The sequence below is a fragment of the Crassostrea angulata genome, chromosome 2 (genome assembly GCF_025612915.1).
Source record: "Crassostrea angulata isolate pt1a10 chromosome 2, ASM2561291v2, whole genome shotgun sequence".
Lineage (NCBI taxonomy): Eukaryota > Metazoa > Mollusca > Bivalvia > Ostreida > Ostreidae > Magallana > Magallana angulata.
Genome location: NC_069112.1, coordinates 19,532,907 through 19,677,085, shown reverse-complemented (window position 1 = coordinate 19,677,085; position 144,179 = coordinate 19,532,907). Strand labels below are relative to the sequence as shown.

General features: G+C 34.0%; 11 protein-coding genes across 22 annotated transcripts in view; 5 read left to right on the top strand and 6 right to left on the bottom strand.

Moving 5' to 3' along the window:
* LOC128173420 (uncharacterized) overlaps nucleotides 1–4,738 on the top strand; it is a 9,078-nt gene extending 4,340 nt beyond the window's left edge. Inside the window, exons 5-6 of the mRNA XM_052839091.1 lie at nucleotides 545–1,459; nucleotides 3,155–4,738. Of these exons, the coding sequence (XP_052695051.1) occupies nucleotides 545–1,459; nucleotides 3,155–3,534 (1,295 nt within the window). The 3' untranslated portion in view covers nucleotides 3,535–4,738. The remainder of the gene's footprint in view (nucleotides 1–544; nucleotides 1,460–3,154) is intronic.
* A 2,013-nt stretch (nucleotides 4,739–6,751) lies between these two features.
* Nucleotides 6,752–14,050, bottom strand: LOC128173429 (acid-sensing ion channel 4-like). Its single transcript, XM_052839116.1, has 8 exons — nucleotides 13,749–14,050; nucleotides 12,869–13,430; nucleotides 11,405–11,503; nucleotides 10,787–10,967; nucleotides 10,241–10,297; nucleotides 8,115–8,265; nucleotides 7,426–7,517; nucleotides 6,752–7,054 (listed from the first exon to the last, which is right to left on the bottom strand). The coding sequence occupies exons 1-8, from the start codon at nucleotides 14,021–14,023 to the stop codon at nucleotides 6,921–6,923; spliced, it is 1,551 nt and encodes a 516-aa protein (XP_052695076.1). The 5' UTR covers nucleotides 14,024–14,050; the 3' UTR covers nucleotides 6,752–6,920.
* A 1,554-nt stretch (nucleotides 14,051–15,604) lies between these two features.
* Nucleotides 15,605–28,784, bottom strand: LOC128173447 (acid-sensing ion channel 2-like). The gene is made up of 9 exons (XM_052839141.1): nucleotides 28,771–28,784; nucleotides 26,143–26,597; nucleotides 24,028–24,595; nucleotides 23,746–23,844; nucleotides 23,168–23,348; nucleotides 18,416–18,472; nucleotides 17,961–18,111; nucleotides 17,388–17,479; nucleotides 15,605–15,909 (listed from the first exon to the last, which is right to left on the bottom strand). Exons 2-9 carry the CDS (start codon nucleotides 26,589–26,591, stop codon nucleotides 15,776–15,778), a joined length of 1,731 nt encoding a protein of 576 aa, XP_052695101.1. The 5' UTR covers nucleotides 26,592–26,597; nucleotides 28,771–28,784; the 3' UTR covers nucleotides 15,605–15,775.
* Nucleotides 28,785–34,905: 6,121 nt separating this feature from the next.
* LOC128173991 (acid-sensing ion channel 4-like) lies at nucleotides 34,906–44,179 on the bottom strand. Its single transcript, XM_052839641.1, has 8 exons — nucleotides 43,905–44,179; nucleotides 43,036–43,588; nucleotides 41,036–41,134; nucleotides 40,450–40,630; nucleotides 39,487–39,543; nucleotides 38,402–38,552; nucleotides 37,228–37,319; nucleotides 34,906–35,039 (listed from the first exon to the last, which is right to left on the bottom strand). Exons 1-8 carry the CDS (start codon nucleotides 44,177–44,179, stop codon nucleotides 34,906–34,908), a joined length of 1,542 nt encoding a protein of 513 aa, XP_052695601.1.
* A 5,859-nt stretch (nucleotides 44,180–50,038) lies between these two features.
* Nucleotides 50,039–57,931, bottom strand: LOC128173428 (acid-sensing ion channel 4-like). The gene is made up of 9 exons (XM_052839115.1): nucleotides 57,863–57,931; nucleotides 57,098–57,403; nucleotides 56,219–56,780; nucleotides 54,799–54,897; nucleotides 54,187–54,367; nucleotides 53,652–53,708; nucleotides 51,821–51,971; nucleotides 50,615–50,706; nucleotides 50,039–50,252 (listed from the first exon to the last, which is right to left on the bottom strand). The coding sequence occupies exons 2-9, from the start codon at nucleotides 57,370–57,372 to the stop codon at nucleotides 50,119–50,121; spliced, it is 1,551 nt and encodes a 516-aa protein (XP_052695075.1). The 5' UTR covers nucleotides 57,373–57,403; nucleotides 57,863–57,931; the 3' UTR covers nucleotides 50,039–50,118.
* Nucleotides 57,932–59,567: 1,636 nt separating this feature from the next.
* LOC128173430 (acid-sensing ion channel 4-B-like) lies at nucleotides 59,568–68,662 on the bottom strand. The gene is made up of 8 exons (XM_052839117.1): nucleotides 68,388–68,662; nucleotides 65,146–65,713; nucleotides 64,844–64,942; nucleotides 64,397–64,577; nucleotides 63,022–63,078; nucleotides 62,555–62,705; nucleotides 61,199–61,290; nucleotides 59,568–59,850 (listed from the first exon to the last, which is right to left on the bottom strand). The coding sequence occupies exons 1-8, from the start codon at nucleotides 68,660–68,662 to the stop codon at nucleotides 59,717–59,719; spliced, it is 1,557 nt and encodes a 518-aa protein (XP_052695077.1). The 3' UTR covers nucleotides 59,568–59,716.
* A 4,106-nt stretch (nucleotides 68,663–72,768) lies between these two features.
* Nucleotides 72,769–90,763, top strand: LOC128173421 (receptor-type tyrosine-protein phosphatase epsilon-like). The gene is made up of 26 exons (XM_052839092.1): nucleotides 72,769–72,976; nucleotides 74,590–74,817; nucleotides 75,954–76,205; nucleotides 77,806–77,943; nucleotides 78,334–78,471; nucleotides 78,809–78,949; nucleotides 79,728–79,865; nucleotides 80,723–80,823; nucleotides 81,693–81,799; nucleotides 82,172–82,248; nucleotides 83,089–83,375; nucleotides 83,475–83,562; nucleotides 83,925–83,998; nucleotides 84,078–84,114; nucleotides 84,400–84,497; nucleotides 84,656–84,784; nucleotides 85,237–85,385; nucleotides 85,633–85,768; nucleotides 86,443–86,589; nucleotides 86,717–86,810; nucleotides 87,247–87,320; nucleotides 88,175–88,309; nucleotides 88,919–89,038; nucleotides 89,457–89,599; nucleotides 89,891–90,026; nucleotides 90,430–90,763. Exons 1-26 carry the CDS (start codon nucleotides 72,904–72,906, stop codon nucleotides 90,505–90,507), a joined length of 3,318 nt encoding a protein of 1,105 aa, XP_052695052.1. The 5' UTR covers nucleotides 72,769–72,903; the 3' UTR covers nucleotides 90,508–90,763.
* A 3,634-nt stretch (nucleotides 90,764–94,397) lies between these two features.
* Nucleotides 94,398–97,686, bottom strand: LOC128173443 (zinc finger protein 33B-like). The gene is made up of 3 exons (XM_052839138.1): nucleotides 97,593–97,686; nucleotides 96,186–96,371; nucleotides 94,398–95,362 (listed from the first exon to the last, which is right to left on the bottom strand). Exons 1-3 carry the CDS (start codon nucleotides 97,635–97,637, stop codon nucleotides 95,156–95,158), a joined length of 438 nt encoding a protein of 145 aa, XP_052695098.1. The 5' UTR covers nucleotides 97,638–97,686; the 3' UTR covers nucleotides 94,398–95,155.
* A 4,098-nt stretch (nucleotides 97,687–101,784) lies between these two features.
* LOC128173446 (rRNA 2'-O-methyltransferase fibrillarin-like) lies at nucleotides 101,785–104,256 on the top strand. Its single transcript, XM_052839140.1, has 2 exons — nucleotides 101,785–102,276; nucleotides 102,951–104,256. Exons 1-2 carry the CDS (start codon nucleotides 102,169–102,171, stop codon nucleotides 103,206–103,208), a joined length of 366 nt encoding a protein of 121 aa, XP_052695100.1. The 5' UTR covers nucleotides 101,785–102,168; the 3' UTR covers nucleotides 103,209–104,256.
* A 2,994-nt stretch (nucleotides 104,257–107,250) lies between these two features.
* LOC128173424 (pyruvate kinase PKM-like) lies at nucleotides 107,251–130,158 on the top strand. Of its 12 annotated transcripts, XM_052839106.1 has the most exons (17): nucleotides 107,281–107,374; nucleotides 107,537–107,591; nucleotides 108,941–108,976; nucleotides 109,191–109,217; nucleotides 112,710–112,733; nucleotides 117,597–117,753; nucleotides 118,217–118,308; nucleotides 118,605–118,724; nucleotides 119,245–119,431; nucleotides 120,092–120,234; nucleotides 121,342–121,469; nucleotides 122,174–122,324; nucleotides 122,725–122,877; nucleotides 123,243–123,409; nucleotides 123,648–123,766; nucleotides 126,615–126,818; nucleotides 128,440–130,158. In XM_052839106.1, exons 3-17 carry the CDS (start codon nucleotides 108,941–108,943, stop codon nucleotides 128,553–128,555), a joined length of 1,824 nt encoding a protein of 607 aa, XP_052695066.1. In that variant the 5' UTR covers nucleotides 107,281–107,374; nucleotides 107,537–107,591; the 3' UTR covers nucleotides 128,556–130,158. The 12 variants fall into 12 exon arrangements, with proteins under 12 accessions (XP_052695060.1, XP_052695063.1, XP_052695054.1 ...); XM_052839094.1 differs by lacking the exon at nucleotides 107,537–107,591 and having other exon boundaries at nucleotides 107,253–107,374; XM_052839099.1 differs by lacking the exon at nucleotides 109,191–109,217 and having other exon boundaries at nucleotides 107,280–107,374.
* A 2,370-nt stretch (nucleotides 130,159–132,528) lies between these two features.
* On the top strand, nucleotides 132,529–139,862 carry LOC128173990 (uncharacterized). Its single transcript, XM_052839640.1, has 3 exons — nucleotides 132,529–132,659; nucleotides 133,013–139,451; nucleotides 139,805–139,862. Exon 2 carries the CDS (start codon nucleotides 133,117–133,119, stop codon nucleotides 139,249–139,251), a length of 6,135 nt encoding a protein of 2,044 aa, XP_052695600.1. The 5' UTR covers nucleotides 132,529–132,659; nucleotides 133,013–133,116; the 3' UTR covers nucleotides 139,252–139,451; nucleotides 139,805–139,862.
* Nucleotides 139,863–144,179: the final 4,317 nt, after the last annotated feature.

The window sequence follows — 144,179 nt, the reverse complement described above, 5'->3', positions numbered from 1 at the left end:
CGATAATCAATCTTTACGCTTGTGACTGGTAAAGCTGCTTTTTCATTAATTTAAACTTATCCTCAAAAAGAGTTTGAATGTTGATGTGTAGGTCAAAGCAGCCGACAAAGCAAGACATTTTGAAAATGTAAACATCAACATGAAGATTAATTCTATGTAATAATTTGGTGGCAATGCTTACTCTTGACGATTCATTCAATAATTTCCTAAGGGTGAATTCCGTCATCTTGTACATATGAAGACCAAAAATTAAACGCCATTTGAACGTTCTAGTTTATGCCAACAACTGACTAAATTAATACAAAATCAATAAAAATGAGGTTTTAGGTCAACAATTATATGTTTTCTTTTATAATTCGGTACGATGCTCTTCTTGCACTACACGATTCGTATACGATTCGAAAGCTGCAAGCCTTTAATACGCTTTTTAATGTGTGAAGTAGTGAGTGTCTGGGACTGTAAATATATTGCATATTATTTAAGTCCCCATATTTTGTTAATATATTTCATTTTAGTATGTATATATTTATTTTTTTTTTTTTAGTAATTGAAGAATGGTTTAAAAGAGAAGTCATACAAGCCGGGCCTGCATTGCAAAAATATCCATCTATTATTCAATTTATAGCTGGGCATACAAAAGATGGACAAATCGTTGTGAAAGTGTATCTTCGCAATGATGATAAAGAAGCCGAGAGTTATTTCAAAAATGGCAGTAAAATGTTGAAAGACACAAAGTTCGAATTTGTATGTGTCAACAAAAATTCTAAAGCAATATTAAAGGAAGTTGAAAAAATAACTCATCATGAAAAGAGAGCACCTGCTATAGACAGATCTACTTTAGCGAAATTGGGGAATGTAATTCAGGAGGAAGGTATCAAAATATATGCACAATATTCCAATGTCATCGGTATTGGAATAAGTCAAGTTAGATGTGTGGGTGACATGATAATAAATGAACCATGCATCGTTCTGTATTGTCTGGATAAAAATATTATACCGTTTGGTGAAAAACCACTACCAGAATCAATTGCAGGGTGGCCTTGTGACATAAGAGAAGATTTTGTTATGTTTGGCAAATGTCCGAGACCATGTCCGTCGCCCAGCCTAAACTTTCCTGAATCTGGTTGTAGTATTGGAATACCTTCCGTGGATTCTGCTGGATCTGTTGGATTTTTGGTCGAATCAAAAAATCCAATATACAAAATGCAATGCGGATTTCTTACAGCATCACATGTTGCAATTGACTGTTTTGAAGTCCTATACCACCACAAGTCTTTATTGTCTATGAATCATCTTCTTTCTACCAGAGAGCATTGCATAGTGCATCCCTCATGGCATGATAGTGGGAATATTGACTTTAGAATTGGCAATGTTGTTGAATCGTTTATTGGAAACTATGGATCAGAGAAAAGAGGTTTGGATTTTGCGTTAGTGAAAAACTACATAAGTAGGAAAGAAGGTACTTTCTTTAGTGGCTTTTTTATCTTCAACTGCATGAATAAATAAATTATACATGTAGATCTTAAATAACAACTACAATTTTTTTAATATCTTAAATGTCAAAACAATCTAAAAAAAAATGTTGGGACTGTAAAGAGCTAATTACCGGCTTATCTTGTTTTAGCACTTTTATTTTCTGTTATTTCAACGTTTTTATTTCCCAATTGTTATCTTGGCTATTTTGAATAGAATATCTGTACTTGTTTATATTACACATTACCGTAAAAAATTAACTGAAAATCTGTAGCTCTATACCCTGCATTTCCAGAGTTATAATCCTAACTAGATACGATCTCGTTGCGAGCAACGAGTGGGTCTTCCGTCCGATTTTTGAATAGATGAGATTAAACTTATCACTTCAAAGATAAAATCGTAGATCTAAGCGAAAAATAGTAAAAAAAAAAAGATTTGCGGCAATCAGGGCTTGAACCCGGGTCACCTGGGACATGTCCACGACTCTATCGACTGAGCTACTCAAGACTCTCGCTTCAGAACTTTGACGCTAAATTTCTCGAGAATGTCTGAATTACCTGAAAGCACCTTAAATTGTTGCGAGCAACAAGTGAGTCTTTCGTTTGATTTTGAATTGATAGGGTTCAATTAAACTGTTGACATTTGGTACGATTAACTATCATATTAACTTCCTTAACTAATTTTTCAACCTACACTGCGAAATGCAGATTTCCGGAAAACGTCATTTCTAAACTTCAATATCTCTGCAATGCGTTGTCCGATTTTAAAACGGTTTTTCGTTTTGTATTCAGTACAAAAATGTCAACAAAACACATTTGCTTTAAAATTCCAAAAAGTGAAATATTAGAATCACTTCCGGTGACGACCGTAAGTGACGGACGACCTGCTCATATTAAAATTTGATAAGTTTAAAACATATTCTGATGGAAAAAAATTGTAGATTATTGATTTAAAAAAAGTTTTAAAACACAATTTTCTAAAAATGCTGTTTGAGCGGACAGGAAGTGACTGACGATCGTTGTTTTACCTGATCGGCCCTAGAAATTCAAAAATCTATCACTCCTGAAACTTTCAATTTTCTATCTTTAATTATTTTTGCGAAAAAGGGAGGGCAAGTTCACTTTTTACAAAAAGAAAAACGAAAAAACGGTCGACCAGAAGTGACGTCATCAACAAAAATGTACATGATAAAAGACCTTGATATTTTGTATTATTCGTGAAATTTTCATAAAAATCCATTGTAGCATATTTGAGATATTTGAGTTTTAAGAAAAATGTTAAGAAAAAAAAGAATAATAATAGTGAAAAATAGAGAAAAAGAAACCTAACAAAAACAATAGGGTCTTCCGTTGGAAACGGAAGACCCTAATGATACCCGATGCCCTTTATCGTTGCTCCTCTGAAGCCGAAAAATATTCTTTTTCAAAAAGTGTGTAATATTTTTCTAAAAAGGCTTTTAATGATATCTTTTCACCAAACCATATTATCTATACTTTTACTACTGAAAACATCTTTGCAAATCAATCTGTAAAATATTTTTCATGGAATTTATTCGTCGTAGAATTTTTCTAGTCAAAATTTAAGTAATTCTAGAATTATATTTAAAAACAAAAACAGTCAATTGGATATTATATAATAGTTGTCATTTGCAAAATTTAAATATACCTTTCTTAATTTGCAGAGAAAGATCCATTAACAGTTGCAAATGATCTTCAGTTAACGTTTGATGGAAAAATGAGTGTAATCAAGACTGGACGAACAACAGGGACAACAGTTGGTGTTCTACAACACAACATTCTGTCAGTTAAAGTTCACCAATCATTTTTATCCAGGGAATTTTTCGCATTTTTTAATTGTTATGCTATTGGAAATACGAGCAATGAAGTATTTTTTAGAGAAGGGGACTCTGGTTCTGGTGTATTTGTGAAAGAGAGCGACGGAACGATTAAACCCTTGGGGATTGCCTTTGCTTATATGAATTCACAAACGGCTGTCTGTAGGATTGATGAAATTGTCAAAAGTCTTGATTTGACAATAGTAAAATATCGTACTTCACCATAAGTCAATGTTCATGAACATCTTACCATAAAAAATTATTCTTTGCCTAAATTTTCCATGTGAGATAATGTAAATCTTTTTGTAGTTGAGAGTCCCATTCAGTGATACATGTCTTTTTGATGTACGTAAATAACCAGGGTTAAACGTTGCTGTAACATCAGTCTTTTGTGACTTTCTGGAGGTTCTTTAAAAATTGGCATCCCCTTGCATAACTTCATGTAACTGGACTTGACCAACTGAATGAAATACCTAAGGAAAATGTATTACGTACATATTCTGAAGATATCCAACTTTTACTGTATTACTTCGTGTTTAGCTACACTCTATTAGATAACTGTCCATTACTGTTATATGTAAATATTTGTAGCAATTTAAAAAGTATATTCATTTCTAATAATTTACATACGATAAATGTTTCACATAAATACAATTTGTCGTCGGTATAATTTCTGTGTAACTGTGATGCAAATTAGCACATAGCAATGTGCATTCATCATACTACACTGTTTTACAATGTTTTACAAGGACGTACTGAATTTTGAACGATGATGACATGGTGTGCATATATGTAAACAACAACGCCAGAATGAAAATTTGAAAAGAATACAAAAAGTATACAAGATATCGGATATAAAATTTAATATAAGTAATCGAATAGACAAGAGCGATAACAAATTCTCCGATAAACATTAATTTAAGTTCGTATGTGGAATAAACATATTTATTATAAGTAAATGTCTAGCTTGTTATTACGTCAAAACAATGAAGCCATAAGGATTTTTTTTTTAAAAACAAAACTCCTATTTATTTGTAAAATTGACCAAAATTTTAGTTATTACGAAGAAGTTTATGTGGATAACATTCACTTCTTTGATTCTACGCAGGGGGTGTATCGTGAACTGTTATTGCGAGAGTAGGAAATTTATGAATTTAGAAAGTTGTAAATATTTTGTACACTTTAAAAAAAAACACCAAAAAAAAAACCAAACAGAAAAAACCTCCAAAAAACAGTCTGTACATATTAATAACGTTGCTTAAAAGATCAATTTGAAATCTTATGAAACCCTTTAATGAAAAATGTTTTCTAATCTATTTATTTCATACTGTTGATATTATCAATAGTTAACGTATGTGCTTCATGAAAATTTGATATGCATTTCATTAATTATAATGCCTGTTCAGGTTATATGAGCAACAATAAATATTGTGATGCTGGCTGCGATACGTTTATCTTTTTCTTTTTATATTATGAAGTGAATTTGACCATTTTTGTTTCTATCCCATGCAGTTTCATACAATAATTTTAAGTAATTCATAAAGAATTTAACTGATATTTGGCATTTCTCTTGTACATAATTGCAAACCATACAAAAAGTTATCAAATTAGTTGAATAGTGAACATCAAGCCGAAATTGTTTTTTTACAAATTTATTTTAAAGTGAAACATATTTGAAGTTATCAAAATATGCATACAGAAATAAAAACAATGACGATAACATCAAAGCTTATCGTCCTTTAAAAGCCCCCAAAACATAATAACAATTTGAAATATCTTGATTTAAGACGGTTTTTCAAATTTAACTAAAACCGATCTAATTCTTGATTGTGAAAAAATATATAAAACTACGTTTCAAACTAAGGTACCAATATATGCAGAGAGGATTTGGGATTATGAATCAAACTTTACGAATCACCACCGGTGTATGATCGGTTTGTCCGGTGTGAAACAGCAGGGTGAGATTTTTCTGTCTTACACAGTGTATTATTATGCCTCTTTTTAAAAATAAAAAAAAACGTTGTCTACTGTAAGGAAATGAAAACTAATAGATTTAAATTATCCTTAAAAGTTTTGCTTACTTAAAAAAAGGATAACGTTTTTATACTGTGGTTTGCTCACATTTTGACCTGCTTTATTTTAAGTACCCGGAGGGAAAACTCGAAAGTAGTCTTTTGAACGTCAAGACAGAAAGTTGACATCGTTTTCGAATGTAAACTAAAACAAGAAAAGAAATCAACCATTATATCCTCGTATGGGATTCCATTAATCAATAGTATGAATTACAATAAGTGAGACAAAAATGGGATTCTTACAGGCACAATTTACAAAAAACTAATGAAACTGCTACCAAGTTTTAGCAACACTTGTCTCAGAAGTTTTTATTTACATTCTTTGTAAAGTGTATTATAAACGGAGTCTATGTCTGATCACTTTCCCATAGGGGTGAGAATTTGGCGATAAAAAAGTATCGTGATATGTAAAAGAATCTTATCTGGTCTGCATACTTCCTTGAAATACATATCGTCTTTTGTATTAAGGTCAACCAATTTTATTCATGTTTAATCATTAGAAGGACGAGGTAACTAACAAAAACAAAAATCTCTGTAAAATAGAGTGCAAAATCATCGATAATGCGTCAATCACTACAAGTTAAAAATGATTCAAGCTATCATAACTTATCAGTATGCGTCATATTTATTCATTTTTGTTTAGACATTAACTGTATCAAAAGCATGACCGATTCTATACTATTCATTGTTTTAGAAAAGGCCGTTTTCATATATTTAGAGATATCATCCTTTGAGGAGGGTTGAATGGTTGTTGCCATTGTAAGACCTTATTGAACTCTTTTAAAAGAAATGCATGATATAAAAATATAAAAGATTATGTTGATCTGATGGCTATATGAAAATAACTTATAATGAGCGTTATCATCAAAACAACTCTAAGAATAATGTTTTATAGTTATATCGGTTAGTGTTCAAGTATCAATTAATTCCAGTTTTCATTTCAAACCAAACTGTCAGCGAAAAGCTGTTTGTTCTACAATATCTTGCTACCAAAGAAATAGCTTTGCCACTAACAACTCAAAATTCGTTTTTCTTGAAACGTTAAAATGAACCAGACATTTAAGACACGATGCCGACCGAGCATGATAAACTGCAATAGCATTATATCGTAAGCAAATAAATAGTTCTGACGATTGAATGACAGATGAACTAAACGTTTTTACAACGAAGACAAATTTATGTGGATATCAAGACAAAAGCTGTAGTGTTTCTTTGCGATAAATAAATATAGATAAATGATAATATGATGATGACCGAATAAAGTATCAACATGTATTAAACATTTTTATTATCAATGAAAATGTTGGAGTGGCATGTCATTATTATAATGCCGTGAAAAGACAAATTCAAAACCAAAGGTTCATACGGTGAATCATATGTTTATTCTACACAATTGAAAAAGTAATAAATATGTTTAAGGGTTAAGTAAATACGTCAGTCTTTGCGATGTTGCATACAATTACGATGCAATGATACATTTTCATCACTATTATGGGATAAATGGGAAATACAACATTGCAACCATTTCAGTATCTGCAATTTTACGAATTCTTTACAATACGATGGTAAAATTTTCTCCCGACCACCAGAGACGACAAGAGAATGACCTCAATGAGTTCAGTGAGAGTCAGCAGGCTGGCTCCCAGAAACAAACCCATCTGTCCTCCCAACAAACCTACAATCACAAACGAACAAAAATAACTCAACTATACTTGAAAGAAAAGTTAAACTTTTTTGTGATCTGATGATAAGAGACAACATCTCAAAGAAAGTTATAATCTTGATGTAAGGCGAACCAGCTCACCATGAGTGTGTATAATTTACAACCATATTTGACTTTAAAATTCAACTATTTAATGAAGATTAAAAACAACTGACGTACGATCAAGTATATGGTTATCTAAAAAAGTATATCAAATAACTTACTATCTAATGATCACAATATGATAGAATATAAAACATATATCAACATCACATTTTGACTTGAGTTGTATGTTTAACAAAGGTACATGTAGTGATGTGTTTTACAAAACTGAATGAACGCACCAATAATATCTTCGAAGCTGTACTCTGGTTTTTGCTCCACTTTTAAAACGCCAAGGGACTCATAATAAATCGCCAGTTCCAGGTAGGTTTCCCTACAATAATACAATTATGTGTAGGTTTTGGTTTCAAAAATAACCAGACCAAGATCTCAAGAATACAAATCACGATGCCAATGTTTGTGTAGCGTAGAAACGGTTTTTAAAGCGCGGCAACGAAAAGTAATTATAATCTAAAGCAAATCAGATAAGATACATGAATAAAGACCGCATCGTGCAATGCGGGGGTGAAGGGGGGGGGGGTCTTGATTTCTCTTTAAAAATTTTAATTTATTAAATTCACGTTTTAAATTCGAATAAAATAATTCTTTGGACCACCCAACCCCTCAATTAAAAAAGATCTGGACCCGGAAGCAGGTCTCGTCGCACATTTAAACTAATTTGCCCGATAGTCTTTATCGAGGAATTTTTTTGTTTTCAATTCTATATTATACTGATTTTTCCTGCCAATTTTAATCTTACTTCGCCTATGTGTAAATGTAACGTCATAATTTCACGCGTCTTTAATGCAGTAATCCTTAATTATAGTAAAGTCTATAGCGTATCCTCTTATCATCATTGAACTAGATTCACGTTGTGCCTTGGTGACGTCGCGGTTGCTGACGTCAGATTGATACACACGTCTCAGCCTACCTTATGTTTTTGATACCCATCTGGTTGAGGACAGCCTGATAGTTTTTGGCGGGAAAAGACCCAGTGGACAGCTGTGCCTGATACTCATCGTACTCACACTCCGTGGGGCAAAGACACTGTCCCTGTGCGGTTCCGTTCTGGTCAAAGCGCTCTGATGAAAATAAAATGGTCGTGAAAGCATGTTGTTTTCTTTTACATGCGAATCCACCCCATCCGCATCAAAAAGTTTTGAAAAGTAGTATACTTTTATTCATTTTACAAGTGAAACCACAAAATATGATGTTTTTAATACACGTCTCGCTGATAAATACTCTTGAAAATGCACATTCGAACTGGAAAATGTATTCGCAGCCAATGCTATCAATAAGACTGATATATCTTATGTGACATCGCATGATAAAACTAAATTGTACATATCAATGTGGGCGATGGATGCATACAAAGATTCCTATTTGAAAAATTATTAGATCAATAGTGTTTGCCAGGTTTTAAAACATACACGGTAAAACGCACTTCTGAATAGCTTGAAGAATCATTAAGGCTCTTTCTTTCATAAATGCATTTTTATAGGGGTTTTTTCGGGTGAAAACTAGTGTTCGTTATTAAAATGCCGCATGGTTGAAAACCTTGTTAATTTGCAATCAATCAGGTAATTTCTAAACTCAAAACTTTTAAAAATACTTTTTTTAAAAATAACGTTTACGTTATTTAATTAATGTATGCTTATCCTCAACAACCTTTATCCTCTTACTAACAAAAGCCTCCTGGAAGCCAGATTATATTCTTTAAACAAAGCGTTCATTTATGAAATAGAGTCGTAAATAAATTCACGAGTCGTCTGTGTATTGACAAGATTGCATAAGAACAGTTAAACAGTATGTAATGAATTTTACATTGTTTAAGTTAATACGCTTAAAGTGAATTGAGCAGAAACTCTTTATTTGCAGATATTAAACGTGGGTTAATGTTGAGAATAAGCGTGCATAAATTCAACGAAACTAACAGTCTCGATTGAAGTCATTATTTCGTAAGTTCTATGGTGGATACAACGACCTTGTCAGCAAATACAACCTTAGGCCTATAAAAAAATTGTGTGTTCAGGGTAACACTGATGAAAAAATTAGGTTAGGCAGGTAGGGATTTTTTTTTATTTTATCATATTTTTTTCTGCATGAATCCTTAGAGTGTTTGTTTGTGTAAAATTTAAAAATGGGTTTTTAATAGAAATTAATAATATAAAAATCACAATCGGATAGAAACAGACATATAAAAATGGTAGGATCGGGGCATTTTTGTAGGTTCGGTCGGGTTACCCTCAACGCACATCTTTTTTTTAGGACTTACACTGGGTCGTATGATGACTGATGATTTCCATACTTTTTCTTAGACCATAATAACCTAAATTTTACGGCTTTTTTCCTTTTCTCGATTACGACAAAGAGCACACGACGGATGTGACCGGTCAGCAGAGAATGCTTAATACTCCATTTGGCAAGGTAAATTGTTGCTCTTCAACTGTGTAGTATTTTACCTTTGGATTTTGATTTTGAACACAGTTCGTTATCGCTACATGTCACGAAACTCAATTCTTTCAATGTTAAGTTAACTGCTTCACTGCATGAAGGCCATCCATATGCAGCAGAAATGACGAACAAAACATGATCAAATGATTGACTGGGTAGAAGGTCTACATTTGATTTTTTTTGCTATAAAGACACTAATGATGGCCAATCTGATCGCAAGAGCAACTTTTGTATCTGTAGGTCCAACAAATCATATTTTGCCTTCATACCCAGTCCAAAATTTTTTTGTTCTACCTTTCACATATAATTTCAAGCAGTAAACATGCAGCTATTCATGTAAACTGCCCTTGCACCATTTACGTGTTACAAAACTTTGACGATTTGATATTGGTATGTAAAAACCATTATGTTGGACTGGCAAACTGGTCAACTTTTGTTTTTTTGGACTTTTTGATTGGTTAGAGCTATTGAAGAATATTTGTACATGTATAATGACAATTTTTTGTCTAATGCAAATATATCTTACTTACCTGAGCCAGTGAGAATACAGAAAAAAAGTAATCTTAATCAAACAATTCACTGTTGTATACTTTTATTACTTACCAGTTTCAACTTTGTAACATTCTGTTAATTTTACAAGGGAGCATATTGTTTCATTTCCTAATAAAAATAGAAAAATAATAAGCGTTAAATATAGTATCAAACCATCAACTAATTAGATTTCAGATTTATGAACGTATAAATTTAGCATTAACGCCAAAAAATGTTAGAAAAAAAAATAACAAAAACATCAAATGAATCATTAAATACAAGTTATTTAAAAAAAACTCAGGATAAATACGTAATAGTGCATTTTCGTAAAACCATTAACTCTTATCGTAAAAAGGCATAGATAAACGATTAGAATTAGGGAAGGTTTTAAAATCATGGAAGCTCTTGTTTAGCTTGCAGTTAGCAGTCTTCACACACCTAGACAATAATCAAATTACCTAACATTTGTTATAGGTTTATTTCAAATGCTATTTCTAATATTGAAAAGCAGTAAAAGAATCTAGATTAGCATTATTATGTCAACTTATGAATATATTTAAACTAACTAAATTATCTTATTAATATACTTATTAAGATTGAGAACACACATAGTTTAACCTTTATCATTAGGTGACCGACATCCACAAAGTCGGATCACGTGGTTTTGTTTACACTCCATTCGACATGCGGTTTTACAGTATACGTCATAGTAATGTAGTGGATTCTTGTAATCCGGAAATTTTGTATCCACACAAAACTGGTCCCCATTCATTTTGAAAGGACTAGGCAAATATCGATACTGCAAAAGAATAGACGATATTTCTTGTGATTTTTTCAATGATAATTTTGATTTTTTATTTATTTAATTTTATTTGGTATAAATAGTTATCATATAAAGATGAACTGCAAATTACTTTTCTTTATCAGTAAACGCAATGTACGGTAACTAGATGGTCCGTAACTAGTGAGTGACCAAGGTGAAATTGAATGTACATAAAATGATCGTTTTCATAACCAAAGTTTCAAAGTCATAAAAGTTAGACGAGTTCTATTTTGAGTCTCAAATTTAAAATTAAGCACAAAATGAAATATCAAAACAGAGTGAAATGCTGAGTCTTTTTTATAGACTAGCTCCAAACTCTTTAAAACACCATTCGGAATATTTAAGAGATGTAGACAATGAAACTTAAATTTAGAACAGCAGGCTTTAAAACAATCTTTAAGAAGTTATGTTACCTCCGTTTTATAAATCGAAGCGAACGTCGAGAAGCCAGGTGATACGAAAAAGCCTTTGTCAATAACATCGGGCTCGTCATTTTGATCGTGGATAATCACCTGTGAATATCGATGAAAAAATCAATCGACATATCAGTCTATCAAAAACCCATTAAATAATATCTCTTATTATTACAAAATAATATCCCATATTCCTATTTGCATTTATTCATTTGATATGAGATATTTTTATATTCAAGAATGCCTTTTATACATACTATTAACATTTTCCAGTGCCTTTGTCGATGATAACACTACGATTTAATTTTGTACTGTGCAGTCAAGTAAAATCAAATGACATATTCTTAAGGCGAAACCACAGACATATATAACAATTTATGTCTCTGGCGAAACGATGTTTGCATAATTGATATTCTTATATTAAATCGTACAATTACAGAATATTATGCAAAAATAAATAGGAACAAATCATTCTTTGCATATTATGAGATGATAATTCCGATCGAGGCGTGATCAAATCTATCATAAAGTCGTTGGGGCGCTATTGGATTTGATCACGGTCGGCTGAATTTATAACATCATAATACAATGAAGAATAACTCACTGTTCCATTAGTAGATACATAGGCATTTTTGAGATTTTGCCTTGTAAACGACATTGTGATTTAATGAAATGGTATATGTCTAAAAGGAAACCTTCGTTTTCATGTCAACATGTATCTTCCTTACTACTTCAACTGTTTTTCGCAAATAGGTTTGTGAATTTGTTATGAAATTTGACAAAATTTAACCAGCTTATTTTATTGTTAACTGGTTGATTTTTTTCAATTGAATAAATATCAAATTGGTTTCACGTGTTGATAAAATCAATTAATGACAACTTAATGTTAAGCGCTTGACATATACTTCAAAGAGATATCGAATGCAGTTAAATCAATATTGTTTCCGCAGTTCATTGCAGGTAAACTCTTTAATAAAATTAAAAGCTATATTATTCAAAAGAGTGGCTCTGAGCTTTATAAATAAAAGGTAATGATCATTTAAAAAGCATTTCATTATTTAGGAATGGTGATTGAAAAGAAGTCTAATGGTTTTTTCGGTAGTAAAATTCAGTCATACGTGCGGTAATGTAAATTACGATGCATGCAGAATGTTGAAATAGTGTTAATTGCTTTCCGGTATGACAAAGATGATTAGTTTTCAATGAATAAGTTGAAATCAATCAAACACTAAATCAAATCAACTATGATATCAAATGATATCGAACTAACAGGGAGCTAAGGTAAACACGTGCAATGATGAGGAACTGATATGTCTACTCACACTTGTATTCAGTTCATGTCAAGCATAAAAGTCACTAAGAATTTAATGACAGTGCAATTTAGTGCGTGTATACCGATTTATTTGTTTGGGACTCTCCATCTCTCTCTCTCTTTCTCTCTCTCTCTCTGATGAAATTATATACCTTTACACCTGCTGCCATTACGTCATTAAACACATAGTTGCTCTGATTAACAATCAGGTACAATAGCAAACCTGACGTACTTCCAGTTCGTGACGTCATAATGCTGCCATTCTTACTGACGTATTTTCGACTGTTAAAAGTGTAGCATACACCAACTTGGGTAACAATGGGTTCCATGCTGCTTTCACAATCTCTGTCCTTTCCATCAAATTTACAAAACAAGAAGAGATTTTCAATTTGATTGGTTGTATCATTTACCCAGGATGCATTTAACGGAAGATGATACTTGGAGTATTCTGATTTGCTCAAATTCAAAGGTGGGTACATCCAACCAATAACACTCTGTGACAAGAAGAAGTATTCAAGATTAAGAATGTCGGGCAGAGATTCTTTTTTCAATGGTGACGCGCTGCATAAAGTAACGGCGGGAAACTTAACGGATGTTTCGGTTTGCACATGCGTGTTGATAATAGTAGGGTATTTGAAGTAATTGCTGACTTGTTCGTAGGTTATGTAGATCAGAAAGCAGCCCATAGCAACCAATGCTGAAGCCCAAATGCAACTGAAATAATGAGGAAAATTTAAAATTTTGCTTAACAGAAAACACTTTTATATTCAAAACTCAAATGTGTAGAGTACAATGATCTAAAACATAAGTGGAACAAATACCAATTTTATGTTTTTAACTAGGTCTGACGTTGCAATGAGATGGAAATGAAAATAAAAGATAAATAGTTCTGCACATTGCTGAGCTTCAAAGGTTGACTTACTAAGTAGATAAATCATAAACTTTGAGCTTTTCTGTTAATTACATCAAATAAACATTGAGTGATGTTTGAGTTAATATACATTTTGGAACCATCCGTATACTATATATTACCAGCGCAGTCGATGACGCTGTTTTAGATTCATGTTCTTCAGTCCATGCATCGTTGTATTGTCCCGGAAGTCGCTCCACAAAACATGAATGTTGTCGTCTTCCACTTGCTTCCCCTTCCAATCCACATCATCTCCAGCGTCAGACACTACTTCCGGATCAGAAAGTTTGATTTTCTCATTTTCGGTTACATTGAATACACTAGGTTCGGTCTTTTTCTTCATAGTTTGTTTTCTGTTTAATGGCTTTATTGACGGCTTGACGAGAATGGTTTTCATTTCCTTTTCTTTTTAGGGAAACAATTTGCGCCTGTTGATTTGTGTATTTAATCATTGGTGTAGATTTATTTGATAAAACACCAGCAAAACTTTTCATTGCACCATAACATTTCATAAACACAAAATAATGAAAAATATGCAGTCTTAATACATGTAACTTCCTATCTCTCAGATTTTATCGAGTTATCCTTGTTTTTTTTCTCTGTATACTTTACACCACAAAATAAAAATGGTGGGAATTTGTTCTCACACTCATGTCAATGAAATTAATCTGCATACACAAATAAATATTTACTTTACACTGATATAACCGTTAAATGAACCGTTAACAATAAAATCATCAAAAACTTTTTTTTTATTGTACCCGGTATTTTGTAAATTTTCTGAGAGACAGGTAATACATGTAACATATCTTATCTACATTGTTATGCGTAAAACAAATAAAGGAGTAATTTTGCCTACCTTAATTCGATCCCGATCCGTATCAATTTCATGCCCGGTGAATGACTTGACGTATATATAGGGAACACCCTATCCACTTATTGACAATGTGACGGTAATTCAAACACTTGCACTATCGACCCAAAAGCTTAGTTGATATTTGATTCTCATTAACGATTTTTTTGTTGTGAAAAATAAAGTCTCAATTTGTCTATGAAGTTCTTTTCTCTTAATAAGAGAATAGTTTAATTAACCTTAAAAAAACATAGTTTTCAACAGTGGTGTGGATTCAAACATTGAATTGATTATTGCAATAATCATTGGTAGTATTTAGTTAAAGTGATATATAGCAGGTACTGACATTCTAAGATTGCATTAGTGTAAATCATATATCAAAGTAACAACCGGTTTAATTTCAAGATCAAGGGTTCTAAAATTTGTTAAATGAATAGGTTTAATTATGCGTCGGAACAAAAGTTTGTCTGTAATATGTCGGGAAATTAGTTTAAATATAGTCAGGGAGAGAACTAGTGTTTTGAACGATCATTTTCAATAGAGATGATTGTATGGCACACACTGCAAAAGTATTGAATTATGCATATGCTAATGGGAATTTAAGACTGTTGATTTTATTTTCAGTTGTTAACCTCTTGAGAAGCCATTGCAAGATTACAGTTTTGATAAACGAAAAAGGTTTTGCGGTTTTTTGGATGTTTTTTTTTTTTTTTTTGGTTTTTTGTAAATTGCTGCATCAACAGCATGGGACTGCAACAGCATAAGCAACCTCCGAGTCATAGAGCCACTAAAGCATTTTCTGTATTGAGAATTTCAAAAATATAGATTATTATCTATTTTATCTAGAACGTTTTATAACTTACTTGAAGACTGACTGTCAAATTGAAGGTAATAGGATTTGTGAAACAAATCTTGCTATACACTGTCCTGCAGAAAAATGTTTTTAGAGACTAAAAGAATGTATGCTTACTGTCATTGTACGCAAAACAGTTCAGAAGTGTAAGCGTCAAATATTGAGTGAAATAGGTGTTATAATTTATAATATATAAGATATTAGTTCTGTCATGTATTAAATACACACTTGTTTACTAAACATTTATTTTAATTTTTTTCATGCATCTTACATTCCAACTTTTTAAGCCTGTACCTGTAAACATAAATTTTAAGCAAAGTCATATCATGAGCCAAGATATTACAGATGTCTCCACTTATCAAAAGAATATTATTTTTTTCTATTATAATGTCTTAATATAAAAATGAGACAAAGGCTAAATGAAAGCTTCAGTTATGAAAATGTCAAGTTTTTTTAACGATTCGGTGGTACATTCGTCTCCCGACGACCATTGAAGACAAGAGAATGACCTCAATGAGTTCAGTGAGAGTCAGCAGGCTGGCGCCCAGAAACAAGCCCATCTGTCCTCCCAACAAACCTACGATAAACGCAACAAAAACCAAACTTAAAATAACTTAATGAAGAAAAAAACAACGCAAAGGATCTTTAAACTTTAGGTAAGATAAAATCCCTTAACAGACATACAATCACAAAGGGGAAAATATAATGCTGGAAGTCACTTAATATATAAGATGGTATATAATGTAACTGTTAACTCTGGCAATTGAAAGCAAAATAGTTCAAAGGTTATGTTAATTCAAAAAGAGATGGTAAATTGTTGTTGTAAATCGTGGGTATTGCGCTTTAAAAATATGATCAAATTCTGAAATTATTAATTTGATGTGCATCAAGGATCGTCTAAGCTAAAATAAAATATAATAATCAATAAATAAACCATTTTATGGCAGGTATAATTTAACTATGAACAAATGTGGATGATAAGATATAGTATTATTTGGTAATGAAGTCGGTTTTGTTAAGTAAAGAACGTACGTATTAGCTGTATCGCTACTGTGAGCCACGAAAAATGTACAATATTACTTATTAGGCTTGCAAGTTACTGTGTACGGAAATATGTTTGGCGGATCAATCTCATAGACAGCTCAGCTAATAATAAGTGTTTTTCCTGAGGACTCCAAAGTGATACATTTACATGAATTTCACAAGAAGCGATTAACTGCAAAATTCATGTGAAAGTGGCCTTATATCTCGTCCAGTTTTAAACAGTGGAGCCTTTTAGATTTTTATTCTCACATTTAATTTGTTTTTGAAAATCTTTGTTGCATATTTGCTTACTTCATTGTTTTGTGGCTATTTAATTTCAAACGTGTTCACCCTTTCTTCCACAGACATGTGAGCAAATGTTTACGCTGCATGCCTAATTTAATCCTCTCCGGACACAACAATGCGACAATACAAAAGACAACTACTATAATTAAAAGTAAATACAAGGGCAACCACTCTAATTATGAAATGACGAGATGGGTATTCGAAGTGTCGGCCATATTTCCGAAAACTAATGATATATAGATACATCTGGCTGTCACGTGCCATGTTTAAACCATTGAAAATGAGACATTTTCTTTCAGAAACAAACTAATATATTCAAACATGCATTTAACAGATTGAATCATCAATTTTGCACTTTTTAATAAGAGAATGATACATAAAATACAAATAATTCTAGTATATGGAAAGCTCTTTAAGGGGGCTGTGCGGCAATCTTGTACATTTGAGGATACGAATGTAAACATTTCTTGAGCTGGCTTCTTTCTGCCCAAAACTAGCCAAAAATGTTGCCAAAAGCTACAAAAGCAATAGATATGAAATTCTACATGTTGTTTTGCATGCAAATTATGCATACAATAACAGAACAATGCCTTTTTAATGTTTACAATCTTATCCTCAAATGTACGAAATGGCCGTGCACCTTCCTTAAGTTACAGTGGACATGAAGTTGCAGTAAAACATATATTTAGAATTCTTTTAAATTCACAAAACGAAAACATGACGCACCGAGGATGTCTTCAGGGCTGTACTCAGGCTTTTGTTCTACTTTCAAAACGCCAAAGGATTCAAAATAAATAACAAGTTCCAGGAGATTTTCTCTGCAATACAAGTAATGTATCTTTTACTTTCAAAGAAAATTTAATTGAAATTTCTCTATCTGAAGGAAACATGTAAAATCTGAACAAAGATATATATATTAATTTGTTTAAAAATGTTTTTGTGCTAGTATGAGTATTTCGAAGTCTTGGAGAAAATCTGTGCTACGGAATTACATCTGATATAAATAATAAGTTTGAACAAATAGTACATGAAAAAAATCCCTCGTTTTTTTTCAAAATCGATCTCTCATTTTCTTGACACTCATTGAAATGGGGTAATTCATGTCTCTATCACAGTCTTCAATAAACTAATATATTATAACCTTCTTCGGTCTCTCATTTCGCAAATTGTGTGTGCCTCTTCTGCACTGATTATGGATGATTCATCTATCTCATTCGAAAATATACAAATAATGTACGATATGACGTCTCATCTTGCTGACGTCCGATTGTAACACCTGCAACACATGTCATAGCCTACCTTATGTTTGTAATACCCAGCTCGTTGAATATAAAGTCATAGTTTTTGGCGGGAAAATAACCAGTGGACAGGCGCGCTTGGTACTCATTGTACTCACATTCCGTGGGACAGGGACACATCCCCTGGACAGTTCCGTTCTGGTCAAATCGCTCTGTAAATAATTCGTAATTTTTGTGGCCGTAGCGTTATCCGTTTATACGCAAGTAATACTGAGTAAACCGTACTTAGATCAAATATATAGGACAAATTTTGCGCGATTGTAGAATTATTGGGTCATTTTGCCATTGTTTTAGGTCGGCTAAGCTTAATTGCTTGATATATTTCGGCTTCTTTGGTAACAACGCAGTTGGAATGCCTCTGTTGGTATTAAAGTGCCTACAATTAACTGTACAAGTTCAAGTAGAAATAAGAAAAATCTAATTGACAATGCATGTTGTAAACTACGTTTGACTTACCACTTTCAACTTTGTAGCATTCCATCCATTTAGCGAGGTAGCACATTGTATAATTTCCTGTAGAAAAATTATAAAGAATCATTATTTACAACACAAGCCACGTCATTCACGAATATGACGTCTTACATACTAGATCAATTTTAACAAGACCTTGAACTTTCGGTATGATGTAACTATATATTTCTTGATTAATAATAAGTTCATAATAATCCTGGTTTTGAGTATAATAGTCTTAACTAAAAAACCAGAACATTCTTGTCAATTTCAAAATGTCATAGCCGAGTGGCCGGAAATAAAATAGATAATTGCCCAAATTCAGGCTCTTGCTTAAATAATTCTAGCTAGCAAATAAATATGAAACTATATTGTAAACCAATTTTCATTCATGTTTGAGAAATCTTCGCGAGGTTCGGGAATATATCTTCGTCGCAAAATATTGCTGGCCCCGAACTGGTTTCTATTGCATGGGTGTAATATCAAAAAGAGTGTGGATAAGGTGTTGGCGCGAAAAATAGTTATCGCAAACGTGCATATCCCCAGTAAATCTGGAAAAAAATTCGCGAAAGTTAGTTTACAGTACTTCATAATCAAATAACATCAATACTATTCATTACATATTTGCAAATACTTTGTAAATGCATAATTATGAAAATTACTATTATAAAGTTAATAACTATAAGTAACATGTAACAAATCAAAGTACTGAAGAACTGACGGGAGTTGATTCTGTCGGTGTTTATTTATTTTAAAATCAATGATATGTTATTTTGCATGACAAGTACATGTAGTTTCTAATTTGAATGACGCACATTTTTATTATATGCATTTTTGGACTTTTTTGACAAGAATTCCGAGAAACCTCCTTATGAATCATGTTAAATAATATTTAAAGTTAAAATTAATTCAATCAAACAATGTATCAGTAATAGAAATATTTTTCGAAAATTGCATGGATCCAAGCAATATTTAACTCTAGCTTCGTTCAACCAAACGCTCGGTTGACACCGCAAATCTCCGACAAGGATTTACGGAGACAGTCGAGCGTCGAGTTGAACGAGACTATATTGAACTCTGGCGTAGAAATACATACGAGTACAAAAATATTTAAATTGTTCGTACCATTGAAAAACTGACTATTTTCAATGTATTTATAAATATGTTTCCTTGAAAAACAATGCTTTAGCATACATTACATCGAATTTATCAATTATTTTCAACAACTCTTTGTTCTTACCCCTAACGTCGTATAGTTAAAAAAAAATCATCATTATTTTGACCACCTGTTCTTTCGGTTTGTCTGATTAACTGCACAGGAGAGTTGATTAAAATCAACTCCAAAAAATGATAATTGTGTATGTTGTATGTATTATCATTAGGAGAGGAACACGTAAGTTGTAAGAACTTGTTTCTAATCCTCTTGTGTAATAACACAATAAAATATGTTCAAATCAATCAAATAACATGAATATACAGGTTAGATATAGATGAATTGGGGATAAGAATGTATTCTCGTTAATATCTAACCATGCAGTGTTTATACTGAAGAGGTATGATTTTATCACAAAAAAGGTGGAAATTGTTAACACTATAGACTGAATCTTTCCACTCACTGCAGACAAATATGTGAGAACTATAAAATCAACAAGTCCTAACACTCGACATCAATATTGCATGATCTTAAACGGAATTACCTTTAAGTTGATATCGAACCAACGCTCATTTTAAATGATATTCTTTATTTCCTTAACCCGATGATTGGTTATTGATTGGTTATTGAAAAAAATATATGAAAATAAAAATGTTTCTGACTTCGCCCGACATAAAACAGTCAAAATGACAGAAATTAAGGTTTTTTATACGCTAATAAAAGAGTTTTTGAACATTCACGGTATACAACCCTTTACGCGTAGAAGTCGACAGAAGTATGGGGAAGTCGAATATAATGTATGGGAGAGTCGATTTTCTCCGCTTCAGAGACGGGAGAAAGTTAGGTCATGCCTTTTGTATGTATTTATAACAAGCATTTCAAAATATATATTTGTACCGCATGGAAGACAGCGATTGTGATGGTAATTTGCCAAAGAACCCTACGCGTCTAGAAGGCTCAAACACTTCGAAACTATTTTGTAGATTTTGAAGCAGGTGGTCAAAATAATCATGATTTTTGACAAGTGCTAGAGAGGTGCAAGGAGATAAACTTGACTCTCAACGAGGAAAAATGTATGTTTCGTAGTCCAGAAGTGAGCTACATAGGACACATCATTAGTAGTGAAGGTGTGAGACCTGACCCCAAGAAGATAGAAGCGATCACCAAGATGCCCCCACCAGAGGACAAGAAAGGTGTAGAACAACTACTGGGGACAATCAACTACTTAGCAAAGTTCATACCAAACATGTCTAAAGTCACACAGCCAATCAGAACACTCTTAAGGAAGGACATCACATTCCACTGGGAACGACCTCAGGAAGATGCGTTTAAGGACATCAAGAAAATTTTATCAGAAGCACCCATACTTACCTTCTTTGATGTCAAGAAACCAGTCGTAGTGAGTGTTGACGCCTCGAAATTCGGTCTAGGAGCTGTGATTCTACAAGAAAACAAACCAATTGCTTACGCTTCAAGAGCTCTCACCGATGCAGAAACTAGATATGCTCAGATAGAAAAAGAGTTACTTGCAGTGACACTTGGACTTGAACGTTTTAACCAATACACATATGGAGTGGATATTGTTGTGGAAAACGACCACAAACCGCTTGAATCCATTTTGAAGAAACCCCTATCACAGGCACCGCCTAGATTGCAGAGATTGTTACTCAGATTACAGAAGTATACTTTCAACTTCAAATACCGACCAGGTAAAGAACTAGTCATTGCGGACACGCTCTCTCATGCATGCCTACCAGCAGGCAAGGAGGAGACCGAGTCACAGGAGTTAGAGACTTTTGTACACTCTGTGTTCTTAAGAAGCATACCCATGTCACATGATATTCTGAACGACATCTACCGGGAAACGGAAAGAGATAATGAACTCAGTCTAGTAAGGGACTGTATACAGAACGATTGGCCACTCAGCAGAAAAAGATCTACACACAAATACTGGAAAATCAAAGACCAGTTAACAGTTGTTGATGATCTCGTGTTCAAAGGAAACAGAATAGTAGTGCCAACAGTCCTACAACCAGAAATACTGAAGAGGTTACACACAGGGCACATGGGCATGGAGAAGACAAAGAGAAGAGCTAGGAACATCATCTACTGGCCCAACACGAACAGAGACATTGACGAGATGATCTCACAGTGCAACACATGTATGGACTTCAGGAATCAAAATCCTAAAGAACCTCTCGTGTCAACACCAGTTCCAGATGGACCATGGCAAACAGTAGGAACAGACTTATTCACGCTACATGGAAGTGACTACCTTGTAGTAACAGATTACTACTCCAGATTTTTTGAAGTCGTAAAGCTACCAAACACACAAAGCCGTACAGTTATTGAGAGACTCAAGTCAATGTTTGCCAGATATGGTATACCGTTTGAAGTTATTAGTGACAATGGAACACAGTACACCTCACAGGAATTTCGTGAATTCGCACAAAACTGGAACTTCCAACACACCACATCCAGTCCATATCATCAACAAGCCAATGGACTTGCAGAGAGAACAGTGCAAACAGCAAAGAGACTACTGGAGAAAGCCAAGGCAGATGGCAAGGACCCATATTTAGGATTACTGGAATACAGGAATACCCCAACGGACACCGGTTCGCCAGCACAGCTTTTAATGAGCAGAGAGTTGCGCTCTATTCTACCGATAACCAAGAAGCAACTTAGACCAAAAACCATTAACAGAACAGAGACGTACAAGGAAAGGGCACGAAGTCAACATCGACAACAGTACTACTACAACTGTACTACCAAAAGCCAGAAGGAAATTCCTCATGGACACAAAGTTCGATTCAAACTGAAGAAAGACTGGAAGCCAGCTAACGTCATCGCTCAAGACAATCGCTCATACCAGTTGATCACGCCAGATGGGGCCATGTATCGAAGGAATCGAGGGGATATCATAACGTCTAAGGAGAAGATGTTTCGTAAAGACACAGATATCTCTACAGATGAAGAGCCAAACCCAGATGTCAGTCAGGGAGAAGTCGTCGACACAAAGAAACCAAATCTGTTGACATCAGAAGTCCAACCGAGTTCAGAAAGTGGATACCGCACGCGGTCAGGAAGAGAAGTGAGGAAACCAAAGAGATTTGAGGATTAGTGAACAGTGTTTATATTTTGTGAATTGGGGCAGAATAATCCCCTGCATGTTTATTTTAGGCAGACTGGGCAGTCTACCAAAGTCTACAATTGTTATAGTAATCTCACATGATTGTGTTCAACTTATTTCATATCTAAAGTAACTTGATTCAACGAACATTAACTCAGAATTTAATTTTCAAATTTATTGACACTCATTTTTGATAAAGGGAAAGTTGTAATATTATTATCTAAAGTATCTATTCGGAATAATCAGTGTTGTACGTATATGACTTTGTCTACTTTCATTTATACATGTAATACCAGTTTTAGGTACCAGTTTAAAAATTAAATGTCGAACTAGAACAAACGTGTGGTTCACTTCTTGCCGTATCTCAACAATCATTTGATTGTTGTCTGTCATCTCTCCGTCATAACATTACAATTTTTTTAACTATACGACGTGAGGGGTTTTATACGGTGAATTTTATAGATCGTAAAACCTTTATCATTAGGTGAGCGACATCCACATATTGTAATCACGTGGTTTTGTTTACACTCCATCCTGCAAGCGGTCTTGCTGTATACGTCATAGTACTGCAGTGGATTCTTGTACTCCGGAGATTTTGTATCCACACAAAACTGGTCCCCATTCATTTTGTAAGGACTAGGCAAATATTGATACTGTAATAAAATTGATGTTATTTCTTCTGACTTTTTTCCTATATGAATGGTTGTAAATCTAAAACGCATAACCTTCTTCCACAATTATATTAAATGATAATTTACAAATACATGAATATATCATCATATATGAATAACGCACTGTCTGTGTATACACACTTTTACATCATGTTTGTTCGCAATACTTCTCGAATATACCTCCATAACTTTTCATCAATTTTGATAACCGAACAAAATTTGATTTCATTTAAATCCTCAATCTACCATAGATCTACTTTCCGTTAGAAGCTCAGGCATTCGCATATATATATATATATATATATATATATATATATATATATATATATATATATATATATATATATATATATATATATATATATTTTATCATTATTACCTCTGTTTTATGAATGGACGCAAACGTCGAGAATCCCTGGGAAACGAAGAAGCCTTTGTCAATAACATCGGGCTCGTCATTCTGGTCGTGAATAATCACCTTTAAATATCAACATCGATGAATCAAAATCTCTCTCTCTCTCTCTGTCTCTGTCTCTGTCTCTCTCTGTCTCTGTCTCTGTCCCTGTCTCTCTCTCTCTCTCTCTCTCTCTCTCTCTCTCTCTCTCTCTCTCTCTCTCTCTCTCTCTCTCTCTCTCTCTCTCTCTCTGGTAACTCTACTTACCTTGAAACCTGCTGTCATGATGTCATTATACACATAGCTGTTCTGATTAACAAGCAGGTACAATAGCAAACCTGACGTACTTCCTGTTTGTGACGTCATAATGTGACCATTCTTACTGACGTAATTTCGACTGTTGAAAGTGTAGCATACACCTACTGGAGTAATAATGGCCTCCATGTCACTTTTACAAACTCTGTCTTTTCCATCAAATTTACAAATCAAGAAAAGATCTTCAATTCGATTGGCTGTATCTTTTACCCAGGATGCACTAATCGGAAGATGATACTTGGCGTACTCTGATAGGCTCAAATTCAAACGTGGGGTTAGCACATTCGAACCAATGACGCTATGTGACAAAAAGAAATATTCAAGATCGGGGATGTCGGGAAGAGCTTGTTTTTTCAGTGGCGAGGCACTGCAAAAAGTAACAGCAGGAAACTTAACAGAAGTTTGAGTCTGCACATGCGTATTAAGGATGGTAGGGTACTTGAAGTAGATATTAACTTGCTCGAATGTTGTATAGATCAGAGAGCAGGCCATAGCAACAAATGCCACGGCCCAAATGCAACTGAAATAATGAGAAAAAAAATTAAAAAACAATTTATATTGTACATGTGAAAACTTACTTGCGTCAATTAACTATGTGGTGGACAAGAACATTTGATATCATTCACTTGTCTTGTCCACATGCTTTTCTTGTAATGTAAACACATTCCAACCATATATTATCAGCTGTTTAAAGCAATAACCAATTTTTAGTCCAAGTACAACTTTTAAGACTTTTTTCTATATCTTCTTAAAAGGCTGTTTAAAAAAGAGATTTAGGCCAGACGCGGCTTACCTTCCTCAAATTCTTTTTTTGTCTCTATCTTAGCAATGCTAGTATCAAAATTTCCACTACGTAATTCAGTAATTGCATAGTTTTATTTCATTTGATATAATACTATGACTTTATTATAAACATTTAAATGCATTTTGCATGCGATAAGTGAGGAACATTCAAAATATTCTTAATCCAAAATCAGCCTGGTAAAGTACTCTGACTTTTTTTTTTGGTTCCCCCCCCCTTTTTTTTTGGGGGGGGGGGGCATAAAAATGTCTATACGCCCAAAAGAAATTTTTTTTCCATGGAAATTTATCTAAAATTGAGAAATATCTTGTGTGTCCTTAATGTAGTCTAAAAATGGCAATGACTTTTAAAATCCGCTCAAGGACGTTGTTTACTCAGGGTTTGAGTTCTCAGATCCGGATTGTTTAAAAATTCAATGTCATGAGTAAAATTTGTTTTAATAACATCCGATATTTTGATTAAGTTATAGAATTAGTCTCAAAAAAGTTTCACTGATAGCAAAACAGAGAAAATTCGAACTTAATTTTTCAGATTTTGTTTTCCACTTAAATTTGTTGTTTGTTCTTCAATATTTAAAGTTAAGATTTTATTTGTTAGTCAACAATTTTGCATATTTTCTGTTGGGTTCATATAGATATCGTTTAGATAATAGTATGGCATATACTACAAAAATATTGAAAAATGCTTCAAAATGATAAAAGACACCTTAGCTCAAAATTTTTATCATTGACCTCAAATGAATTTTATGCCAGCAGAGAAAGGTCAATATACTTATTTTAATTCTATAATTGTTTAGCATTATCATCATTCAGTTTTTTGATATACTGAATCAAAAATGGGTAAGGATTTGAAAACTGATAGAGGAAATTCGGACTTGAATATCTATGAAAATTCTGACTGAAAATTTAATACTTTATATAATGTCACTACCATTCATAAACTTTAGCTCATTTGGTATTTGCTTTATATTCACAATTAAGAAAATCTCAATCATAGTGTAAAATTTTTAGGGATTTTTCTTAAATTTTCCAAAAATATTCAATGGCCAATAACCCAAAAAGTAGGTCATTGACATACTTTTTTGGAGGTGAAGAATAACACTACCATTTAAGATCTACAACACACAATAGTTGGTTTTTCATTATCATCAGTGTTTTTTTTTTCATTCTGAGTAAACGTCTTCCTTAAGACAATTGAACAACAGGTGATATTTGAATTGGTGCCCCATATTTTGAACACCCGAAATATACATGTATATATCTCACCAGCGCAGTCGATGACGCTGCTTTAGATTTGCATTCTTCAGTCCATGCATCGTTGTATTGTCCCGGAAGTCGCTCCAAAGAAGCTGAATGTTGCAATTGTCGTCATCAATATTCTTCTCCTTCCGGTTTAAGTCATTGTCAGAGTCACACACCACTTCCCGACTAGTAGCATTGGTTTTCACTCTTCCGGTTATGTTGAATACGCTTTTTTCGGACTTTTTAAAAAAAGTCCAGTCCCTGTTTAAGGTGTTCGATGAGGGTTTTACAACAGTAGTATTCATTTTTTCCTTCTCCTTCCTGTTTAAGTCATTGTCAGAGTCACACACTACTTCCGGACTAGTAACATTGGTTTTCATACTTCCGGTTATGTTGATTCTTTCGGACCTTTTTGAGATAGTCCAGTCCCTGTTTAAGGGGTTCGATGAGGGTTTCACAACATTGGTATTCATGTTTTCCTTTCATTAAGAAGATGAAAACAAATTGCACGTATTTATATATAAAATCATTAAAAATGTGATTTTTGTGTTACAAATAAAATTGCAAGCACTGGTGCACAAAAAATATTGTTTTGAGAATTCAATCGATCCTTTACTATGTTTAGTCTCTTTGAAAAGAAGATATAGGAAAATATAGTCGAGTAACTTCAAAGCTAAAATATTTCAAAATTTCCTATACTGAATGGCCAAAAATATCATATTCAGAGGTTTAAGATTATTCATATATCTGATGGTAAATAAACAAAAAGATACTACGGTAGTATGTAAACATATAAATCAAAGAATGTTTTTAAAGTGTTATCGATTGATTTGTCATGATCTAAATTTCATATGAAAAACATGCACTTTTCATGTGAATTTCGCATAAATTGTATATGAATTTGACACAAATATCTAATCGCATGAAAAACATACAAATAAAAAATTCGCATGAAAATTTTAAAATTTTCACGCGAATATCATACAAACATATTCCCATGATATTTGCACGATGTCTGATTTTCGCATGATTATTGCATGATTTCCATGCAAAAAAGGAAATCGCCGAGCCACTTTTCCCTGTCATTTGAAAAGCCATTTTTTTTTCAATTCGTTTATTTTTAGATCTGATTCATTTCCCAGTAATCCTTTCCTCTCTGGTTATGATATACTATATTTAGTTCAAATTTTAGCGTTCCGCATTCTGACATTCTTTTACCGTCACATTGGGTTCCAGGGTTTTTTCTAATTAATATTTTTCTAATTTGATCTACAAAACCAAAATTTATTCTACTTATGGGCTTATCGGATGCATCGCATCCATTTAAATCTTTGTGTTAATGTTTGTCAAACCATATATCTTATTTATCTAAAATTTGTAAACAATCTTTGAGAATTTTAGCACTTTTATCATTCAGTTAACATCCTCACAAAGGTTAACATGAGAGTGAATTAGTTTATGAATATTAATATAGTTCTTCAGTTTTTTAAAGAAATCTATTCTAATCGACTCTTTGTTTGAAGCACAGACATTAATCAGTTATATTTAGCCCATTAATCTTGACATTGACAAGTAGTTTCCTACTATCTACCGATTAATGAATATCTAAAATTTCTACATGTATGTTTTTTTAAAATAGAATTAAAACTCCTCTGTCAAAATTTGAATCTAAAAATGCATGAATTGATTTAAAATTGTACTGGATTTTTTTTATGTAGTGTGACTCTTATACAGAGAGAGAGAGAGAGAGAGAGAGAGAGAGAGAGAGAGAGAGAGAGAGAGAGAGAGAGAGTCCATACAATAAAATCTTGGTGATAAAAGTAGGAATAAGAAGCAAGATTATTAAACGGTCAGTAAGTTGAATAATTTGTGGTCGATATGCACTATCCATCGTCCGAGAGCAAACTCGATCGGAAGAACTGAACACAAATTAAGTGGCTACTTCAAGTTTAATTCCTGTTTATCACTCTGTATCCTGTGCACTTGGTTGTGTGTATATATTAAGTATCTTCAAGAATTTGAACTTCTACAAATAAAGATGTGATGGATAAAAAGCGAGACAATATATCCATTATAATATATTAGCTGACAGACTTGAACGCGACACTTTCGAAAAAAACCTCAACAAAGTCTTTTTGATCTTATTTAAGGAATGGATTTAATTTCTACCTATGTTATACGATATAACATAACTTGGGACAGTTTACGCTTAATAAACCGTGAAGTGGTTTATTAAGCGTAAACTGTTACAAGTTATGTTATACTCTTATAATACATGTATATGTAAACCTTGGTTATTTTAATAATAAACAACAAGGCTTATGTGGCTTAGCAATTTTTTTTATATTTCGTGGTGATTCAATCATGTTATCGATCAATAAATAAAAAAATGGCCCTGTAAAATATATTAATACAAGGAAAATTGAATATGAAATATGATTATCTGATGTATAAACCATAAACATCAAAAATTAAATAAACTGTGATACATGTATATACTAATACACAATACAACACTTGTATACATATTTCACTATATCTTAGCATATGAATTCAAATCAAAGTGATCTCTACTGAACCTATTTTAAATATAATAAAAATTAGTTATTTTTATAATCATTTAGAAATTAATATATTGAAATACTGACTTACCAAAATTATGGAATTTGGGCGACGACAGCTTAATCTAAGTTTTGCTGTTGTAAATGAATTAACCATGCAATTTGTTAGATATTAAAACTTTATCTATGATTAAATCCAAATCTCAATGACTGAATAACTGAAATAGAAAACTATACAGACTAAAACCAAACATACCAGATCTTGAAATCCTTCAGACAACTTAACACACCTTCTTCTACCTGGACTCTGAGCAATATGAAGAAAACCCTCAGAGTCAAACCAGTCTATCCGGTCAGTCATGTCACATGATAAATATTAATTCAATAAAATTACAAAATCCTTGATAAATATCCTTAACAAACTCTCGTAACTAATAATCTAAGTAAAACTTTTATCAACACACACTATTTTCTATATTAGAAGTAAATACATATACAATTAAAAACATAACTTTTAAAGTTTAGACAGATATTTTGCTATTTTCCATATAGGGAGAAATTAAATTTATTCTTTATAATTTAATTTTCTAATGCTACAATAAAAAAAATAAGGTCAATTATTTAGAGTAAAAGAATATATATATATATATATATATATATATATATATATATATATATATATATATATATATATATATATATATATATATATATATATATATATATATATATAATTGATTATGAAGAAAGGTAGAGATTTTTAAAAAAAATTCTTGAATGTTGCAGAGAAAGAGAGACTATAAAGAGAGACTATCAGTTGGAGATGATAATGATCTAACGTTCGGCAAAACAATGGTTGTTAAATCTGGAAAAACTATGGGAAGACGGATTGGTGTTTATAAACACGGCATTTTCTCGCTTAAAGTTGATGAATCATTTTGTAATTGAAAAATGACCCTAAAACCCCTAGGAATTGCTTATGCTTATCTAAGTTCACAAACGGCTGTTTGTAGAATTAAGGAAATTATCAAAAAACTTGGTTTGACAATAGTAAAATATCGTAGTTCCCCATTATTGAATATATCCGAAGATAAAGGTTCGAAAATGGAAGATCTTACTGAAAATTTTAGCTCTTTGTCAGGAGGCTCAATGTGAGATTTCTGTGTCAATTTTTATTTGTTGTTGACATGTCCCCTCAGTAAAATTGACTTTCTTCTGCGTAATTAACGGATCCAATTCAAAATAATCTCTTCAGAGTACGGGCTTAGAATTATATACAATAAAAATGAACTTTTTTCCATGTTTTGGGTCAAGCTACATTATTTCAGAATAATAACTGTAAATTTTATTTGTGAATATTTAAAATTTTTAGCAATGAAAAAATTCAAACATTTTTGTAAATTAAATTTAATAAAAAAACAACACTAAATGCTATGTATTTATCATATAACAATAACATATTTAAATGTTTACAAGAACCTACTGAATTCTAAATTGTTGACATTATGGAAAGAGTATTTCTACATACAAACGCTACGAAAAAACAAAGCTGTGTAAAGAATACGTTAGCATACATGCATATCAACGTTTTAAACAATTTGCCCGATTGACCAGTAGAACAAAAATTGTTGGATTTTTTCCAGTAGATATTTAATTAGAATTACCAATATCATAATATTTGGAGCAAACATATTTAGGTAAACACTTTTACTTTAAGATATTCTATCTTAATTAAAATTGACTTGGCTATACATGAAAAAGTTCGGGTAAATTACTTGTACCTTTTTGAGGTTTCATATCTGTATAGCCGGTGAACCAGAAACAATTTGGTTTGATTGTAATGGCTAGAGTGGAAAATTGTTTCAAAAGTAGGCAATGTTTTAAATGTGCATTTTGAATCAATTTTAAGATAATTTCAGTAGCGTTTATGTCCGGTTCCTTTTACAAACAGCGCGAAAAATCCCGGTTATATATATTCACACATTGACGACATTGATCGGTTATGATGAACTGTATTATATTTTAAGTATTTTTAGGAATGGCTTCATTACAAACATATTCCATATTGTTTTTAAAGGATATGAAAACCATTATTATGTAAAAAAAAAACAAAAAAACAAAAAAAAAAAAAAAACTATGCTTGATGTACTAGTTATCAATTTGATGTACTAATTTAAAAAGAAAAATTAAACTTTGATCTCAAATCATATATATGTCCCTTTAAGCACAAAGATTCATGTGATGTTGTAGATTAAAAATGTTAATGCTAATGTTAATAATAATCAATAATATCTTTTTTAGATTTTCAACAAAAAATGTACAAAAAATATAACATTGCAAATAAATTTCAATGACCCTCCAAAAATTACAAAACTTACTAGTATAGTGAAAATTCAAATTGTAGAAATTGTCGAACCCGGACCAAAACTGTGACCCCAAACGAGGTTCAAAGTTACATCTTTAAAGGAAAATTTTTAAAACTTCCAGATCTTCTAACGTTACAATGCAACAGTAAGAGATATTGCTATGCGTACATCCTTGGCTATTGTAGATTCTTAATTGTTAAAATTGTGACCCCGGGACTAATAAAGGGGCACCAAGAGCGGTTTAAAGTTTGACATAGAATATATAGGGAACATAGTTAAAAATCCCGTTTTCAAAATACAATGATACAGCTTGTGAGATTACTATGAATGGATCCTCAAATAGTGAAAATTCTAAAGTGTAATAGCATGGACCCACAGACTCATACTGGGGCCCATGTAGGGGTTGAAAGTTAACATAGAAATACCGGTTTATATAGGGAACATGTTTGAAAAAGCTTCTTTTAAAGAAGTACAGTGGAACATTTCGTGTGATTACTATGCAGGCACGTGTGGCTATTGTAAATTCTAAATTGGTAAAATTGTGACCCCCTGATTAATATTGGGGCCCCAAGAGGGGTTCAAAGTTTAACAAATAAATAAATAGTGAAACTGTTTAAAAATCTTCTTCTCGCGAACTACAATGCTACAACTTGTGAGATTACTATGCGTGCAACCTGGGATGATGTAGATTTAATATTTTTAAGATAGTGCCTCCAGACTAATACTGGGGACCCTAGATGGGTTCAAAGTTTAACGTAGAAGTACATCTGGAAAATGTTTAAAAATCTTCTTCTCCAGAACTACAATGTTTAAATTTGTCAGATTACTACGTCAGCATCCTCAGACAGTGTAGATTCTAAATTATAAAAGCTGTGACCCTCGATCTAATACTATGGTCCCAGAAAGGGTTCAAAATTTAACAAAGAATTATAGGGAAAATGTTTAAAAAAATCTATCTCTGGAAATCTACCATGCTTCAATTTGTGGGATTACTACTCAAGCATCCTTCAATGATTTAGATTCTAAATGAATAAAGCTGTGACTAACTGACTAATACTTTGGCCCCAAGAGGGGTTCAAAGTTTAATAGAGAAATATATATAGAAAATGTCTAAAAATCTTCTTCTCGATGACTATGTTGATGCTACAGTTTGTGAGATTACCATGCACGGATCCTCAAATAGTGTAGATTCTAAATTGTTAGAGCCAATCATAAATCCCGGACCAAAACTTGGGATCCAGCAAGGGGCTCAAAGTTTAAAATAAATAATAGCATCTGCTACGTAATAAAATGTTACAAAGAAACGTTGTTCATGTGAGCGATGTGACTCAAGGACCCCTTGTTCTTGAACGTAATTGCAAACCAATAGCAGCATATTATTAAATTTGTTGAATAATGAATAATACACCGCAAACCGAAGTTGTCATTTTACGAGTATTATAAACTCAAACATAAAGTTCAAAATGAATCCTTAAAGAATAAGCACTGACAATGACATCAAATCTATTCGTCCATTATATATCCCAAGAACATAATAACATGTTCCTCTCTCTTGATTTGAAAAAGTATAGGACATTTGACTAAAATTTGTCCAATTGTGGATTTAAAACAAAATATATTAAAATATGTTGTTGAAAACGAGTTTATATATATATATGGTTTCATAAAAAAGTACTCAAAGATGGATAGAGGCTAGGGGGTTGAAATATATGAAACTGTCTAAAATATGGATTCCGAAAAATACGACAAAAATGGGATTCTTGGAACCACAATTTACAAGAAGCTGGTAAAACTGATATCAACCTTCTCAACACATGTCTATCAGAAATGTGGCCGTATCACAACCTTGATAAACTACACAAAAACGAAACGGCTACAAAAAATATCGTGATCTGAAATATGGCAGCGAGATCATCCTTACATATAATGTAACCAACGTATGGGTCCTTTTTAAATTGACATTTAGTAAAGTTGCAGTTATAAGGAGGCCGAAAAGATATTGTTAACACACTGTTTAAAAGATATTGTAAAAATAATAAGAGAATTTTGGTAGACTTAGATAAATATAAATAAGTAGTCATTATCTATAAAAACATGTTCAAAAACAAACTTTGGTAACTTTACGGTAACTTTGGAATGTGAAATTCGTAATATGCGATTTGTAGAATTTTACATTGTTGTTTTGATCTTGGCTCTAATAAAAATAAAAGTCAGAGTAAATTGTACAAGTGAAAAGAAAAATAAAGGCCCCCTTTAGTTAGAATAATGACCGGGGATAATTTTTGACGAAGAATATTGACCCCCCCCCCCCCCCCAGCTGTAGAATAAATAGATTATTTTTCTAAGAATCTTTTTTCTTCATGTTAAACATTTAGAGAAATGACCCTCGTAGAGAAAACGAACCCTGCCTTAAAAAAGAATAGATATGGGTCCCCCCTATCAAAGCTATTCAACTATCAAATATTTAGAATTTTCCAAAATAGCATTTACATGTAGTCAACATTTTAAATTTTATTCTTTACATATATAATGTTTCAAATGCAATTTTATATGAAAGTAAAATCAGTGCATCTTTGTTCAACTTGTAGGAACAGACTGAAGTACATACTATACATATAAAAAAATCATTCTGAAATTTATACGGTGGTCATTTTTCTACAAGTGTTATTTTTCTGCAAGTATTGTGCTCATTTTTATGAAATTGACATTTATTCTTCACGCAAAAGGGTTATTCAGATCTGTAAAATATTTTGTAGATCTGGGGCCCTTTTCTCAAAAAGGCGTAAATCTGGGCCTAAGTTAGTCCGACTAAGGAAGTAACGCCAATATTTAGTCGGGTCTAAGTTGCGTTTCTGAAAGAGGCGTAAGTTAGGGTTTAAATGTCGAAGAACCTAAAAATCTCCGCTGAGTACTAAGCATGCGCAAATCGTCTTTTGTTTTGCTTTGAGGCTATGATTATATGTGGTGGATCAATTTTCAAATTGATATATATAGTACATGTACCCGAAAGTACGCATGTTATTCTATACCACTGTGCATAGATCAAGTCGTTCATAACAGTGTATATTTATGAAAGTAGAACAAATGCCTACACACTTCTTAACAGAATGAAATTTTAGAGAAAAACATTTGATATGAACAAGGCATATATAAGAGGTTTCAGAAATCAAATATATGACAATTCAATGCATTGTAGATGACGTTGAGGCACAATCGTACATATAAATTGAACGAAACAATACATAGAAATTAACTCCAATGTTTGTGTAAACTTCAAATATTTGTATAATACAGGAACAGGGTACAGTAAATATGCCCGCATACATCTGTAGAATGATAAGTATGCTTTATATAGATATATGTAGACACTTTCAGATGCTGTGATAAGGCTTGATTCTTTTTTTAACTATATCACTATATTATTTGTAGAAAATAATATGACTATGGGTTATACAAAGCAACCAACTGAAATCGAAAATATCTACTGTATAACTAACATTACATGAATTTTGTCCATGTCTACATAATATACATTACTACTCATTAATGAAATCTACTTTAAGTATGAAGAATTAAAGATGGGTATACCCCGATAAATGCTATATTTTTAACACAATAATTAAAAATCACTACAGTATTATAATAATGACGTGAAAAGTCAAATTCAAAACCAAAGTTTCATAAGGTCTACAATATGTTTATTCTACAAAATTGAATAAGTGATAAATATGTTTAAGGGTTAAGTCAATACGTCAGTCTCAGCGATTTTGCATACGATTTGCAATGCAATGATAAATATTCATCACTATTATGGGATAAGTGGGAAATACAACATTGCAACCATTTCGGTATTTGTAATTTTACTGACGTTTCACAATACGATGGTACAATTTTCTCCCGACGACCAGAGATGACAAGAGAATGACCTCAATGAGTTCAGTGAGAGTCAGCAGGCTGGCGCCCAGAAACAAGCCCATCTGTCCTCCCAACAAACCTACAATCACAAAGGAAGAAAAATAATCCAACAATTACTTGAAAGTAAAGTTTTTTTGTGATTTGATGATAAGAGACAACATCTCAAAGAGAGTTATATTCTTGATGTATGGCGAACCAGCTCACAATGAGTGTGTATAATTCACAACTATATTCGACTTTAAAATTCAGCTATTCAATGCAGTTGAAAAACTGACGTTAAAACCTAGAGCTAATTTAAATCTCATTACAGTACTGTGGAATTTCCTAAAGAAATTTGTGCATGTTTTAATTTTAGCAAGTTCAGCCACATCTTCGCTAGCCGAGGGTTTTCGGTCCACTTTGCTCCCCATAAACCCTTGGCAGATTTCATTACGAAAACTCGTCGATGTAGTGGCACTATCTAGCGAGCAACTTGAGTTGCGCCCCTTGTATATTTACCTTTTAATTGAATTAAACAACGGGCAATATGCACATCATGGCATTAATACAACTTGAAAATATGTTGACTACCTAATATCGGAAGATAATTAAATATGCTATTAAATACAAATTAAGTTATAGCCTAGGAAAAGCATGGGATGTTTTATTCATAGTGTTTTGAAAGGAACAGTGCCGGGAGTGAAAAAGTTGCCAATTTATATGAAAACTCCTTTTGCCATTAAACCATAAATATAAAGAAATTAAATAAAACGCAGCTCATTGAACCTTTAAAAGCAATAACCATAAGCAGGAACGTATATACTAACGAGGTAGGCAATTTCTACATTCGCCGTGTTTACTTCCCATGCCATCACGCGAGTCTTGACAAGTTGTAGAACTATGCTCAATCCCAGTAAAATATATAGGTTTTTAAAGCGATCTGGTTAGACCATCGTTGGGGAGGCACTGTACTCGGGAACTTGTGTCTCAACTTGTTAAAAGCACCAAATGTTTAACCAAAGATCACACATGTGTTTTCGTTTAAAGTTTATGTTTACAAGCACTGCGATTGGATCAGCTACTTGCAGCTGCAGCCAATCATAAAACGGAACTTGTTTTTGTCATGAAATCTGCAAAGGGTTACCGTTCATGGGGATCAACGTGGACCGAAAACCCTAGGCTAGGGAAGATGGTTCAGCAACTATCTGTACGATATACATGTATAGTGTGTATTGGTAACGTAGAACGCCTATATATTGCGTCATAAACGATATTTCATTGTGTTTTATACTCTGTCCCAAGATATCCTTAAATCACATTTTGATTAATTACTCGATATTTATAAATACCTTGGAGTTCAAACGATGTCCATTAAAAAGTATGAAAATTTCCAAGATTTCTAAGTTTAAACGCCTCCTTTATCTAGCTTATCAGGTTTAAATGCATGACTAAAAATATGATGTCTACGGGGATTATAGATTACACCAAGCTTGCACGATGACGCTGAAATATTGCGCGAATTATTCCAAGTGACTTCCGAATGAAGAAAAAATGTAAACATTCCCAATTATTTCAATTGCACTTCTTTCACAGGTAAGTATGGTTGTATTAAAAATTGTCCAAATGTGCTGCATACATATCTTGAGACAGACTATAGTGATTGGGACGCCAGTTTGAGAATTCGATGCTCGAAACAATCACTTCTTTTAGTTTCACGATTTATCTGGCCAAAGCTAATTAGGTCCGTCGTCACTAAGTATTAAAACCTTTTTTAATATTCCTAAACAATACTTTAGTAAAGTTACACCTGAGTAATCAACGGACCTAAATGCAGACTTCATTGTGATGCCCTGCGAACCAAATTGTTTAATCTACTGAGCAATTAGCAAACCATAAGGAATTCTGAAACTCATCGTAAACACTGTAAACACAAGAAATGTAACGTAAATTATAAGGTGGAAAGACCTTTAATTGTTCGAGAACAGTAGTCTACTAATTTTTTTAGATGATTTGTTTAGTTATGAAGTGTCTGTCAGTAAAGATGTAGTTCAGATAATAATTTGAACACTTTACTGAATTTTTATAGAGATCTCTTCATTTTAGGATATTAATATGTTGTGAGTTAAAAATAACAAATAGGCAAAACCTCACTTGAAACATAATAGAAGAGTTAACTATGAATCGTAGATAATTTACAACCATAGAACTTTACATTTTAACTATTTTTTGCAGATTTCATCAAGTTCTAGGTTAGCCCAGAGGAATGATGTGTCAACGTTGCAACGCACCAATGATATCTTCAAAGCTGTACTCTGGTTTTTGCTCCACCATTAACACGTCAAGGGACTCAAAATAAATCGCCAGTTCCAGGTAGGTTTCCCTACAAAAAATACAAGTACCTTTGATTTTAAACACGACCAAGAATTATTAGTGTTTAAGGGTTTTCTTCAATACAAAAGAACCTAACAAAGCAATTCCCAATATCTTTTTTTAATTATCATTAACCCTATTTATTCTATATTTTTAGCTTCAGTAGATAGTAATTCTAAAATAAAACATTAACTACTTTTTCTTGTTCGGCTCTGTTTAAACTAGCTTGTATTCGCCACATTTTATTACGGGCATTTCAACATACTGGATTTTTCAAGTCATTAGTAAACTAATTGCTCTATAAAAAACTTTAGAGATTTTTTTTTATCATGAATTGATAAAATATGTTCCAAAATCATATGTTTATTTCTTTATGTTCCAGGAACTTTTTTTCTAAGCAAAAGGTGGTTGAGGCGTCTTGCAGTGAATGTATTGTTCAGCTTACGATTATAATTTTTACAGAAAATATTGATGTTATTGAAACTTGTACAAAATTTATACAACTCGGTGGTAAACTATTGAGAATCTTATTGCAAACATTCATGTTTAATTATTTTAAATCATCTCCATATGCTTACTTGTTATAATGGGCATTACACATATATCTATATCAACCTGTAATTATGACATACATATCACCCTTAGTAACCATGGTAACTGTACATTTAGAATGAGTGAGGGAGTGAAGTTTGTTTTCTGTCTTTTTGGTGTGTTTGTCCTTATATAAAGAACTATTGTATTGATTGGTAATAATAGAACTAAAGCATGGAAAAAATTATACAACTCGATGGATAAAAACCATACGTTATCCCAAATCATGGGAGAACAACCTATATTTTTATTTTGTAAATCAATTCGTGTAAAGAACATCTATCATTGTGTGATTTTGTGTTTGCTTTATTGTAGTCGTTGAAGTCGTGTTTATATTAAATTGATAAGCCTGGCAAATATATACACAATTTCAACTCGTTTGATGAAGCACATATAAAATCATACATTTATTACATTCCTTCAGTAAATCCTCTTAATAACGCTTTGTTTTATTAACATTGCGCATCGGCGACGTTGCATACTGCTGACCTCACGGCCTACCTTATGTCTGTTATGCCCATTTCGTTAAGGACAGTCTGATAGTTCTTGGCGGGAAAATAGCCCGTGGACAGCCCCGCCTGATACTCATCGTACTCACACTCCGTGGGGCAGATACACTGTTCCTGGGCGCTTCCGTTCTGGTCAAAGCGCTCTGATGAAAAAATAATAGTCATGGTAGCAGAAGTTTTTTTATGCATGCACTTTGAATTGATGATAATAGAAGGATAAAAACTGTATGCGTCTAAACTAATCAGATTTAAGTTTTTAACATGAAGGTATCATTAATTGAATACTAAAGACCACCCTAAAACAGGTCACAATATAATTTAGTTCATCCCAAAAAGCAAGCAAAAACTCACAGACTTAGCAAAAATTGCCCCATGTAATTAAAGCTTAAACATAAAACCCTATATATCAGTATTGGCCCGGGAGTTATAATTTTAACAGCCTGAATTTCACACTGTCTTAGGGAGTTTTGTAGTACTCTCACAATGTGTAGAATTGTAATTCTTAGATTTTTAAACATATTTTTTACATGTATTTCAATGTTTAAATTTTAACCCCTTCTGTGACCCCTGCATTGTTTTTGGTGTGCAGTTTTAACAATTGAGTATCTATACAATCTAATGATTCTTGCGTAGTAATTTTGCAATTTGAAGCATTGTAGTTCTATGTTTAATTGTAAACCCCTCCTGAGGCCTCAGTATTGGTCCCGAGAGAAACAATTATAACGATGTAGAATTTTCATTTTAGTAAAAATATTGACATTTTTAGTACGGTGGTTCTTGAGAAGAAGAGGTTTTTTTTTAAATACATATACCCTATCATCATTGTTTTGCAATTACCTCCTTTTTAAAAAAAAGATTTTGCCATACGAATGATTTTTACAAAGCTTGGTTGCATTTGGCTCGGTCGTTCTGGAGAAGAAGTCGAAATTGTCAAACATTTACAGACGGACGGACAGTCTAACAAACGGACGAAAGACAGCCAACAGGTGATCAGAAAAGCTCACTTGAACCTTCGATTCAAGTGAGCTAAAATGGAAAACATTCTTCATACTAGTTTTGTATACTTTTGTCACTTACTACTTTCAGATTTGTAGCAAAATGCCATTTTTGCCAGGGAACATATTGTTTCATTTCCTAAAATATTAAACAATACTAAGTGTTAGTATCATAGCATTGATAAATGAAAAATGTAACAATAATATCTCATTAATCAGAGAATTAAACTTTTTATATTATATAAATCAGGGTGAATAATACATTTACGTAAAAAAATGTTTTCCATGCATAGGTATGCTTAAACGATAAGAATGAGGAAATTTTTAAATCATAGATAATCTTAATCTCACTCATACAAATGATTAACCTTTTGTCGTAATATTTCAAAAAAATCTAAAGTTCGCCATTGAAGCGTTTTGACCTCGATCACAATTAAAAAGAAATACATCTATGATTATTTTTAAATGCAATTGTCTTTTTGAAAAGTAGTTAACAATACAGGATTATTTATCACTTTTTATCATTATTATGTTTATCTCAATATGCGATGGATATCACTCTTGAGATAAATTTTTTATATTACACTGTGTGTTCTTACGCGACGTGACGTCATAATTAACAATACATAGGTTTTTGCGGTTGATTGACGTAGAATGAAAAAGCAAATAATAACATTTACTTGAAAAGTGTAGAGGTTTATTGTGAAGCATTTAACGTTCTTTCAATTATTTTTCATGAATTCATAAAAAATGTTAGAAAATGAAATGTTTGTTTGTTAAACTTCAAGGACCTTTCCATGCGTAATACTGTTGTTGTGCGGCTCACAATTAGAATTTTTACAGAAGCAGTTGAGATTAACAATTTACTTGTTAAAACATGTGTTAAAAAGAACCTCATGATTCGCAAAGGTATGTCACTTTTATCCAACTCGGTGTGTGTTTTCTATGTTTCTATGTGGGTTTTTTTTTGTAATAATATGATTGTATTTCAACTTTTCAAATCATTTTTAGTACGTTGATTAATTGAAAACGCCCATCATTAAACCTTTATCATAAGGTGTTCGACATCCACAAAGTTGGAACACGTGGTCTTGTTTACACTCCCTCATACACGCTGTCTTGCTGTATACGTCATAGTACTGCAGTGGGTTCCTGTAATCCGGAGATTTTGTATCCACACAAAACTGGTTCCCATATATTTTGTAAGGACTTGGCAAATATCGATACTGTAATAGAACATATGTTATTTCTTCTTTTGTAATTATATTTCTTTTTTATAAATAAGTGACAGTATTGACTGCAAATTAATTTTCTTTATTTTGTTTATTTTATTGTATATCTTAATCTGTAAATATAATATACTACTAAATGCTTCATGCATTGATGAGTATCAACGGTTAGATCTTTACATAAAAATTAGATGAGCTGACGTCTGAGTATCACATTTACAAATTAGACAAGTGGTGAATTATCAAAAATGGGTTCAAATGTGATCCTGTCTATTATGTTTTTACCATATTCCCAAACAAACCTGTCCGAATCATCAATAACTGAGGACAATAAAACTTTAAATGATAAAATCTGATGCAATTCAACAGGCATTCAAATAGTTTTGGAGAAGTTTCATTTACCTCCATTTTCTGAATAGAAGCGAACGTCGAGAAGCCAGGTGATAAGAAGAAGCCTTTGTCAATAACATCGGGCTCGTCATTCTGGTCGTGGATAATCACCTGAATACCAATGAACAAATCAATTAAAAAGGCTATCATTATCCGTATCAGCAAAATCAAATCAAATCCACCCAGCTCGAAAATGTCTTTTTCGGTTCCTAAAATTAAGTGCATATTGCCCCAAAATTAGAAGGCTCACATTTTTAAAACAAATGCATAATTTTTTGACCTCCCTAAATAATTTCTGTTTGGCCACTCCCCGATTTTACAAACAGCTAAAAAGCTCAAATTAGGTTTCAAATTTCTCTCTCAAGCTTTTTATTTTCTTTCTAAGCTCTATTTTCAAAAACGTAAAAATAAGGTGACACTTTCGCATAGGTCATTTTTTTTAAAATAAAAGTTAGGTTTGAAATTTTAAAAAAAAGTAATATTTTGAATACACACTCATATTATTTGGTGGTCTATGTGTATTTAAAAGTTATAAAAAGTTCGATATCTTTTGATCTATCATAACCTCACTCATGTCCAACTACAGTACCGATCAGACCCAACCTAACAGAAAGTTAACCCAAACTAAATCCCGAGTTTACTCTGGGTTTACTCGGGGTTTACTAGAGTGGACCCAGAGGAAACCCAAAGTAAACCCAAAGTAAACCCAGAGTGGACACAGTGAGTAAACCCAGTCAGAAGTATACTCCTGAAAACAGACGCTAACTGTGTATTTGGAATATACATGGGGCAGGTAGTAGGATGCTAAAAATAAACCACGGGCCTGCTGCACATTTCAGAATGTACAGTTGATCTCAAATGCAATTCCCAAATAAATCCAAAGTAAACCCAGAGTAAACCCAAAGTAAACCCCGAGTGGACCCAAATTTTCAAAAAGTAAACCCAGAGTATATCCAAAGTAAACCCCAAAAGTAAACCCGGGGTTTAGTTGGGGTTAACTTTGGTGTTAGGTTGGGTCTGATCGGTACTGTATAAGTGGCCCTAAGAGTATTGAAAGAATCAGTGTTTCGTTTAAAAAAATATTCATAAAAAGTAACGTATAGAATCAGTTTTGATTAGTTTATATCTGTATTATGAAATGTATTCGAATAAATGCAGACTTGCTACAAGATTTATTAGTCCATGCAAATGAAATATATTCAGAGTTCTCGGGGCTCTCTAGAGCCCTTTGAGTTCTCTGTTTAGTAGGACCGCACAAAGTTCAAAACCCTTTTTTTATATCTATACAATTTTTTCATGATCAGGACAGTTTACTGATACATAAATGTGCACAAGATATCCTTTTTAAACAATGAATAATGGGTATTTGTACATTTTCTTCGGGTTTCCGTTTTCGTTATTTCTCAAAGGAATGTGACGCCTGTTAAGCTTTTGTCAAATTAAAAAGATTTTCGATAACAAATTTTGGAGCGCTGGATGCAGATTTGCAAAATTCAACTCTGGGGGAGACAAGATAAAAGATTACACAAACTGAAATTTGGTGCGAACGAGAAAACAGAAAAAATATCAAATATGGAGTTTTTAAAAAAAAGAAAAAAAAAAAAAAATATGGAGTTTTGCATTGCCTAACAATTTAACATTAAATTTTCAAAAGTTAAACATATTCTGACAGTCCTAATTTAGAGCGCTTGTAGAAATTATTTTAAAAAGTCATCATAATCATGATCAGGAAACAATGTACATGACCACAACTTCTTTTTGAGCATTCATACCATTAATTTTAACACCAAGTTGCCTATCTGTTCTTATCTTATACAATCGGTATTGACATGATTATGCGAGAATAAATTTTCTGTATTTAACTGGTTTTACATGTATTCCTTACAACTGGAACACAATGAAAACAACAATAGTGTAAATCAAAAGGAAAAATAAGTTATAATAAAGGCATCAACACAATTTTTAGAATGTGGTGATTGGATTCTTTAAAAAATGAATAAAAAAATAAATACCTTTATACCAGCTGTCATGATGTCATTATACACATAGCTTTTCTGATTTACAATCAGGATCAATAGCAAACCTGACGTACTTCCGGTTCGCGAAGTGATACGGTCACCATTCTTACTGACGAATTGTCGACCGTTGAAAGTGTAGCATACACCTACTGGAGTAATAATGGCCTCCATGTCGCTTTTACAAATTCTGTGTTTGCCATCAAATTTACAAAGCAAGAATAAATCTTCGATTTGGTTGGCTGTATCATTTACCCATGATGCATTTATCGGAACATGATATTCGCTGTAACTCAAATTACGAGGTTCAGCATTTCCAACAAGTGCAGATTGGTACAAAAGGAAATATTCAAGATCAGGGATTTTGGGCAGAGTTTCATTTTTCAGTGGCGACGCACTACAAAATGTAATGGCGGGAAACTTAACGGACGTTTTAGTTTGCACCTGTGTGTTGATGATGGTGGGGTAGCTGAGGTAGTTTTTGACTTGTTTGTAACTTGTGTAGATTAAACAGCTTCCCATAACAATAAGTGCTGCAGCCCATATGCAGCTGAAATGATTGAAAAAAAATCAAAGCATCACCAAACAAATAAAACTTCACAATGTACATATTTAAAGTTTCTATGTGCACGTGACATACGACGATATTAAACATTCGTGGAAAAACAATTTTGATCTCTCTTTAAAGCAATAAAAAGGAAAGAACATGGAAAGGTGGACTTGTCAATCGCTCAAGTTCAACGTTAAGGTTACTTTATAGAGAAATTTTAAGTCCTGAGCATTTTCATTGATATTGCCAAATTACAAATTGGTGATACAGTATCTGATTTGGTGTCAATTATTTTGGACCACCCCATTTGTCTTACCAGCGCAGTCGATGACGCTGTTTTAGATTCATGTTCTTCAGTCCATGCATCGTCGTATTGTCCCGGTAGTCGCTCCACAGAACCTGAATATTATCGTTATCCACTTTCTTCCCCTTCAGGTCCACGTCATTGCAAACATCAAGCACTACCTCCGGACTTGGAAGATACGTTTTCTCAACTCCGGTAACTTGGGATACGCTAGTATCGGTCTGTTCATTTATGGTCCCTACCCTGTTCAAACGGTTTGTCGAGGGCTTGTCAACAGTGGTCTTCATTTCGTTATCCATTGAGACAAATTGTACCTGATAATTTTAAGATTAAATCAGGATTATGGATTTATTTCATAAATATGTTACATGACATACATTTAAAAAACAAACGCTTTTATTCTCATTATATCAAACAGTTTTACTAATAGTAGTAAAAATGCTTGCATTTGTTACTTCTTGTTTCCCAAGTGTCCTATCAACTTATCTTTGTTTTTGTTTGTTTGTTTGTTTTTGTTTTGTTTTTTTGGTTTTTGTTTTTTGTTTTTTGCTGTGAATGTTTTCTTATGACAATAAGACGAAGCTGAAAAAGCTTAATAGGTTCATTCGAGGTTCGAGTTTCAAAATACTAGATTCGAGATTCCAAATTTGAGATTCAATATCAAAAATGACCTATCAAATCAAACATCTAAACACCTGTGGCCAAGTGGCACCAAACTGTTCTAAATACAGATCGCCAATTTATGCTCTTTCCTACAACTAAATGGTTTTTTTTCGCAAGTTGAATAAATAGTTGAATAAATTATGCAAAGAATCAATATAATTAGACTGGATAACTGTGTGCTTCGATAATCTAAGTATGTTTGCTCGCTCTGTGTCCATTCCCCAATGACATGTTTAAACCGGGTGTATTTCACCCATAAAAGCTTTTAACCCGTTACGTATTCGTCCCGATGGTGATTTATCATTTGGTAGACAAAATGAGTATCTTTAAATAGATTATTGAATATCAAGCAGATCAGGTTACAATCAAGTAATTTTATGAAAATCTTAAGTCGAATTGGATCCCCGTAATCAACAATGGTTGCACGTGAAAGGGTATGTTGATCGCCCCATCTGACACTTTGAGTTTCTCCAAGGACCCCGATTTCTTCCCGCATAAAGGACTCTTATGCACTGGCCAACTCTCCGTGCCAACTGAATATACTAATCTAAGTTGTGAAACCGTGGAAAATAAGTTCAATTTTGTTTAACTCATTTTTCGAACGGAATCCAATTAAGACGAAAAGTACGAGCGGACGAGCGGTGCTAAATTGGCCCGTCGAGTACATTGTTAAAACCCAATTAAAAAATTATATAATAAATGTCTGTGATAAATGAAATGCAGGAACGTTTTTCAGTCACTTTAGTGTCAATTTTATTACAAACGTTGTCGAAATTGTTTAATTATTATGTTATCTTTGTGTACATGTTATGCTCATAATCTCACAGTGTATCAAAAAATTTGCACCTCATTGCTTATCTTTCCTTACATTAATATCATCCCCAAAACATGGATCAATTTATATTCCTCTTTCTTTTTTGGTGTTTATTGTATATTGGCCGGGCTCTCTGTTTATTTAATTTTTTTTTTGTAAAGTAAAGTTTCTTTTCTACAATCGGGGCGAATAATTTCTAGACTAAAACGCATCGGGGAAGACTACACACAGGACAAACACAGTTCGCAAAGAACACAGTATTATCAACAATTTAGAATTTCGTACTGTTTGGAATGATTTAATAAAGTAAATTAAATCATTATAAAACTATTCAAACCAACATATCAAGGATGATGCCTTGTATTACATGTAGTTGCATGTACGAGAATGCACTGAGGATCTTTATTTAGAACAGTTTGGTGTTGCTAGGATACAGGTGTTCAGAAATGTGATTAGATTGGTTAATTGAGATTTTTTTTAATGTTTTCTTATTCTTAAAATTGATGATGACCAAATCAAGATATAAAAAATATATATGAAAAGATACATATGAAGATTATTTGAATTCAATAAATAGAAAACAGATAAAACTATTTAAATATTTTAAGGAAAGTTTTATTTTTAAATATTTTTCGTTGTATGGTAGGTGACCGTTGCCATTGTGCTTTTAAGATAATGTTATAATATTATTAATATTCATAATAAAACGAAATAGATGTAGGTTATAAGAAATGACATAAATAAAGCAGTGAAAATCGTATGTCGTTGAAATTTTACACACAGAATAATGCTATCCTTGGAATTATTTTAATTAATTTTTGAATGAATCCATTATACCAATCTATATTTGAAATACTCGAAATGTCTAGCAAAGTTTGGTGCATTGTAATATGTTGAGATGGTCCCAGTTAAAAGCAGATGATAAAATTTGCTATTTTTAAGTTATATTTTAGAAAAAATAGATATGATCACATATTGCATTTTGTGCATTTTGCTTAAAAATGCTAATGTAGTATATACGAAATACATACGGTTAAAAACAAGAGTTTGTTATTGTAGTTTTTCTGCAAATAAAATTACAAACCGACCTTCTTATATTGTAATTTCCCGAAAAATCGAATAATAAGCAATCATATTTCTTACATGTATCTATATTGTTTTATTTTTCTTAAGAAATTGTGCCTTACCTCATTTCGATCTCGATCTGTTTCAATAATTTTAGGACCAGAAAATGTCTTGACATTATGTAGACAGCATTTCAAATATTCAAAAACGTGCGTTATCGACCCAAAAAGTTTATGAAAAATAAATTCGGTTTGAAAATATGTCAAAATAAATGAGTCTCTAAAGTTTGTTCTCAATTGCATTTCTCTTGTACAAAGGTAATAATTAAGTAAACCTCAAAAATCAATATTTCTTTATTATGACGTGGTGCGGTGGTTCTTCACAAATTAATATTTAATTCATAAAAGCAATAAAATGTAAAGCATTCGATTAAGGTGATATAAAATGTAATGGCAAAATCAATTAGTTTGCATTAGTGTAAATCATAAATTAGAGAAAATCAATGGCAGTTTTATTGTCAGGATCTATTTTTATGAAAGAAGCATATAGATTGTTGAAATTTGAGTTAGGAACTAGTTTAAATAAGCTTTACAAAAGATATAAAAATTCTTACTGTGGCAGAATTTTAAAATAACTTTTAAACTATATGGAGTGAAAAGTAGTCTTGCATACTATCACTTTAAAGGGTCATGATCACGATTTTGGTCAAAAATTATTTTTTTGTTTGGATGATTACAATACTTACGTAGGGAAATTTTGATAGGCCATCAAACTTTGAGCGCCATTCATTGAGTTGTAAGCGAGTAACAGATCTTGCAATTTTTTGCTACGAAAGCAAAGCTTTTGTTCACATTTTGAATGTTGAAGTAAAAAATCCAGTTTTAGACCTGAAATGAATGTCATTAACGGTAGAAACTGTCTATTTATGCTTAAATAGACAAATCAGCCTGAAAAAGATTTTTTACTTGTACATTGAACCTATGTTAACAAAAACAGGGCACGTTCCTTGTTTACAAGGAAAAGAATTGCGATCGTTGTATCTTGCTAATAACTCTACAACTAACTCTCAAATTTCATTTAATCATAAGAAATGCATTCCTAAAACATTTTTAAAAATAAAATCAGAAAAACATAATTTCACCAAAATCGTGACCACGCCCCTTTAACGAAATATAAAGAAATCCGCCTACAGATTTAGGAGATTTGAATTGATTACAAGCAGCATTTTTTTGTTCACTGTGAGAAGTTCCTCATTAAATTTTAATGGCTCTCGTGCTTACATGAGATCGATAGTCATATGCACTTTACACGTTACTCATTTAATCAATAATCATTATGTCAATAGGAGCAATGGTTTGAATTTTCTATTCATCCAGTCGTTATTTTGAGAGCTCCCAGTGCTTGTCGGAGCTATGCTTGCTGTTGTTTAGTTAAGATATACCAATCATGAAATATTTTACTTTAAAATTTGAATATTGTTTTTAAATCTTTAGTAAATCTTAAGTAAACACAACGCTATTCCTTTACTACATACAACAGTCTACAATTAGCACAACAACCCAGCTCTTCTGATATAACAATATTTGGCCAAACATGTAAATGCGTTACCACAAATTGGGTATATACATGTATATAAGAAATTATTCGAATACAAAGACACGTAGCCCTTCAAAAAAAGGTAATACACAATGTGCTTCATGTAACCTGCAAGACATAAACCACAACACCATCATCTGTATCTTGGGATAAGAAAAAAGTCACTTTATGCGGAAGGTGATGGTAATGTGACTGTGAATTGCGTTGAATAGAAAACAATAGCTCAAAGACAAAATGACAAGGTATATTGTCGTTTTAAATTGTGGACAATATATTTTTTTAAAAGTCACTTAAATCTAACAGCAATGTAGTAAGTTGATGTTGCTTAATTGTAAAAAAAAAAAAAAAGATTTCTTTACAACTAATCGGTTATCAATCGGTTATCAATTTTCATCCCTTTATTTAAATAAAGACAGGTACAACAGATCCTTTCAAGGTATTTTTATTGAAAAAGGAGAATAAGTCTCTTGAATCATGTTATTTTCAATGGCTATTGTGCTAGAGAAGATATTAACTTTTAATTAAATTCCATTTTTGTTCTTAATGTTAGGTATAGATATTGAATAGAGTTTTGTATGAATATTTCACAATATACTCATTTCTATCCTAAATTAAGCATCACAGTACGGTTGTTATACAGGGTGGACAGTTTCTTTAATAATTAAGTAATTTTTACAATAAGACACATCACATACCAGTTTATGATTGAACTAAAAGACAATTTTAATTTAAAAAAAAATACATTGCTACACAAGTAACTCATTATTTAGTTATCGTGTTGTAGGAAACTTAACTCAGAAATTAAAAAAAAAGATACTTTGTCCCTTAGTAACAATACCTTCAGTGTATCTATGGCGCATTTCAATAAATGATTTTTTTTTTTGTGGGGGGGGGGGGGGTCATTCAAACTACCATTAATCAAATTTATTTTTTTTCAGTATCAAACAAAATATATTAACAATTTACATTGTAGAGATTGGCTGCGCAAAAATATTACAAATAAAGTTTCTAGCAGTTAATTACTCAAATGGTTTTTAACAGGCTATAATGGCAATGATGACATTTGTTGTTATCATCATACTCCCGCTGGAGTTGATACCATCACATTTTTATAATCAGAACTTGTCCTGGCATCTTGATATTTCAGGGAATTGTTTACTTTTGCTTAACAAATCACTCTTCGAGTTTAATGATAATTGTTTAATTATTAATTAGTTGACAACAATTTTTCAAGAAGAGGTAACATTTAATTTAGCTTAATGAGGTCGTACAGATAACCAATTACTATTGTTTTAGCGTTGATAATTGATTTTAAAATATGATTTTTTTTTGTTCCACACATAAAATTGCAAGCACTAGTGCCCCAAACATTTTGTTTGAAGACAGCAATTCTTTTATTCTAAATATTAATTATGTAATGATGTAACTATATAATTTTACTTAATTACAGTCAACAAGACGCAACCATTTTTGAAGTCCAAGGTTACTGTGAAGTTTGTCTTGTCAAATAAAGACAGATGAAATCAAATGTTTCCACAATAATGGTTATCTAAAACAGACACTCAAGACAATATCCAGGGTAATTAATAAATTCTTACAACATATCTATAGACAATAACGGGTGTCTAGATAACTGCGAAAGGGGAAACAATATCGTTACATAGAGTAACAACTGCACAGACAAAAGAGGTTATAAGGTTACATGGGTGTTTTCCTTATGAATTCTGTTTTTCTTCTTCTGGTAATCTTTATAATTAGTGTCCATGATCAGTAAAAATGAAACTCAGTCAAAATTAGTATGAAACGTAGGGACAACAGAGAAACAAACTATTCAATAAGGGCATGGAAAGTCGTTTTTTTTAAGTTTATTCTTTGACTTCAAAACCGAATTAGTTAAATAATTCTATGGTGTATCTTTGCAATATTACAGATGCCTTCAGCTTGCAAGGCGATTGTGCAATTTCATCAATGCTGTGACTAAATTCAGGGCCAACAACACTAATTTTATTTTTATTTTACTTATTTTACAAATTAAGTCAATGAAAAATGACAACAGTGGTCCTTGTAAACATTTCAATATCTGCAACTTTACGGACGTTTCACAATACGATGGTACATTTTTTTCCCAACCACCAGAGATGACAAGAGAATGACCTCAATGAGTTCAGTGAGAGTCAGCAGACTGGCGCCCAGAAACAAGCCCATCTGTCCTCCTAACAAACCTACAATCACAAAGAAAGCAAAACAACTCAACTATTAATTGAAAGAAAAGATAAACTTTTTTGTGATTTGATGATAAGAGACACCATCTCAAAGAGAGTTTTATTTTTGATGTAAGCTCACAATGAGTGTGTATAATTCAAAACTATATTCGACTTTAAAATTCAGCTATTTAATGCAGATGAAAAACTCACGTTTGATCAAGTTTTTGGGTATCCCAAAAAAAGTTGCGTCAAATAACTAACTATCTAATGATCATATTATGATAGAATATAAAACATATATCTACATCACATTTGACTTGAGTTGTATGTTTAACATGGGTACATGTAATGATGTGTTTTGCAAAACTGAATGAACGCACCAATAATATCTTCGAAGCTGTACTCGGGTTTTTGCTCCACTTTTAAAACGCCAAGGGACTCAAAATAAATCGCCAGTTCCAGGTAGGTTTCCCTACAATAATACAATTATGTATAGGTTTTGGTTTCAAAGATAACCAGACCAAGATCTCACTAATAATCAAAGTACTGAAGTACTGACGGGAGTTGATTTTATCGATTATTATTCATTTTAAAATCAACGATATGTAACTTTGCTTGGCAAGTAGTTTATAATCTGTCTATGAATTACGCACATTTTTATACAATATGAATTCTCGGACTTTTCCGACAAGAATTTTGAGAAAAAAAACCCGTATGAATTGTGTTGTGTAATGATTAAAGATAGAATTGATTCCATCAACCTATGTATAAGTAATCGAAATATTCAAAAAATTATATGGATCCCAGCAATAATGATCTCTAGTCTTGTTCAACCAGATGCTCGACTGTCTCTGTTAATCTCCAACAAACAAGAGAATGTGTACACCAGGTCACGTGATAGCTTGATGACGCGACCTCTAAATATAGAATGACTCTCTGCTTGTCGGTGATTTACGATGACAGCCGATGGTTGAACGATACTTTATTCAACTCTGGCGTATGAATACATACGACTGCAAAAAATATCTAAATTGTTCCTACTATTTAACATCTGACTATTTTCAAGGTATTCATAAATAAGTTTTTTAAAAACAAATGCTTCCAGATACATTACATCAAATTTTTCGATTATTTTCAAGAACTAAATCTTGTCAGCAGTGATGATTTGTGCTTAGGTCCAAACACTGTTTCACTTTCGGTTTGCCAGAGTAACTGCATAGAAAATCACGATGCCAATGTTTGTGTAGCGTAAAAACGGTTTCTAAAGCGCGGCAACAAAATGTAATTATAGCCTAAAGCGAATTAGGTAAGACACATAGATAAAGACCGCATCGTGCAATGCAGGGATGAAGGGAGGGCTCTTGTGTTTTCAATTCTATAGTATACTGATTTTTCCTGCCAATTTTATTCTTACTTCGCCTATGTGTAAATGTAACGTCATAATTTCACGCGTCATTAATGCAGTGATCATTAATTATAGTAAAGTCTAAAGCGTATCATCTTATCATCTTTGAACTAGATTCACGTTGTGCCATGGTGACGTCGCGTTTTGCTGACGTCAGATTGATACACACGTCTCAGCCTACCTTATGTTTTTAATACCCATCTGGTTGAGGACAGCCTGGTAGTTTTTGGCTGGAAAAGACCCAGTGGACAGCTGCGCCTGATACTCATCGTACTCACACTCCGTGGGGCAGAGACACTGTCCCTGGGCGGTTCCGTTCTGGTCAAAGCGCTCTGATGAAAATAAAATGGTCGTGAAAGCGTGTTGTTTTCTTTGACATGCGAATCCACCCCCTCCGCATCAAATGAGTTTTGAAAGGTAATATAATTTTATTCATTTTACAAGTGAAACCACTAAATATGTTTTTAATACACGTCTTGCTGAATATTCTTGAAAATGCACAATTGAACTGGAAAATTTATTTGTAGCCAATGCTATCGATAAGATTGATATATCTTATGTGACATCGCATGATAAAACTTAATTGCACATATCAATGTGGGCGATGGATGCGTACGTATTTCTATCTAAAAAACTATTAGATGAATAGTGTTTGCCATGTTTTAAAAAATACACGGGAAAACGCACTTTTGAATAGCTTGAAGAATCATCAATGCTCTTTCTTTCATAAATACATTTTTATAGGGGTTGTTTTTGGTGAAAACTAGTGTTGTTATTAAAATGCCGCATGGTTGAAAACCTGGTTAATTTGCAATCCATCAGGTAATTTCAAAACTTTTAAAAATAGTTTTTTTAAAACAAAGTTTACGTTATTTAATGAATATATGATTATCCTCAACAACCTTTATCCTCTTACTAACAAAAGTCTTACAAAGCATTCATCTATGAAATAGAGTCGTAAATAAATTCACGAGTCATCTGTGTATTGACAAGTTTGCATTAGAACAGTTAAACAGTATGCAATGAATTATACATCGTATAATGTAAAACGCTAAAAGTTAATTGAGCAGAAACTCTTTATTTGAAGATATAAAACGTGGGTTAATGTAGAAAATAAGCGTGCGTGAATTCAACCGAAACTAACAGTCTCGATTGAAGTTATCATTTTGTAAGTTCTGTGGTCGATACGACGACCTTGTCAGGAAATACAACATTCCACTGGGTAGCATGATGACTGATGATTTTCATGCTGATTGTTAGACCATAATCATCTATTTTTTTACGGATTTTTCCCCTATTACAACAAAGAGTACATGGCGGATAAGACCGGTCAGCAGAGGATGCTCAATCCTCCATAGCACCTGATCCTACCTCTATTCCTTTTAGGTCAATTGTTGCTCTGCAACTGTGTATTATTTTTCCTTTGCATTTTGATTTTGAACACTCTTTGTTAACACTACACGTCAATTTTTTCAATGTTAAGTTAACCGCTTTAATTCCTGAATGCCATCCATATGCAGCAAAACTGGCAAACAAAACATGATAAAACTATTGACTCGGTATAAGGTCAATACCTAATTAATTCATATTTTTACAGACACAAATGATGGCCAATCTGATGGCAAGAACAAATTTTCTATCTGAAGGTCCAACAACTCATTCTTTGCCTTCATACCCAGTCCAAAATTGTTTTCTTGAACCCTTCACATATAATTTCAAGTAGTAAACATGCAGCTATTCATGAAAACTGCGACTATTTCCATGTTACAAAACTTTGACGATGTTGATATTGGTATGAAAAAACCATTATGTTGGACTGGCAAACTAGTCAACTTTCGTTTTGTTGGACTTTTTAATTGGTTAGAGCTATTGAAGAATATTTGTACAAATATAATTACAATCTTTGGTCTAATGCAAATATATCTTACTTAGCTGAGCCCGTGAGAATACAGAAAAAAAAGAAAAAAATAATCTTTATTAAACAATTTACCGTGTATACTTTTATTACTTACCACTTTCAACTTTGTAACATTCTGTTAATTTTACAAGGGAGCATATTGTTTCATTTCCTAATAAAAATAGAAAAATAATAAGCATTAAATATATATTAAACCATCAACTAATTAGATTTTAGATTTATGAACGTATAAATTTAGCATTAACGCCAATCAATGTTAGAAAAGAGAATAACAAAAACATGAAATAAATCAATAAATACAAGTTATTTTTTTTAGAAAACCAGGATAAATACTTAATAGTGCATTTTCGTAAAACCAGTAACTCTTATCGAAAAAAAGGTATAGATAAACGATTAGAATAAGGGAAGGTTTTAAAATCATAGAATCTCTTGTTTAGCTTGCAGTTAGCAATCTTCACACACCTAGACAATAATCAATTTACCTAACATTTGTTGTAGATTTATTTCAAATGCTATTTCTAATATTGAAAAGCAGTAAACGCCTCTAGATTATAATTTTTTGTGTCAACTTATGAATATATTTAAACTAACAAAATTATCTAATTAATATACTGATTAAGAATGAGAACCTTTATCATTAGGTGACCGACATCCACAAAGTCGGATCACGTGGTTTTGTTTACACTGCATTCGACATGCGGTTTTGCTGTATACGTCATAATATTGTAGTGGATTCTTGTAATCCGGCGATTTTGTATCCACACAAAACTGGTCCCCATTTATTTTGAAAGGGCTAGGCAAATATCGATACTGCAAAAGAATAAACGATATTTCTTGTGATTTTTTCATTGATAATTTTGATTTTTATTTATTTAATTTTATTTCGTATAATTAGTTATCATATAAATATGAACTGCAAATTACTTTTCTATATCAGTTAACGTAATGTACGGTAACTAAATGGCCCGTAACTAAGGAGTGAACATGGTGAAATAGAATGTACATAAAAGGATCGTTTTCATAAGCATAGTGTCAAGGTCATAAAAGTTAGACGAGTTCTATTTTGAGTCTCAAATTTAAAAATTAAGCACAAAATGAAATATCAAGACGGAGTGGAATGCTGAGTCTTTTATATAGACTGGCTCCAAACTCTTTAAAACAGCATTCGGAATATTTAAGAGACAACGAAACTTAAATTTAGAACAGCAGTCCTTAAAACAATCTTTAAGAAGTTATGTTACCTCCGTTTTATAAATCGAAGCGAACGTCGAGAAGCCAGGTGTTACGAAAAAGCCTTTGTCAATAACATCGGGCTCGTCATTTTGATCGTGGATAATCACCTGTGAATATCAATGAACAAATCAATCGACATATTAGTCTATCAAAAATCTATCAAATAATATCTCTTATTATTACAAAATAACATCCCATTTTCCTATTTGCATTATCTAATATGAAATATTTTTATATTCAAGAATGCCTTTTATACATAATAATAACATTTTCCAGTGACTTTATCTATAATAACACTACGATTCAAGTTTGTACTGAACAGTTCAATAAAATCAAATGACGAATTTTTTAAGCGAAACGATGTTTGCATGATTATTATTCTAATATTTAATCGCACAATTGCAGAATATTATGTAAAAATAAGTATTAACGAACCATTCTTTACATATTATGAGATGATAATTCCGATCGAGGTGTGATTGAATCTATCATAAAGTCAGTGGGGCGTTATTGAATTTGATCACGTGTCGGCTGAATTTATAACATCATAATACAATAAAGAATAACTCATTGTTCCATTAGTAGATAAATAGCCGGGTTTTTTTTATTTTGCCTTGTAAACGACATGGTTATTTAATGAAATGGTATATGTCCAAAAGAAAACCTTCGTTTTCATGTCTTCATGTATCTTCCTTACTAATTCAACTGTTTTTCGCAAATAGGTATGCGAATTTGTCATGAAAATTGACCAAATTTAACCAGCTTATAATATTGTTAACTGGTTGATTTTTTCAAATGAATAATTGTCCAAACATCAAATTGGTTTCACGTGTTGATAGAATCAATTAATGACAACTTAATGTTACGCGCTTGACATATACTACAAAGAGATATCGAATGCAGTTAAATCAATATAGTTTCCGCAGTGCATTGCAGGTAAACTCTTTAATAAAATTAAAAGCTATATTATTCAAAAGAGGGTGGCTTTGAGCTTTATAAATAAAAGGTAATGATCGTTTAAAAAGCATTTCATAATTTAGGAATGGTGATTGAAAAGAATTCTAATGGTTTTTTCGGTAATAAAATTCAGTCATACGTGCGGTAATGTAAATTACGATGCATGCAGAATGTTGAAATAGTGTTAATTGCTTTCCGGTATGACAAAGATGATTAGTTTTCAATGAATTAGTTGAAATCAATCAAACACTATATCAAATCAACAATGATATCAAATGATATCGAACTTACAGAGAGCTAAGGTAATCACTTGCAATGATGGGGAATTGATATGTTTACTCACACTTGTATTCAGTTCATGTCAAGCATAAAAGTCATTAAGAATTTAATGACTGTGCAATTTAGTGCGTGTATAGCGATTTATTTCTTTGGGACTCTCTCTCTCTCCCTCTCTCTGATGAAATTATTTACCTTTACACCTGCTGCCATTACGTCATTAAACACATAGTTGCTCTGATTAACAATCAGGTACAATAGCAAACCTGACGTACTTCCAGTTCGTGACGTCATAATGTGGCCATTCTTACCGACGTATTTTCGATTGTTGAAAGTGTAGCATATACCAACTTGGGTAATAATAGGTTCCATGCTGCTTTCACAATCTCTGTCCTTTCCATCAAATTTACAAAACAAGAAGAGATCTTCAATTTGATTGGCTGTATCATTTACCCAGGATGCATTTAACGGAAGTTGATACTTGGAGTATTCTGATTTGCTTAAATTCAAAGGTGGGTACATCCAACCAATAACGCTCTGTGACAAGAAGAAGTATTCAAGATCAAGAATGTCGGGCAGAGATTCTTTTTTCAATGGTGACGCGCTGCACAAAGTAACGGCGGGAAACTTAACAGATGTTTCGGTTTGCACATGCGTGTTGATAATAGTAGGGTATTTAAAGTAATTGCTGACTTGTTCGTAGGTTATGTAGATCAGAAAGCAGCCCATAGAAATTAATGCTGCAGCCCAAATGCAACTGAAATAATGAGGAAAATTTGAAATGTTATTTAACAAAAAACACTTTTATATTCAAAACTTAAATGTGTAGAGAGTACAATGATCTAAAACATAAGTGGAACAAATACCAATTTTATGTTTTTAACTAGGTCTGACGTTGCAATGAGATGGAAATGAAAATAAAAGATAAATAGTTCTGCACATTGCTGAGCTTCAAAGATTGACTTACTAAGCAGATAAATCAAAAACTTTGAGCTTTCCTATTAATTACATCAAATAAACATTGAGTGATATTTGATATATACATTTTAGAACCATCTGTATACTATATATTACCAGCGCAATCGATGACGCTGTTTTAGATTTGCATTCTTCAGTCCATGCATCGTTGTATTGTCCCGGAAGTCGCTCCACAAAACCTGAATGTTGTCGTTGTCCACTTGCTTCCCCTTCCAATCCACATCATTTTCAGCGTCACACACTACTTCCGGATCAGGAAGTTTGGTTTTTTTACTTTCGGTTACATTGAATACGCTAGGTTCGGTCTTTTTCTTGATAGTCTGTTTTCTGTTTAATGGCTTTATTGACGGCTTGACGAGAATGGTTTTCATTTCCTTTTCTTTTTAGGGAAACAATTTGCGCCTGTTGATTTTGTATAGATTTATTTCATAAAACACCAGCAAAACCTTTCATTGCACCATAACATTTCATAAACACAAAATAATGAAAAATATGCAGTCTTAATACATGTAACTTCCTATCTCTCAGATTTTATCGAGTTATCCTTGGTTTTTTCCCTCTGTATACTTTATCATGACTGTATACTGTATACTTTATTATGATTAAACACCACAAAAACAAAACATGTTGGGAATTTGTTCTCACTCACATATGTCAATGAAATTAATTTGCATACACAAATAAATATTTACTTTATACTGATATAACCGTTAAATGAATAGTTAACAATAAAAACCTCAAACAGTTTTTTTTTAAATTGTACCCGGTATTTTGTAAATTTTCTGAGAGACAGGTAATACATGTAACATATATTATCTACATTGTTATGCGTAAAAAAAATGAAGGAGTAATTTTGCCTACCTTAATTCGATCCCGATCCGTATCAATTCCATGCCCGGTGAATTACTTGACGTATATATAGGGAACAGCCTATCCAATTATTGACAATGTGATGGTAATTCAAACACTTTCGCTATCGACCCAAAAGCTTAGTTGGTATTTGATTTTCATTAACGATTTTTTTTTGTTGAGAAAAATAATGTCTCAATTGGTCTTTAAAGTTTTTTTTCTCTTAATAAAACAATAGTTTAATGAACCTTAAAAAAATGTTTTGCAACAGTGGTGTGGATTCTTGGACAAATAAACATTGAATTCATTATTGAAATAATCATTGATAGTATTTATAGTCTGTCCCAAGTAGTTGTTTTCGTCACTTTTTGATGATTTTTAAGAAAAATACACATACTTATGAAAGAAGTTGAAATCAATGAAATGGAAAATATCTATGATATCTTCATTGAGAAATTATCCCTTTTCACTCATAAAGTTTCGCAGGAACGAAAAAAAATTTCTTATGGAGATTTATAATGGGAAATGTTTACTCTTTTCTCGATTTGGAAGTACTCGGGACATCTCGCGCAATTTTTCAACGTTATCATCCGGGCTTATTAATGGCTGATACAATGCAAAATCTCCGTAGACTTTTTTATTTTGGAATGTGTATTGAAACCTGAAGCGGTAGAGGGGGCGTTTTAAAACAGATAATCTGGACATTTTTAATATTAGTGGATGAACGTAGGTTGATTACAAAGGTATTTATTATTATCGAAAAATCAATCGAAAAGTGGTGGAAGCAAAACTCGGGACAGATTATAATTAAGGTGATATAGAAGGCACTGACATGATCATTCTAAGATTGCATTAGTGTAAATCACATATCAAAATAATAACCGTTTTAATTTCAAGATCAAGGTTTCTAAAACTTGTTAAATGAATAGGTTAAATGATGCGTCGGAACAAATGTTTGTCTGTAATGTGTCGGGGAATTAATTTTAATACAGTCAGAGAGAGAAATATTGTTTTTCAATAGAGATGATCGTATGGCACACACTGCAAAAATATTGAAATATGCATATGCTTATGGGAATTTATAGACTGTTGATTTTATTTTCAGTTGTTTGCCTCTTGAGAAGCCATTGCAACATTAAAGTTTTGATAAACAAAAAAGGTTTTGCGTTAGTTTTTTGGGTTTTTGTTTTTTTTGTTTTTTAGTTTTGTTTTTTGTTTTGTTTTGTTTTGTTTTTTTTGTTTGGGGGGGGGGGGTTGTGTTGTTTTTTTTTTTTTGTTTTTTTTTGTAAATTGCTGCATTGCTGTATTGGACTGCAACAGCATAAGCAACCTGCGAGTCATAGAGCCACTAAAGCATTTTCTGTATTGAGAATATAAAAAAATATAGATTATTATTTCATATTATCTAGAACATTTTATAACTAAATCGAAGACTGATTTAGTCCAAATTCAAGGTAATAGGATTTGTGAAACAAATCTTGCTATACACTATTCTGCAGAAAAATGTTTTTAGAGACCAAAAGAATGTATGCTTACTTTCCTTGTACGCAAAACAGTTCAGAGGTGTAAGCGTCAAGTATTAGTAAAATTGGTGTTATAATTTATAATATATAATATATTAGTTCTGTCATGTATTAAATACACACTTGTTAACTAAACATTGATTTTATTTTTTCATGCATCTTACATTACAACTTTTTAAGCCTGTACCTATAAACATATAAACATAAATTTTAAGCAAAGTCATATCATGATCCAAGATAATACAGATGTATCCACTTATCAAAAGAATGTTATTCTTTTTATTATAATATCTTAATATAACAATGAGACATTGGTTATAAGACAGCTTCAGTCATGAAAATGTCAAGGTTTTTTAAAGATTCGGCGGTACATTTGTCTCCCGACGACCACTGAAGACAACAGAATGAACTCAATGAGCTCAGTGAGAGTCAGTAGGCTGGCGCCCAGAAACAAGCCCATCTGTCCTCCCAACAAACCTACAATAAACGCAACTGAAATCTAACTTTAAAGTAACTAAATGAAGAAAAAAACAACTCATACGATATTTAAACTTTAAGTAAGGTAAAATCATGCATGTACAATCACAAAGGGAAAAATATAAAGCTGGAAGTCATTTAATACATAAGATGGTGTTTAATGTCCTTGTAACTGTTATCTATGGCAATAGAAAGCAAAATAGTTTAAAGGCTATTATAAAACAAAGAGAGGAGGTATAATGTTGTTGTGAATCGTTCGTAATGCATTTTAAAAATATGATTTATTTCTAAAATCAATATTTCAGTTGCTGGGAATCAAAGATCGTTTACGCAAAAATAAGTTGGTTTTTCAAATTGTGAGTTAAAAGAAAAAAAGAAAGTATAGGTAGTATTGTTACTGTGGACCACGTTTGTTACTGACTCTCAGATAATTATAAGTGTCCTTTACCCGACGACTCTTAAGTGATCCATTTACTTCACAAGAAAGATGAACTGCAAAATTCCATGTAAGAGTGTGCTTATATTTTGTCCAATTTTACACGGTCGAACTTTTTAAATTCTTATTATCACATTTTGATTTGTCTTTGAAAATCTCTGTTGCACCTTCGTTTTTACTTGCATTGTTTTGTTGCGATTTTAAACGTTTTCTCCCTTTCTTCCACAGAGGTTTGAGCAAATTTTGACCTAACAATGTGACGTCAATTCAAAGGACAACTACCATAATTTAAAGTAATTTCAAGGGCAACTACTCTTATTCTGAAATGACGAGATGAGTATTCGCAGTGTCGGCCATATTACCGAAAAGTAATTCTCAACAGGTGGATATAGAGATACATCTGGCAGTCACGTGCCATGTTTAAATCATTGAAAACGTTACATTTTAGTCCTGGGAAAAGAAACTGACATATTCAAACATGCATTTGATTTTTACATAAATTATCCAGTTAAACAGATTGATTGCTTCATTAAGTTTTCACTTTTAAATAAGAGAATGATACATAAAATACGAATAATTCTAGTATATGGAAAACTCTTTAAGCGGGGTATGCGGCCATCTTGTACATTTGAGGATACGAATATAAACATTTATTGAACTGGCTTGTTTCTGCCCGAAACTGGTCAAAAATGTTGCCAAAAGACACAAAAGCAATAGATATGAAATTCTACATGTGGTTTTGCATGCAAATTATGCATACAAGAACAGGACAATGCCTTTTTAATGTTTACAATCTCATTCTCAAATGTACAAAATGGCCTTACACCTCCCTTAAGTTACATTGGGCATGTAGTTGCAGTTAAACATATATTTAGAATTCTTTTAAATTCACAAAACGAAAACATGACCCACCGAGGATGTCTTCAAGGCTGTACTCAGGTTTTTGTTCTACTTTCAAAACGCCAAGGGATTCAAAATAAATAACAAGTTCCAGGAGTACTTCTCTGCAATACAAGTAATGTATCTTTTACTTTAAAAGAAAACTTAATGCAGATTTCTCTATCTGAAGGAAACATGTAAAATTTGAAGATATATATATATATACAGGTAACTCTCGATAGCTCGAAGTCCATTGGACCGAGGATAAACTTCGAGGTTTCAAGAGTTCGAGTTTTCAGGAGTTCGGAATTTTCCGGGTTACCCGACGGGTTTTAAAATTAATCTTACCGGATGTTATGTTTTAGCCATTTATTTAGTGCCAACCTTACGCAAATGCTTAAACAACGTTTTCTTTTCAGTCATTCTAATGACAATGATGCTGCTTAGCATAATTTTTACAGTTTTATAATTCTAACATTTGACAATGGCTTAATATTATCGTTTCGTCTCAATTAATTTCAATTCATTGGGTCTCCAAATTATCGTAAAACGGTTGGTGTTAATTATAGACTGGGCATTGGTATGGTCAATCATCAAACAATTATCACCTTGCAGGACAAGTGTCGCATGAATAAACAACCTCTGACACGGGTCCCGCGTCTAACGCCTGGGGCCATTTAAATGACCAAGTAGGTGTTAATTAGGTATAGCTCTTTGATATACACGGCGACTTCGAGGTATCGAGAGTAAGAAACTTTATGAACAACGGGATTGCAGTTTGACTTCGAGAAATCAAGGGTTTCGAGAGATCAAGAGTTCGAGAAATCAAGAGTAAATTTGCTTAGTTATATAGGGGAAAAAATCGGGACCCTAGACTCACTTCGAGCGATCGAGAACTTCGAGCGATCGAAGTTCGAGCCATCGAGAGTTACCTATATATATATATATATATATATATATATATATATATATATATATATATATATATATATATATATAATTTATTTATTTATTTATTTATTTATTTGTATAAGAATTCTTATGTGCTAGAAGAAAATCTGTGCTACAGAATAACATCTGATAAAATTAGTAAAGTTTGAACAAAAATTACATGAAAAAAAAAATCCCTCTTTTTTCAAAATTGATCTCTCAGACATTTTCTTGAAATTCATTGTCTGGAATAATTCATGTCTCTATCACAGCCTTCAATGAACTATAACATAAGCTTCTTATGTCTCTTATTTTGCAAATTGTGTGTGCTTCTTCTGGACTGATTATGGATGATTCATCTATCTCATTTCTTAGAAAATATACACAAATGATGTACGATATAACGTCTCATCTTGCTGACGTCCGATTGTAACACCTGCAACACACGTCACAGCCTACCTTATGTTTGTAAGACCCAGCTCGTTGAATATAGTCTCATAGTTTTTTGCGGGAAAATAACCAGTGGACAGTCGCGCTTGGTACTCATTATACTCACATTCCGTGAGACAGGGACACATCCCCTGAACAGTTCCGTTCTGGTCAAATCGCTCTGTAAATAATTCGCAATTTTTGTAGCCGTAGCGTTATCCGTATATGCGCAAGTTACATGTATACTGAGTAAACCATACTTAGATCAAATATACCGTGTTTAATTATAGGAAAATGTTTTGCGCAATGTAGAATAATTGGGTCATTTTTTCATTGTTTTAGGTCGGCTAAGCTTAATTGCTTGATATATTTTGGCTTCTTTGGTAACAACTTAGTTGGAATGCCTTTGTTAGTATTAGACAATTAACTGTACAAGTTCAAGTAGAAATAAGAAAAATCTTTTTGACAATGCATGCTGTATACTACGTTTAACTTACCACTTTCAACTTTGTAGCATTCTATCCATTTACCGAGGGAGCATATTGTATAATTTCCTATAGAAAAATTATAAAGAATCATTATTTAACAACACAAGCCACGTCATCCACGAATAAGACGCCTTACATAATAGAGCCATTTTAACAAGACCTTGAACTTTCGGTATAACTCTATATTTCTTGAATAATACCAAGTTCAACATAATCCTGTTTTTAAGTATAATAGTCTTAACTCAAAAGCCAGAAAAACCTTGTCCATTTCAAAATGTCATAGCCGAGAGGCCAGCAATGAAACAGAAAACTACCCAAAGGCCAAGCTCTTGCTAAAATAATTATATCTAGCTAATAAATATTAAACTTTATTGTCAACCAATTTTCATTCGTGTGGGAGAAATATTCGCGAGGTTCGGGAATATATCTTCGTCGCAAAATATTTCTGGCCGCGAACTGGTTTTTATTGCATGGGTGTAATATCAAAACGAGTGTGGATAAAGTGTTGGCGCGAAAAATAGTTATCGCGAACTTGCATATCCCCAGTAAATCTGGAAAAAAAAGTCGCGAAAGTTAGTTTACAGTACTTCATAATCAAATAACAAGAATATACAGTTTTGATACAGATTAATTGGGGATAAGAATGCATTCTCGTTAATATCTAACCATGCAGTGTTTATACTGAAGAGGTATAATTTTATTACAAAAAGATGGAAAGTGTTAAAACTATAGACTGAAGATTTCCACTCATTGCATACAAATATGTGAGTACTATAAAATCAACAAGGTCCAGCACTCGACATCAATATTGCCTGATCTTGAACGGAATTACCTTTAAGTTAATATCGAACCAACGCTCATTTCAAATGATATTTTTCATTTCCATAACCCGATGATTGGTTATTAAAAAAATATAAGTAAATTAAAGTAAATCCTGACCTCGCTCGACACAAAACAGTCAAAATGACGGAAGTTGCAATGCCTTGTTGATTTAGAGTTACAGAGATTCAATTTTTTGATACGCTTATAAAAGAGTTTTTAGAACATTCACCGTATACAAACCTTAACGCGGGGAAGTCGACAAAAGTATGGGGAAGTCGAATTTAATGTATGGGAGAACTCCGCTTTGGAGACGGGAGGAAGTTAGGTCATGTCTTTTGTATGTATTTATAACAAGTATTTCCAAATATATATTTGTACCGCATGGACGACAGCGATTGTCAAACTTTGTGAGGGTCATTTGCCCAAGAACTCTATGCGTCTAGAAAGCTCAAACACTTCGAAACTATTTGGTATATTTTAAAGCAGGTGGTCAAAATAATCATGATTTTTAAACCATACGACGTTAGGAGTTGTATACGGTGAAATTTATATATCGTAAAACCTTTATCATTAGGTGAGCGACATCCACATATTGTAATCACATGGTTTTGTTTACACTCCATCCTGCAAGCGGTCTTGCTGTATACATCATAGTACTGCAGTGGATTCTTGTAATCCGGAGATTTTGTATCCACACAAAACTGGTCCCCATTCATTTTGTAAGGTCTAGGCAAATATTGATACTGTAAAAAAATTAATGTTATTTCTTCTGACTTTTTTCCTAGATGAATGGTTGTAAATTTAAAAAGCACAATCTTCTTCCACAATTATATTAAATGATAATTTATAAATACCTGAATATATCATCATATATGAATAACGCACTGTCTGTGTATACACACTTTTTCATCATTTTTGTTCGCAATACTTCTCGAACATACCTCCATAACTTTTCATCAATTTTTATAACCTAACAAAAGTAGATTTCATTCAAAAACAATATTATTACCTCCGTTTTATGAATAGACGCAAACGTTGAGAACCCCGGGGAAACAAAGAAGCCTTTGTCAATAACATCAGGCTCGTCATTCTGGTCGTGAATAATCACCTTAAAATATCAACATCGATCAATCAAAATATCTCTCTCTCTTTCTCTCTCTCTTTCTCTCTTTCTTTCTCTCTCTCTTTCTCTCTCTCTCTTTCTCTCTCTCTCTTTCTCTCTCTCTCTCTCTCTCTCTCTCTCTCTCTCTCTCTCTCTCTCTCTCTCTCTCTCTCTCTCTCTCTCTCTCTCTCTCTGGTAACACTACTTACCTTGAAACCTGCTGTCATGATTTCATTATACACATAGTTGTTCTGATTTACAATCAGGTACAATAGCAAACCTGACGTACTTCCTGTTTGTGACGTCATAATGTGACCATTCTTACTGACGTAATTTCGACTGTTGAAAGTGTAGCATACACCTACTGGTGTAATAATGGCTTCTATGTCGTTTTTACAAATTCTATCTTTTCCATCAAATTTACAAACCAAGAAGAGTTCTTCAATTTGATTGGCTGTATCTTTTACCCAGGATGCATTTATCGGAAGATGATACTTGGCGTACTCTGATACGCTCAAATTCAAAGGTGGGTGTAGCACATTCGAACTAATGACGCTATGTGACAGAAAAAAATATTCAAGATGGGGGATGTTGGGAAGAGCTTGTTTTTTCAGTGGCGAGGCACTGCAAAAAGTAACAGCAGGAAACTTAACAGAAGTTTGAGTCTGCACATGCGTATTAAGGATGGTAGGGTACTCGAAGTAGTTATTGACTTGCTCGTATGTTGTATAGATCAGAGAGCAGGCCATAGCAACCAATGCCGCAGCCCAAATGCAACTGAAATAATCAGAGAAAAAAAATCAAAAAAACAATTTATATTGGACATGTGAAAACTTACTTGCAAAAATAAACTATGTGGTGAACAAAAACATTTGATATTCACTTGTCTTGTCCACATGCTTTTCTAGAATGTAAACACATTCCAATCATTCCTCTTTTTTTTTGGCATAAACATGTAAATATGCAAAAAATGGAAATTATTTTTCATGGAAATTTATCTAAAATTGAGAAATGTCTTGTGCGTCCTTAATGTAGTGTAAAAATGGCAAATCCGGATTGTTAAAAAGTTCAATGTCATGAGTAAAATTTGTTCCGAACACAAAAAGTATTTATGAAATGTATTATTATTGAAATAACATTCGATATTTTTACTAAGTTATGGAAATAATCTCAAAAAAAGTTTGTCTTTAGGCAAAACAGAGAAAATTCGGACTAATTTTTTTCAGATTTTGTTTTCCACTAAAATTTGTTGTTTGTACTTTAATATTTAAAGTTAAGATTTTGTTTGTTAGTCAACATAATTTTGCATATTTTCTGTTGGTTTCATCTCACTTTTTCGTTTAGATAATTGTATGGCACATACTACAAAAATTTTGAACAAGAGGCCAATTGGCCTTAACGGTCACCTGAGTAGCATATATCCCATACACAAACTTGTCATGGAGTCTCATATATGCATCTAATTAATTAAGTTTCATACTGGAGTACAAAAATAATAAATTTGTAATGACGACCACATTTCAAAAAGAACTGTGAAACCTATTTTTTTGGTGAAAAACTAAAAGATCTGGTCTACAAAATCATGAATTCAGTTTTCCTTTCAGGTGTGTGGGAGTAAAGAAAATAATTTTTTAGCGTTATATGCATTAACATCTATACATCCATTTTGGCCCTGCCCTAGAGTCAAAACCCATCCTTGAGGGGGACATGAAAATTAAAATTTCAGTAGAGGACTTCCTGGTAAACATAATTATTAGTCAGTTTTTTTATACAGATGTGTGAGAATAGAGAAGAAAATTTTCAAACATTATATGCATTAACACTATATTGCCATATTGCGCCCCCCCCCCCTTCATGTCCTGAACACCTGACCCAGGGGCCAGTTTTACTATATGGCCATATTGGCCCCACCCTAGAGCCTGAACCCCTGACCCAGGGGTCATGAATTTCACAATTTTGGTAGAGGCTTCATGGACATCATAATCATGCATTCAGTTTTTAACAAATATATATGGTTGTAGAGAAGAAGATTTTCTAAGATTTAAAAAAGTTTTACTATATGGCCATATTGGCCCCACCCTAGATCCTGAACCCCTGACCCAGGGGTCATGAATTTCACAATTTTGATAGAGGGCCTCATGGACATCATAATCATGCATTTAGTTTTTAACATATATATATGGGAGTAGAGAAGAAGATTTTCTAAGATTTAATACATTTGTACTATATGGCCATATTGGCCCCACCCTAGAGCCTGAACCCCTGACCCAGGGGTCATGAATTTCACAATTTTGGTAGAGGGCTTCATGGACATCATTATCTTGCATTTAGTTTTTGACAAATATATATGATAGTAGAGAAGAAGATTTTCTAAGATTTAAAACATTTTTACTATTTTGCCACATTGGCCCCACCCTAGATCCTGAACCCCTGACCCAGGGGTCATAAATTTCACAATTTTGGTAGAGGGCTTCATGGACATCATAATCATGCATTTAGTTTTTTAAAAATATATATGGTAGTAGAGAAGAAGATTTTCTAAGGTTAAATACATTTTTACTATATGGCCATCTTAGCCCCACCCTAGAGCCAGAACCCCTGACCCAGGGGCCATAAATTTCACAATTTTGGTAGAGGGCTTCATGGACAACATAACCATGCAACCAGTTTTTTCCTCACATGCGTGGGAGTAGAGAAGAAGATTTTTGAAAATTTGGCTTTTTTTGCATATTTGGCCCCGCCCGTGGCACCCCAGGGGTGGTAGAGCCATGAATTTCACAATTTAGATTCTTCTTACCATAGAGATGCTTCACACCAAAAATGGTAACGATTGGCCTGGTAGTTTTCAAGAAGAAGTTAAAAATGTAAAATTGTTAACGCACGACGCACGACGCACAGACGCACGACGACGGACGAAGACCAATTGCAATAGGTCACCTGAGTGACTCAGGTGACCTAAAAATGGTTAAAAATGATAAAAGACACCATAGCTCAAAATCATATAAATTTTATGCCAGCAGAGAAAGGTCAATATACTTAGTTAAAAACTATAAATATTTTAGCATTATCATCATTCAGTTTTTTGATATACTGAATCAAAAATGGGTAAGGATTTGAAAACTAATAGAGGAAATTCGGACTTGAATATATATAAAAATTCTGAATGAAATCTTAATACTTTATATCTATCCAATGTCACTAAATTGTTAAAGAGTTTAGCAATTTGTATTATTTTCATAATTAAGAAAATCTCAATCATAGTGTAAAATTTTTAGGGATTTTTTCTTTAATTTTCCCAAAATATTAAATGGCCATTAACCCCAAAAGTAGGTCATTGACCTACTTTTTTGAAAAAGGTGTAAACGTCATCTTTAAGACAATTGAACATTAGGTGATATTTGAATTGGTGTCCCAGATTTTGGACACCGATCTATACATGTATATATCTCACCAGCGCAGTCGATGACGCTGGTTTAAATTTGCATACTTCAGTCCATGCATAGTTGTATTGTCCCGGAAGTCGCTCCACAGAACCTGAATGTTGTTGTCATCAATATTCTTCTCCTTCCGGTTTACGTCATTGTCAGAGTCACACACCACTTCCGGACTAGTAACATTGGTTTTCACACTTTCGGTTATGTTGAATACGCTTTTTTCGGACTTTTTTGAGATAGTCCAGTCCCTGTTCAAGGGTTTCGATGAGGGTTTCACAACAATGGTATTCATGTTTTCCTTCTCCTTCCAGTTTACGTCATTGTCAGTGTCACATACTACTTCTGGACTAGTAACATTGGTTTTCACATTTCCGGTTATGTTGAAAACGCTTTTTTCGAACTTTTTTGAGATGGTCCAGTCCCTGTTTAAGGTGTTCGATGAGGGATTCACAACATTGGTATTCATGTTTTCCTTTCATTAAGAAGATGAAAACAAATTGCGCATATTTATATATTGAATCATTAAATTCAAAATGTGATTTTTGTGTAACACATAAAATTGCAAGCGCTGGTTCACAAACAATTTTGTTTTGAGAATACAATCAATCCCTTACTATGTTAACCTCTTTGAGAAGAAGATATAGGAAAATATAGTCAGGTAACTTCAAAGCTAAAATATATAAAAAATTTCTTTACTGAATGGCTAAAAATATCATATTTAGAGGTTTAAGATTTTTCATATATCTGATGGTAACCCGGCTGATCACTCAGCCTCTTCAATATCAAATATCAAATATATTACATACGTAGGACAATCAAAGGATAAATAATTTATCGTTAAATTTTCCAAATACCTTCTTTTTCCTATATTAAATTACAATGGAAATACATGTAACAAGAAGGAAATTGGAATCTCACAATCAAATGTTTTTTGGGGTTTTTTTTTTACACTTCAACATTAAGAATGAAAACTATAATAAATGTAAATGCAAATATGTAGGCTGTGAAATCGCCTTCCACTGACTGGTTTAAATTTGCGTTTTCTAAAACATTAAGAGGGCTCGAAAGACACGGCAATTTCTAGACTATATTAACCTTCATGAGACGAAGAGCTCTGTATTATGATATAGGAAACAATCAATTTTTTTATTCTTTTATTACTTTACAATACAATTATTAATTGGCAAAAACATCATATTTAGAAAATTGCTAGGTAGATCTGAATGGTAATTTTTTGACCTTCCGACCTCATTAGCTAGAGACTTAAAAACTTTTTTTTCAAATGTCTAGACCCCCACACCCCTGTATATTAATTGTTATTTTTCAGGTATACATAGGTATTAATCCATATCATTGATTACACGCGTACTGAAAAACAAAGTGCACAAAATTTCTTACCTCAGTTCGACCCACATCTGTATCATAAAGTCAAGTCTCGGTATTTGCTAGCCGTAAACTACGGTACAATATATCCACTGGTATTAACTGTTAGAGGATAATTAAAACACTTGCAACGTTGACCCAAAAGCTCAGACGATGTTTGAATGTCATCACAGATATGTACTGTTGCAAAATAACCGTATTGAATTGTGAAGTATGCTCTTGGGAGGATTTTTTTCAATTTTGTCTTAAGAAGAGAATAGCTCAACGTGAAAAAATCAATGTTTTACGACTATGATAATTTATATAAGGTATTTGCACAAATATGCATTTGGTCATTACATTAATTGCTGTTACAATTTACTTCTACCTAATGGGGTTTGGGATACTGGCTTTTTAATTTGCATGGAAATGCATGCCAAAACATCATGATAAAAAAATAGAACTGGCCTTATGGGACTAATATCTGCGCAAGGGTAGAGTTAAATGATGCATTTTGCAACACATGATTTTTCTAGTTTTTTGGTAGCTCGTAGTAAATTAACAAAAAAAAAAAAACAACACTAGTATGTTAACATTTGAATGAAAGAATGTTTTTAAAGTGTTATGGATTGATTTGTCATAATTTAATTTTTATATGCAAAACATGCAATTTTCATGTGAATTTTGCATAAATTTTATATGAATTTGACACAAATATCTAATCGCATGAAAAACATACAGCAAAAAAAAATTCGCATGAAAATTGTAAAATTTTCACGCGAATATGATAATAACATATTCGCATGATTTTCGCACGAGAAACTATTTGTCTGATTTTCTCATGATTATTGCATGATTATTCATGCGAAAAGGAAATCGCATGAAAATCATGCGAGCCACTTTTCCCTGTTATTTGAAAAAAAAAAAATTCAATTCGTTTATTTTTAGATCTGATTGAAACATTCATTTCCCAGTAATCCTTTTCTCACTGGTTATGATATATATTTAGTTCAAATTTCAGCGTTCCGCATTCTGACATTCTTTAACCGTCACATTGGGTTACAGGGTTTTTTCTAATTAATATGTTTCTAATTTGATTCAGCATGTCATTATCTACAAAAGCAAAATTTATTCTACTTCTGGGCTTATCAGATGCATTGCATCTATTTAAATCTTTGTGTTAATGTTTGTCAAATCATAAATCTTATTTATCCATAATTGATTTCCGTATGAAAGGGCTTTAACTTATGTAGTTTACTTTACGTATGACCTTTACCTCCATCTTTCGATACATAATACAATGTACATGTATATAAACAAAACAAGACATTGTATATGTTGCTCTTTGCCACCAGCGTGACTTTAATTGTTACATAACATTGTAACACATTGCGTAAAATTATATTTATATTACGTAATACTAGAATTGAATTATGTCACAATTCTGCATTTGATCTTAATATGATGTAAAGATAATTTATTTCCGAATAGTTATTTATAATCATATACAAATGTGAATTTAATTTATTGGCTGTATTGAGAAACTTAAGAATATTAATATAGGTCTTCAGTTTTTTTAAAGAAATCTATTCTACTTAACTTTTTGTTTGAAGCATAGACATTAAGCAAAGTTATATTTTGTTAATTAACCTTGACATTGACAATTAAGTAGTTTCCTACCATCTACCGATTTATAAATGTCAAATTTCTACATGTATGTTCTTTTAAAATAGAATCAAAATACCTCTGTTAGAATTTGAATCTAAAAATGCATGAATTAATTTTCCTGACCAATTAAAACTGTACTGGATTTTTTAAAATGTAGTGTGTTTCTTATACAGAGAGAGAGAGAGAGAGAGAGAGAGAGAGAGAGAGAGAGAGAGAGAGAGAGAGAGAGAATCCATACATTAAAATCTTGGTGAAAAATGTGTGAAAAATAAGAAGCAAGATTATTAAGTGGTCCGATGGATGAATAATTTGTGGTCGATATGCACTATCCTCCGTCCGAGAGGAAACTCGATCGGAAGAACTAAGAACAAATTAAGTGGCTGGTTCAAGTTTCCTGTTTATCACTCGTGCACTAGGTTGTGTATGATGTATATATTAAGTTGAGAATTTAAACTTCTACAGATTGAGATGTTGATGGATTCTAAAAGCAAGACAGCATATCGATTACCTGTATAATATATGAGCTGACAGACTTGAACGCAACGCTTTCGAAAAAAACTCAACAAAGTCGTTTTGATAATATCTAAGGAATGAATATAATTTCTACCTATGTCATGCGCGGATCTAGAGGGGGGTCGGGGGGGTCCCGACCCCCCCCCCCCCCCTGGAAAATGAAAATTTATTAAATTTACATAGTAAAATTATCGCGAAAATATGCCTCGGACCCCCCCCTGGCAAACACAATTATCCTTCGGACCCCCCCCCTGGAAAAATTTTCTGGATCCGCGCATGTTATGTTATACGATATATCATAACTTGGGGCAGTTTATGCTTTATAAACCGCAAGTTATGTTATACTCCTATAATATAAGTAGAAATTAAATTTATTTTTTATAATTTAATTTTCTAATGCTACAAAAATAAATAAGGCCCATTATTTAGTTAAAAGATATTAATTTGTACAAAATTTAAACGTAATGTCAAGCGGATTAATACGTGTTGCACGCGCGTCGTATTGTGACGTAGGCAAGTTATGGTATACGATATATATGAATTTGTTTAGCCTATCAAATGAGGCGTTACAGTCAGAATTAAAATATACATGTACATTATAATGAGGGAGAGGAGATATGAATAGGTGATTTAACGTCCGATGTATCCGCTACGTTTGTTGGTATTTCCCGTCCCATTATATGTAACAAAAATCTAAAAATACATTTTTTTAAAAATCCGGCATTGTACACATATGCAGGCCCTGGGTTATGGTTCCCAAACCCATTTTAAGATAGAGGTCAATATAAACTGTTTTTCTGTCCTGTTTATTCTTCCCACTAACATGTATATTACATCGGACGGTCCATTTAAATCTTCCCCACAACAAGAAGGGCTCTTCTGTCGTGTTAATCCGTGCGGCGGTCCGTGACTAGTGGCGACCTAGGTACTTTAAGTATCACTTCCTGGATCAACACTCTCCTTCTTGATGAAGTTCGGTAGCACAGCAGCATGTGTAGAGAACATGTGTTGTTGTATTGTTTTTGGGGATTCTTACAATTCTTTTTTACTGTTGTTGCTTACGGTAAGAATACCTTTCTTTCTTTTTGTTGTCTTATAATGTCTCATATTTCATGGAGGATCTGGGGGGAGGGGGGTTTAGGTGGCCCCCCCCCCTCTTCAAAACTGAAATTTCTTCAAATTTACATTATAAAGTTACTAAAAATATGCCTCGGACCCCCTGGCAAACTCAACTAACCGTTGGACACCCCCTCCCTTGGAAAAAAATCTGGATCCGCGCATATGATGAGTTTACTGGGGTTTTAATGTTGAGGTACATGTAGGGAATGTGTGATGTGTGATCCGACCATTAAGTATAAAAAAAATCAGGGTTATTTTGCATCATGGTTTTTCAAATATTTGATCATGATACCAGTGTTCATTTCATTTAATCCCGCTATGTACGTACATTGGTAACCGCTACAAACACATTTCACTGTATACATATGTACACACAGAACATTTAATTGGAAAGGATTGCTTGATGCGAGAAATCTACAAATTTCAAGTGGGGAGCTGTTAAAACTTAAAATCAGTTCAAAAATCTCTTTTCACAAACAGTACTAATATTCCCATGTCACGTAATTTCGGGCAGAAGATTAGACTCCTTCATTTAATAAGCGGAGGTTTACAACTCGTCGAGTAAGTTTTAAATTATTGTTACACTATCAAGTAGATATTTCCCGAGTGAAGGTCAATTTGAAATTGTCATCTTGCCAGGGCCGTAAAATTCTTTCTTTATCTATCTTAATAGCTGTCCGTTCCCCTTCTCTCTCTCTCTCTCTCTCTCTCTCTCTCTCTCTCTCTCTCTCTCTCTCTCTCTCTCTAAAAAAATATCAGTTGCGGGGATGGCGTATGTTTTGTATTTCTTTTCTTTTTTTGCAGCCCTAGGCTACATGCACACTGTTTAGCAATTGCAAAACCCTTTTAGAATCCCAAGGTTTAATTTTAATATAAGATATATGTAACATTCATCGCACCCCTTAACATGCTTCAGTACAAGTAAGATTTTAACTTCCGCATTCATATAACCGCTTCTAATTCCCCTAACGATTCTTTTTTTTTCTCTTTTTTTTTTCATTTCACAACATATGTACATATATGACATAATAGGTGATTGGGGCATTTGTAGAAACATATTACATAATCTTTAAACTACTTCTACTTAGTAGTATAATTACATAATCTTTAAGCTATTTGTGCTTAATTGTACAATTTTGTATAATTCATATGATTGAGAGAGAGGGAGAGAGAGAGAGAGAGTATGCAGGCGGAATACTATACATGTATAGACTATACTATACTGTTGGCAATTGAAAAGTTATGAGGGTTCACGGAGATCAAAAAACAAAACAAACAGAAAACTTAATCTTGTCTATATAACTACAATTTTTCACAAATATTCTGCCAGTGGCTTTCATATTCCTTATATTTAAATCTTTTCAACAAATATTTTTCAGTTTAGATTCTTTCTGTTATGACCTTTTTCAAAGCATGTATATTTGGTATTGGATATGTTTATAAAATAGCAAAGTAAAGAATTAATTCTTGCCGTTTTCTTGATGAGGAAACTGTATCATTAGAGGTTGCTACAACGCTTAGTGTGTGAAGTAAATTCCTATCTGTTTTGTTTTACAGAGAACCTAGCTTTGAATAAGCCAGCATGGCAAAAGTATCCATTCAGCTATTCTTTTTGGGGGGCGGACAAAGGTGTAGACGGACGGAAGTCGAGTCTGTCTGCTACGGGGGGACAGTGCGTGATATCGGCCAACAGTCGGTATACAGCAGAATGGCGGGTAGATCTAGGAGACGTACTCAGTATACATTACATCTTCATACAGTACAGAACGGACGATTTCGCCTGGAGTAAGTGAAAAATATTCAACTTGATTTATAATGAATGAAAAATGACAATAACAAACTGTCAACCATCTCACAAATCCATAAAACAAAATACAAATTCAAAGAAGAGCAACACGGACCTCTAAAAAGATAGAGGGAGTGTCATTTTCAAAATTTAGATTATTGATAATCAAAATTTGTACATGACAACTAGTTGTCATGTACAAATTTTGATTATTTAATATCGTATAAAAATGTTGCCTACGTTATACATTGTAGTAAAACTAATATCAAAACTTATTAATCCGCCTGACGTTACGTTTGAAATTCTGTACATGTTGATGTCATTTTCAAAGTCAAATGACCGTTTTTATCTACAATTTACAGCCAAAAAAATAAATTATAAGCAATAAACTCAATACTTATTAGTTTTATACGATATAAAATGGTTTGGAACAGTTTACGCTTTTTTATAAACTGTTCCAAACCATATTATACCTTGGAACAGTTTACGCTTATTTTTTTTATAACGCGTGAGTGGTTTATAAAAAAAAAACACGAAAACTCTTCTTAACACTTTTATATCGTATAAAACGAATAAATATCGGAATCATTCCTTAATATCAACCGATTAAAAGTATTGCTTTCAGAGTATTTAAATGAATCGATATGTATAATATTTTTTTCATTATTTTATTGGAGCAACATGTGTCGGCACAATTGACGTTCGTTTTTTTTATATGCGGGTTTCTTTAAGAAATTTCTGTTTTCTTTTGTGTCATTCCGTATTGAACACTGCATAAGCATTTATAATATCTTATAAAATTCACACTTCAGTTTGAATCTCTTCAATTAATTTTACCTATAAACGGAGTAAAAATACACTATACGTTACTGTAATTGTTGGGAAAATAAGCTGCATAGCAGGAACAATATCAATTTCAAATCTCTTATCTTGATTCTTGATTAGCCTTGTGGTTTGTTTTTTTTAAATTATTTGAGTTATTTTAAGTCAAAGTTTAAAGGTCATTAATAGATAAAAAATCGCGATAATCAGCAATGCCTTTGATGAGAGAGCTTCCAATTGAATATTACCTTAATATCTATTATTTTTTTTTTGTATATAAATAAACCAAGATATTTTTTTTAATATTTTGCAGATGAAAACAATGATTACACTGCAAGATTCCTGGGATACTCTGTTTACGTATCAAACTCAACCAATAAAGAGGACTGGGTTCTGTGTTTCAAGGACACTAATTATACCAGAGCCACAATCCCCAACCCTACAAACATAACGTGTGTCACACACGGGAGATACGTCATCTACTACAGCGACAAGACACGCCCCCCGTACCCTGACGGGTATCATCAGTTCGCATTCAACGAAATATGTGAACTTGAAGTCTACGGTAAAGAAATAATTTAACCATTTTAACACGTACCTTACTTTAAGTAGGTTGTACATGTAACTACAATTGAATTTCGGTATCTCGAGACACTGCTACCTTGAAAACGATGGATATGTCGAAGTGATTTTTAAGTCCCAACTACTTATATTATAAGTAATTTAACCTTGATATCTCGAATACTAGGAGGTCCCTAAGTTTTTAACCATTCCTGTTTAGTTGGAGATAAGGAAGTTTGACTGTATCTTTATCTTGCGTCAAAACATGTTAAAAATGACGCTGGTTTCAAGTGAAATATACATCGACTGCGTAGTCTTAGCTAAAAATCCGGACAAATATTGTTGATTTCAAAGACACGTGTCTGAGTGGCCAGTAATGTAATAGACAGGCCTACGTCACATTGCTGTTTGACACAATTACCCACAGTCCAAGTTCCTGTTAGAATGGTTCTTAACTATTAAAACAAATTTATATTAACAATTTTTATAAAGAAAATGATACACGCTGTCAACTCGTAGGCACTATGCTACTTATCACGTAAATACTCTTTCTGTTGTAACTCACAGGTATAGTTAGCAGCACCTCACAGAATCTGATTCCTGAGATTGTAGTCCAATATAGCATTGAATGATATATTTTTGACGTCGTCGTGTCAATAACTGCCGTCAGGTGAGCAGACAAATTGAATAACGCGCGTTAGCGCGTTATGATAATTTGTCTGCTCACCTGACGGCAGTTATTGACACGACGACGTCAAAAATAAATCATTTAATGCTTATATTTACATTCCCTTACTGAAGAAATCAATTGTTTACTTAAATAAATCGATATAAAGTGCAGATCACGGAGGGAGTGAATAAGTAACAGCAAGAACAGCTGTTTTGTAAAACCGGTTTAAACTGGTTTTCACAAAGACTCTTGAGATGAGATCGACGAGCATGGAAATATAATCCATGATAAATAACTCTTAAATGTTGCTTTTAACAATAAAGTCAACTTTTTTGTTGAATAATTATAAAACATGGTGTTTTGACAACATTCATGAAATACATTTTTTAACTGATAACATAGAAATCACTGTTTGAAAACTACTTATGTAAATTACTCGTAAATTCATACGCAGTGAATAGGTGTTGCATTTAGAGGCATTTAAACATCACGGAATTTAATGGAAAAACACAGTAGAATGTAAATATAGCTTTTTAAAGCTGAAGGCTTGATATCATTGTCATGTTGTAAATTTTGGATTTACTGGGACGGTGTAAATACAAAATTGTTGTAGATTTGCATTTGCACCCATCCTGTAAATTCAAATTTTACAAGATGACAACATTAGCAGTTTTCATCATTTCAATTTGGCCTTTTTAAATACTCAGACCAACTCAAATGTTGGAAATGCTTTCGCATAGTTTCAGTATGTTGAAATACAATATATTCAGTATTTGAAATTACACATTAAAATCAAAACTATCAGTCATTACATGTAGCGGCATTTGCCATTATTCTTTGTTTGGAACGAAAATTCGATAATCAAGTCGTTGTTAAGGATCAAATTGATGAGCTATCCATGACATCGGCTAATTTGGGTTGTTCTTGTAATCAGGGTGTCCCACACCAGGATATTATGGACTGGACTGTTCCTTACCGTGTCCCCGGAACTGTCAGGAAGGTCGCTGTAACATAGTGGATGGATCGTGTCTGGGCTGTGTTCCGGGATACACTGGACCGACTTGTGTTTCAGGTTTAGAATACTAAAGAAATACCATTATTGAGCTCCAATTTCTTATTCATATATTGAGACCTTTGGATGTTTCTTGCTTATGCATACGACATACGTATTTATCGATGATATATGGTTACTTTTGTCCAACAGAGCAATGTCTTCCAAAACTTTATGTTTTAAATATTTCTTGCTAACAAATAAAAGATAAATTGTTGATGCAAATGCAATATTTACCCGATTAAAAAGATGTCTGATGTTTTCTTTAATGAAATCAACTAAATATTTTCTGTGTCTTAATTCAACAACATTTATTATAATGTAACAAAATGATAAAATTTGATTAACCAAACTCATATCATTTTCAATAAGATATGGCGATACATAGATTTCTCTGGTTTAATCTTGCAGCATGTACTGATAACAAGTACGGTCTGGAGTGTAACTCTACGTGTGGTAAATGTTTGAATGGTGCACAGTGCAATCACGTGAACGGAAGTTGTCCAATCGGATGTGACGCAGGGGTGTTTGGTGACAAATGTGATAAACGTAAGATTTATCAAAAACATTTTATTATGTAACAAATGTTCTGAAGAACAACACATGCGGAACAAAGAGATACAGGGAATAATTTGAATGATTATTTGTTTAAATAATTAGAGTTGTCTTTTGAAGATGTTTAGACGATCGCATCTTTTTTAAGAGAAACTTTTTTTTGTAGGTTTTTTTTATCCCCTTCATTGTTCTTCATGTCAAGAAATTTATAATACATTTCAATCAAAATTATCGAAACATCCTCATGATTTGATCTTCCGGTACAATCCTGGTTTTATATATTCACGATACTATTGTACTTGCCAACTCTTTTTTTCCTTTCATCTTAAAGAGTGTCCTATTGGATTGTTTGGGTACAATTGTCGGGAGAATTGTAGCGCGAACTGTGGAGTTCCGGGGAGATGTGACAGGGTCACGGGAGAGTGTGAGGGAGGGTGCCAGCCAGGATGGAGTGACCTCCAATGTAAAATAAGTAAGGCTTTGTTTTTCTAGCTGTTCTGACTGCAAAGTTGTGCACGAGATTAGTAATTTAACAGATATAGTTATCAAAAATCAATACATTAAACCAAGAATTTATTAATTCTGTTGCTTGGCCTTTATATACAATCATATTTATAATGTAAATTCCTAATTAAATGCGAGGAATTATTTTCCGCGTAAAATCGCGAGAGGCAACCCTCGTGGATTTTAAAGTTTCGCTTTTTTTCACTTTTGAACTATAGGAAATTATAACCAAAAATTGCTGATCTCGATTTTATAATCCGGGGATTTGATACAAAACAATGGAATCGCGGATTTATTACGCGCGTAAAATAAGGAATTTACATATTTACAGCTGGGTAATGGATTTGGGTATCAGCCAAGATGGATCTCAGTTGTAATGATACAAGCAACCCATTTCTCTTGAGTATTAGAAATCATTGGGATGCCGTCTTAATTCCTGTTTTATCAACCATAGTACTAGCATATAAAATTCAATAAAAAGATATTAAGTGCAAATACTGAATAGATTTGTTTTTGCCATTTTTTAAGTGCGCATTAAACGTGTACATTGACATATAGTCTGACTGTTTTAATTTGTAGAGTTATGTATGAAATTTTCATTCGAAGTTAGGTGGAGTGTAAAAATGAATGAATGATAAAAAAAAAAACCACAAGATATTATTTTACTCTTGAGAAATATAAAATGGGAAAAACGACATTTAATGCACGCAAGCCGTGCAATAATCTTTTAATAATAATCTCTACAGAGTGTGAGGCGGGTAAATTTGGTCAAAACTGTAGGGAGTCCTGTGGGAACTGTGTACAGAATGAAGCCTGCCATCATGTTAACGGCTCCTGTCTAAATGGGTGTGATGCAGGATATGAAGGAACCAACTGTACTCAAGGTAAATCAATTCAAATGGGTTATTTTACCCCATAGAAAATGGCGCTTCTGTAAATAAAGTTTATAAAGGGAAATGTGTTCGTATGGTCATCAAGCTTTGTAATGTATTATTTCTTAGGATGATACATTTTAGTGTATGATAATGAAGGAACCATCTGTACACAAAGTAAATCAGTTCGAATTATTTCAATTTGAAATCGTTTTCAACTTACTTTTAGTGAGAAGAAAATAAGTGATCAATGTACTGTTTTATAACATCGCCCATCTAAAAGATATATAAAACGAAACCGTTTTCTTTCTAAATAAATCAAAGTTCAACACTCCTGCGCAGGAGTTGTTTTGGTTTAAATAAATACACCCTGGTCTAATTGGCTGCTTACCTATACTGTATACAGGGCTATTTTCACCCCGTGTAATGTTCAACCTTCGATGTGCTCTTTCGAAAAGTTTTGCCCCGTTTTGAAATCGCCCAGATACTGTATGTTTAAAGAGAAAAAGATTGAAACATTGAAATTCGACCCGTCTAAAATTTGCCCGCTAATAAAACGGCGCGAATATTTCCCTGAACATACAGTAGTTTCACAAAAGTCACCGTGTCCGCTTTTATGGACGAATTATTATACTGAAAAAAATGCACATACTTGTCAGAGTTATAGCTTTCCTATTACCTCGGTCCAAATGTCTATCAATATTAATACGGAAGCTATGTTCACCGGAAGCTATGTTCACCAAGTATAGTTAATTTTTAATATCGTACAAATTGTTGTATTCAAATTGTCCATCTGTTTTACAAAGTGATTCCAGTATTTTTAAACAATTAAAATTTCACACTATTTTTATCCATGCTTGGTATTTAAGGTTGTAAATGGGGATCCTATAGTTACAATTGTAACGAAACATGCCAGGCAGTTTGTGCAAATAATGGAACCTGTGACGTCATAACGGGAACATGTGAACAGGTAAATCACAAGATATGTTTAGGTATGTTGTTGTATGAAATGAAATAATACCTTATTTTTTTTAAATATCTTTTCACTCTACCTTCAGCATTTTTACGAGCATAAATAATCTCATTTAAACCAACTGAGACCCAATTCGGTATCAAATTACAATTCTAAACAAGAGACCTTTAGTACAATTAGACATGCGTTAAGAAGTACTTAAGTATTGAATCCTTATTTTTTGACAGATATAGTCTCATAACTGCAACGGTGTGTGCATACAAATTGAATAACGCGCGTTAGCGCTTTATGAAAATTTATTTGCACACACCGTTGCAGTTATGAGACTATATCTTTAAAAAGATAAGGATTTAATGCTTATATTTACATTTTTTTACCTTCTTGCCTTGGACGCAAATGCAAATTATACCTCAAGTTACTGTATTATCCTATGGGTAAGTTCAAATTAATGGAATAGCCACAGTAACAGCCACAAGCGTGATATTTGATTTTCGCTTGTGACGTTGTATTTATCAGCGTTCAACGTTTGTGACGTCACAATTAAAACTCTTGATTTAACCTTTTAGTACCCTGTCTGTGTTATGGTGCTATATCTGCAGTAGCTTTACATGCAAAATATATGGGGAATGTAAATATTAGTATTTATACATATACTAGACTTAACGATATATGCTTAATCATTGGCATCAATTTTAAACTTATATTCTTATATTTTTCTCGCTTATGTTTTTGAAAACAAAACATACTTCACTGTTCTTGTAATATGATTGACGACATTTTTTCTGATATAATTACTTTATTTATCATAATTATCTTCAACAGTGGTATAGTGTCAATATAACAGATATCAATTCTTTATTACACAGATTGGTACACCAAACAATGGAGGTGACAACACCGCCGTTATTGCCGGTGTGGTTGTGGCAGTAGGTCTAGCCATCGTCCTCGTTGTCTTTATCATTGTTTTTAAGAGGTAACATATTGTAAACCAAATTTTATTCGCGTACGAGAAATTTTTGCGAGGTTCGCAAGAGCTTTGTTACCGCGAATATTTCTCGCGACGAGACAATAATTGTCGTATTTTCGTTTTAACGAAACGGATGTTGATAAGGCTTGGTCGCGAAATTAAGTTGCCGCGAACAAGTCTATCCTTGTTGAATCGCGAAATAAACTCGTCGGTTTTCTGTATATGCAGCTTAATTGTTATTTCAGCAACACTGTATCTAAACATATTTTGCAGCTAAATATCAGCAACATGTTTGATGTTTGGAATTATTTTGTAAAAAAAAAAAAAAAACAAAAAAAACATTGTTTAACGCACACCTTTACTGTCCTTTTCTTTTAGATTGAGAACAACGAAGTCGAAGGATGAAATGCAACGAACTGAAAGACGTATACTAGAGAGGGAAGAGAATGCACATTGTAAGTGATAGGTGTTTAAAATGAGACCGAAGCTCGTAATGACGTTTAGATTGCAACATTCAAGATAAGTATCTTAAGTATACTTCTTGTATTTTGGTGTAAAATCTTGATTTTGTTTTGAATCAGTTTGGGCTGTAACATGTATGTAACGATGTAGTACAGACACAAATTCACCTTTTATTATCATTAACTGTATAAATAGCCGCATGGAGATGGTACCTTTGAGATTGCAAACTATCAAACGTTTTTATCTCACCTGTGCTGAAGACTTAAGTGAGCTATTGTGATCACTTTTTGTCCGGCGTCCGTCTGTCTGCCCGTCTGTCTGTCTGTAAAGCTTTTGACATTTTTGACTTCTTATCCAGAACCACCTGGCCGATTTCAATTAAACTTAGCATTAATCCTATACAGGTGAAGGTCATTCAAATTGAAAATGAAGGGCTACGTCCTCTTTTAAAGGGAGATGATTTAGAATTATTGAAAATTTGTTGGTATCTTTTTTAAAAATCTTCTCCTCAAAAACCAATCGGCCAGAAAAGCTTTAACTTTTGTGGACGCTTCCTTTAGTAGGATGGATTCATTTTTTCAAAATTTGGTCATCGAGGGTAGGGCGGGATCACATTGGGTGTTGAATCTTTACATAAGAATTATATGTAAATTCTTTTAAAATCTTCTTAAAAAGCAATGGAGCAGAAAAAGCTGAAACTTGTGTGGAAACATTCTCATTTAGGTTAGATTCAAGTTAGTTCAAATCATGAACCCTCGGGTTAGGGTGGGGCCACAATAAGGGGGGCGCATATTTTTACAAAGGAATATACATGTTTATTTTGGTCGTTTTAGTGCACAATGGAGGCGAGAACACTGGTTTTTCCAACATCTATGAAAATATGGAAACCGATGGTAACTCTGTTTTGAAGTCTGAGAGCAATAAAACCTCATTAGATACACCCATTGAGAAAAAATATGACGTCAGAGATGATGACACTGATGACGAAGGCATTGACAATCCCTATGGAGACATGTATTTAAATGAGGAAACTATATGTGATATCCTCATTAGTGATATCGAAAGTGCAATAAATGAAAGGAGAGAAAATGATGATGATGGATTCAAAAGAGAATATGCTGTAAGCGATCTAAATGCAAAATTGGTCCGTTTCATAAATATGGTAAAAGAGTTTTATTTTTTTAAGTTTTTTTTTTAATTGTCTGGTTTAATTTCATAGATGTTGCCGTATGGAGAACAACATCCATGCGAAGTTGGAAAACGCCAGGAAAATCTAGTCAAGAACAGATTCAAAACTACATTCCCTTGTAGGTTTTCAAAGATGTACATTGTCAAATATTTTCTTGTCCAGATGTTCTATTCATAAATAATTTTCAAAATAATTTCAAAAGAAGCTCAGATGCGATTAAAACTACATTCTTTGCCTTCTGGTCAACATGACGTTTTTGTTCGCGTAGATTCTTATCATTAGGATTAATAACAAATACTTGATTCCAAATGTATTTTATTTCCTTTTTCCAAATGATGGAAATGAGAATTACACTGATAGTTTTTCAGTTAATCAATAGTTAAAGAACGTGACCTAGTGATTAGTTTAACCAATTGATATCAAACTTCTATACTTCTAGTCCTCACTGTACTAACACACAGAAGTGGTCTTTTATTACAGATGATCACTCAAGGGTCGTTCTGACAGAACCAGATAAATCATCTAATGACTATATCAATGCAAACTACATCAGTGTGAGTATCACTCAGTATACTTCATTATACACGTATAAACAACATTGCAATTCAAATTCTTATCAAATATTTTTTTAAGGGATTGGATGAAGAGAAAGTGTATATTGCATCACAAGGTAATACAAATTTTTAAGACAAGAAATTTAACCAAAAAGTCGTCTTAGTATAAAAAATACAGTAAAACACAGTTATAGCAAACACGCTTATAATGAACTGACGCTTACAGCGAAGTGATTTTCATTCCCCCTGACAATATTATATGTTGTAAACTTAATGGATATAACGAATTATGCTTAAAACGAAGCAAAATCGTCGTCCCTGGCAGTTCGTTATAACCGTGTTTTACTTTTGAAATTTATCAAAAATACTGAAAACATCTTCCACCTTGTCTTGTTATGAAGGTCCCAAGCAGACCACGTTGAATGACTTTTGGACAATGATCTGGCAAGAGAAGGTCACACAAATTGTGATGCTGACCAACTTAAAAGAGGGAGTGAAGGTCAGTAAATTTGAGAGGAACAATTCAAACTAGTGGATGAAGTTAAGTTCTGTGTTAATTGACGTGTGCAAATATATAACTCATTTAATTGTAATCATTTTGCCGAAAACCGTATTTTAAATGAAAGACTGAACGTGCATGTTTAAAATTCCAATCAGGTGAAATGCATTCAATACTGGCCAGAAAATACGAAATCAAGACTGCATGGAAATATCGTCATCAAGAATGTGGAGGAAAAACAATACGCTTTCTACGTCATACGAAAGCTGTCAGTTTCCCACAAACAGGTAATGTCATACTTCTAAATGTATAGCTGTGTTGTACTTGAACTATGTTGAAATAGTTGTTGAGTTTGGATACATAGCGGAAGCTCAAATATTGTCAGCTTTCAGCCATGTCGGCTCTTTACTTAGACGTCGGCATTCTTACAAAGTTGAATGCATTAAGAAAACTAATGACGTCGTGGTCATAGAGATTACTATGACATTACTATCAATCTGGAACCACCAGACTTTCTGAATACACTAGTAATGGCATTCGCTGATCCAGAAATTTTTTTGAGGGGTTGGGTATGGACCCCCTTGACATCCCATCCCTCTATATCCGCGTATGAATGGTCAGCTATACTAAAAAGGATAGATAATAATTTACTGCTATTGTTTGTTTGTTCTTTTTAACCAACGATCACACAATATCCAGTGTGAAAGTTAAACCTTACGGTATTATCCTCCATTATCAGCAAAATAAGTCACGTGTTGTTATGCAATACCACTACACCACGTGGCCTGACCATGGTACCCCAGATCCTCTTTCATTGGTTGTTTTCCATAGTCATGTGATGAGAACAAGGACCAATAGAAATAAATCACCAATACTTGTTCACTGCAGGTAGGATCGTGTATATACATGCATTTACCATTTAATGTTTATAAAACAATCCAAGATCACAGATTAATATTGTCATTATTCAGATTATGTGCAAACTAATTTTTTAACTTATACCAATGGTTTGTGATCGGATGACCGTGAAATTAATTCAAAGACAATTGTAAAAACTAATATCAAAAAAAAAATTTAAAAATTACAATATTTTTTTGACATCAATTTATTTACTGAAAGTGGTATACAATTGTAGCGCAGGAATAGGTCGCACAGGAACCTACATCGCCTTGGATGCTCTATACAAGGCTGGTAAAACGTCCGGTAAAATCAATGTAGCGGAGTACGTCAAGATAATGAGGGCAAACAGAATGAACATGGTCCAAACATATGTAAGTCTATAAGAATTTTACTCAATGTGTACATTTAATGAACTTATCATAATAATGAACTAGAAATAGAATTACCTTCAAAAGATATTTTGAACCATTTTAACATTAAGAGCTTGGACTTTGGGTAGTTGGTGTCAAACATTACTGTGACGTAGGCCTGTCTGTTTTATTCCTGGCAACTCAGCCATGGCTCTTTGAAATCAACAAGATTTGTCTGGCTTTTGAGCTAAGACTACGCAATCGGTGTATATTTCCATTGAAACCGGGTCATTTTTAACTTGTTTTGACGCAATAAATAGATAGTTACGCCCTACTGAAAGTCCAAGGTATTGTTAAAATGGTTCTAATGTACCGTCGACTCATTTTTATTCGTGGAGGTCAATATTCATCGGTAGCCAAACTTTTCCTGGTTCATGCGGACGTAATTTCATTGGTAGCAAGTTCTCTTTGCAAATAAAAATTTAACATATGCTTGTGTATACGTTTGTGGGAATGTAAATTCGATGATAAGGGTTACCCACGAAAGCCACGAATATTGGTTCCCCACGAATAATGAGGATATTCCACAGTACTTACCCTAATAATAAACTAAAAGTAGAATGACCTTCAACATATATTTAGTACTTTAAGAATAAATTGAATTAAATTAATTTAATTCGGAACTTTTTTTCTAGGAACAATATAAGACGATATTACTGGCATTAAACGAAAAATTTAAAGTTTCTTTAGAAGCACAAAGTCTTGCTGACTTTACAAAGAAAATAGAAAGTATGAGAGGGGATCACCCCGCTAATCATGCAGGCATCAGGAAGGAGTTTGAGGTAAAACGTGAATACATTAACGACAAAAACGTAATTATGAAAATTTCTTTTTACATTAATTTTGTGTAAGCTTTGAAATGAGACAATCATTCATGATTTCAAGTGGGTTTTTTTCTATACTTCGCAGAAACTGATGGAGATTCGACCGCAATACACAAGTGTTCACTACAAGAATTCCAGTCAGCATTTAGACAATAAAAGTGAAAACATTGCATTACCATGTCAGTACAGTATGCTCTTAAAAATGAAATATTTAATTTGTAAAAACTAAATGAAATTTTCTTTGGGGCTAGAAATTTACGCCAATTTTTTTCATCATACTTGTCAAACTCAAATAGGTGTCGCCATACAGTAATGTATAAAAATAAACACGTAATAATTGTTAATCTCAGAAATTATACTTATAAACAACGAATGTACTTTGACGATGGTAATTTTAAAAATAAAGTTGTTATTGAAATCTGATTCACAGGAATTCGATTCGATTCGATTCACAGAAATGGTACAATTCATTTCCTTTTTTTCCCCTCCATTTTCAACAATATTTAATTGTTCTAGAATACTAGTAAATTGGTCGTGCAAACTTGCTGAAATTAAATTTTAATTAATGTGTTTTGTCTTGACAATTATGTATATATTAAGTTATTTTTCTTTCAGTGGACAAATACATGTTGTATCTGACATCAGTTGTCGGTAAACGAGGCAACGTCATCAATGCGATTCATGTATCAGTGAGTATATACAACAATTCAAATGTTGTTCATTCTTATACAAGTACACAAGTACAAAATCCACGTTAGCGAGTCTAGCTGATCCTTGTTCATATATAAATATTTACATCTACTATGTATTTTTTCCTCTATTTCTTACGGAAACTTATAGTTAATTCATCGCTCTATAGAAACAGCCAGACTGAAATATACACGCCCCATTTATCGATTGGTCGAAATTAATCTACACCGCCTGAAACTGACAAGAAAGTGACATGACTGAAATCAGTGAATTTGACTAACTTTTCATAATCAGTTTATTTATTAGCTAAAAGAAAGATGTTAATATAAACAATGAAATGCTTTCTTTGATGATTGATGCGGGCTATGAAGGTAGCGACCAGTGCAGAACAAAATTGATTTTTTGTATTTTTTCTGCAATGTCGCTACCTTCATATCCCGAGTGAATCGCCAAAGAAAGCATTTTATTGTTTAAATATACACATTCAATGACAGGTATTAACATTTCTGTTCTGTACCGGTATTTCTATAAACCAAAATTATACAGTTTATGTTTAAATTGATATAAAATGACTGGTCAAGCTTAATGAGTTTAAATAGAAGAGTACGCTTGTATATATTTTTACCGCTTGTGTAAGTATTTAATGGCTAATGTATAATTATGCTTTAACCAGATAAATCCAGTAAAAATTAAATTCACCACTACATACAGGGTATATAACGAAAGCTAAAATCAATTTTCTTAAGAAATACATCAGAAATACTTAGTACCAACTTACTATAAATGAATATAACCGAAATTTCTTTAAAGAAACATTATTGAAAATTTATATTAAAGTTGATACTCTCTTCAGTCTTACCAGAAAGATAGAGCGTTTATAGTGACGCAATACCCGACACCAGAGGACGCTGTGGACTTCCTGCGCCTGCTCAATGACCATGATTCTGAAACAGTCATCTGCATGAATCCATTATATGAAATAGAGTCGGTGGGTGTATTATGACATGCAAACATTCAATCAATATTGGATCTTTTCCATTTGTATTGCATACATTTTCATTTGTATTCTATGATTTTCAATTTGCATTCTATTTTATATTTTCTAAAAGTTATTGAACTGTTTTCCATCAATTACTTTCCTAGATCGGTGTGCAGATTTTAAGTATGTGGTTAAGTGATAGCAGCAGTATTACTTTAAATGTCTGAAGATGTAAAGAAGTTATGTTTAATCATTCCTGAACTAGCATACGTTTTTGTGCTCTATAAATTGAGAAACTGCAGCTATACTGCCAGTTAGCACTAACTTTTCCCGTAGATCTACAAATTGAATCTGCAGTTGGGTCTTCGATACGGTTTTATCTTTTTCGTACTTTATTTTCATGGCAGATCTATAAATCAGAAGTTTTCTTTAAATTAAAAAACTCAATTGCATTATTTGTATGCAAATATTTAGCTGCGTTTCTAGATTGAAGTAATGCGATAGGACATAGATGAGGATTTGAGAGAAAAAAATCCCAGATCGGTTATTTACAAATCAATATTTATAACTATGTATCAAAGAAGTATGTTACAGAACCAGTTTCCACTTTTATTTTAGTCCAAGACATGGTTTCCAGAAATAGCGTCCTCTAAGGACGTGGCACCATTTGTCGTTCAGCACGAGTCTGAGAGTGACACCGAGGTCAAGGTCACTACAGTCAACATCATACACGGGGAGGTAATAGGAACAGCTGATTAAACTCTGTATCTCTCTTTTCTAAATTTGACTGATGGTCCCTACCTCACTTATTTGAATCCTTTCAGAATATAACTCATATTCAAGTACTTTTTAAGGAGACAGCTGACTTATTTAAATCCTTTTAGAATACAACTCAAATTCAAGTACTTTTTAAGGAGACAGCTCACTTTTTTTAATCCTTTAAGAATACAACTCATATTCAAGTACTTTTTAGGAGACAGCTCACTTTTTTTAATCCTTTAAGAATAATATTGATATTTAAGTACCTTTTAAGGAGACAGTTCACTAATTTGAATCCTTTTAGAATACAACTCATACTCAAGTACTTTTGCAGGAGACAGCTGAGTTATTTAAATCCTTTCAGAATACAACTCATATTCAAGTAACTTTATTTTAGGAGACACCTCATTCCGTAGTGATTGTAGAACCCAAAGGACAACTGAAATCAACCGGAACTCCTCCAGACACATCGTTTCTTCGAAGCTTAGTATTATATACTCAGAATCTTTCAACAGAAAACCCCATTACTATTGTCAGCAAGTAGGTGGTACCCTAATTGTAACTTTTGGTTGATGTACAAGATGATAGATAGATAGATAGATAGATAGATAGATAGATAGATAGATAGATAGATAGATAGATAGATAGATAGATCTGTTCTGTAATGTACTATTCCTTTATGACGTCAGAACCACATAGTCAATCATTGTATTGTTCAAATGGTAGCATATTTATAGATGCAAGTAGCTGATATTTTTTTCTCATGATTTTTTCATAAACGTTGCTCTCCATCTGCAATATATGTTGTCGGTTTTTTTTCCTTTATGACAGGGATGGTGCTTCTTTATGCGGTGTGTTCTGTGCTGTGTTTAACTCCATACAACAAATCAATATGGATGACAACATTGACGTGTTTACAACAGCCCGACAACTACAGACAAGGAGACCAGAGTTCTGTTCCACACAGGTATAATGTTGGGTTTTTTGCGATTAAATGTACTGTATACAGGGAAATAATCGCCCCCGTTTTATTTTCGCCCTTTGCTCTCGTTGTCAGCGGGATAATTTAAGACTGGGTAAATGTCATTCTCGTAAATAATATCTCTTTAAAACACAATTGCATGTGGGCAAATTCAAGAGGTGACGATACCGTTTGCAAGTGTAGTTAGCAAAAATAACACCGGGCGAAAATAACCCTGCATACAGTATTTAGATTTTATTTTAATGCTATTCATAAAAAAATGAAGATAACAAAAAAACCATTGGATAATGCTTTTACTGACGTATTAACGTAATAACAATGACAAATAGTTTATTTGGTGGAAATATGTTCTGTCATCAGTTGTGTACTTTCCTATTCCCATTGACAGGATGAGTATTCCTTGGTGTATTCAACGTTACAGGATTACATTGAAACAACATCAGAGAATGTTTACAGCAATCAATAGAAAGACATGTTTCGGAAGTTTGCAATTCACATTTTAAAAAAAATTAAACAATGTGAAAAATTCAAGTTAAAGATAATCAATGTAAATTGATCCAATTCTGTTTAATTGAAAGGAAAATTGTTTCTATGCATGTATTGCCAGAGACCCCTATCTGTAAGAATTATATAATCTATGTAATGTACACCCTGTTCATTTCCTGTAAATGCATCTTGATTCCTTTATAATTTCTTATCTGTACACACGCCATGTTTTCCCATGTACTTGTCATTTTCTGTAAACATGCACAACATTGTGCACGACTCTAACATTATAAAGACTATCTGGAAGAAATTAGGCTCCTTTCTAAATATACTTGGAAAAATTCTTATTCTTGGATTCTATAATTAGATAAGCCATAAAACACTGCTTTTAAACAATCTTTTAGCTTTTTTTACCTTGATTATGTACAAGAAGAAATGCAGAATAAAGAATGAGAAAATGTCAGAGAAAAACCTCATATTTATTTTAAAGAGTAATCTGTGTATGCAAAGTACTCTTCTGAAGATCACTGTTTGTGTTAGTAATTATATTTACCACAATATTGGTTATTTTTTGTAGACGCAAAATGTGTGATGTATGATGATGATGTTATTGGAAATGCAAATGCCAAAAAAAACGATTAATTGTATAAGATGGTTATAATGATGATTATGTGAATGAACTTGATATTAATAAAAGAGAGAAAAAAAACACATTTTTTTCTTATGTACTTTTCATTTTCTGCACACACACACACACACACACACACACACACACACACACTTTTCCCCATGTAACACTTTTGTAATCGCACCATTTTACCTCTGTACGCATGCGTCGTCCTCTACACATGCCAGTGCCACCGCGATACACATTTTTATGGTTGAACGGTCTCTGACTGCATGTTTTTAAGACCTTAATTTAAATAATTTTTATATATTATTGATTTAAAGATTACTGTATACAGGGTTATTTTCGCCCCGTGTTATTTTCGCTTGCAATCGGTTTTGTCCCCTTTTGAATTCGCCGACATGCAGTTGTGTTGAAAAAGATACTGTTTGCGAGAATGGAATTCGCCCAGTCTTATATTCGTCCACGGACAACGAAGGTGAAAGGGGCGAAAATAAACGTGGTCGAAAATTTCCCTGTATACAGTATCAGACATTACTCATTTTGCGCTAAGACTTAGTTTCCTTTGGTTCTCTGTTATATAACTATACATCTATATACTATTCAAACATTTTTAGATTTTCACTTTGGTTTTGCGCCATTTATTGAAGGTAGTGACATTTAGCACCTGTCTAATGTCACATGTTAGATATTCAATTATTTACCTTATAATAGAAAGAAAGTTAATATTTGATCATGTACCTTCGCTTATCGATGAGAATATTTTTTACAAGAAAATTAAAAAAGAAAATAATTTTCGTTCATGATGATTATGGAAAATCTCCTACACTGGCGGGAATTATGGAGCCAGGTTGTTAAAAAAATATCCTCATCAGATCTAGATTCCCGCAAATTTCAAAATAAGATATATATATATATATATATATATATATATATATATATATATATATATATATATATAGAATAGTGTCCCTTATAAAGTTTCTGGGGAATTTAAATTTAAATAAAATTATAACAAAGTCAAGTAGGATCTAAAATTCCTCTGTGGTAATTAAATATCTTACAAAAAACACCGTTTATAGGATAACTTAAATACTGAAATACTTTAATATATAAATAATGAAATACTATTTTTTCTCATAACAATACGTTTGAAAGGTGTAAATCTTACCTTTCGATTAATACACTTTTGAAAACTCGTATATATACTTTTTATGGCAGTTGTCTGTCTTCTGCTAATAACCTGAGTGTATGATTTTTTAAAAATCTGCCTTTATTGACACTGGCTTGAATAACCAGCACAGTGTTAAATTACATTGATCCCCATGGGCTATCACGCAAATACAGCACATTGATTTTGTTTGAGTAACTGCATGAGTGCGCTGATTTACCCGTTTATGTATTTTGCATTGTAAGCATTCGCTGATAAAATCAGACACCGTACGATGCATTGTTTCACTCTGTAAGTATATTGAGAGCTTTTACATTCTGCACAATCACTTTGAGCTGATGAGAAAGTAATTCTGTATCCGTATTCATGAGAATTAATACTGGGGGATCTTATTTTCTAAAATGCGTGTAGCTCTCCGAGCACTTTGGGCAGTGGTTGTCCGAGGTCTTTGCGGATGAAGGTGGACGGGATAATTTTTTTTTTTTATAAAATTCACTGTAGCCAAGAAATGTGTGTCTTCGGAACTCTGTAACTAAAATTTCTCAATATACATGTATCCTTACATGTAAGTAGAATTTGACCCCCCATCGTGGCCCCACCCTACTCCCGGGGACCATGATTTTAAGATTTTAACAAACTTAAATTTACACTACCTGAGGATGCTTCCACACAAAATTGAGATTTTTCGGACAAATTGTTTTTGGGAGGAAAATTTTTGAAAAATACCAAAAATTTTAAATTATTTCCTTTAAAAGAGTCAGTGGCGTTTCATTTGATCAAACTTAAATCTAATTGCCCGGTAAGGCTTTGTGCAGAGTTTGGTTGAAATCTGCCTGGTGGTTCTGGAGAAGAAGATGAAAATGTTAAAAGTTTACAAAGACAACAAAGACGACGACAGTCAATGGACACTTTTTGATCAGATAAACTCACATGTGCCTTCGGCTCAGGTGAGCTAAAAAACAAAATCCTGATTATAAATATCATAAAGCAATTTTATTCTCAACATATAATACTTAATGACTAGTGACATGCATATTACTAATCTAAAGAGAAAGTAAGGATGGTCCTGATGGTTCATGTTATGAGGATGAGGAGAATGTTGACATGATGATGATGATGATGAAGATGATGACAATGATGACAACAATGATAATGATGAAATCTTAAAATAAAACAGCTGTTACATACACATACAAAATCAAAAACAAAACATATACCAAATACTTTTCATTTCAAACCAGTTTCCATCAACAATTCTAGATTGAGTTGAAACATATACTCAAAAATTGATTATAAAAGTAACAACATTTTATAAACAAACTTAAAGACCGTATTCATCCCAATGACAGCCTTTGACTCTTAGACAATTTTGAAACATATAGATTTTCCAGGATACCAGTGTTATTAAATCAAGTACATGTAACTAGGCATCTTAAATTTAATGCTCAACAATATTTTTTTGAAAACAAATAAAAAATATTTATCTTACATACTAACTCCTTTATATATACATTTGAGGGGCCCTCTTTGTTTTCAGTGGAATGAACAAAGGAACAAAGTTCCAGGGCAAGATTTTCAGTGAATAATGTAGGACCAATATATTACATATTTTTGGACGGCAAGGTAATATGATAATTCTTCTACTTTTATGCTTCCTTTGACTTTTTTCAAGGGGGGGGGGGGGGTTAAGGGGAAGACCCTTAAAATAAATATAATATATATGGACAATCCTTTTTAAAACTCAGATTCAGATGTAAGTGAATGGGTATAATTACCAGGTATGTATTTTCAAATTCATATTGATTTATCTTATCAAACTACTATTGATCAGTTTTAAATTGCATATTAAAGTGCAGTGAAAAAAAACCCACTCAAGTGATACAATAAAGTTACTTAAAGCATATAACAGTCTCATTATCATAAATCTATAAGACAAGTAACACTTTCAAAAACATCAACAGCAACCGATAATAAGAATGGTTCAATATCATCCCCATTTGTCTGATTGGATGATACAATTTTTTTTTTAGTGTCAAATATATTATGTAAATCAACTTTTTTTGGGGGGGGGGGGGGGGGGAGTGTTAGAAATTTTTGCTAGGTTTGCAAGAGCTTCACGGTCAGGAAAATTTTTCGCCGTTAAACCAGTCTTCAAATGTCTGCATTTCCCAGTTCCTATATTTATATTGCAAAAATCAGTCTCATGTAAATTGCAAAATTAATCTGTTGCTAATAAAAGTTGATTTACAACATATACTTAATCTCTAAAAAAATAATCAAATAAAAACCAAAATGATTTTATAACTAGCTGTTAAAACACAAAACAGCATTTTAAAACAACTTGATATACAGAAAGACCTAAGGCTCCACCATAGCTTCAAATATACTGTCAATTTCTAATACGCTAACTGACCAGGAGACTAGAATATTTCTCTAAGATTTAGGAAAATGTCCATTCCAATTTCCTCTTTTTTTTTTCAACTTTCAACAAATATGCCGAAATTTGGAAGACTTCAATTATTTTAAATACAGTGAAATATTCATTCATTGTTTTCCATTATATTTTCAAACATTATAAAAATTATTCTGAATACTCTATCCTTAAAGCTTATAGTGCATGCAATTAAATTTCTAACAAAATAATGCAACTACAATGTATATGTATTTTTTTTTCTACTTCAAAAATTAATGTATATAAAAAGCTATGTAACATCTACTGTGAAATGTTCTCACATATACGTATTTGCAAGCATGTGTAAAATGTTGATGATATATATTTATATGGCACTATGTTGGAACTTAATCGAAGTCAAAATGTCTACAGAATGATCATATATAGAGCTCTTTACAATTCTTCTTGAGGTGAGTTTGTAGCGATGAGAGCTGAGTAAAATGTCTCCCACAGTGCTGACACTTGAACGGTTTCGAGTTGGTGTGAGTGCGCTCGTGAGATTTGAGATAAAACATGCAGCTGAAATCTTTGCCACACATGTCACAGCTGTAAGGCTTTTCTCCCGTGTGTGTTCGCATGTGTACCTGAAAAACAAAAGAGGTGCCAAATTTTATAAAATATTTGACAGGTCTAAAATACAGGTGTAAAATATAATTTAAAGTACCAATAAACATTCATCTATTACACAGGTGTCAAAAAAAATTGGAAAGTACTGATGGATTTTGAATTAAACAGGTAACAAAAGAAATAATTACAATTTCCTTTTTTATTTTATGGCTTTCTCAGAGGTCCAGTGAGTTGATAATAGTTGTATTATTAATTCATGCCTGCTCTGTTAGTTAATATATGAAGAGAGACAACTTTTGGTAAAAAAAATAAAGATTGTTTTAATATTTGGTGAAATTGTCACTGATTATTCAATCAACCAGATATAGATTGATTGACAGATTATGAAACCGCTCTCAACATTAACGCTTTTCCATTTGTTGAGATGATAGAGTAACTAGGCTTGAAACAAATGCTTTTAGGAAAAACAAGATTCGTTAATAGGAATTTAGAACTGTACTTTTCAAATATAAAATTAAAACAAACAATATTTTCACACAAATGATTTAAACCATTCACATTAATACAAATACAGTGTGTATTCAAGATACATGTATGCTATCTCTTTGATAATGATTTTTTCTGACAATCTAATTTAGTATCCAGTATAAAAAGTCCATAATATAATATTATAAGCTCTAAACATTTCAAACTTCTACATATTGCAGTATGTTAGAACAATCAAACTGGGAAAAGATCAAATTAAAATAAGAATTTATTTGTTTTTTTCTACAACACAATTTCTCCTAAACCTACGAGAGTGTGTTACGTTTAACGTAGATTAACTTTGGACAGCCTCACCTTGAGAACTCCGTTCTGGGAGAAGCCTTTGTTGCAGTAGCTACAGATGAACGGTTTGATGCCCATGTGTGAGGGACGGTGGAGTTCTAGCCCTTGTTTGGTCAGGTACAGCTTCCCGCAGAAACTACAGGAGTAGCGCTCCCTTCTCTTCTTGCCGAAGCTTTTTGAGGTCGTCTGAACCTCCATCTGTGAACACAAATCATCAAGGGAATTATAAATGACAGACATTTGTTTGTTTTTTTGTTTTTTGTTTTCAATGGGACCTGCAGCACTGAAATCCAAAAAAATCATGAACATTTTGGGCAAAATTGTGAATAACTTACTAGTTGTATATAAATTATACAGTTTAACTTTGATGTCTAAAACCCTGATATCTTGACAATGGATATGTCTAAGTGATTTGTAAGTCCCAACCACTTATTGTTTAAGTATTTTACCCTCTATAAACAGTTTTTAACCATTCCCATCTTGTTCGCGATAACAAAGTTTGACTGTACATGTATTGAATAGATAAACTTTATAGTTAATTAAAATTAATTTGTTCTAATTCCATATTTTGTATCATTACTCATGTCTCATAGTACAGCAAATATAAATCATTTTTGAAAAATTAAAGCCAGAAAATTGTTGAATATGGTGAAAAAATTTGATAATAAACTGCTAGAAAACCCCCATATTGTTTCATTTTGATGCTATTTCCCCAACTGAATGGATATTGGTACCAGTCTCAATGGGTAGAAAAAATTCCATTTGACATTCTAATGACAGCATGACACCAATACAAAACTAATTATGATTTATCAAGAAATAAACTACACCATTGGGGGGGGGGGGGTCCAAAACTCCTTTCTTTCAATTTTTGGAAAACAGACAGATAATCCAGATAATTGTTCCCTAATCATGCTAATATCGTTGACCTCAGGAACAAAAGGAAATCAATTATTAAGCAGAAAAATGAAGGATGAAACATCAATTCAACAATTACAACATTGGGGGGGGGTTGATGTGGGGGGTTTCTAACCGGAACTGATGATGATTTCCCGCAATGCCGCAAGAAGCGCGGGAAATCCCTATCTGTGGAATCACAAAGCTGTCAGCAAAAGAGGATGCAGATGAACACCCAACAACAAAAATTTCAAGATAACACCAAAATATATCTAAAACGAAACTAAACATAAAGGAAACCCCATTTACACAAACTCGTGATCTGACCGGTGCATAAAATGCATCGTTTTGAAGAAGAGGGAAAGAATTGTTAGAGCCTATATTTCAAGATCGTGCAAACTATCGAAGTAGACGGCTGTTCTTCAAAAGCTAGACAGATTCTTATCAGAAAATCGTTCTGACTCGGCGTGAGTAAATTAAATCGAGATTTACGGTAGATTACGCCCCGGGCATCTCACTTACTCTTCCCTCTCCTCTCCCGTTTCCAGTCTCTGGGCAATCAATCATCGTAGTATGATGCAGGAGACAAGTGACGCTACGGAAAAGTTAAAATCAATAGGTACAGACTATACAGTTCCGGAATGTTTAATATATCGCTCCCGTTAAACTGAGCCCCCCTTTTGAGAGAGAGAGAGAGAGAGAGAGAGAGAGAGAGAGAGAGAGAGAGAGAGAGAGAGAGAGAGAGAGAGAGAGAGAGAGAGAGAGAGAGAGAGAGAGAGAGGCTATTCTTCTATATAAGAAGATTAATACACGTAAAGGAAAATTGTGCTGAGACTTATAAATGCCATTGGATTATATGCATGTATATTGTCCTTTCTGACATATATTATTTTTCAAATAAAATCTGCAGTAGCAAGTAGTCATATTGCAGATATTTTATCATTTGGAAAATAATATATGTCAGAAAGGACAATATGTACCAAAGAATAAAATGTGGTTATCCAGCCAAATAATATCCAATTAAAAATACAGATCTATATGATTTCTACATGTGACCAATATATATATATATATATATATATATATATATATATATATATATATATAATTGACTTTGATCCTGTCTGAATCCACAATTAAGTTCTTTTTTTTTTAATGAGTTGTATCTAGAAGAAATATCTCCTTTCGGTATTTTTTTCCTACAAAATTGATAAATTAAATGACAAACACAAAAAAAACAAAAAACAAAACAAAACAAAAAACCAAACAAAACCGTTGATATACAAAAGATTAATAAAAAGTCTAGAATATCCAATTCACTTTGTAAAAAAAAAAAAGTATGAATTGATGTGATAAATCAACCAGGCACACACAATTTTGATATCGATCAGTACCGTACACATGAAAAATTAATAAGTCCGTATTTATTTCAATTTGGAAATGCGTTGAAGTCTGAGCGATATATTATTTTCTTGTCTTTCATTTTATTACAAATATTTGAACGCCAAGTACACAGTTTGATTTTCAAGTATTAGAATTTTTGTAAATTCAAAAGGTTATGGTTTAGGGTGGGGGTGATGGTGGTGGTGGGAGGGAGAGGGGGGGGGGTCCCTCATTGAATCTCACCTTGGCGTTACCAAATCAAATGCATGCCCAAATGCACGTCCGTACAGCAAGCTATAGCACTGAAAGCCTTTGAAAATATCGCGCATTTGTTTCTCTTTTAAATAAGCCTCTTTATTCTAATGTTATGTAAATTGTTAGGTGTACCACAGGGACACAAGGACAGAGACATCTCCCCTATAGTGACAGGGCCTCCATCTGGTGACACAAACTGATATTTGGGTCAATGATTGATGAGGTCAGAGGTTCGTGTGGATCTGTTTACTTGACTTGAACTATTACCTACTAAATTACTTGCACTTGTTATTTCCGCCTCAAAATAAAAAAAAAATATTCGTTTTTTCCTCTTCTTTATTGATTTGGAATTTGTCTCGTTAATCAATATTTTTGCTTATCTTGACTTGCACTTATTTCCGTTCAAAAATGTATTTCCTAATTTTAGTAGTTTGTAAATTAGATATACATCGGAGAATGGTAATTGATTATTTAGTGATATATGGAGTTGGTAAATATTTTAATGTATGTACATTCCCGGTTATTACAAGGAATACTGAAATTTATATAATACAGTCATTTATTGAATGAATGATTAAGCGGAAATTCAAAAAGCACCGATTTGACTGCTGTTTATTTTTTTTCAGATTTTTTATTACAATTATGAGGAAATTTGCGATTTCTGAAAAAATGCACATCGATAATAAAAACCCCATGTAGTTAAATATGTTTCATGAAAAGAGCTGATAGGGTAAAAAGAAGGATGAAAAGTATATTGTTTTTAAACATACATATATGATATTAAGGCACAAGTGTGTTTCATTTAAATTCAGAGATCACTGTCCACTACATTTAAACTTTGTTGGGTTTTTTTTCATGTATATGTGTAACTCTCTCTCTCTCTCTCTCTCTCTCTCTCTCTCTCTCTCATTTAATTTAAACAATATTTCATCATGCAATATATCACATAAGCGGATGGGATAGCAGGCATTGCCTGTATAATCCTCTCCGACATACAAGGCCAACGTCATATATATACAAAATTTAGTGCCATACAATATTGACAATAACATTACAATAGATCTCTCTCTCTCTCTCTCTCTCTCTCTCTCATTCTCTCTCTCTCTCTCTCTCTCTCTCTCTCTCTCTCTCTCTCTATTAATTCATTTTCAGTCTCTTTATTGCAATTTATCCTCTCTCATAGGCGTCGGAACCGGGGGGCTAGGGGGGGGGGGCTTAGCCCCCCCACTTTTTTTGCAAAGTTATACCTACCATTAGAAACATAGCATGATAGAGGTTTCAGCCTCCCCCCCCCCCCCCCCACTTTTTCTCGCAGGAAAGATTATTGTTCCTAAATTTACCTTGAAAGATTGAGAAGTTAGATTCAGAAGCATACTACCCCCCCCCCCCACCCCACGGATTAGGAATTTCATGATTTTGGAAAAAGAAAACTTGGGTAAGTAATTTTTTTGGAAGTATAGGTATACTCCCCCCCCCCCCCCCCCCCCCCCCCCCCCCCCCCCCCCCACGGATTAGGATTTCCATGATTTTGGGAATTACTTTTTTCTCAATATTTCTGAGGATTAGTCTAGCCCCCCCACTTTCAATTTGCTTCCGACGCCTATGTCTCTAGATCCTCTTTCCCTATATGTTGAAAAGGACGCTACATGATGTAGCTGTGGTTAGCCAAAAATGATAATTGATATTAATCTGCAATCACATTATACTCTGAGATCCATAACTAAAAATTCAAAGACGCACTTTCTTATAGATAAATCTCAAAGCATGCATTAAATAAAAACACACCAAAAATATGTATACACTCAATAGCTTTCATATCTATATTATTTAGCGCACAGTGATGAATATTTTGACAGAAATTGCTGAGAGAGTCCCATATATCAAACTCTAATTAATGCACCTCTATACTTTTTACTTGTCATTGTATCGATTTGTCATCTTCTACGGAAACGTCATCAGACATTCTTTCCAAATGTTCTTAACTTCTATTGTCACCCCTGGTACAAATATGATTGGACAGACGTCTGTGTGTATATATAAGGCCCTCGCACGGTCCCTTATCCTTAGTATTTGAGCTGTGTCCCTCCCCCTGAAAGACAAAAAGTAAGTATACAATAGATCTTATGGACAACACGGTTAAATGATCTATACTCACAAATACAGAACATGTATGAATTTACAATATAGTTTTAAACATACAGTATGATTTTCATTTGTATATTCATTGGTTCAAAAGCTCAAAAGTACTTTTTTTTTAATCGTATTAGGCCGAGTGTATGTTTAAAAATAATTAGATCTACATGTGTGTATCAGATCATTATATTGTTCTACTAGTACATGTATAAAGTGTTTTTCTGACTGCATTTGATTTCTAGAGAATAACTATATAGATACATGTATTGACCTTAAAAGGGCGTGGTGTTTGCACGTGTACATGTGTCTATATAAAATTATCAACTTTAAAAAAAGGTTAGTCGTTGTATTATCCCAGTCCCGGCATATATAGTCATATTTTTTTTAGGCAACTTTTGTTGTATCCTACAGTTCCTGAAACGTTCTACTTTCCCACTTGTCAGTGAACGGTGGGCGCACGCTGAACTAAATTTTGGTGAGCGCTTATGAAAGATGAGCAAACGCAGAGCGCAAACTCGAGTGCAAAGTGAATGGTTAATGCACTGTGAACGATATGTGAACGCAAGATGAAAGATTTTTTCGGAGTGCATCGGGAGTCATTCTTAGATTGTGTTTCGCCGGTAATCAGGAAAAAAATAACAATTAAAGACTACATTTCAATTTTGTAATCAGCCTAAATATAATAGCATATGACTGAACGATAAGTGAACGCTGAATAAACGGTGAGTGCAAGGTGAGCGCCAGAAAAAATGGGAAAGTAGAACGTTTCGGGGACTGTCATCATTATGGTTCTACTAATGCATGTATAAAGTATTTTCTGATTTACAATTGCTTTCTAGAGATAACTATATAAAATTATATATTGACATTAAAACGGCAAGGTGTTTGTATGTGTACATGTGTATATATAACAAATTCAATAATCCACTTTTTAAAAATTAAATTAGTCTTGTCTTGTCCCGGTCCTGACATAGAAATATTTTTTCCTTGACAACTTTTGTTGTAATTTTGTAGTGATCAATGGAATAACATGTGGAAGAATAAAAAAAAAAAGAGATATCAATTCAAACTCATACGTGTTTTTTTTTCACTCGCTTTTTATAAAAGTATCTCAGAAAAAAAATCTGTTAAGCCGACATTTTTTTTCCCCAGTTGCAATTCGGCTTATGTATGAGTTATGCAAATATGGATGTACTTGTATATAACGAATTAAATTGTCGATGAACGTTTAACTTCACCCTGTTAACAACACTTAGTGGAGGATTTCTTAATTAGAACAGAGTTTTAATTTTTTTTCGATATTTTACTCTTTTTTTTATAGCTCAAAATGAGGGCAAAGCCACTATTTTGTGTGTTTTTCTGTCTGCTGGCCATAGATCCCGTGACGTCACAGAGAGTGTTGGGAGCTTTGCTAGGCGGAGCTCTTGGACACCAGGTGAGAAAACAAACAAACAGACAAGCAAAAATGAAACAAAGTAACAAACAAATGAAGTATTTTCTTGCAATCAATTATAATAATACATATACATGATCATGAATATATCAGATAAAACATATTTGGACCAAGCATATTAAACGGTTTAATTTATATTTTAAGCAAACAAATACCAACAGCAAAAAAAAAAAAAAAAAAAAAAAAAGAAGCAAAACAAAAAAAAAAAAATAGCATGAACCCAAACTATTGATAGAAAAAAAATATGTCTTTTATAACTTCAAATTTATGAAGTATTTCATCATTTTTACCGGAGCGATTCATCAATCAAATGGCCAGACATTGTACGTAATGGAAATTGTTTTTAAAAATATAGTCATTCATTTGATCGATAAGCGAAAACAATAATTAAATAATAGATCAATTAATATCATTATCATCAAAATTAATCAAACTAGGGGGGAAATAAGACTTGCTAAGATTCACTAATCTATGATACGTATGATCTTAATCTTTTTTAAAGGACTTAAAGAGGGCGGGGGTTAAAACAGACATCTGTCTTATATTATGAACCATTGTGAACATTCTATATATTTAATGCACTTTAAAACAACGTTCATTACTACGCTCCTCTTATCGATTTGTGTGTTTGTAAAATATTTTCTCCCCTAATTCAGTTGACTGGCGGACATCCCTTGGGGCTCATCGGCGGGGGACTCATAGGGCACCAACTGTTCAATGACCGTGGGGGCGGATGGAGAGACGATTGGAGAGACGACTGGAGAGGCGGCAGGGGTAGGGGGCGTGGCGGTAGATGGCGTGGAAGGTTTGACCGCTGGGACGATTGGGATGATTGGAGGGGGCGTGGCAGAGGAGGCGGATGGAGACGTGGAGGAAGAGGAAGGGGGCGTGGCGGTCGCCGAGGACGTTGGTGAATGGGCGCGGATCTAGCTGTTTATATCTTAAGGAGCGGATCTTATAGCTGTGTGGATCTCTATATATCTATGGGGAATTTATGTACAAACGACTTACCCTATGATTTCACTGTGGGATGTGTATTGTGCAGCTTTTTCGTGAACATTATTTGGTAACAGATTTTATTTTGTCAATATTGAATTCTAATCAATAAAAAAAATCTTGAAATGTAAACTTTGCTTCCTTGTGTGATTGACCATCAGCTGATTTTAAAGGAAGTTAAAATGAAGTCTCATGCATATGGTTTTGATCATTTCGCGCATCTTTGCTAGCCAAGGGTTTTTGATCTGTTCATCCTTGCAAAGGAGCGTAAATTACCCTTAGCTAGCGAAGATGCTACGGAAGATGATATAAAAATAAAGATACATAGATTAAATTCTATTGAAATTCCAGAGATTTTTTTTATTAAATTGTCTCGTGTCATTATAAAATCTTTCTTTCTTGTATATTTATCTATTTTTAGCGACGAATGAAAAACATACATGTAGAAAGAAAATAACCCAATAAAAGAAAGCATATATAGCGACACCAGTATTTCAATGTATGGCTAATGGTGAAGTGTTAAATAAAGAAAAAAACAGTAGTTTTTACTTAGTTTTCGAGTTTCATGGACCAGAATACCTCGAACTGAAAGGTTTTTTTCTACTTGATATCACCTTCTTCAAACATTTTTGTCCGGGCGTAGAGTTTTTTCAAGTCAATTTTTTATCGGGAAAATTGAAGATTCTAGCGATTTTAATGCATGGGGTCTTTCTTTGTTGTCAATATCATTATTGTGCATTGAACCTAGGATATTTTCTTGATTTAATAGTTACAATATATTGTTGTCTTAAAGTTCAAGTCTATATTTTTTAAATATTTGTCTTTTAAATAAAATAAACCTCGATCAACTTAAAGTTTGGTACATAAATTGTTGAAAACAAGAAGGATTATTTATGCCATAATTTGATAGCCTTGTTAGCTCAAACAATTTTTTAATATACATTGTACACTATAGACGACTGTTTATCCAGAGATGCTGAGGCAAATACACGAAAGATTCATTTGCTCAAACCTCATGCGCGGATCTAGAGGGGGGGTCGGGGGGGGGGGGGTCCCGACCCCCCCCCCCCTGGAAAATGAAAATTTATTAAATTTACATAGTAAAATTATCGCAAAAATATGCCTCGGACCCCCCTTGGCAAACACAATTATCCTTCGGACCCCCCCTGGAAAAATTTTCTGGATCCGCGCATGAACCTTATAGCGAGCGCTATATAAATTGTTGAAAACAAGAAGGATTATTTATGCCATAATTTGATAGCCTTGTTAGCTCAAACAATTTTTTAATATACATTGTACACTATAGACGACTGTTTATCCAGAGATGCTGAGGCAAATACACGAAAGATTCATTTGCTCAAACCTCATGCGCGGATCTAGAGGGGGGGTCGGGGGGGGGGGGGGTCCCGACCCCCCCCCCCCTGGAAAATGAAAATTTATTAAATTTACATAGTAAAATTATCGCAAAAATATGCCTCGGACCCCCCTTGGCAAACACAATTATCCTTCGGACCCCCCCTGGAAAAATTTTCTGGATCCGCGCATGAACCTTATAGCGAGCGCAGCTCGCCGGCGCGCAGCGCCGGCGCGAAGCGAGCTCTACCGGCAAGGCGTGTGTGAATAGAAAATTCGGACTAGTTGCACATTCATTCAACGGATTTTTTTGGCGTCAGTAAATCGGACCAGTAATGCATCGTTTTAATCGTCCCAGTAGTTCCCTGTAATCATGGCAATTTTCATCACTTCACACTCTCACGAGAATCAGCAAGACAAATTTAGACAGTAAAAACAATAACGATGTAAGCGACATACAGTCAATGTTACCTCTAAAGTTCACCTCAGTACACTTTCAATCAAAAATAATCGTGTGACGTCACAAACGTTTACACATTGATCCGATATATTTTTTCGGAGTCAGTAAATTTTGACCCACAATTCATAGTACCAATGGTTTCCAACCTCACGTTCCAACATCACGTTCTCCCGAGAATCAAAGTAAAACCTTTGAAAAGCTTATAAGATGTGTAATTTTAAGAACATCATGCTTTTTGACGTCACAATAAGCACTGATAAGGGGAAATTACTCTAATTGAAGTTATTGTAAATCTGCTGAAATGACCAAAATCCTCTTCAAATCTTGCAAAGGCTAAGATAAAGAACAGCTGACGAATAAGGACATTTCTTCAGATACAGGAAACAGTTGTAAATTGCACTAATTTGGATGAATGCTCACAAATATTTTATTCACTATAATTACGGTAATTTCCTGAAACGTAACGTTATATACGTAGCAGCGCCTTTTTTTAAAGGGGGTGGGTGGGTGGATGGCAGCCTCATCCAAAAAATCTTTGCAAGCAAAAAGAAAAATAAATCATGAAAATTCTAATCCTTCAGCTCTTTAGCAGTTCAATGGTTTCTTTATTTTCACTTCCATTTATTACATGCGGGGGGGGGGGGGGGGGGGGGGGGCAACACCATGTTCTTTTAACATGATAAGCAAATATTTTTAAGCGTAAATTAAAAATAAAATTAAACATTAATTTTTTTTTTTAAGTGGAGGGGCAAATCCATGGTAAGTCGATTTTCTTTGTATAAATTGACAAAAATGAAAAAAATTTTAGCATGGGGGGAGCTCTATGATGAGTCAAGTTTTATATGTAAGTTTAAGAAAAAATGTCTACTGCAAAAAAAGGGGGAAATCAATCAATCAATCATAATCACAATCACTTTAAAAGAGGAGATCGATGCAGTGCAATGAATATTTACATGTATATATTAAAATCTTTATTATTTAACAACATTGTTTCTGCGATTAAACTATTGTTCTACATATAAATAAATAAATTATAACAAATCTTATAAACTATGAATAATGAAAATTTACTGAAAAATAGGTATGTTTTATTTTTTGGCATTCAAATTTTACGTTGTTAATTTTATTTTATTAATTTATTATAATTCATTGTTTGATCACATGCTGTGCTCGCCCCAACGGTCGCACCGTAAAACATATTACATAGTGAAGTGATGGCGAACTTTTATAAACTGTGTTTGGTTTCGTAAATCGACATAGATATCTATTTGGTGATGAGACGTATATTTCATTAACCTTTTCAATGCCAACGTAAATGTTTGAATTGCCAAATATGTAACGTCACTGGTATATGACGTTACAAATTTAACACGTTACTGTACGATGTTCGTATATTTCATTAAGAACACATCAGACGTTCCTCAATTTTATATAATTTTCCTTTATATTTTATTCCTTATTTATGTACATTTAAACCTGTTAATTTCCAACAAAAACTCAGGGTACATTACCAGACTGTTAAGCTAGAATGCTTAGAATTTTACTTAGAATCGGTATGTCTGATTTCTTTCCACATAGGCTACAAAAAAGAAAAACGAAACATTCTGTACTCTTGGTTTGTTGACTACATTTTATCGATAAATAATGATAAAACTTTAATTAGTTTCATGCATTGTATCTGATTTGTTACATTTATAAAAAAGTTCGTCTTGAACATTGCCGTTTGACACAACTATACTATAACTAAAGTCCAAGCTCTTGATAAAATGGTTCCGATTTAGCATAGCATCTTGCGAATGACGTATATATGACGGTGTCTGAGATTATGACGTCATTTTTATTTGATGACGTAAAAAATCAAGATTGCAGGAATGAGGAAGCGATAAATTTTGACTTCATGAATAAGTTTTATTCATATCTTTGTTCTTGCCAAAGACAAGTCCATGTGCTAACCACCAGAGGAAAAGTGTGTATCTTGCTATATTAATTTAAATTTATGTTTTATCATATATAAGGCCATAAATTCTGATATATAGCTAAAATGAAAAAAGAAATTTAAACCAAAAATTGGTTGTCTAATGATTATTCTTCGTTGATTTTTGTCATTTTCCCGGGAATTAATTTTCCTATCCGTTGGACTTTACAACTAACTTTACCGGAAACCAAATAAAAGGTGAAGGTCAAGTCGTCTGCCAAAAAATTTGAAGGTGATAGTTTTTGGCAGGAGATTCGCCTTTTCCACTGTTTTGAGGATAATTCCAATCTGACAAGGTAAACGTAATTGCAAAGCAAATAAATGCAATGTTTCTTGCTCGAAATATCCTGTCATGGATTAACTTTTCTGTTAGAAATGTGATGGAAACTGGCATTAACCAGTTTTCTTCCGATCACTGAATGAGTGCATGTGCTGCATAATTTAAATCCTTTGTTAAGATTTTTAAGCCTTGCTGTACTAGAGGAATATTGTCGACAAAAAGTTTACTTTAAGGTAAGGCTAAAAAGACAATCCCGGAAATAATTGACACCTGACAATTTTACAGTTTTACTTTTAAAATCCATCTCTGACAACAGTTTGCCGAATAGAGAGCACAAAAAACATAAAATGTTCTGTTTTGGAAATGATATCCTTTATGGAATAAATATTTACCATGTGAACTATGGAACTGTTTTATTAGTAACTTGTCATGAATTTATATGCCATAGATATTTATTAAATTTCTTGTTTAAAATGTAATTCTGTACATGCATTCATGTACATCATTACATGTATATGTAATTCAAGATTCTTTGGGTCAAGATTCTTTGGGTCAATTGTCCAAGCTTTTGAATTATATGACGTGCAGGAGAAAGCCAGGCTGTATTTCAAAACGGGAATTTTGTGACAACAGCTGGTGTCACGACTAAATATTTTTCAGCTATATTTGAAAAATAAACTTCCTACATTCAGTAAACATGTAAAGGAATGATTTCATTATATACATGTACCAAACAGCTTATCTAAGCAAGGAATTGGTACAGACCTATTCAACAACAGAAAAGACCTTTAAGTTCAAGGAACTTTTAGAAAACCACATGTACCCCTCCCCCTCTCGCCCATTTCTTCCAGTTGGAACTGCAAATTTCTGGTACTTAATCATTGATGGGATATTTAACCTGAATCAATATAATTAAGTGATTCTGTTTCTGACAGCCAGTTATATCCCCTTCAAGGGCTTATGTTCACAACTGGTTGCTAAAAGAATTTATGTGAATGCAAGTGTTTTAGTGAATAAAATTGTTAGAAAACTTATTGGAAAAAGTTTAGCATACAAACCGAAACTTCCATAATATATTCTGTACAGATATGTTATTCTAGCATGTATTCTTCTTGAAAATGACGGATAAAAAATTCAACTTTGGAGGGGAAAAATCAGCTGTTAAAACTGTATTGCCTTTCATAAAAACAGCTGTAATTGAACTTGGGACCTGCGCAGGTCAGTTGCGTTTAGGAATTTTAAACTTTACATACGGTACTTTTTACTGGTCACAATTACAATAAGTACCCTTCACCAATGGATATGCAATATAATGTATAACTTGAAAGTAAAACACAATGAACAAAAGAGTTTAGTTTTCACAACACCTTGCTGTAAATGTTATTTTCATCAATTCATGTTCTTTGAAATACATGTAACTACGAAAATTATAATAGTTTTCTTTTGTTATCTTTCCAACATTTTCAAATATTTTTAAAAAAAATGTGCTTACACTGTACCGAACTACTTGAATTAGGATAGGGTTAGGGCAAACAATTCTTTTTAATGATGAACTTGCTAAGATTTGACTAAACTTTTTCAGATGGCACAGCACCTTGCAAAGACACCAGGAAGTGGGGTAAGGATCATATTATCATAAGTTTATGATTTTGTGTTTAGTTTTCAGATGAATTCACATAAGAGATATATATACATGTAAGCTTACAAAACAATGAAAACATAATTCTATAGAATCATGAATAATGTGAATTTTGAGGATAACATTTTATGATCTTTGTGATATTTGATATATAATAACGAGCAGATTAACTCAGCAGTTGTGTATATTTTAGGAGATCCCTGTAATATTAGAGCCAGAGGTTTGACCCCTTTAAAATTTCACTACAAATCTCATCTCATTCTTCGACCATGCAAAGGGAGACAATCTCCATGATTTGTTTACATTGTGGTTTAGATGTGCATCATGTCTTGTCCTGTTTACATATTGTAAAAGTGCATCAAGCACAATGGGTTGTTGAAATAGATTCAAGACAATATTTATACCAGGATCTGGTTTATCAAATAATATTGACTTGATTATGTAAGGTAGCATAGTGCACAGGAAGTCTGAAAGTCAGTTAGGCAAAAAATAAGCAATGGGGGGGGGGAGGTATATAGAACCATTTTAACAAGAGCTTGGACTTTGGGTAGTTTTGTTAAACAGCAATGTGACATAGGCCTGTCTATTTCATTGTCAGCCACTCAGCCATTGCTCTATGAAAACGATAAGATTTGTCTGGCTTTTGAGCTAAGTGTACACAATTGGTGCATATTTGGCTTGAAACGGCGTTATTTTTATATTGTTTTGATGCAAAAATTAGATAGCTACATCCTACTGAAAGTCCAAGCTCTTGTTAAAATGGCTCTATTATTTTTTTTTCATTTAATTTCGAAAATACGAACAAAGTCTCAGAAGGGATTGAACTTGCTAGTTACTTTTACTACTGAGCTGTGATGGTATCTAATTAAATTAATCAGTTCAATCTATTTCACAAAACATGTATGTGTCATAAAAAAGCATAAGTCTTAATTTAGTATTACCTTAAAGCATTAACTTTGAAGTAATTTTTGCCAAAAGAAAAAAAATCACAAAATTTCATATTCATGCAGTAATAAGGAACAGCCTTCTGAAACTGTTTGGGGATAGATGAGAATTTTTTTTAAATCAGTAAATATGCTGTTTAAATTTCTACACTGTGCAAAATGATTCTTATTCAAAGCAAATTTAGCCCTTGACAGACACTGTCTGTTCCAAAAACAAATCAAGGATGATAGTCTCTCTTCCTTGTAAACATACGTATGTTTCATCATGTGGTCAGGATTAGATAATCCTGGATCAGTGGTAGCATTTATCATCATATCTTTAAGCTTCCTTCCCTTGAGTCCCTGTATTTATGCATCTACAATCTGCACATATATCACATGCTGCTTATACTATTAATTAAGTATTGCTGGGGATGCCTATAGTAAAATATAATATAGAATATATATAACAGTACTGTAATATAGATTGTAAATTAGTGTATGACATTTTACTTCAATACAGTGAGGCTGTTCATATGTATAGTATACTGGGTATATGTTTGTCACTAACTTCGATTACCTTTATAAGATACATATACAAAACATCTGCAAACAATTAGAAAACATTAAACTATGCACACTTAGTTTGCCCTGCCCGGTAAAATTTCTGTAAACCAACTTTTAGTTAATAAATTGCATGTTAGAAATTTTCGCGAGAAACTTGTTGTAGTGAATATTTTTCACTGCAAACCAGTCCATGCCATAAATTGTCAAGCTCCATCACAAAAATCAATCTATGCAAACCAGTATATTTCCGAAATTCATAAAGAAAAAAATGTTGGTGAACAGTACATGCAGTAACTCATATTTTTTAATTAATTTAGTCTTTCATGAGGGAAAGCAAATAATATTTTAAGGTGGTATTGGACACATCCATGTTGTGATGTAATGTTTATCAAAGTGAATAATAAAATGAAGTGTCCAGTCTTCACGACAATTTTTTTTCAGCACATGCCCTTCGGGCATGTAGACCCATTATTTTAACCCAGCCCATTCAAATTTTTACACGCCCAACTCAAAATTCTTATATTTACCAGTACATGTATGGTGCAACCAAAATAAATAAATGAAGATTTATATCAATTTTATTGTATTAGGGACAATGATTCAAATTCTTTCCAGCCCCTCTCAATCTCAAGCTCTGTCATCTCCATGGGCGAGTTCGATCATTAACTAGAGTTTAACCACGGTAGTAAGGAAAATGAACTGTGTTCGAACGGCGAACGCACATTGGTCATAAAAAAATGAGTAGATGTTAATTGCTACTTATAATTTTACTGTTCATGAAAAAGGACAGACAATATCTTGTAAACACATTAAATCATATGTGTGCGCACTAAAATTTAACACATTGCATGCTGTGCTAATTAAAAAAAGCAATTTTTGGAGGTTTCGCTTTCTGCCGCCATTTTTAAACTACCTGACCAAAGACAGACCAGAGACTCTCTGTTGGTTGGACCACTGTTTCATTTTAGTCCGACTAAAGTGAGTTTGATCTCATTTTAGTCGAACTACGGCGTCCGTGGTTTGTAATAGTACTTGCTCCATATCGCTTTCTTCACTTTCTCTAATTTAGCAAACGTATATATACAATAGGTTTAACTAAACACTTCAATGATTACGATTGACGTTTATTTGACAAGTCGTACCGAGAATGTAGACTGCACAAAGCAAGTTACACGAATACCTTGGGTACAATTGAAGAAATGGCAAGTAAACACATAGTACATTGACAAAAAATTTACACATGCCCTCCGGGCATGTAATTTGGCAATTTTTACATGCCCACCTGCAAATTTACTAGGCCTCGGGCATGGGACTCCCGGGTTATTTCGAAGACTGAGTGTAGATATATAAGTAGTTTCTTTCCCAATATTGTCACCTAACAACGTAGCGCAGTGGGTTAGAGGGTTTAATATAAATCTGTAAGTCACGAGTTCGAATCCCGCTCAGGGTTTTACAATTTTTAGGGATCCAAATTATTTAAAAAGCTACTTTTCGGTTAAATATTGTAAAATTTGAAAATTCTACACTGGTGAAAGTATTTCAATTATAATGTACTTTAATCTACATTAATATCAACAGATATCCAATACTACCTTAAAATTGGCCCTATCTTTCATTTTGGTGGTAGAAAACTTAATGATTATTAGTTTAATTTAGTGCAGGGAGGTTTTCCTGACTCCAGGTACTCCTGATTTGTTTTATTATTTAAAGTTGACCGTTGGCCTATTAGAAGTTGTAAAATGAATGCATAGGTATCGATGATTACACTCTTGGAGACTGAGCTTGCGGATTGCATGGCAAATCAATTCACATGTATTACCAGCAACATTTATGGTACATGCATACTTGTTTGTTTATGAGTTTTGAATAATCTCTCTCTCTCTCTTTTTTTTCAATATCTGAATTTGTTCAAAGCATATAAATGGCTTAAATTTTGCTTCTTAGAGTAAAATACCATGAACAATTAGCATGATTAGAACATTAATTGATATATATAGTATACATTAATAGAGAGAAAGTCAAAGGTAAAATTTGTTCAGGAAAGACAACTCTACAAACTCAGATAATCAAATTTTTCTATCACTCATTAGCTTATTAATACATCTGGTATTAGTACCAGATATTGAGCAAGAGTGCTGTGTGTTAACATCTGTTAATGGTTGTCTTTTGATTCGTTGGATTTTGATTGTGCTTTTTTGTCATCACATGACTTACCATTTCAGGACCCTACCCCTAAGGAGCCCAAGGTTTGTGACGATCGACCAATCATTTTACTCCCTCTCATACTCTCGTACTCTTGTAACAGTTGTACGCTGCACATTGTGCTTATTAATGATATTAATTTTACAAGGATTAAATGGTGCTATCATAAGTGGTGGATCCAAGAGATTTTGTGAGCTTTAAGGGGTGAGACTGAGGGAAATTCATTTACTAAAGTCAACAATTACTGTTTTTGGTTTCATTAATTTTCATGGGCATCAAACTTTAAGTCTTGTGGATAACGTGCAGTACCTCCTAGAAATTTCAGGCCTTGGACCCCCTTTGGAAAACAACATTATTCCGTGGACACCCCCCCCCCCCCCCCCCACACTTTTGAATCGGTGCATGGATTATGGTTTTTTTTTTTTTTTTTTAAAGAAATCTTCCAAGAATTCATATAAACTTGTAGGCATCAATATTTTTCAAGTTTGTTGTACCTATATTACTTTGATTTTTTTGTTTTGCTCAGATCAGCAATGAAATCTTCATACAAAACAAAAATTAAATAGTACTCAAGGAAATATGATGAAACCACAATCCCTGTATTAATCTGGAATTATTGATTTTCTATTGATAATAAAAGCATCTTAGAAATTTATATCCTATGTATACTGCAGAGCTATCATTTAAATGGTGATTTTTTTAATGGAGGATCAAATATTAATCTTCAGTGATCGTTCAATGATCATGAATATGAATTTCATACCCCCCAAATATGGATCCACCCTTAAGATTTGCTTTTGCTGTCAGATTTTGTATCCTTATGTTGGTGGTTGGGAATAAGTTAATGATTTTTTTTCCATCAGTTAACTACTTTTGAAGCACTTACTCTAATTCAAAACCATTTAAATCAGATTAACTAATTGCATGCATGGTAAACTTGTTTCATTTCTCAATACATGTATTCATACATGAAAGCTGACATTTTCCATTGATATATTAGTTATGAAATAATCATTTGTCATGGTTTAAGAAAGATGTAGGTCAAATTTTACTATTATGTAGATCGAAAGTGTTATAAAAAAGTACGACAATGAATTCAGTGAAAGTGACTACCAAAGATGTTTAGTCAAGCGTATAGATTTTGTGACATTATCGCATAATTTTGAAGTTGTAAAACATTAGTGCATGTTCCAAAGTATGATCAAAATATGTGTACTTACATTAATACAAAGAATAACAATCTATGCTCCAGAAATCACTTATTAAGAGCAAGAAAAGGTCCCATCTCCATTCACTTGATATAGTCTTTAAATAAACTCCATATTATTTGAAAAGACCAGATAAAAGTTGCTGAAGTTTGGCAAGAGAAATTCCGTGTACTTTGACACTGTTTTTGTGGCCAGCATTTGTGTGTATTGGCCATTTGAGGGTCAGGGCTAATGCTATGATTGTCTTTGGTTCAGTGGAAGCCAGCATATAATTATGTGTGTATAACTGGCAGTATAATCAACACAGTGTGTGATAGAGAGCTTTAGGAATGGGGGCACCTGTCCAACAAATCACCCCTTGCGGCTTATAATCACTGGATGGAGTAATTCTCCAATCATCTCGGCCAGTGTCTCTACTAATCTCTTTTCTATCTCAGCTCGCTAATCTCGCTGATCTCGGTCCCATTTGGTCAGTTACAGCTCTCTGTGTGCGTGGTATGTAATACTTCTGTTCTCAGTGGTTTTGGAACATGAATCTAAGTGTGTAGTAGTGTAGTACATATAATTGTGCCACTCTGTGCCAACTCATTCTGATCGGAATCATTGCAAGTATAAACAGGTAAGTTTGATTCATTCAACATGACTATCATATGATTGTGTAGTAGTATAGGATGCTGGGGTACTAACATGTTTCAGTAAACTTTTCCTATTAGTATTAATACAGCATAGTACCCCCTTCTCTCCCTCTCCCTCTCTCCATCTCTCTCTCTCACACACACAAACTGGTTTCATAGGATGTGCAGTTGTACAAATGATAATATTTCATCATCGACAAAACATACGGTATGGTACAAGTTTGTTCCATATGGTTGAAATATGTACTGTTTACAAACAGGCCGACTTTATCATGGGCTCACACTGACCAAACAAATGTTGATTAAAAAGAGGTCAGTGGTCTTGATGAGGTCACATGCCTGCTGATATTGATTGACCTATTGCAACAGCATCAGCATGTGACCAAGTACATGTATCAAAACTAAGGATAGGTACTATATTATCTATACATATCAACTACAGGGCAGTATGATAAAATTTAATCAAAGGATAGGTAACTCATATCTGTAGATATCATTGACTACAAGGCCATAATCCTGATAAACTACTGTAGTTCAGGGTAAGATTATAGTACATGTACTAACATTTCGATGGTCCGCATTCTTAAGATAACCAACATTTCAGATATTGTGTACCAATAGGTCTCTGTCCTATTTTTATCCCAAACTTGTGGACGTAGAGTGCTTGATAAATATACAATCAGAGCTGTGTGTGTATTGGAATGTTCAACATATACCGAAACCAGGTGATTGACTCATCCGATTAATGGTGTAAAATAATGTTAAACATTAGCTTACCTGTCAAATATAGAGAGCTCTCCTACATCTTTGATGTATGAGATTCTAGGTGAAAGAGCTACTGGGGTTTTTTGCAAGCAGGTCCCCCTCTTTTAGAGGACTAACCATATTGAACTAAAGTTTTATCTAGAAATTTTTTGTGAAGCCACACCTGCCCAGGTGAGTTAAGGTGATATAAGGTGAATGTGAGTTTTTGCAGGTCTACTTTTTTAAAGGAGAGGTCACAGGAAATGCCAGGCTCTGATGATTTGGAATGTTGTCCATTTAATAGTTTTTACTTATCAAGGTAAATCAGATGTGTATGCGGTGTGAGATCGTTTTTAGAGGACATATTTTTTTTAACCACTGGCAGTTCCATATCCATACATCTATTGGGATGGTTTAGCCACCATTTTGACAAGTATAAAAGGATTTGAAGGTAAAAGATTTAGGTCTTGATTTATACATTCCATTTTTTTTTTTTTAAATACAGTAACTTCAGTTTATAGGAGCAAAATTGAAGTCAGTCAATGGTTTTTCCCTAATGATGTCTATTGGTCATGCATTTGGTGAAGATTTTAATCAATCTTTTGTCGGATATTCAGCATTGAATGTCATCATTTTGGCAAGAGAAATTGATAATTAAATTGCTAGCCAAGTATGGTCCATTAGAGAGAGAAAGAAATCTGGTAAAAGCCTCTCTAACAGACTTCTTTAAAGTAGCAGCGTATGACCCATATAATAGTCAGTGTAAAAGCAGTTCTGTTGCGTTTTTGTGATGAGTAAAAATTGCCCAAAGTTGTTGATCACAAACTATGATGGAGGCAGACAGAAAGTATCACATTGTGTAAGTACATCAATGGACTAAGTACTTATACTTGTAAATATAGTTTAAGGTCAGCTAGTGCCAATGAGCATAAACTGACACCTTCGTTCGTTGAAATCATTATGTGCTGGCCATGTAATATGCTGAGTAAGGACTACCCATTCTTTTCTGTGGCTTGGAGTTAAAACAAGTGTAAGGTTGTGATTAAACTGAGACTGTTGATTAAACACTTTGTGAAATCATTTCAATATTGGGGGGGGGGAGGCATGTTTTTACTTCAAATATTTGCGGGGATGTAGTTTTAATGGATTTGCTTGTACAAACATACTGTATTGTCTGTTAGTTTTTATATATAAGTTGTTTCAGTTGTCAGTTAGAAGAGTGTGGTTATTTACTTTAAATCCTCATTGGATATTGTGTATTGCAGTGTGTATTGCAGTGTCGGCAAACGCCAAACCCTTTTGTTGTATATAAGCTCAGGTTTTCCCACCCTGATTCATTTTAAGTACAGCTTCAGTGCTGCTATATTGTTAGGGTTAAACTCTAACCTTGCCATAATATCACTGTCATAATCACATGTCCATTTTATAGAATTATTAGTATTATTTTGACACATTTTTTCCCCATCACGATCATCACGCTGTAAGGCTGGCAATCATATTTTGAGTAAGTGCTTATATATTGTAGCTGCCTCGTGAAATTTTTTTTTTATTATGTAAGCTTGTCAGTTTAACATTATGTTAATTTGATAATAATGCAAAAAATTAAAATCACGATCCTGATGGAATATTTGCTTTCAGATATATACAGTACTGTAACATTTAATTTTCAAATGTTTGTGGCAAATGAAATTGGAATCTGTTGAATTCTTTGATTCTTATTTTTAGTTGGTAAGTATTGCCTTATTGAGATCTATTCTTGCTTCATAGCAATAAGCAATAAATTTATCACACACTATTGCTGCAATTACTGGGTACGGGTAATTAATTATACATGACTAGATTTTCAATTTGGGATATTGCATGTCCAAAATACTGTACATATATATTCACAGGATTGACATGATAAGTAACCAATATTTATGTTTTTCTTAGAAATGAGATAAACAAATTATTTATATAAGGTATCAAATCAATGTACATGTAGTACTGTGAAGGTTTATTCTTTAAACTATATTTAGATAATCATTAAGCAGTTTGTAGCCTACCTGAGTTTTCAGTTTCTGAATCTGTTTAACCTAGTACACATTGTTTTACAGAATAAGTAAGTACATGTATCTTGAACCTTTTTTTCAGGGAAGATATATATGTTAAGCTGTTAAAGGTTAAACCATAGCCTAAGTGTCCTCTGTTAAACATCAATATGTAACCTGAGTTTCCTCTGTTGCACTTCAACATGTTACCTGAGTTTCCTCTGTTGCACATGTGACCTGAGTTTCCTTTGTTGCATTTTAACCTGTAGCCTGCATTTCCTCTGTTGTAGTTTAACGTGAAGGAGATGGAGAGAGAGGGTGGTTACTACCGCCAGTGTCAGCAGCTGGCCGCAGCCGACGCAATGTCTCATCTCGAGCACATGTGTAAGCTGGACATCGACTCGGAGCCCCACGAAGTCCGTATGACAGGCATCATCTGTACTATTGGTTAGTGTCTCTATATCACTATACACTGGGTCCTCTAAAATGTTGGACTCAGTGCTGGTAAGGTTATTGTATGGATTTCTGTTTCTTTCACCTGGAGCTTAATAGCTGCAATAATGTAGCCCTCTCCAATTTTTTATATCTGATGTTTAAAAAAAAATTGGGAGAGGGCTCCATTATGGAAGCTAGGAGCTTAAGTGTATTTAGCTGAATAGCAATTCAGGTTCAGTTTCCAACTTGAGAAATATTTTTGTAATGAGTTTAAAGACAATATCAGTATAATTATGTGTAAAAAAAATCTATCAATTTTAAGTGTTTTTTGTTTTTAGATTTTTTTTATCCTAATATTTGTTGAGTTATAAGAGTACTCAAGTTTACATTTGGAACTAAAATAAACTCAGAATGCAGATAATGCATAGATATGTTATTATAGCTTGATTTTAGTCATACATTGTATTATATTTAGGTCCGGCTTGCCGAGAAATTGACACGTTACAGAAGATGGTGATTGAAGGAATGAATGTTGCTCGCCTTAACTTCTCACACGGAACCCACGAGGTATTGCTTAATATCAGTAATCATTTCAGATATTTTTTCAATTTGGCTTTATTGCCGTTTAAATGAATAACCATGCCCTTGGAGTAAAAAAAAATGGTCTTCATGTATTCTAATATTGCCAACCTATTACTGCTTTCAGAATAGATTTGCAATTTTTTTAATATCAGAATTTTTTTTCCCCTCAATTTTGGAACCTTGCTCGATGAAATGATAATGTCTGTTTATAAGATAAAGGACTTGTCTTGAAGTATTTGAAAATTGTGTGTCAAGCTTAAAACTGCTTTATGAATTTGTAGTACCACGAGGGGACCATCAAGAACATCCGGGAGGCGGTGAAGGGGTTCAGCTCCCCCCGCCCCCTAGCGATCGCCCTGGACACCAAGGGGCCAGAAATCAGGACCGGACTCCTGGAGGGGGTGGGCACAGATAAGATAATTTTATAGATAATATAGATAAGATCATTTTATAGATAATTTAGATAAGATAAATAAGATAATTTTATAGATAAATCAGATAAGATAATTTAGATAAGATAATTTGAGCTTTTGGTCCAGAATGAAAAACTGAGTTATTCCCCTTATAAAATAGGAATGAAATGAAATTGCAACATTTATTTGGGGGGGGGGGTTACATTTTCAAAGTTGGTTTGTTGAGAAAATTAAATATTTTGCATTGAATTAATCATGTAGGTTTTCAATTACCATAGCTGAAAAATAATTGTAATCGAAGTTCTGATTTTTCAATACAATAGAAAGAAAGAAAAAAAAAGGAGGCATAAGGCTAAATTTTCCCCAGGTTATAGACATAATACTAAGAATTGCATTGTCTCAAATGTATATATCCTTTTGTTCTCTCTGTTCGTAAAATAATGAGTGATTTACGCATCGTAAGCGGTTTGAGAAATAAATCATTGAATACCTTTCTGACCATTCACAGGGAGCCTCAGCGGAATTAACACTGAACACAGGGGACAAGATCAAGATCACGACGGACGACAAGTTCAAGGAGAAGTGTAGCAAGGACACGCTGTGGGTCGACTACAAGAACATCACCAAGGTCATGTCCGTGGGCTCCAGGATGTTCATCGACGACGGACTCATCTCCGTCATCGTCAAGGAAATGGGTCAGTTTTGGGGTCGACATCATAGAAAAATTGTGAAGCGTTACATGTATGCCATCATTGTTACATGAAATTAAAAGGCCATCAATCGTAAGATAACTGTGAAATTATTACACTTGGTGGCTCGATTTTCTTGGGATTTCAAAGCAACTCTTCACTTTTGATTTGAATTCACTAAAATTAAGAAACAGTATTTTCTATAGTGACATTGTATTAACAAGTGAATCCGTGATTCATGTCCATATGAAGTTAAGATTTGAACAAATCACCAAAAATTGAGCCCCACAGATTTAAATGATTTAAAGTGTATTATGGATTGTTTTGAAGAACTATAGTTAATGTGATATATCTCAGTCTATAACATTGTATAAGCCAACTAACTGAACTGTGTGTGATGTACATGTTATGAGAGACATGTTGAAATTGTTATTGTTTTAAGAGGGCCCAATAGTTTTAGCTAATTTTAGACTATTTAAATCTCCTAAGAAGGAGAGCTCTATATATAAAAATATAGGAAACTGGTATATTTTTAAGCTAAAATTTTGGATTTTTTCTCTATTGATTATTAGTATATGGAGTACATGTATTATATGTTAAAATTTAAAGCAGATCCTGATGGTTAATTTGTTCACCACCTGACCTCCTTTTAATAATACATTGTAGGTGCTGACTATATTAACTGTGTGGTGGAGAATGGGGGCGACCTGGGCAGTAAGAAGGGCTGTAACCTCCCCGGGATAGCGGTTGACCTCCCCGCCGTCTCAACCAAGGACAAGGAGGACCTATTGTTTGGTGTCTCTCAGGGGGTAAGTCTGAGGGAGGGAGGGGAAGAGCACTTGATAGGAAGAGAGGGGTAAAGACATTGTAATTGGGAGGGGGAGGACCGACTGTGTGGTGTATCTCAGATGGATAAGTCTAGAGGAGTGGAGAGGTTTAAGGAAGGAAAGGGGAAGAGTATTTGATAGGAAGAGAGGGATAAAGACTTTGTGATTGGAAGGGGGGACCTACTGTTTGGTGTCACTCAAGGGGTAAGTCTAGGGGAGTGGTGTAAGGAGGTAAAGGGGAGGAGTATTTGAATGGAAGTGAGGGATAAAGACATTGTAATTGGGAGAGGGGACCTTCTGTGTGGTGTCGCTCAGGGGGATAAGTCTAGCGGAGTGGAAAGGTTTAAGGAAGGAAAGGGGGAGAGTATTTGATAGGAAGATATTTGTAATTGGGATGGGGGAAAACCTACTGTTTGGTGTATCTGGGGGGAAGGGGTGGGGGGCAGTCCGGGGAGATGAAGGAATAAAGGGAGGGGGTATTTGATAGGGAGAGGGATAAAGACACTGTAATTGAGATGGGGGAGGACCTACTGTTGTTTGTATCTCAAGGGGTGAGTTTTTATGATAGATTCAGGAAATGGGGAGGAGATAGATAATCTGTTTGCATGTTGTGAATGGGGGAAGGGAGGGATGAAGACTATTATGGGGGGGGGGGGTGTTTGAGGGGATAAGGCAGATGAAAAAGGTACAGTGGTAGGGTTTAAGGCATTTTGTTTGGTTCTGGTATTTGGAATATGCTTTCAAATAATCTAAATGTGTCTGATTATAACATGTACATGTATTTGTCAATGATAAGTTGTTATTGCAACAAACTACCATATATGACGAATGGGCAAAATTTCTTTCACATGAACATGAATTGAAGTCTAAAGGGAAATAATTCACACATTCAAGCATATTCATGTACACAGAGAAAATGTAACTTACAGGAATTATATATGAAGTAGACCACAAAAAAACTAACTCAAAGCAATAAATCTGAAATAGAGATTATGTTGAAAAAGGGGCCAAAACTTTTCTTTTATAGTATTGTGCAATGTATGTTAAAATTTTGTTCAGGAATTCATATAATTTTTCCCCCAATTGTAGGTGGACATGATTTTCGCGTCCTTTATCAGAAGCGGTCAGCACATCAAAGACATCAGGTCTATCCTAGGAGAGAAAGGAAAGAACATCAAGATCATCGCCAAGATAGAGAACCATGAAGGAGTCAAACGGTACATGGTGATCATTGTAGACTTATAACTGGTCATCAACAGGAACTATATGGTTTTGAGGTGGTGGTGGTCCCTCATTTATATTTAATACTACACTATATTGACCATCTAATAAAAAGTAAATGGCATTCAAAGGTCCTTTGCATTTGTGAAGGGTTGACTGCCGAACAGAAATGAAATATTTAGAGAGAGTCCGCTGCTTATGCTGACTTGGATAATGAATGGTTTTGAGAATGTCCACTGACCTTTGGCAGATTAGATAGGGTCTTCTGTAACCATTACTTTGTATAATGGTATGTACTTCAGTCCAAAAAGAATTAATGTTTAGATTTTCAGGTCAAAAAGTTAAATATAATTATGGTTGCATTATATATTAATGTATAACTGAATTTTCATACTTTTGATCTGAAAATGAAAAAAGGAAAATTGAATTATTCCATTTTTGAATAAAATCAATCTATGTAGCAGCCTGTGATTTGATCTGATGCAGTAATAACTGAAAACAAAGTTTAAGATGGCTGTATTTCTTCTTTATATAAAGAGTTCTGTATAAAAATGTATGAACATTTTAATTTTATAATACTGAAAAAGGTGTATGGTCAAAAATATTGTAGTTAGTTAAAAGTATGGTTATTTGACGGGTAATTTGTTGACCATCCAATCACTGATTGAATTAGCTTGATTACTGTTGACTATTGTTACAGATTTGATGAGATCCTGCAGGAGTCGGATGGTATCATGGTGGCCAGAGGTGACCTTGGCATTGAGATTCCCCCAGAGAAGGTGTTCCTGGCCCAGAAGATGATGATTGGTCGATGTAACAGGGCGGGGAAACCCGTCATCTGTGCCACACAGGTTAGTACAGTACAGGATACATGTACTATGTAGGTCAGTCCAAAAGTGGTGTCATTGTTCCATTATTTGTGCCACAAATCCAAAAGTGGAACTAGCGTCACAGCATGAAATGTTAATTATTTGGTTTTGAGATCAGATTTGACAAAATCTGTTTTGGGGAGAGAAAGAATTATTTTTTATTATGAACTGAATACATGTACAAGGAATTTAATTCTTGTTGACTACTTTCTGTTTTTGCTGTGTCATTGATATGAAATTATCTTTGTTATTGGTAACAAACATTTTTATAAAGAAATGAGAAAATTGAAAGCTTTGTTGCTTGGTATCAAATATTTACACAAAAAAGCAAGAACATTCAACAACAATTTATTGATGACATTCTGCCTTTTGCTATGTACAGATGTTGGAGTCGATGGTGAAGAAGCCCCGCCCCACGAGGGCAGAGTCCAGCGATGTGGCCAATGCCGTGCTAGACGGGGCCGACTGTGTCATGTTGTCAGGGGAAACTGCCAAGGGAGACTACCCACTGGAGTCAGTCAAAATGATGCAGAAGGTCATTCATAATATATCTGTCAGTCATAGGTCCCTGCAGCTTAAGGAATTTAATGTTTCTGCCTATATTACTGTATTTGGTATAACTTTAGACAGTTTACTTTTTGCTTTTTAAAACTGCTAAGAATTTTATTCCTAATGGTTTAACATTATTTGTACAATATTTTGATATAATTTCAAGCAGATTAAGGAATTTTGCATTCATATGATATTATGTTTTACAATAAAAATGTGTAGCCAATCAAATAAGGTTTTAAACCAGAATTCAATTATCAAAGATCACACGTTAAGAAGATGATCTTCTTATGTTTCAGAGAAGTGTACTAAGGCTTGTACCAATTGCTTACGTTTTTGATTGTTCTATAGATTTGCCGGGAAGCCGAGTCGGCAGTCTTCCACCACCAGCTGTTTGAGGAACTCCGTAAGGAGACCCCAACCCCCACAGACGCCACCCATACCGTCGCCATAGCAGCGGTGGAGGCCTCGTTCAAGTGTATGGCCGCCGCCATCATTGTTATCACCACCTCAGGAAGGTAATGTATTTATCACAGTCGGTTTTTAATGGGTAAGTAGATGGATGCCAGAACTGTTGTAAAATCATCATTTCATTATATACAGGACTAAGTTTTTTTTTTCAATTGTCTAGAGAATATTGTACATTTTGTAATAAAGAAAAAGATGCAGGTTTAAAAATTTTGTAATATTAAAGTTATATGGATATAAGGATATGATGCTTATACATCTATTTCATGATGATTTTTCTGTCATTAGGTCGGCCCATCTGATCTCAGCGTACAGGCCCCGCTGTCCGATCCTGGCCATCACAAGGATAGAACAGACAGCTCGCCAGTGTCATCTCTTCAGGGGCATCTTCCCTATCCACTATGTGGGTAAGTACCGGGGGGGGGGGGGGGGAGTAGGCTTTAGTTATACATGTATATTTGTCTATGTTGTATCAGGGGCTGGGGATAGTCTATATACTTATGTTTGTTCAGTGTCAAAACCGTGATAGCCAGTGTAATTTCATATTCACTGTCCCTTAGAGCAATGAGAGTCTTTTGACTTTGTGTACTTATTCCAGTGTGGTGTGAGATTGAAACAACCCATTTTACATGTATCTTTAATTACCTCTTACTTATTCTAAATAAAGTATACAGAATATACAGCTATTTTGTATGCATATTTTGATACCTGGAGATTTTACAACAAAGATATTACCGCCCCCCCCCCCCCCCCCCCCCCCCCAAAAAAAAAAAAAACAAAAACAAAAAACAAAAACAAAAACAAAACAAAAAAACAGAAAGGTACATGACTTCATTACAAAGATACAGGTCCAATGCTGAAGTCTCCATACACTTCAAAGTATGCTTTGAATTGTTAAGTTTTATTATGCAATTTAATGAATGATTGTATCATGCTTTGCACTTAATATGCTCAAGGGCATGCTGGGCTAAGCAGATATACTTTGCAATGTTTATTATCCCAATATGCTTTGTACTGTGTAGGTATCTTTATGTGTAATGTTCTTTTATCCAATCATGTCATGCACTAAATGTATCCCATCATGCTTTCCACTGTATGTATCCCATAATGCTTTGGTCTGTAAACACCCCATCATGCCTTGTGCTGTATGCATATTTATAGATATATTTGTATCCCTTTATTCTTTGCTCTCTATGTATCCCATCATGCTTTGCTCTTTATGTATCCCATCATGCTTTGCAATATACACAGTGCCTCGCCTTGAGTTTTGGACTGAGGACATGGACAAGCGGATTTACAAGGCCATAGCCTTTGGGAGGGACCGAAACTTCATCAAGAATGGGGATTTCATGATCATAGTGACTGGCTGGAAATCGGGGTCAGGCTACACCAACACTCTAAGGATCATCAATGCCCCCGAGACAGATGAGGGGCCTATACTGGGGGTACCCATCATCAAAGATTACAATGACTAAAAATAGAAACTGTCAGGGGCCATATTGGGGGTACCCTTGTTAAAGGTTACAATGAATTATTATAGCAACCTTTGAGAGACTTCTATAATTGTTAGTGAAAGCTGTAGATTGTCGAAAAGTTTAGGTAAAATCTATGGATTGTTGAGGAAAGCCTGTGATATGATCATCTGAACTTCAATACCATAGAATATTTTTTCTGTTAATTTGTTTTAGCTCCTAGCTATTTATGGAGATATAATTTGTTTGTTGAAAATACCTCATTGCCATGGTTATTTGTATTGTTGCTCTTTAATAAAGATGTTGAATCTCGCCCAGTCAGAATTACACAGTACTTGCTCATATCTGGAGATCATTGAAGTGGGATTTTGGTCAGTTATTCAGGCAGTCAAATGTACAGTTCATGAGTTGTCCAGAATAGTTAATTTGATGAGGTGGGCTGACTGTTATTGTTAACTAACTACCTGTGTTGAATCACTGATTGTCTTTCTCAGTTACCAGTACTAACAGATACTGCATGTGTATTTACATTACCTGAACCTGCACAATTTTTTACCAACTTCTCCTCAATTAAATAAAATTTGTTGCAAATTGGTTGTCGACAGGTGTTAACAACATGGGACACATATTGCTTAAATCTGTGGTTACATAGTGTTCCATTCAAACCAGACCTAACAGTTTGAGTTAAAATTGGTTTAATTAGTGCAATTTAGTCAGTTAAACTATATTGAAAGTGTTTGGGCTAAATCTTGACCAATCAAAATTCATTTTTAAGGTATTCAATGTATAATGAAGGGATTTTGAACAATTTTGAATAATTCTAAACTAATTAAATATGTATAGCTAGATAGCAATGAAAGTGAAATGAACCAAATTCACATGACTGACAACATATAAGAAGCTGGTCATCTGCACCTGAAAATTTTTTGATGAGTTATCTCCCCTAAATGAAAAAAGAAAATTTTAATTTTGTCAAAATATCTGCAGTAAATGATTCATTTTATTTCATATTTTGATAAAGAGAAAATTTATGGATGTATTAACCAAATAACTTCGTTATCCTGAACGAGATTGGACTGTTTAAAACGTCGAGATTTCCCAGTATTTGAGATATGGAGGAAAAAAACTTTAAAAAATAATTGGTTGAGACTTGCAAATCTTTTCGACATGTCTAGTGAGTACTGTATTTGAGATGTCAGAGTGCGAAGTTTTACTGTATTTTTTTTTACCTTAGTTTGTGTTCCATAGATATCTAGGTATTAAATGACAAATAACTTACTCATGTTGAGTTACAATATCTTATGACTTCCAACTATGCAAATACATTGCAATTGCTTTTTCACATTTTTTCTGTTTTTATTTTTTTGCTTGGTTCCAAGTTTGAATACCTCAAAATGTTCTGTTATGAACTCTGGTTATTAAGCAGTATTTAGTTAAATGAAAAATGCACTTTAATTAAAATATTATTTTTTCGATATTTTATGTGGGTATTTTGGAATTGTTGATGGGATGTTTGGAATTATTGATGAACACTTTTAATTAGTTATTCTAACCAAATAAGTTTATTACATTTCTTAATTAACAGCTTTTGATGATAAAAGAATACAATTTCTATGATTCTAATTTGTCTATATACTTTCTGAGCTATTTTCCATAAAAGTTAAAGATTTTCTAAGTCTTCTAAGAATAAAGATTCTTGTATGTATAGCTTTAAGTTTAACAACTGTTGCACTGAAGCTTAGTTGACCATAGCTTGATTACATGATATAACCTCGTCTTTCAGACTCTGTCATGAGCGAGTGGACCGTCGATGTTGACAGGAGGATCTACAAAGGAATCCAGAGTGGTATGGATCGTGGATTTATCCAGAAGGGAGATCCGGTCATCATCATCACAGGCTGGAAGCCCGGATCCGGATCCACAAACACCATGCGGATCATCAACGCTGTGGATGTGGCTAACAAAGACCTACTGGCCCCCATCACAGGTAACCCATCATTTTGGTTATGTTGTTACTGTTGCAATTATTAGATTTAAAGTTAAATCCTTCTCTGTGCCATTAAAGCGCATACAGGCGGTCCTTATCCCCTTATCTTTTTGCAGTGTAGAAGCAGATTTTATGCAATTCCATTCATCTGATTAAAAAAATGCCAAATTTCAGAAAGGGAAAAACTTGATCTTTTTGGAAAATTAATTTCAACTGAAAAACTTATTTTCTTCTCTTTTTAAATCTCAACATTATAATCAAAATTCTTGCCTTTTGCATTTGAGTTTGAAAGTTTTGGCTGGCAAAACTAATTAAAAAAGATTATTTTTCCCTTCCATGTGCATATTCAACATTAAAAATATGAGAAATAAAAAATACTATATACAGGGAAATATTTGCCCCCATTTTTTATTTTGCCCCTTTAGCTCTCACCACAATCGTTTAACGTAGCTCGCGGGTTTGCTGACGTCACAATAGGAATCGACGTAAAGAGTTGACCGTCATAGTAAACTCATAATTTTTTTTTTAAATGACAAATGAGATATTTAGAAGTATAAAAGAAAATATTTTAAAAAGCTTATATGCGGTTTATGACTGTTTATACAAAGATTTATAATATCAAGTGCTGAAAATTTAAAGATGTCACATACATTGTCACATTTTGTTCTATAAAGATAAAGAATGAGCGTGCGTTAGAACTCTTCCATTTAAAGTCATGTTTTAAAATAGAATGTATGCATTAACTTCGCTTTTTTTTTTACAATTATAACTTCCGTAATCTGTACTACCGATTAAATTCTTAAATTTCTTTTGGCTCGAGATAACTGTTTTATTCGATTACTTTCTTATAATGTCAGTAGTTGCCTGGCATTTTATTTTTGCATTGATTGACTCAGAGTTTCATAAAAACAAAAATAGCAATTTTCTGTATCTTTACAGCCTTACATTAATTGCATTTGATAACATTCACAATAATGTCTAATAAGCATTTACATGTTCTAAAATGTGTTAAACAGCTAGTCTTGTCAATAAATGCATTTCAATTTTGGTGTTCTAAGAAGTAAGGAAATGATGACGTCAGGCTAACGTCGTAATGAAAATATAAGGTTTTGAGAAATCTTTTAAATCTTTAAAGTTTTTTTGCCAAAAATTGGCCGAGAACACATACTGATATTTTTTTATGAATTGATTTATAATTATCTCCTCTGTTTTTGTGTTGAGTATGATTAATTTCGTCTGAATCGTTTAAAAGTTTGGAGCATAGTTTTGTAATGCGTTTCTCGGTTAAAATGTGCATTTTACTATATATTTCATTGAAATGGCGTTGCTTGATTTTATTAATGACACTGTATTTGAAACACAATAACATTATTACCGCGCAGACGAATCTTAAATAAATTTTAGAAATAAAACTATAAAACCTATGGATCACGTGGACAAATTTTCAAGGTAGGTTTTCTCATAAGCAGGTAAACCCGCGAGCTACCTTAAGAAACTTACTTTGCTTGTGTAAAGAGGACATTGTAATACATTTCTATTGGTAAACTATTGGGTTTAATCTCTCCCCTTCACTGTAAATATTTTGTCAATTTAATTTTTAATTTTTTTTTTGTTTTTGTAGGAATAACCAGTGTGCCAAGTTTCCACAAGATAGAGAGTGATTTGTCTAATAAATCTTCTGAAACATCCCTCCCTGATAGCACCAAGGGCTCAAAGGACGATGTCAAGTTCTTTTGAGGAAACGTACTGACGCAAACAATTAACTGTGGCTCAAAGTCACACATAGTCAAAGGGCAGACAACTTGGGGAAAATTACGGAATTTTATGTTGAAGAGCCCGATGAACAACTGTTTTAGTGAATACTTTTTTCACAGATTTTGTTTCTAGTGCTGACATATGTACAGACAGAATTTTTTTTACATGTTTGTGTGAGGAACTTTTGTTTTTATATATATAATAATGTTATCTCTGATAAGGTATTTGTTTTTGCAGAAATATTAAGATATTTACATTATTTTATGAATAGAGATAAATTTGTCCCTACCAACTATTTTTTTGTGTGTGTGTGTTGCAAAATTTAAAGTCAATATTTAATCCTTTTGCATTAATGCTTTCTTGTACATTTTAAAGTATAACAGATGTGCTGAATTTATTCATTATTGAATGATTTGAAACATCATGTTATTGAGTCACTGAAATTGTTTTGTTATTGAAATTAAAAGTGCTAATCTGTTTTTCTTCAGTTTAATTACAAGGGGATATGTTGGACCCTATAATTGTAGACTTTAAGGATGTGAATCTCATCTTATTGGGAGTAGAAAATACTGTATTAATATGTAATTAATGCTGATATTAATTAGAAGCGGTATTAAAGATTATCTTTTAGACCTCCCTAGCTTTTATGCTGTGGTTTCATCAGTGTTTGCGGGCATCAGTTTTTATGGTATTTTTTTAACGAAATCGCATACATAAGGTCGCTTAAATTTGTGGTCATTAACCTATCAATTCAGTATGTCATAGGAAACTGCAATCAATGAGAATTTAAGTTTGTAGATCAACTGAACAACGAAATATATAAAATTGGTATTCAGTGAATATTGATGAAATCACAAAAGTGAATAACGCATAACTAAGTATAAGTAAATTATAGGCAAATTGTGTGCACGTAAATGGTGGTTTTTGTTTGCTGAAATAGTCAAAATTGGCCAAGTAACTTGTGATGACAGCATTATATTATGAAGACCACAATTAAAGTTGATGGCTGTGTTGAGTTCCAGATTAGGTTTAGCTGAAAAATTGCATGGTATTTGTAACATGTGTAACGTGATACTTTATTAATAGTAGATACAGGGTTTGGTCTTTGTACAAGCATGGATTGCAGAATTTGAAAAATGACGAAAATATCGAAATCAATACATTAAGAAATGATTTGGCAGCTAATTTTTTTATCCTGAACGTTTCTAACGATAAAAAAGGCTGCTGATTTTTTCAAACCTCCATATATAATGTCAAATATCTTGTAAAATTCTCTTTGCTAGGTGTGAAAAGGAGTTTTACTCATATTTGCAGGGCAAAATTTTTAGTATTGACTTGTTCTAACATTTTTGGTGAAGAAAGCTGTGTAGCAACCTCTAATGATACACCCTCCACTAATGATATAATGTTGCATTAGTGGTCAGGATCATTAGAGGTTGCTACAAAGCTGGTTTTCTGTTCGTTCTAACTTTTTCCTTTTTCCTTTTGGAAATTTTTTGGTGCCCCATTACTTGCTTTCTTTATTTTGTTTTGTTGAAATGTCATGTTTGACGATGTTAGGCATAAAATAAAATCTTTAACAGTTGTCAGACTTTATTTGTCCATTTTTATATTCAAGTTTAAGGTCAGAAGACACGTTTCACAATTTTATATAACTTTTTCCAGGAGTTTGTCATTGATTTACTTCTACTTTGACAAGCTTTCTTACACAAAAATTACCGGGCATTTGTGCAAGATACTAGGATATGCAACTTTCTATACAATCTTGTAGAAAATACACTTGAATTGCTGGTATTAAAATGTTTTGCAAATGAATCTTTTATTGGATCCGTCGTCCTTAATAGATTACGAAATGAACGGTTAGTTCCTCGATAAAGAAATCACCAATTGTACATGTATACAGTCTATGATAAGAAGGAAGTCGTTGTATGTTTCAAAGTCCACAACAGTCTTCAGTGGTAGAAGTTTTTAGTCGTAAAATATTGTGTAAATAAAGAGAAACGGCAGGTAAGATTCGATGTGGCTTTTTTTTTAAAAAAGATGTTATACTGTATAAAAGATTACTTTCGCCCTTCTCTCGCAAACTGTTTTTCCCTGTTTTTGACTTCGCCCAGACTATGTGGTGTTTAAAGAGAGATAATATGAGTCATTGCAATTCCCGTAGTCTTAAATTTGCTAGTTGATAAATCGGGCGAAAAGGGCGAAAATAAAACGGGGGGGGGGGGGGGGGGGGGGCGAATATTTCCCTGTATATAGAATCATTATCTTTTTGTTTAATATTATTTTCCAGAACTATTTAGCGCATGTTGGACAAACATGGCTCAAATCAGTAATGAGTTTTAACTTTGTAAAAAATACATACTGAAGAACTTTATACAGAAAAATGAGTAATACGATTAAACTACCATTTATTAAGATTTCTTCTCCATTACAATTTTTGGAGTGTATATTACAATTTTAATGTTTGAATGCATATCCCAAACGACCTTCTTCACTATTTCTAAATAAACGTTTTCAGCTCACCTTGGCTTAAAACTCAAGTGAGCTTTCCTGATCTCTTGTTGTCCAGCATCCGTTTGTCTGTCCGTCTCCCTGTCCTTTTGTAACCTTTTTTACTTCTTCTCATGAAACAGGCTTTCAATTTCTACAAAACTTGTCCCAAAACATGACTGAGTAAAGGAGATTCAAGTTTGTGAAAACGAATGGGGTTCTTTCAAGGGGGAGATGATTAGAAGTTCATGAAAATATTTCCTTCTTTTTTTTTTATAGTGAACTAGATTTATAAAAATCCCTATCACTTTAACGATGTGCATTGTGCATAAAATTTCATTTTATATAAGACAGTTTCCTTGGTGTAGTACATTGTATTGAATTTTCTTCAATTTACCAGTGCCATTTTCAGCCATAAAGAGACAGTCTTTAATGTCCAGACATAAGTCCCATGGACAGTGTAAATTACAATTATCAATGTAGCGAAGAAACTGTCCATTATGATCTATTATGTGAATTCTGTTGTTGTTTAAATCAACTGTGAGAATTCTACTTTGATTGTCTGTAGTGATACCAAAAGGTTGTAATGACGCACCGGAAGTAGATGAAAGACCTGAATATTTAAAATGAAACGTTCTATCTTCTCATTCAACTACTAGTGGATCTGCAGTGTGATCAGCAACACAAATATCCCAATTCCTGTTCTCATTTTTATATTTGATTGAAAAGTCCGGAGAAAATAGAGATTCACTTGAGTAACTTTTGCCATTTTCTGGAATACTTTGCGTCTCTTAGAGTAATAACGCACAACCTTTGATTCCGTGGTATGTTTTACCATCGTAACCAAGAAGTCATCAAACAATGTACAACATATATTGATTAGAATGAACTCCATTAATCGTATCTTTTTGCAAATTATCTTATTTTGGAAATTTGTGAACCTTCGTAGGAATTTAGGACACAATGTGCAGATAAGCATGCTATGTCGAAATTCAGATTCCATTATTTTTCTGGAAATTTCGGCCCCTTTGAATTTGGAACTTTGGCCATATATTGAATATAGTAATGAAAAGTTTGTAAGCACAGGTCCTCTAAAATCGCGGCTCGGAATTTCACAAAACTTTGTAGGTTTGTAGAATACAATTTGCACATTACCAGAAAGTTCCAATTCCATCATTTTTTACAGAATAACTGTCCCTTTCAATTTAAAATTTGGACAAAAGTATAGATTTACATATATGCAGGAAGTTTTGATCATATGATTTTTTACGAGTCAGGCTCCTTTATTAGATTATTTCTGTATTTAAGGTGGAATATCACATCATCGCAAAATGACTGACCTCTGATCGAAACGACATTTCGTTTTATTGAAAGGAATTACTAAAGTGTGTGTAGCAAGGCCAAGTAACACGGGAGCAGAAAGTATGTAAGCTTGCTCCCTTTATCTTTTTTGATAAAATTGTCATGTTTCGTGTACATTTTATTTTTTGTTACGAAAGATTTGTCGTACGACTTAATTTTTTATGTTGGAAAACCGCGCCATACTCGATGTATGCACAACTCTGATTCTCTGTATCGAGGCTTGTAATCCACAGTGTAAGTCTTTTGACATTTGTAAACTAGGTTATTTCAACATATTTTTATGTGAATTATCTGTATGTTTCATGTCAGTAATGCTAAGCGATGCATATTCTTGAAATCTTGTATTTTATGTTTACCATGTGCTCGGTGTATGGGGCGCCATTTTGTCCATCATATTTCTGGTCATTTAATTTCGAGTTGCAGTTGATTAATTTACTTTAACTTGCTGTTTATCATATGAATAGACTGAATTCAACTGTTTAAATCATATGTGTAAGGTTTCATAATCTAATTGCAAACTCTGTCCTAATATTTTTTGTATGGAAACCTGTACCAGTCATTGATTGTTACATTTTTTTTTGTTACAGCTTTTTACCGTCGTCTGAGACGGTTATCTGTCTCCCAAATAAACTGATTTCACCGACACTTGTGAGTCCGACTTTTATTGGGGCAGAACAGTAAAAAGACTAGGATGTCTACCTCAGCAGAGCAGATCACTCCCGACTCAACAGAGGGCACCCAGGTCACTCCTGACCCTACAGAGGATGCCCGGGAATCACAGACGACTGATGGCAAGAGGCAGTACGTCACACAAGATGAAGAGGAGTATCAGGAAGAGTACTATCAGGATGAGGACTCCTTTGCCGACATCTTAGCGAAGAAGAGGGCTGATGTAAGCCGAGCAAAGGCTAGGATGGCATACACCGCCAGAGAATTGGAGCTCAGGAAACAACGAGTGGAACTCGATGCTGCAATGGAAATGCTACATCTCGAGAGAGAGGCTGCAGAAGCTGAAGCTGATTGTCAAGCCTTTGAATCGACCATGATACAGATGTCACCTATGAAGAGACGAACGAGTTCCTTAGGCGAACTCAGCAACTTTAAACCAGGACAGGATCAATCCACTCCACGTCAACCTTCTGCATCGCCAGGACTACTGACCGGTACTTCCGATCCGACTCAACTTGACCCGGATGCACAACCCTATGTACCTGCAGCACAGCCTTTGGTTCCTGACACACAGCCGTCCGTGCCTGTCGCACAACCGTACGTGCCTACTGCACAGCCTTATGTGCCTGCCCCACAGCCCAACGTGCCTGCCGCACAGCCTTATGTGCCTGCCGCACAACCTCACGTGCCTGCCGCACAACCTCACGTGCCTGCCGCACAACCTTACGTGCCTGCCGCACAACCTCACGTGCCTGCCGCACAGCCTCATGTGCCTGCCGCACAGCCTTACGTGCCTGCTGCACAACCTCACATGCCTGCCGCACAACCTCACGTGCCTGCCGCACAACCTTACGTGCCTGCCGCACAACCTCACGTGCCTGCCGCACAACCTCACGTGCCTGCCGCACAACCTCACGTGCCTGCCGCACAGCCATCCATGCCTGCCGCGCAGCCTCATGTGCCTGCCGCACACCCTCACGTGCCTACCGCACACCCTCACGTGCCTGTCGCACAACCGTATGTGGCTGCCTCACACCCCTTATCACCACTTGTGACTGATCAGGGACCACAAGTAACTGATGTTACCCGATTCCTCCTGAGGAAGGACTTGCTATTCTCCAGACTTACTCACTTTGACGATAGACCAGAATCATACAGTGCCTGGAAACACAGCTTTATGTGTGTAGTGAATGAGCTTCAAGTCTTGGACTCCGAGCAGATGGACCTTCTTATCAAGTACTTAGGTCCGGAATCTAAGAAGCACGCAACAAGCATGAGGACATCCAACATCTTCGACATCTCAAGAGGACTAAGAAGACTTTGGGAAAGGTTGGATGAGCGCTATGGTGCACCAGAACATGTGGAAGCATCCGTAAGAGCCAAACTGTTGAGTTTCCCAAAGCTTGGCAACAGAGATCATCAAAAACTTTACGATCTGTCAGACATTCTTATGGAGATGAAGTTTTTGAAGGAGGATCCGAAGTACAGTGCAATGTTGGCCTATCTAGACTCATCCTCAGGGATTAGACCCATCATTTCAAAACTTCCGTATGGCCTGCAGGAGAAATGGACCAACAGAGCCATGAAGTACAAGCTTGAACATCAGACTGTGTTTCCACCCTTTGGTGTGTTTGTTGACTTCATGAAGGAGATGAGCAGAGTGAAAAACGACCCAAGTTTTGCGTATCACACTGACGCTAACCACAACGAAAAGCAGCCTATGAACGTTCCAAGGGGAAGAGTGAACACGAAGAAAACCACAGTGTATCAACCAACAGGATCCGGAAATCTGAGCGAGCCGAAGCTTGATGTGTGTATAATTCACACCGGTCCGGGTGTTAAACACAGTGTCAATAACTGTCGAGTGTTTAAGGCCAAGCCTATTGAAGAACGTATGAAGTTGCTCCGTGAACACAGACTCTGTTTTCGGTGTTGTTCCGCAAGTCATAGGAAACAAGACTGTAAAGAGGCCATCATGTGCAAGGAATGCGGAAGTGAGTTCCACACTACGTCTCTCCATGTTGATTCGTCACCAGCTCCTACCACTGGAAGGGCCTCATCAGTTCATGGCGGGGAGGAGGCTCCTAGGCGTCAGCAAGTAACAAAAGAACAGCACGTCACAACCATAAACAGCAACTGCACAGAAGTAGGGAAGGAATTTAAGGGAAAATCTTGTGCAAGAATTGTTCCCGCGACTGTCACCTATGATGGGAGAGCTGTCTCTCTGTATGCTATGCTTGACGACCAGAGTAACAAGACCTTGGCTAAGAAGGAATTGTTTGACTTGCTGAACATCAATACAGAGACAATACCTTACCTGATGACGTCATGTTCTGGACAAGTGACAACCTTCGGGAGAACTGCCTCAGGACTCTATATTGAATCAGCCAGGGGTGAGACCAGACTACCCTTGCCGTGCACGTTAGAGTGTGATGAAATACCGAACAACTACCAAGAGATCCCTACACCTGACGTTGCTCTTCAGCACAAGCACATGCGGGATATAGCCGGCGACATCCTACCCATTGACGCTTCAAGAAAAATTCTGTTGCTGATAGGAAGAGACCTTCCTCAAGTCCACCATGTTCTTGAGCAGCGCATAGGACGTGACCACGAACCATTTGCACAGAGGTCACCCCTTGGTTGGACGATCATCGGCGACACATGCTTGTCTGGACAACACAGACCAAGAGCTGCGAATGTGTACAAGACCTTCATCACGGACAGCGGACGTGGAACTATTCTTGAACCATGTGCCCAGTACTTATCCGTGAGAGAGAAGCTTCCAACCAGAGATGTGACAAACAGATTACGGGTATCTGACACTTCATCTGATGAACACTTATTCAGACGCACACCAGATGATAACAAAGTGGGATCATCAGTGGAAGATAGGATGTTTATGGACATCATGAACAAAGAACTATTGATAGGTGAGGATGGAAAGTGGGTAGCTCCCCTACCCTTCCGCCAACCAAGATTACGACTACCAAACAACTATGAGGTTGCATTGAGACGTGCACGAGCCTTGGACGCAAGTCTCAAGAGAGATCCAGTAAAGAAGGAACACTTTGCGACCTTTATGACAAAGCTGTTCGACAACGATCATGCTGAGAAAGCACCCACTTCCAAGTCAACGCAGGAGCAGTGGTTTCTTCCTCTCTTTGGGGTCTACCACCCTCAGAAACCTCACCAGATCCGGGGCGTATTTGATTCCTCTGCGAAGTTCAAGGGAACCTCTTTGAACGACCAACTGCTGTCTGGCCCGAACCTCACCAACAGCTTGCTTGGAGTGTTGCTTCGTTTCAGGAAGGAGATGATTGCTGTCGTAGCAGACGTGCAGCACATGTTTCACTGCTTCACCGTCAGAGAAGAGCACAGAGACTTTCTCAGCTTCCTTTGGTACAAGGACAACGAGATCGGAACGGAACTAACAGAATTCCGAATGAAGGTCCACGTTTTTGGTAATAGTCCTTCTCCGGCCATAGCGACACTGGGCCTCAGGAAGATCTCAGAACTATCTGAGGAAAGCCATGGACCTGATGTCAAGGAGTTCATCAAGAGGAACTTCTACGTTGATGATGGTCTGACATCATGCTCAACAAGCCAAGAAGCAGTAGACCTGATGTGCAGAACCCAGGACGCATTGAAGCAATACGGGAACCTAAGGCTCCACAAGTTCGCATCAAACAGCGCGGATGTCATGAAGGCGTTTGAGCCACGAGACTTAGCACAGGACATCTACGACCTGAACCTTGATGAGGACCAGCTCGTGCAACGGAGTCTTGGTATGCGATGGAACTTGTCGAGTGATATGTTCGAGTTCCGCATCTCTACTGATGACAAGCCCACAACACGCAGAGGTGTACTGTCGACAGTGAACAGCCTCTTCGATCCATTAGGCTTTCTCTCACCTGTTATCATCAGCGGGAAACTCATTCTTAGAGACGTAGTGACCTGTACCTCAGACTGGGATGAGCCGCTGCCGGACCATATTCTGGCAAGCTGGGAAGAGTGGAGTTCATCTCTGAAGGAGTTGGAGAAGATCCACATACCCAGAACAACCGTGGTACATCTTAGCAAGGCAGTAAGAAAGGAACTGTGGACATATGCGGACGCGTCAGAGAAAGCCATAGCTGCCGTTTCTTACATGAAGGTGTACTACGAAGATGGCTCTGCGATGACTGGATTTCTACTAGGGAAGTCTAAAGTGGCACCAGTATCAGGCCATACCATACCCCGTTTAGAGCTTTGTGCAGCTGTTCTAGCCATTGAGATATCGCAGATAGTCATGGATCACATGGACATAATGTTCGACTCGGTGAAGTATTTTTCCGACAGTCGTGTGGTATTGGGGTATATCCACAATGATAAGAGACGATTTTTTATTTACGTCTCCAACAGGGTCGAGAAAATCAGAAGCCTTAGTGAGCCGTCGCAGTGGAACTTTGTGCCGACACACCTCAACCCTGCTGACGAGGGCACTAGAGGCGTAGTTCCTAAGGACATTGGAGAGTGTGCTTGGCTTAGAGGAACTACTCACCTGCAGCGCATTGACGACGAAACCAAGGCAGAAGGGTTTCCCCTACAGGAACCTCTGTCAGACAGAGAAGTCAGACCTGTATGTTTGAAGACTGAGTGTGAACCTATGCTTGGAACTCAGAGATATGAGAGATTTTCCAGCTGGGACAGATTGGTCGAGGGTATCGCCCTGCTCCAGCGATTCATCATAAGCAGAAAGGGAGGTAAATCACAGATTTTACCGAAGTCCATAGACTACTCTCAAAGAGCAGAAAACTACATTATCAAGACAGTGCAAAGAGAAGTCTATTGTGAGGAGATTTACTGTCTGAGGTCCAAACAACCATTGCCGAAGAATAGCGGCATTCTTGCATTGAGTCCGTTCCTCGACGACGATGGTATTGTTAGAGTTGGTGGACGCTTAAGACATCTCAACGATGCGACTGTCTGCAAGAACCCTATACTGATACCGGGGAAGCATCACATTGCGACCTTACTTGTACGCAAGTACCATCAACTGGTGCAACACCAAGGGCGCCACTTTACGGAGGGAAAGGTCAGGTCCTGTGGGTTCTGGGTCACCGGCTGCAAGCGCCTTGTTTCGTCCCTCATTCACAAGTGTGTTACTTGTCGGCGACAACGTGGGAGCTTCGCAACCCAGAAGATGTCTGACTTGCCTACAGACCGCATGCTGCCAGGAGAGCCACCGTTCACTTCGGTGGGAGTAGATATCTTTGGGCCCTGGGACGTCGTGACTCGTCGCACTCGGGGAGTTCCAGCCAACGGCAAACGATGGGCAGCACTGTTCACATGTCTGGTGACACGCGCAGTCCATGTCGAGGTAGTAGAGGAGATGTCCGCATCATCCTTCATCAACGGCCTGAAGCGCTTTACAGCCATACGAGGACAGGCAAAGGAGTACCGTTCCGACAGAGGAACCAACTTTGTTGGCGCTACCGACCCTCTACAGATCGACGCAATCAACGTGGAAGATCGTCAGGTCAAGGATTTCCTGCACTCTCGGGGAACAACCTGGATTTTCAACCCGCCCCATGCATCCCATATGGGTGGAGCTTGGGAGCGCATGATAGGGTTGACACGGCGCATATTGGACAACATGTTGAAGGATCATTCAGCACAGGGTCTTACGCACGAGGTACTTACCACCTTTCTGGCCGAGGCAAGTGCGATCATAAATTCTCGCCCACTTACCGCCGTTTCGTCAGATCCAGACTCGCCTTTTGTCCTTACCCCAAGCATTTTGCTTACTCAGAAGACGGATGTACCGACCGAAGCTGTATGCGACACAACTGCTAAGGACCTCTTCAAGGTACAGTGGAAGAGAGTACAGCACCTCGCCAAGATGTTCTGGGACAAATGGAAGAAGGAATACCTGCATACCTTGCAAGCGCGTAAGAAGTGGCATCATGGTCAACGTAACATTAGTGTTGGTGACATAGTGTTGTTAAAGGATGTCGAAACCCATCGCAACAACTGGCCGCTTGGACGCATTACTGCAACGTTTCCTGGCAAAGACAACTTGGTTCGCAAGGTTGAAGTACGTGTCAGCAAGGACGGCAAGACCACCTCTTACGTCAGACCAGTGACGGAACTCATTTTATTATTGGAGAACTGAATGTTTTCTGTACTAAATTGTATTCAAATCTTGTGTGATATAATTTTATATATCAGACGGGGAGTGTCATGTTTCGTGTACATTTTATTTTTTGTTACGAAAGATTTGTCGTACGACTTAATTTTTTATGTTGGAAAACCGCGCCATACTCGATGTATGCACAACTCTGATTCTCTGTATCGAGGCTTGTAATCCACAGTGTAAGTCTTTTGACATTTGTAAACTAGGTTATTTCAACATATTTTTATGTGAATTATCTGTATGTTTCATGTCAGTAATGCTAAGCGATGCATATTCTTGAAATCTTGTATTTTATGTTTACCATGTGCTCGGTGTATGGGGCGCCATTTTGTCCATCATATTTCTGGTCATTTAATTTCGAGTTGCAGTTGATTAATTTACTTTAACTTGCTGTTTATCATATGAATAGACTGAATTCAACTGTTTAAATCATATGTGTAAGGTTTCATAATCTAATTGCAAACTCTGTCCTAATATTTTTTGTATGGAAACCTGTACCAGTCATTGATTGTTACATTTTTTTTTGTTACAGCTTTTTACCGTCGTCTGAGACGGTTATCTGTCTCCCAAATAAACTGATTTCACCGACACTTGTGAGTCCGACTTTTATTGGGGCAGAACAAAAATGTATGAAGTAAACGTTATATTTATCGGTAAAGAAATGCTAATTGTACATGTAAAATGTGTGCGAATTGCAGTCCCCGATTATACCAATGTCGATAAAAGACTTCCATAATTTTAGTGGTACATGTATACGAAGTATGAAGGGCTGCTTTCTGGTTAATCAATAACGCTCAACCTGTTGTATGTCCGCGAGGACTCGGTGGTTAGAACTGAGTTTGAGTACCGTTTATGTCTCCTTTATATATTACATGTAGCAAACGAAGGGATCCTTGTACTTAGAACTACAAGAGCAACTTAGGTATGAAACTTTGAAATTAATGTTTTGGTCAGAAAGTTTAAACATCGGACTTAGAAAAAAAACCCCACACTTTGAGAAATATTTTCCTAGTGTGTTACATCTGAAACAAATCAAAGCAATTTTAAAAAAAAATAATGGTGACCAAAGTGCTTAGATATCGATTATCGATTATATAATTGTATAGCTGCACATAAAATATCAACAAAGCAATTGGATTGTTATGAGAACTTCAAGACTATAAAATAGTCTTAAAATTTAGAATAAATACATATAAACTAAGAAAAATGCGGTATAGGTGGTGGGGCAATTTTGCAAGTCTTTATGATATTCTGGTGATTGGAATGTTATCTTTGTCTTCCCCCGCCCTTTTTTCAGTATAATAGTTCATAATTTTTAGAGGAAAATATGACAGTGATTTCACAGTCTATTAACTGAAAGTAAAGTTTCAAAGTTTTTTTTTTTTATTAATTTTTTCGAAGGGGATTAAGTGTTTTAATGATAAAAACATACTGATATACACTGATAACGCTCTTTAAGATTATTTTCGAGTGGTTTTTGATTTGCTTTCAAATCTATAACATTATTGTTAGTTTTGAATGAATTTTTCATTTTGAATTAAAAAAAAACAAACACATTTTCATTGTTGTCTAAAATATTTATAATCATATCGTATGTATTAGATAATGCATATCAATACACAGTTCCACATCAATTCAGCTTTGTGAACGGAGAAAATGAAATATTTCGTTTTCATGTAACATAAGAAAATCACATTCACTGTACAGCAATCTCTAATTTTTATTACAGTAATACTGGATTTTTTTAAATTTACCCGAGCCATTTTCAGCCACAAATAGGTTGTCTCTGGTGTCCAAACATACACCCCATGGCAACTGTATTCCACAGTCGTCAATATAGCGGAGAAAGTGTCCGTTTTGATCAATTACGTGAATACGGTTGTTGTTTGAATCTGCTGTCAGGATCATACCTTGGTTGTCTGTAGTGATGCCGAATGGTCTAAATGATTCATCGGTAGAAGAGGGAAGACCAGTATACATAAACCGGTACTCACCTTCTGAATTGACAACAACCACCGCGCCCATAGTTTGGTCAGCAACACAGATATCTAGGTTTCTATTTTCGCTTATATATTTGACTGAACAATCTGATGAATATAGGGGTTGACCCATGGCATTAAACTGAATACTGTGTTTTTCTTTGAATTCAGAGTACCGCACGACCTTTGATTCTTTGTTATCATCTCTGACCATCATGACCAGAAGATCATCAAAGCAGGCACTGCATATATTGAGAGGAATAAATTCCAGTAATTTTATCTTTTTTGTTATCTTTGTATTCGAATTCTGGACCATGTTAACTGATCTATCATTAGGATCTGCATAAATTAAATGTCCTCTCTCTGTCACGGCTATGTCTGTTGGTCTGTTTCCTGACTTGGTCTTGATCGACTTTAATAATGTTCCCTGGAGATTGAAAAGTCTAACTATACTATCTTCACCACTCGACCATATTTCTTCATCGCTCAGACAGAACACATTGCGCAATCCTTTACAAAATGCAAATTTTGTGTTAATTGTTGTAACAACTTTTGGGTTTGCACAAAATTTCAAGTGTGAGGGGGATGACTTAGAACCCCGGAAACCAAAGTAGTAGCAAGGCTCTACTGTTTTAAAAGATAGAGAACCAAACTGCTGATACATTTGTTCTCTGTTGATTTCATATGATGAAAATTTTGGTAGAGAAATAGTAAGTCTAGGTGGCAGTCTTTTGAATTCCTCATTTCGAGATTTGTACGTACAAACAGTACTAATATCATTAGAGATCAGTGAATCCTTGAGATTTATAATACATTCTGTGATTTCAGAAATCGTATCTGTGATTTTATCTTGTTGTCTTTTTAAGAGAGCTAAGTGTTTAGAATCAAACTCACCAAGATAAGATTTCAGTTTATGGATAATTGTTTCTATTTCTTCGTGCCAGATTTCTCCCTGTTTGTCGAGAGCTGTCAATAGCCGTTTGGAATTTTCAAGGACAGCAGTACTCTTTTGATACTCAGGAAATATAAATGTCTCAAACTCTTCAATGTCTCTTTGTATGACTTCTTTTTTGTCGTTAAAACAGTCAAAAATATCAATTATTTTGTGCTGTAGATGTTTACCAGATGAAATACACTGTGCACAAATAGGAAGATCGCATTCTACGCAGTGAAGTTCACATTGTTTTAGGCAATGAGTTAAGCAATTGGGTGTAGATGTGCGTTTTCTATAAGGTATAATTCTATGATCTGCTATTTCATCTGACAGATGTTCTCCCACGCAAGCGATACACAGAGGAATGTGACAAATGTCACAGTACATAGGGGGAGCGGGAGTCTCACAGAAATGACACCGTAACAGATCCTGGGCAGTATTACGGGAATCCATGATAAAACGTTCCCAAGATTCATTGGATACAATCCTGAAAAAAAATGTTTGATAATTTGAAACAAAGCCGAATAATATTTTGTTTTCTAAATCATCTATAGCAATAGATAGACACTTGATACCAATGGTGCTTTTCTTATCCGTACACCATTCTGCATAGGACATGTAGTCAACCTTTGTGATCTGTTTAACTTATTTCTTTTAACTTCAGTAGCAAACATATTAACGTGTGAAGTGGTTAATTAAAACCGTAAGCTTTTTTTTTTTGCAAGAATAAACATCATTTTAAAAATACCATTAATTGAAACAATTGCAAACAAAATTCGAATTCCTGAGCACAGAGATTAGGATTATGTTTCTCTTCCTTAAAAATGCTTCACAAGTTTGGTCAAGATTTACTTTATATTGTACCCGGCGTTAGTCAATGTTGGATATCATCAGATATTTTGACCAATGCATTGCATCACAAATAGCACGACAAAACCCAACCCCCCCCCCCCCTCGAAAAAAAAAACCCAGAAAAACAATCTGATTAGAAAAACTAGCATATTACAAACTACAAACCTTAGAATCCAACATTGTAACACCAGGATTTTTTTCCCTTTTTTGTCAAACTACCTGCTCGATATCACGAGATATGTTTATGTTTTTGCACAGAATGGTAAATCTTTAAAACTTGTGCGAAGGTCTGAACAAAAGTAATATCGGTTAGCTAGAGAATGATTGTTAAATCTTGGATGGCATGCATTTATGATTAGATGGTTAAAAAGATTGTGTTCAGCGTGATTTAAAGCATGACACTACATAACATTAAATAGCAAATGTCCAATCCTTTATAATACTAGAATCTAATATTGCCCTGCAATATTGTCGCCATATACGAATAAATTGATCCACACTGTGGTTATCGAATTTCACCAATTAATGAATATAAAGAATAGAATCAATACTATATGAATATTCTGTGACGTATGTTATCAAAAATAATACCGGTAAAATAACAGTGCATTAATTTCGGGTCAAGTTCAAAGCGTAATTTAAAAAAACCCTGTTTACGGTTTGTTTGATATGCTAAAATTTTTAAACTTATGAATTATATCATTATTTCAACCTGTAGTCTGTCCCAAGATATTTATTATGCACATTTGGCCGAATTTAAATTAAAAAAATACACATTCCTGTGAAAGAAGTGCAATAGAAATCGATGAAAGGAAACTTGCGATTTGTTCATACTATTGAATGGACATTGTTTGAACCAAGAGGTATTTATAAATATCGAGTAATTTAAGAAATTAGACGGCGAAATATCTTATGACATACTTTATTTTAGCACAATTGAAAATACAAAACATAGATTCCGAGGACGTTTTAACTAACCCGATGTACAGTTTTATCATAAGCTCACGCTTAATGCTGATACTTATCAGAAGCGGTATTAAAGATCAATCGCATTGTTCTTCCCGGTAATATGCTGTAGTTTCATCAATATTCACGGGTATCAATTTTCATAATTTTAACGAAATTACATATAAAAGGGCACA

Bases quoted from the DNA above. Each gene is read 5' to 3' on its own strand.
- LOC128173428 (XM_052839115.1), bottom strand. From the start codon at position 57,372: ATGAAAACCATTCTCGTCAAGCCGTCAATAAAGCCATTAAACAGAAAA. The intron at 53,709-54,186 runs GTTCTCATTCTT...TATTTTTATTAG, and splicing joins TCGGTCACCTAATGATAAAG to GAAATGAAACAATATGCTCC. The intron at 50,253-50,614 runs GTGCGTTCATTC...TTGTGATTGTAG, and splicing joins CAGCTTCGAAGATATTATTG to GTTTGTTAGGAGGACAGATG.
- LOC128173447 (XM_052839141.1), bottom strand. From the start codon at position 26,591: ATGAATACCAATGTTGTGAAACCCTCATCGAACCCCTTAAACAGGGAC. The intron at 18,112-18,415 runs GTAAGTCAAACG...AATTATTTACAG, and splicing joins ATGCTACAAAGTTGAAAGTG to AGCGATTTGACCAGAACGGA. The intron at 17,480-17,960 runs GTAGGCTATGAC...CTTGTATTGCAG, and splicing joins CTGGGTATTACAAACATAAG to AGAAAATCTCCTGGAACTTG.
- LOC128173429 (XM_052839116.1), bottom strand. From the start codon at position 14,023: ATGAAAACCATTCTCGTCAAGCCGTCAATAAAGCCATTAAACAGAAAA. The intron at 11,504-12,868 runs GTATATAATTTC...CGATATTCACAG, and splicing joins TAATGGCAGCAGGTGTAAAG to GTGATTATCCACGATCAAAA. The intron at 8,266-10,240 runs GTAAGTAATAAA...TATTTTCATCAG, and splicing joins ATGTTACAAAGTTGAAACTG to AGCGCTTTGACCAGAACGGA.
- LOC128173446 (XM_052839140.1), top strand. From the start codon at position 102,169: ATGAGGGCAAAGCCACTATTTTGTGTGTTTTTCTGTCTGCTGGCCATA. The intron at 102,277-102,950 runs GTGAGAAAACAA...CCCCTAATTCAG, and splicing joins GCGGAGCTCTTGGACACCAG to TTGACTGGCGGACATCCCTT.
- LOC128173421 (XM_052839092.1), top strand. From the start codon at position 72,904: ATGTGTAGAGAACATGTGTTGTTGTATTGTTTTTGGGGATTCTTACAA. The intron at 84,498-84,655 runs GTCAGTAAATTT...AATTCCAATCAG, and splicing joins ACTTAAAAGAGGGAGTGAAG to GTGAAATGCATTCAATACTG. The intron at 90,027-90,429 runs GTATAATGTTGG...TCCCATTGACAG, and splicing joins CAGAGTTCTGTTCCACACAG to GATGAGTATTCCTTGGTGTA.
- LOC128173990 (XM_052839640.1), top strand. From the start codon at position 133,117: ATGTCTACCTCAGCAGAGCAGATCACTCCCGACTCAACAGAGGGCACC.
- LOC128173424 (XM_052839094.1), top strand. From the start codon at position 108,941: ATGGCACAGCACCTTGCAAAGACACCAGGAAGTGGG. The intron at 122,878-123,242 runs GTCATTCATAAT...ATTGTTCTATAG, and splicing joins CAGTCAAAATGATGCAGAAG to ATTTGCCGGGAAGCCGAGTC. The intron at 123,767-126,614 runs GTAAGTACCGGG...CTCGTCTTTCAG, and splicing joins CTTCCCTATCCACTATGTGG to ACTCTGTCATGAGCGAGTGG.
- LOC128173430 (XM_052839117.1), bottom strand. From the start codon at position 68,662: ATGAATACCATTGTTGTGAAACCCTCATCGAAACCCTTGAACAGGGAC. The intron at 64,943-65,145 runs GTAAGTAGTGTT...TGATATTTTAAG, and splicing joins TCATGACAGCAGGTTTCAAG to GTGATTATTCACGACCAGAA. The intron at 61,291-62,554 runs GTAGGCTGTGAC...CTTGTATTGCAG, and splicing joins CTGGGTCTTACAAACATAAG to AGAAGTACTCCTGGAACTTG.
- LOC128173443 (XM_052839138.1), bottom strand. From the start codon at position 97,637: ATGATTGATTGCCCAGAGACTGGAAACGGGAGAGGAGAGGGAAGA. The intron at 96,372-97,592 runs GTAAGTGAGATG...TTGTGTTCACAG, and splicing joins ACGGGAGAGGAGAGGGAAGA to ATGGAGGTTCAGACGACCTC. The intron at 95,363-96,185 runs GTGAGGCTGTCC...TTTGTTTTTCAG, and splicing joins CCCAGAACGGAGTTCTCAAG to GTACACATGCGAACACACAC.
- LOC128173991 (XM_052839641.1), bottom strand. From the start codon at position 44,179: ATGAAGACCACTGTTGACAAGCCCTCGACAAACCGTTTGAACAGGGTA. The intron at 39,544-40,449 runs GTTTAATGATGG...TTAATATTTTAG, and splicing joins TCGAACACCTTATGATAAAG to GAAATGAAACAATATGTTCC. The intron at 37,320-38,401 runs GTAGGCCGTGAG...TATTTTTTGTAG, and splicing joins ATGGGCATAACAGACATAAG to GGAAACCTACCTGGAACTGG.